The following is a 109,743-nucleotide window of genomic DNA, read 5'->3' as shown; positions in this document are numbered from 1 at the left end:
TAACTATACCCATAAATCGATTCAATTTTCAGGTCATGATTTGAATAGATTAATTTGAATTCATCTATAATTTTATTTTAATTTTTTTAAAATTAAAATAATATTATTTAAAAAAAAACAAATCAAATTTTAACTAAATTAAAAATTAATGGAGTTAAACTAGATCAACTTGCTGAGGCGCTAAATTAAGTTTAATGATTGTGGGTGAAATTCTAATTGCTAAGTCGGAAACAATCGGAGTGAAGGGCTGAGCAGTAATAGTGTTTTTGGAGCTTAGGATTCTCCGGGAGCATGTGGCTTTCGAATTACAAGGAGCAAATGTATCTAAGCACATCTTAAGAGGCCATAGAAAGATAGTTACAAGTTACAGTGCATCAGGTTAGGAATCAACATGGATACGTGGCGAAGACTTTTACGTTGCTTTGCAATGGGTTCGATAGTTTTGTTTTTCAGAAGAAGAAAAAAAAACAAATATGTATGTTTTCGGCCATGAGAAGAGTTCCAATCAAAAATCAAAATGCTTATGTGTAAATTTAATTAAATAAATTAAAAATTATTTGTGTTAATAAATATTAAAAATTGATAATTAATTAATGGAGCCCAGTTTATATTAAATAAATGTTGACCATGGTTAACCTTCCAAACCTGCAAGATCCTAGACCTATGCTAAATCAACAAGTTAAATTCTTAACAAATTTAATAGAAAAAATACAATTAAAGGAGTGAGATCAAATTTAATAGGAAAAGAAAATAAAAGATGATGAAATCGTGAAAAAAATTCACAATAAAAATCAATACAAACAAAACAAATAACAATAAAAAAATAGGGATCAGATATGACATATAAAAAAATTGAAAAATGATGAAATTAAAAAAAAAATAATTTTTAAAACTACTTCCAATAAAACAAACACCAATTACAAAAATAGAAATAAAATCTGATGAAAAAACAAATTAAAGAACTATTTGAGAATTTGGAGGTTTATGCATGAAAATCAAGAAAAAAAAAATCAGTGACTTCAAACCAAAGTTCTGTCCATCACATTTGCCGTATGGAAATGAAGAAGCTGTCAAGAGGATTTAAAACGCCGCTCTTGAAATTAGTGTTTGGTTGCTGAGCAATGTCGTACTTGTCGCTCTAACAATGAGGCCACAACACAAGCACTAATACTTACAATGTATATATCAATTATTTTTTTAATAATATTCATATTTTTACAATTATAAAATTGCCCCTCCGATAATAATAAAAAAATCAAATGAAAATATAAAAACTCCCTGAATATAATTAAGTCAAAGAAAATTCTATTGTAAAAGGATATTTTTAAACTCAATCCTAACTCACCATGTTAAACCGAGTTTAGAAATATTGTCTCCCACTTGACATAAAATATATGGGAGATCCCATCAGATTTATGTTAGAACCAAAACCTGAGATTACTAGCAAATAGAATTCACCTGTATGTATATGAAAAAGTCAACAAAAGATGTTATGATGATATTTATTGTTGTTTTTTAAAGTGTTTTTTTTTAAATATATTAAAATAATATTATTTTTACTTTTTAAAAATTATTTTTGACATTATTATATAAAATAATTTAAAAATATCAAAAAATATTTAATTTAAAATAAAAAAAATATTTTTTAAATTAAATTAAATAAAGAACGATATCTATAAATATTTTATTCTGGTCCTCCATGTCTAATCCACTGACAGGTTGGATTGCTACTCATTAATTTTATTTAGCATAACGTGGAGTCGATGGAAAACATTGTCCAAACAAAGATAGTTTTTTTTTAATCAAATTAGAACACTTAACTTCAAAATTTAGAGAAAAGTCACCATTTGAAAAATATTTATTAAAATTACATGGTTTGATCTTATCTTATTTTAAAAATATGATATTTACTACTAATATCATGTTTATAAAACATGATATTTTGAGTTTACGGTGAATTTAGAATTTGTTGAATTGGTAATAAATTAGTTAAAAATGTAATTTATTTTAATTTATTTGATATAGTTAAACATTAAAGTAAATTGAATTATTAATTAATTAATCATGTGTTGCAATAAATTATTTTTATATGAATTTGCATTTGATGTAATGTGATTGAGTATGATAAATATAGATCGATAATGTATTATGAATTATGTTTAATTTTCGTTAAGTTTGTTTTAACGTTAACTCTCTAGGATCATAAAGTAAACAAAATTTTATATTGATGAAAACTATAATTTTATAAATTTTTTTCAGACTTTAAACACAAAAATAACTCAAAACCTTACAATAAACAAAAAAGTTAGACCGTTTTAGCTACAGTTCAGACATTTCATCAACATTCAGGTGTTTCTAAAAATAGTTGTGAATCGTAATGTTTTAATAATATCATGTTTCAGAAATATAATATCTTCAAACTTTGTTCTTTCATTAAATAAAAATTATACTATGCTATTTTAGTATTTAATTATATTTTCGATATTCATCTAAAAAGATACAGTTTAAGGTAAAATAATATTAATGATAAAAAAAACAAAACAAAAGCCATTGACACTGTTAGGAAACGTGGAAACAGGTTGCGCAATTAACTTCTCCAGCCAAATTCTCAATCTCATCGCACTGATGAACTATCCACGAGTTGTGTATATTATTATTTTTTAAAAAAATATTTTAACTATTTTATAATTTATTTATTTTCATATTTATCGTTCATATATTTAAAAAATTTAATTTACTTCCTAAACTTTTATACGCGCATAACAATTTATATCATAATTTAGTTTATTTTACCCTCTTCATCAAATATATAAATTGATATTTTTCAAAACATAAATAATAAAAAAAAACTAAATTAAAGAATTATCATGTTAATTTTTCCTCTTTTTTTTAAGCTAAGCATGTACCGGATTTATTTATTTTTCTAAATAAAGAGAATCCACTGAGCAGTAGTAATACTAATAAATAATGCGATTCCAGCTTTGTGGTTTCTTTTTTCTTGACTCAGGGCCGTGAGTGGATTCGATCTGGCATGGCTTGCCGAGTCAGGATTTTATAGATCGACTACTCGGAATAGGAATGGATATGAACCAAAGGAAAAGTACTCGAGAGTTCCCTTTCTTAGCACTAGTCGAGGATAAACGTTCGGACACGAATATTATAGAAAAAAGGGGACATAATTAAATTATAGAGAAAATTAATTATAGAAAAGGTGCAAATCAATGAATCAGGACAAGTAATTAAAAAGGGATGTCTGAAGTTTCCATTTTGAGACAGGTAGCATAGCTGATTAAATACCTGGAATAAAATGGCATAACTAATTAAAAAAATATCTAGTGATAATTAATAATATATTTGTTTCAATAATTAAAAAAACATAAAAGAGAGAAAATATCATGTCACTGGTCAATTCATGTTAAGGTTGATGATACGAACCATCCACGTGTATCTATATAACGGTTAATGTTAAAGTAAATACTAGTCAATTCAGGTTTATACCTTTTTTTTCAGCTTTCTTTTTTTCTAAAATACCTATAAAATACTACATGAATTATGATAAACCTATTCATTGTCTTAAGAAAAACTAAAAAATCACCCTAGAAATTGAAATCACCCCAAATCCAAAAATCAACACGAGCCGATATATGTTTTTTCCACAAACTTTAAAGATATAAAAATCACCTAATATAAACTTTTCTTTTCAAATAGAATCATTCAACACAAAAATAGTTTGTTTTTGTGGCTTAAATTGATATTAACAACACTTTCTTTTTCTACCACTAAAATCTAGCGACCTCTCTCTCGTCTCTCTGGACCAGGGACTACAAAATAAAAAAAATAAACTATTGTACCAAAATTGAATTTGAAAAATATTGAGGCATTGAAATTGTATAATTTGTGTGATTTTTAAAGTTTCAAGACCAAAATACATATTTTGCGAAACTTATAGTGTGTCACCTGTGCTTGATGCCTTTTTTCATTTTGGTCCCTCTTCTTTATCCTATATTTTCATATCAAAAATTCAATTGGTCTTCAATTATTAGTAAATCACGGGAAAAAAAGTTTGAGGACCAGATTGAAAAATATAAAATTTTGCATGGCTCGTTCACAGTAATGTGTGAAAGGATAAACAGTGGAGCCTTGCACAATTAAAAACCCACGTCTTTTAGAGTAATACTTGATTAGATTATTGGCTTACGCTATGCTGCAAGACAAATTATTTTTTTCTTAGCATAAAAAAAATATTTAAGCATTGCTAATATTTTTTCTATTAAAAAAAAATCATGTGTGGATTGATTTAATGTGATCTGATCGATTTTGAAGGTTCAAAAAATAACTCGAACGACCAATAAAAACATTGTTTGACTTAAAGTAGATACTTAAGATGACATTTTTTATAAATATTGAGACAATAATATGTTGAATCGATTCAAGTCAACCTATCAATCCGCATGTCAGGTCATAAGGCTATGATAACATTATGGAAAGCAAATCAGAACAAATTATAAAATTTAATTTTCAACAAACTCAACGTTGAATGATGAAATTAAAAAAAAACAATTTAAAAGAGAACAAAAAATTTACTTGAGTTAACCTGCTAAACTCGCGATTCGGATCATGAGATATGGATAACGCAATAGAAATAAAAATGAAATAAATTACAAAACTCAATCCCCAATCAACTAAGTGTTTAAATATGAAATTAAAAAAATAAATCAATTAAAAAAAGATACAAAAAATTACTTGAGTCAACCTCGGTTAATCTGTCAAACCTGTAACTCAAGTAATGAGATAAGGATAATCTCATGGAAAGCAAACTGTGTTAAATCACAAAGCTTAGTTCACAATTAACTCAATACTAAACAATGAAGTTGAGAAAAAAGCCATTTAGAAAGGGAAAAAAAATTGGGTCAACTGAGTAGACTTATTTAACTCGCGATTCAAGTCATGGGACTAGATTAACCTTGTAAAAAGTAAAATAAAAAAAAATATGAAGGTCTATCTCCGATAAACAAACTGCTGAATAATGAAAATGAAATTGAAAAGTTGATTAAAAATAACACAAAAAAAAAGATCCGAGTCAACTTGAGTTAATCCACCAAAATTGTGATCTTAGTCATGAGACTGAAATAATTTCACATAAAGAAAACTGAAATAAATCACGAAGACTAATTCTCAATCAACCAAGTGTTCAGTGGTAAATTTTAAAAGAAAAAACGTGAAATATAAAAAGAAAAAAAAACTTGAGTTAACCTGTCAAACTTGCAATTCGAGTCATGAGGCAGTGATAACTTCATAAAAAAGTTAATTATGAAATATTATCTTTAGCAAATTTAATGTTAAAGGATAAAATTAAAAAAAAACATAAATTGTTAAAAAAACTATTCAAACCAATAGTATTTAACGACAAATGATACATTAAAACCCCCCTCCTCCTTTAATTTTTTATTGCTAATAACAATAATTATGATGAAATATAAAATCTAAACTTTACAAACAAATAAATCATAATCATAATCCTAATCCTAATATATAATTTGATATTGCTGCAAAATTTTAATTTTTAACTTATTAATATTAACTAAGTGCACGAGAGTATGATAATTTTTATTTTTTTTTTGCATTTTAAAAATATATTTAACTTAAAAAAATATCAAAATAATATTTTTTATAACTTGTGTGATATAAAAAATAAATTATTTTAACTTATTTTTAAATAAAAAATTCTTTAAAAAAAATCATGCATTAAAATAACAAACATCATGCATTAAATTATTTTAATATATTTTTGAAATAAAAAGTTTTTGCAGAAAAACATCTTGTATTAAAATAACAAACTCATAATAGGACATACTCCAAAGCATACCTAACAAAAAAAAATTAAAGTAATAATAAAAAAATTAAAAAAGGAAGAGGTAGAGAGAAGAGAAAGGTAGGCACGTTTTCTGCACCAAAAGAAAAGGCGGAGGCTGACAGCCCAAACCGAACCGAAACAACCACCCAACCCAACCCAAACCAAACCGAACGTGTTAGGTTAGACGGCAGACCACCAAGAGAAGGTCTCGCTTCCCTTAAAAAAAAAAAATAAAAAAAATCAAAGTTGTCATAATTTCTAAAATAATAATAATTAAATAAATAACTCCAGGTAACCAATAAAACCTTATTTTTACATGTCTAAAAGTTCTATCCGTTCTTCGTCTCCTCCTCCTCCTTCCTTGCATTTTCTCTCTCAGACATAAACCCGAAGACATCGCCGGATTTTCTCCAAAATTTTTCCCTTTTCTTTTGATAATCTCAAATCAAGTTTTCTCGATCTGCATCGTCCAATTTTGTTTTCAGTATATTTTGGATTTTCCATGTCAGGTCAATGTAGCTTGGTTTGATCTTCCTTAAAAAAAAATCAGGGTTTAAAATTTTCTTTTAATTAGTTGATTCTTTTATGTTAACACAATCTAAGGATGTGATATATTTTTTTTACTTGTTTTATGATTTCTTGATTCTTCTTCTCGATTTTGTTTAATTTTGAGTTTTCGTGTCAGTCTGGTAAATCTGTGGGTGTTGGGTTTTGCGCATAGGAGAAAGGGAGAGCACAAATCTATCTAGGTAAATTTAGAAAGCCCAGAGCTTTCGAGGGCTTGAGGGAAGAATGGAAAAATCGAAGATTGACCATATGGTTGGTGGCAAGTTTAAGCTTGGGAGGAAGATTGGCAGTGGATCTTTTGGAGAACTCTTTCTGGGTATAGCGTTTTTTTAGCTGCTTTTTTTACCTTTTATGTTTTTTATTGGGTCTGAAAGTTTGTGTTTTTGTGGTGATTTGATTTGTTTTTTTTTTGGTTAGGTGTAAATGTGCAAACTGGAGAGGAAGTTGCTGTTAAACTGGTATTTTCTAAAAGGATTATTCATTTATGTTTTGATGTTTTGGATTTTGAAGGAGAGGAGTGGTTTTTTTAGCTGCGTATTTATTATTCATCTAATTTTTTGGCCAAAAATTAGGGTTTTTTCTGCATGATTGTGTTATGATTTCTTGCAATGTATAACATGATGGATGGTGTTTGTAGGTTAGGTTTTGTGCTTGGTTTACTTTGCTGTAATCACGCTTATCAACCTGTATGATACCCCCCTTTTATTGCGCAGGAGTATTTGAGATGTCAAATTTTATTACTGAAGCAGCCATTGATTTAGATTTAGATTAGGGCTGTTTACTTCTACATGATTTAGAACTGTTTAGATAGTGATGGAGTGCCACATGCATTTGGATAAAGAGAGTTGTCTATTTTGTTGATAAGACAGATTCATCGATCACATTAAGTGCACAAAGCTAGACCCCTATCGTGTTTGTTGCAAGAAGTGCAGAGAGCTAGACCCCTCTCGTGTTCGTTGCTTTCCGATGATGAAGCCTGCACTTATCTTAGTGAAGGAAAGTAGGAACACGGATCTGTATCTTTATTGAGCTATGTATGATTAATTATCTGATCCTTATTCAAATGCCCTGCTGCGCAAACAAATTACGTTATTGTTAACAGCATGATTGATGTGAAAACAAGTCTTGTATTCCTTTATTTTCCCTGTAAGAGATTGTTTTGCATGAGAATATTTATTCGAGTACTTCTTCTTCTCTCCGATATTCCTTGCGATTCTTGACCCTTAATTATTCCAAATTTCAGGAATCTGTAAAGACCAAGCATCCACAGCTTCATTATGAGTCAAAGTTGTATATGCTTCTCCAAGGAGGGAGTACGTCTCTCTCTCTCTCTCTCACACACTCACACACACACACACACACACAAATGCCCAGACATAAACAAGCAAATACAAATTTGTAATATCTGCTGCTGGGTGTTTTTTTTTTATATACTTGTGGATTATGTTATTCTTCTTAAGATGCACCTTCTAGTTTTATGAATGCAACTTCATGTCAAGGCTGTGCCCCCAGTATTTGCTAGAAGTTTACTTCAGAGTACATGGAGGGGACATATTATAAGCATTGTGTTTCTTATAATAATTTAATTTTTTTCCTTTAATGAAGCTGGAATTCCCCATCTCAAGTGGTTCGGAGTTGAGGTTGATTACAACGTCATGGTCATTGACCTTCTTGGGCCAAGTTTGGAAGATTTATTCAACTACTGCAACAGGAAATTCACATTGAAAACAGTGCTGATGCTTGCAGATCAACTAGTAAGTACATTTGATTGTTTTTTTGTTCATGAATATATCTTACACTGTAGATAAAATTTTCCTCTCATTTCCTGTCTCCAGATTAACAGAGTTGAATACATGCATTCAAGAGGTTTCCTTCACCGTGATATAAAGCCTGACAACTTTTTGATGGGCCTAGGCCGCAAAGCAAATCAGGTACTTATACATGGTTCTTGTTAGCCACCTTATTGAACTAGAGCATATGTTAGCTTGTTTTTTGCATTTTGCATTTATTGGTTATTATGTATATTATGTGAAGGAGATGACATCATCCAATTGTTGTTATAGGTTCCAGCTTTTTTCTGTTTTTACATTTGCAATTTTTTGGGATCATGTAATGCAGGTTTATGTCATTGATTTTGGTCTTGCAAAGAAGTATAGAGATCTTCAGACCCACAAGCACATTCCATACAGGTAAATTTTTCTTTTTTATGTTTGCCTCATGGTGCATGAAGTTCAGATTTATGGTAAATATTGAGATGATCTGTTGTGTTTTTCATTGGCTCGCGAGTCATCCATTTAGACATGACAGTTAACTTCTCATTACCATGAATAGTGGCGACTAGAAGAGGTTGGAGACTATATTTAGCCATAAGATTCTGTTTCATATGAAAGTGGCAAACTCCACCAGGCATGATTATCACTTCAATATGTGCTATCTTAACTTTCAGTCTGGTTCACTGCCATGAGCATGACATTATCTTTGCATAAATCTAAATAAAGCTTGATTGGAAGAGGTTGGAGACTAGGTTTACCCGTGAGATTTTCTGTTTCATAAGAAAGCAGCAAACTCCACCTGACATGATTATCACTGCAATATTTGCTCATATTAGGAGTAGAATGATGAACTCAGAAAGTTTACCTCCTTTTCTATGCATTAAAACTCGAGATTTATTTAGATTTATGCATAGGTAATGTCATGCTCATTGCAGTGAACCAGACTGAAAGTTAAGATTTGAGGAACTTAATGTTGAAGCGTGGTTTTATGACACATACAACTTTGATCCAACTCCTTAGAGTCCCAAAGACAGTTACATATCTAATAATGAGAGTGTTATCTATTGGAAATAAAACAACCCTATTTAAGTTATTTTTGGTCATGGCATGGACCTCGTGGCAGCTTTTGGATTTGATGATGAGTTAAGTGAGTTGTTTCGTGTGTCTAATGTTCTTCCTTTTCCATTAACTATGGTTTTTAGTGATGGATAATCACATTTGTGTACTTGAAGATAAATTGTATTATATAAAATCTCGTACAGCTCGATCTCAAGTTTATTTTCACTAAAAACATCATTGATTCTTTTGCCACTAGATCTTTTCTGCTTCTTGCAAATTTGTTGCTCCAGTTTTTATGCAATCTCTCCCTGTTTAGAAATAGATAAATGCAATAATTTACAGAAAAAACAAAGTGACATGTAAAGAGCCTGCATACCTCTCTCATGTGTGATGATTATTCTACTTCTTGTGGTCACATCTCTCGTATTTGTTCATGCTTCTCTCTAACTATTTTTCCTAATTTGTATTGTTTACAGCAATTGTAGGAAAATGATATCATTATGAAACTTACAAGGTTTTTCCATTGTAGGGAGAACAAGAACCTTACAGGCACAGCTCGCTATGCAAGTGTTAACACTCACCTTGGAGTTGGTAAGTCATTTTTTTTCTCATAATGATTTTCCAACTATCAACAGGTACTCACTATCTGATACTTAGATTTATTTATGCATTAGTGATGGAATTATTATTTCTCTACTTGCAGAACAAAGCAGACGGGATGATTTGGAATCCCTTGGTTATGTGCTTATGTATTTCTTAAGGGGCAGGTTGATTATATAGTAGCCAAGCACTTGAATTCATATTCTCTTTTTTTATCATTTCTGTGTGGGAGAGTGGGTGGTATGTCCTACTTGATGTTGAATAGTAATTTTTGCCTATTAATTTTATTCAATTTCTTTGCTTCAGTCTTCCATGGCAAGGATTAAAGGCTGGCACAAAGAAGCAAAAATATGATAAGATCAGCGAAAAGAAAGTTTCAACCCCTATTGAGGTAATTTTCCATGTATTCCTTATTATAATGGAGAACATCATTAATGCAATTATTTTGCAAGGGACCTCAAGAAGGATTTGGTTATGGCCTTGTTTGGGGCCATGTTCCCTCAAATTTTGAAATTTGTTTTTTGCTAAATTTTTTTTATGTTTTGAGATAGTTTTGATGTGCTGATATCAAAAATTATTTTAAAAAAATAAAAAAATTATTATTTTGATGCATTTTTAAGCAAAAAGCATTTTGAACCGCAACCGCTATCACAATCCCAAACAGGCCAATACTTCCAAAGTTTTATATGAAAACAGTTAGTTGGCAAAACCAAGCATGAACTATGATTCCTATTCTTCAAAGCTTCAAAGAAAGGAAAATTGTTTGAGCAAATAGAACTTCATATCGGATCGACAGAAAACAAAAAAAAAAAATAGAAATATATAATATATATATATATATATTATATGTGATCCAGGAAAAGATGTGATCCAGGAAAAGAAAATTTAGCAATTCCTTCTTTCTTCTAACAGTATTGATAGATAAGATACTATCGAGGAAAAAATATTCTGAATCAATCAATGAAGTTACTTTTTTACAAGCACCACCCAGAAAAAAGTGTAATGGAATTTTTTGAAATATTTTAAATATCAGAAGAATGTAATTCATAAAATGGAATTCATTTTGTCATTTATACGAATAAAGTATTATGATTATTAAGAACTCAGCAGCGCCCCCTTTTTTCTGTCTGATTCGACGGGGATGCCGTTGAGTTCTTACGCTTTCATGTCTACAACTCAGTTCATCCTATTACTACAGGGATGAACCCAAGCCGGAATAGGAGCCATAAAAGAAAATACCTATTAAACCGATCACAGGAATACCAGTTACAGTACCTATTATCCAAAGAGGAATCCTTCCAGTAGTATCGGCCATTTATCCCACTTCCCTCCACATTTAATCAAGTGGTCCTGCTAGAGACATGAACACTGCCTCTGTTGGATCCAGACTAGGCTGGATGCTTCTTGTTAAGCATCAACTAGCACAGCCCAATATTCTTCATATGAATAATAGTTTAGTGTTTGCACCAAATGTGAACGTGTCATATGTACTGTTTGTAAAGTTAGAGAGTGTAATCACGGTGCGTGCACATTTTCTTACTGAATATGGTCTTGGGCACTAGATCATAGCCCAATTTTGAAAACTGCAGTGTAATTTTGGTCTCTCATATACATTTCATTCATGTCTCTACTTGGTGATGTAAATCCATATTGTGTAACAGATGCTTTGTAAGTCACACCCCTCTGAATTTGTATCATACTTCCACTACTGCCGGTCACTGCGATTTGAAGACAAACCAGACTATTCATATTTGAAGAGGCTGTTTCGTGACTTATTTATTCGAGAAGGTAAATTACTAGCAGTTGCTCTTGTCAAGTTATTTTGATGGTATCTCTCTAATCTTTGAATTTTTGATGTTGCTGCTGCTGCAGGTTATCAGTTTGACTATGTTTTTGACTGGACTGTTTTGAAGTACCCTCAGATTGGTGCCAGCTCTAGAGGACGGGTGAGTGTTTTAACTTGTGGACATGAGTTTCAGCGGGGGAAAGGAGAGAATGTTATGCCTTAAAATTTTTGCCTCTTTTTTCAGTATTCTAGTGGGAAACCTGGTCATGCTGGACCATCCGCAGAAAGACCAGCAGAAAGGGTCTCAGGTATGCTTTCTATACACAAAAATGGATTAGTTTTGGTGCCAGGTTTATTGAAACCCTAAGTTATGATTATTCTTAGAATTTTACTGTCATACACATTTGGGATTGTGAATGCTAATCACTAGCTTGGATATGGGTTAGAACATGCCTTTACTTCAATTTAGATGGACTTGTACTTTATATAGATGCCTACAATGATTTGGACTTCTGTAACTTTATACTCCCCCCTGCTGGATAATTTCTTTTTAGGTTTGTTTTTCACAATTCCTTTGGTGGTTAATTCTTGTTTTGCAATACTTACATTCAGTTGGAAAAGAGATTCGGGAAAGATTCTCAGGTGCAGTTGAAGCATTTTCAACAAAAAGGGTCACTGGCTCTAGTCTACATGATACTTCCAGAAACAAGACCTTGGATAATGTAAGTCCCTACCTAAATACTTATAATTGCATTTTTCTGTTGGAACTTAAATGTTGTCACTTGGTCTTGTTGGATAAGGTAGCTTTATTCCCTTGGTGCCCAGGACTTTTCAGCATTTACTTTTTTAGTTTTTTGCAAGCTACCTTTTGTCCTAGTTTGTATTGATTCAGGCTGGAGATCCTTTCTTCTCTGAGTTCTTTAATTACAAACCCAAATATAGCAGAGTGTTGTCCATCAAGACAAGTTGTTTTTGTTTCTCTTCTTGTAGATTTCTTCGTGCTTCCATATGTCTTTCATATTTTGAAGCATTTAGGGTATGATTCTAAAAGTTTTAAATTTTAGTATTGCAGTTGAGGCCCTTAATTTCCACTTCTGAACAAGAATAAAAGCAGCAGAAAATAAAGTCTCTCTTTTCCAATCAATTGTCTCCGCAAACTTAATATTCATTTAGCTGTGCAGTAAGTTCCTTCGCATGTATTTAAAATCCTTATCTAGACTGTCAATTCATTTTCAGCCACCTGAGCCAGAAAAAGGGCACAGTTCTTCTCGATATGGAAGCACCTCAAGAAAAGCCATTATCTCAAATAGCAGGCCAAGTTCCTCTGGAGAACCGTCTGAAGGTCGCTCGGGCCGATTACTCTCTAGTGGTGGCCGTCTGACTTCGACTCAAAGAGTGCAACCAGGGTATGAGATCAAATCATCCCAGACCCGTGCTGCAGCTGCTAGAGGCACTCGTGAGGACACTTTCCGGAGCTTTGAGTTCCTCTCGCTCAGGAAGTGACAAGAAGTCGATTAAGAAAATAATTTGCTCACATATCTAATAGATACATGATTTTTCATGTGAAGAAATCCTGGAATTTATAGTCTGGCCTGGGGTATGAGAAATTATCAGAGATAATTACTGCAATGACAGACCAGTTCAGATCCTGATAAAACATTTCCAGTCTCGTTCCCCCTTTGTCCCTTAAAAAGTTTCTGACGGTTGCAACATGTTTTAGACGCATCCAAAAAGAAACAGATGCATCGGGACTGCCCTCTTACATGTGGAACTTGAGTTGTACTAATATTCTGTTTCATGACTCGTTTACTACTCTTTGTTTGTACCTTCGAAGGTCTCGCTCTCCATTTTCTGTCATCGAATGTGTTGGACACGACTTGTTTTACCTTGTAATGTCATGTTCAAATGTCTGCAAAGAAAACGGACGAATCTCTTTCTTTCTTCTCTTTTCTTTGCCTCGTCCTTGTATCATAAGGTCAATTTGCGCCCTCTTTGGCATGCTATATCTCTCATTCCTTGCTAGTTTATCCATGTCATCGAAATGCGAACACAACTGTCATGCTATTTCTCCATCGGGGAAATACGAAACTCGTCGTTAGTTTAACCTCCGATGCTTCACTCAGGTGACAGTAGCAGATGATATTTCGATAGCCCCACTGTGCCAACACAAGTTTAAATGATTTAAAATAGAACACTCTTTGCCCATGAAAAAATTAAAATGGCCCTGCCCGTTTTGATTGCTTTAATGGCCTTACCATCCCTCCCTCTCTGTCGTCCTCCATACCCTTTCTTCTCCAAAGCTGCTCATTCCAAAGCCATGGTCTTTTCTGCATAAGACCTCCTTGGTTCGTCAATTCTCCTGATTCAAACCACAATCCTCTATTTTATGTGGAATTCAGCGACTACAACTGATTGGGTTTTTGTTTTGATGGCAGGCGTGTGGTTGCTATGAATTGGCTGTATGTCCTCGCTCAAGGATGGCATTTCAATTCGGAGTGGAGATGTTATAATTTTTTCATTTTTTATAACACTGTGCACAAGACATTAATCCAGATCAACAAGGTCTCTCAAATTATCAGAACCTGCAAGCAAATGAGTAACATTGAGGGGAAACATGGGTTTGGAAAAGATAAAAAGAAGAAGAAATGCCTACAGAATACAGCCCCAGGAAGAAATCAAATTATGGAATGTTAATGTAACATCGTGCACAAGACATTAATCCAGTTCAACAAGGTGTCTCAAATTATCAGAACCTGCAAGCAAATGAGTAACATTGAGGGGAAACATGGGTTTGGAAAAGAAAAAAAAATGCCTACAGAATACAGCCCCACGAAGAATCAAATTACGAGGGAAGCCTTCAAAATGCAGTAGGATGGTCATCTCAAGGGTTTCTCATGGCTGCCAAACGTTTCTCTAGCTCGTCAATGCCAGAACTGCAAAAAGGAAACAAATGATGAATAAACATAGAAAAAAAAGGAATTTTCCTCTTCCTCTTTATTCAGTTATTTGGAAGCTGTTTGATTCCGCTACTAATAAGAGAAAAGCTAAAGCCCGTCATTCCCCAGATCAGCGGTCTGAATCATGCCCTTGTTCCAATAAGTGCATCTTGGTTTAAAAGCCATTGGTAGATTGGTTTTATGTGAATTTTTTCATTGTTTGATAAGGAAAATTCAGAGCAGAAAAATACCTGCTGGCGTCCTCTCTATTCTTCCCTGTGATTTTACCCTTTGGTGCCGCTGACAACTGCCAAATATAGTTCGGGTTAGCATTATGAATAGGAAAATAATCACTGCAAACAACGTTTGTATAAAGAATTACAATTAACACCAACCTGTGAGGCAACATCAACACCAATTTCATCCAGCACCTGAAAGAAAAATAAAAAAGGAAAAAAGGTCATCAGTTCCTTGTTTTGAAGTCGATAGACACTGAATGAATTCATAAAGAATGATTTCCTATTGGTAGGGAGGGGGGGCGTAGAGGGTTGTAAATTATTGGGCACCATATAGGATCTTCTGCAACCGCATGCAACCACAAGCATAACAAGCTTCTAGACTCCCAGCTTATTTTAGAAGATCTTCATATTACATCAATGATTACAATACCTGATTCGTCAGCTCTTCAGTCTCCTCTTCAGCCTCATCGTTATCCAAGGCATCGTCTATGGCATCCGACATCATTTCAGTCTGTATGGAAAAGTAAGAGTGATCAACACTAATGAGCGAAAAGAATTGACAATCATGAACTTCCTATCATGGTAGATTATTTAGAGCTAAAAGCATGATCTTACAGTCATATCCATTTGTGCTGACTGCTTCTGAAACTCTCTTATAACCTTCATTTGCTTTGCAGGCGCCATTTGCTGCAATTAAATCATAACAGTCATTAGCATTGCCCCAAAACAAAGCAAACATATGAAATTTGAAGTTCTAATTTGTGTACTAATGAAATAAATATTGTTAAAAAAAACAGAAGAACTCGTGTACTGTTTTCATCAAGCTGCTTTCAAATTAAAGAGATTTTGCATCTTGAAATATGTGGATATTAATCTAACATTCAATCAATATTAAAACTTACATATACTATGAATCCATGACTAACCTTATTCATAGCTTCCATTGCCTTACTGGCACCTTTTAAACCAACAGCAACTGAAGACTGAGCATGCATTGCCTGGCAAAGCAGATAAACATTGTTAGGAACACATTGTGCATGCACTACGAAGAGCAATCCTCACCCATTCCCTCAGTACAGAAAAAAAAAAGACATGGTTTTACATCATACCTGAGTATGGGTCGCTATGCCTCTCATTTGAGCTCGACTGCCTTGTAAGTTAGCTATTTGCTGCCTGAGCCTGATTAGCTGCCGGGCTAAAATTTTAGTTGCTGCCTGCAAAATGCATAGCCAGGAAAAAAAAAAGAATTGAAAAGAATTAATTAGGTGGCTGTTTGAGGGCAATCATGCTCGTCAACAAGCTTCAAGACTTCTGAAAATTTGGGTAAAATGATCTCCATTGAATGCAAAGCACTAGATTGATTTTTAAATACTACTAGAACAAGAAATCTACATCTGGCTCCTAAGTAGAAGAACACAAAGTTCAGCATTGTTATTGAAGGAATATAAATTTAATATTGTTTAGGAACACTTATATAACACAGAAACTCAAGTCTTCTAGCAGTGAGGAAAATCCATATCAAAGCAACATACGTCATTTCCAGTCTTAGCTGTCCGTTTTATCTCCGCAACAAGCTTCTTTTCCTAAAAAGATAACAAATATGTTAAAATCTAATCGAACAGATAAAGTGTGAAAAGAGATCACCATTCAACAACATTTGATTACTTCTAGCTGCAATGCTCCGATTTCCCTCTCTATACCTGAATCAAGGTAGAAACAATAGCGTGAGATTCAAAGAAATTTCCGGCCTCATAATCTAGCAGGATGTTAATCGTAAGATCTCTCCACAATTTATGTCTCGGAATCCAATGACATAAAGAACATAAAATGACAGTGCCAGCCACACCCAAAAACCATTTAAAGAACCCTATGCTCTTGGCAGTCTAAGAAGGACCACATTAAGAGCTTTACAAAAACGTCTGTTTTCCAAACTTATTCTTTCGTTTAATAGGTTTGATGCACTTGTACAGTCCCGCAGCAGCTCTAGTCTATCTCTAATAGAGTATCCATATGAAAGGAAACTGTATCATTCTTTTTGATTTGTTTTTTATTAGAGAAGATCTCATCTTCACATGATGGCACACTAAGTTTGCAAATCGGAATACTTTAGCATCGCCATAGAAGTTCCCACCATTTCTTCCACCATAGGTCATCATTATCGACAATCATTCAACTTCCCAAAGGAGGGCGTGCTCTAAGGTCGCTTGAATGGTATCTAAACCATAATCCAATGCCATCCCATCAGGGTTTCAACATCTAACAGGCCAACCCATTTCACTTTATAGTCCAAATAATAAAAGGCGGCGGCACTATGTTCTTAAATCTAAACACTCCAGCTGACAATTTTGCTAAGGGAAACACGACACGTTTGAGCTTATTTTGTACTTGAAAGAAAAAAAGAAGAGAGAGAATTTGATCACGAATTAGCTTGAATATTAAGAGAGGAAAAAGCAACAAGAAAAGAATTTGATCATCTTTGTATACAATCTGGCATGGTATTCGAATGCTGAGAGCCAAATTGGCTAAAAACAGATAAAGAGCAATGCAATACCTCTAGTAGCATGTTGCATTTCTCTCTTACTATCTCGAAGAGCCTCTGCACAACCCAAAGAGATCGCTTGATTCATCAAAGAAAATCAACAAACTCGTGTGATTGCACGGACACAACAATAGACAAAGATAATCAAGCAAACAGTCATAGAATTGATTTAACAGAGAGAGTTGGGGCATGATCGAACCTTTAGGGCTTGGTTTTTTGCTGAAGAGGTTCATTTTATTTTTCTTTTAGTTTTATTTGAGCTTGAAAAACTGGGGATTTTGATTTCTTAACAACGTTGTTGACGAGGAGAGAAGCTGCGATGGAAAGAGGTTCTGTTTTGTTTGGTTTGTCGAACGTGGAGAGAAAGCGCCTCGATGAGGGACCGGACTGTAAATATATAATTATATCTTCTCGGGATTTTCTTTTTAATTTTGACTTTTCTCTCTAATTAAGCGTTGACGGCAAAGTCTTCCATCCAGAGTTTGACACCTTCATTTCTCGTTTCTGATTACTAGGCGGTGCCATTTTTTTAATTTATTTTTAATATTTTTTAATTGTTTTATTGTGTTGATTTTAAAAATAAAAATAAAATATATAAATAAAATATGTTTTTAATTAAAAATATTAAAAAAAACACTAGCAACATGCTATCAAACAAGCACTTTAGCAGAAAAAAAAATGTTATAATTATTATAGTAAAACATTTTTTTAATTTATGTACAGTAAATTAAAAAAAAGTGTAAAAAAAATAAAAAAACAAATTACAAAAAAATTTAAAAATAAGAGAAAATAATGGTATAAGTAGGACAAGTGTAGAAAATAAAAAAATTAAAAATTAAAAATTAAAAAAAAAACATTAAAATCATGAATTTAGCATGAAGGTTATAATATTTTTTAAAAAAATATTAGGTATGCAGACTTCTCCAACATGTTTTTTTACATGAAAAATTAAAAGTTTAATTTGAAAAGTATATGGAATCATCTAACTAAATAAATTGATAATCATTTATGTAAATAAAAAAATATAGTTAATAATAACTAAGAAAAAAACTGTAAATATGAGATATTTACTTGATTATGTTTACTAAACTTTTTTATTTAAATAAATAAAAGATAAATCTAATATAAAAAAACTTGTGACTTAAATGATAAATATAAAAGAAAATTATTGAATAAACTCATACCATAAAAAAATATCACGAAAGGTCGAATACAACAAAAAAATATAAAGAATAGATACTTGCCGGTATGATGGAAACATATAAAAAATAATAAAAAAAGGCCTCGGATGAACTCGACAGCCAACCCCAATGAACAAATCAAACACATGACCTATAACATGAAATTGGGATGACCCCAAAAATAGCAAAGTGAAAAAAAAATATTGGTAAATTTTTTTTTTTAAATGATCAAAGTCAACTCAAACTAATATTTCAGATCCATAACCCAAGTCACGAGACAAGGATGACTCTATTAAAGACAAGCTTAAAAAAAAAAAGCAAAATTTTAAACCAAACAAATATTGAGGTATGAAATTGAGGGAAAAAATCAATAAAAAAACAATGTAAAACCAAACAAACAGCAATTAAAAGGATTGAGACTAGATCGAACATAAAACCAATTGAAATTAAATGTTAAGGGAAAATTTAAATAAAATCAAATGTTTATAAATGAAATTGAAAAAAAAATGTTGAGGGAACATTTAAATAAAATCAAATGTTAAAAATATAATAATTAAAATAACTGGCACCAAACTTGACATAAAGATTCGATGAAAAGAAATGCTAAAGGATGGAATCGAAGAAAAACAAATAAATCAAGAAAATGATTAAAATCAAAAACAATAGGAATTAAAAGAATGATGATTAAATTTAATAAAAACTAACAAAATCAAACAATCAATCATGAAATCAAAAATAAAACCCAATTATAAACAATCAATGTAAATAAAACAATTGCAATTAAAAGAAGAATGACTGAGTCAAAAGAAAAAAGAAATTGAAGGGCTGGTATAATTTTTTTGCATAGCCAGCACACAATCCAAAGAATAAGAAAAAAAAGGAAAAAAGAAGAAGCCAACTAACACCAAATTGATCTCATTACTATAGATGCATCACCCTGAAAGGAATAGGACACCGAAACTCATCAAATGATGCAACGAAAGCTTGATTTCAATCATTATCATTAGTTACATATGCTGCTTGAAGGCGGCAGAGCAACTAAAGTGTATAAGAACCGTTTTTTTAGCACAAAACTGAAAATGTTCTAGGACTAAACAACAATAGCAAAAAAAAGCCTATGAAATTACAACAAAGTCCTTGAAACAAAGTCTAAAAAATTTGAATGGCAAGGATAATGATGCAGTTCAGCTGTTCGTAAAATAAAAAAAATGCCCTTATTACTTAATATCAATAAACAACAAAGCACAAGGAAATAACAATCAAGCCTGTGGAGTCAATGCTAATAAATTTGCATGGCAAAGATATCTGCATAACTCAATTATTCATGATAAAATTAAAATTACTATACGGTTCTGAGTCAGATTTTGATTGTTTATTCTCCCATGACAATATAATAACTGCACTGTTATTAAAAAAATAAAAAGAAGGTGCTTCCCAAACAAATAAAAAATAAAAAATTGACTGTATGCAAAAATTATCGTACCCCTTAAATAAAATTTTCAAAATTTAATAATGAAAGGTAAAAGAATAATTTCATATTATAATTCCACGTACATTTTACTACGAATGGAATACAGTGAAAACCTTGCAATTTAGTATTTTACTTAATATCTTCTCGGGATTTTCTTTTTAATTTTGACTTTTCTTAAGTTGGAGCGTAGACGGCAAAATCCTCCATCCTAAATTTCACACCGTCAGTTCTCGTGTCCGAGAGACGGAGAGAGGTTGCAAGGTGGGTGCCCTTTGTGCTGGGTGTATTGCTCCCTCCAAATGGGTTCTATATATATATATATATATATATATATATATATATGCGCGTGTAATTTCCTTTTCATGATTAGAAATTCAGGTTTAGATTTTTTTCTCGTGCAAATCATATGAATATTATCTTTAATTATTGGGTATGATTGTTAATTCTTATTATAACTCCAATATTCTCTGAAATTATATTTATTTTATATTTTTAATTAGGGATGTTAATCTAAATACTATATGGACCGGTATAAATAAGATAATCTTTTTTTTCATAAATAGTTATTTTACTTTATTAATAATAAATATGATATAGATATTATTAAATCCAACTACTTAATAACTAACTAACTAAATCCAATAAATTTAGTGATTTAACCCATGATCTTATAAACAGGTACAGTTAAATTTAATATTTTTTTTAAAAAGCACTAAAAGAACATCATTTTAAATAAAATAATTAATTTGATTAAAACGATAATCCGGTTAGCAATATCCTAAATTAACCGAACCTAGTCTGACAACTACCCGGGAAATCTTGAATTTCATTTGGACACCAGGTATTGCATGTTGTCTTCGTGTTTGATAATCTTTCGAAATTATCATTTTGTTTGTTGTTTTTGGAACATCCTAGCTCCAGCGAATCATCCTAATTTTGAAAACTCGATCCGCTGTGCCTTAAAAAATGTTCGGAATGGAATAGATTCGAGAAATAAAATGAGTTCAAAAATCCGTATTCTATCTGCATTCATTGTAAACTATGATTTCGAGATCCACTACACTAAAAATCATTCACATCCATGGCTTTGAAAGCCATGACCGCACGGGACAGGATCTAATAAAGCATGGATTTATGGTTAAAAAGACGATGAGTATTAACAGCTATGCACGGTTTCAATTTTTCTATCATTGACTTTTCTTCAATGAAATTTACCGTTCAATATATATATATATATATATATATATATATATATATATATATATATATATATATAAATGCACCCCAGGCATCGTTGTCCATATTCAGCTTATGGGATGCTCTGGCTAGGGATTCCTCGGCTTGTGTTTTGCTCTGGATAGGGATTTGGGTCCAGTCAACCTCTAGATCACATGTTCAACTAGAATAATCCAAAAATGTTGTTTTAGTTGTCTTTTTAAATTGAAAAAAATAAAATAAGAAACGCTAAAATACTTTGTTTTGGATAAAATATATAAAAATTATTAAAATTTACCCGATTAATTCCCTAGTCAACCTAATTATTGGTTGACCGGATGGATTATTCAAGTTTAAGATTAAAAAACTCTAATCCAAACTAAAATCTAAATTAAAATGTTATTATATTATCATGTTAGGTTGGACTGGATTAAAATCATGTTTAAAATTATTTTTTTTATTTTTAAATTAATTTAATACGTTGAAGTTAAAAATAAATTTTAATAAATAAATAAAAAATATTATCTTAATATATTATTAAAAATAATATTAAAAAAAATACCTTCTAGCATGCTCGAAACAGACGTTTAATATCGATGATTGGCAACCAGTATGTCCGAACTAGTGGATCCCCTTTTCGAGAGAAAAAAACTTTGTCGGTAATAACAGACAATATATTTCATTTTCGATTTAACGAATTTTATTACACCTTGATATAAAATTAAAAAGAAAATATATTGTAGCAATATCAAAGAAGAAACGTAAAAAAAATCCACTGCCGACCTCTTGAAAGAGAAAATAAGAAAAAGAAAAGGCTTATCCACTCATTTATACGACGTCGGTCTGTCCTTTACGAGAAGTATAAAAACAAATTTTATTAGAACAAAAAAGAAGGGCATTCAGGTGAAGCCGTGCTACATAGCGAACCGTATAACATAAAAACATACGTATAAAATTCGTACAAATCAGGCAGGCACCCTACGTCGCTGAGAGAACAGACCCAAGAGCCTCTTTGTCTCCTGTCACTGTACCTCTCCTGGGCGGTTTCTGTTACCAAAAAGCGCTTCTTTTTCGAAAACTCCCCTCTCTCGCTCTCGCTCTCGCTCTCGCATATCCCTCCCTCCCTCCCTCAATTTCACGCGCTCTCTCCATTTCTGCACAACGAACTAAACTACATCGCCCTTCCTCGATCTTCCCGCTTCTCGAGCTACTTCAATCATCCATCTCCGATCGAACTTCACCCTCGATCTTCCACTTCTGTGAAACAAGTCAAGGATTCGAGGATTTTTGTTTTTGAGGAATTAGGGTTTTGTTGAGAAAGAAGCCATGGATATTGATAGAGTAGCAGGAGAAGAAGTTTGTTGTTTGGACACAGAACAGCTGCAGCTACCAGAAGTTTCTTCTTTTGTGCTTAAAGAAAACCCTCAACTTCCCGAGCTATTGTTCTCTCAGTGGCTTTCGCTTTCTGACACCACCCGATTGGTACTACTACTTTTATTTTATTTTTCTTTCTATAATTACTACTATAATCTGGCAATTGAATTATATTAAGTTGTAACTTGTAATCACAAATTGATGTTGATAGCATAGATTAGGAGTGTATATGGTGTGAAATCGGTATGAGATTAATTGATGAGGGGACATGGTGCGCACAATTTAACAGTATTATATAGTTTTTTTTGTTCTTTCTGATAACGGCATCCATCCTTACCCATAGGTAGAAACAAGCGCACCATGTCCCCTCTTTCTCCATCATTATGTAGGAGCCCACTGTGTCCTATCTCTATCAGAGATATCCAGCCTTGAAGCTGGGACACCTTTAAGGCGGAATTGGGTGGTTACCAATTTTCTTTTTAGGTTATTGCACATGTATTGTTATTGAATCTATGACTGGAAGGCATGATGTCGCATTTTTTCATTATGAAGAAGTATAAATTGGGTTGTCAGCCAAAACGTAAGAAATATTCTCTAGCTATCATGGAATCTGATTTATGATTATTCATTTTTGGTCCGTTGGTTTTTCTTTCCCACAACCTGCTTCTAGATCGAAGTATGGAATTTGTTTTATCTGATTTTTGTTTAAATCTTTTGAATTGAGTGCAGGTAAAAACTTTAATTGATGATGCAAAAGCTGGCAATCCCATTAACATCCCTGGTATCTCTGCTAATGTTAGTGTTGGTGGGGTCAATTCATTGCCTTCCATGTTTCCTGCTGGCAGTGCACCTCCGATTTCACCAAGAAGTTCATCTGGTTCTCCACGCACATCTAAGCAGAAAACCAGTCCCTCGTCTTTATGTTCTCCATTAAAATTAGTTAGGGAATCAGAATGGGAAGTCATACCTCAGGTCTCATTTACTTCTGTCAGCTTTTTTTGTAAGATACTGTCATAATTGAGGTTCACTTGTTAAATTGGTATTTCTCATCTTCTTGTGTATGCTCAAGGCTGAAGCATTTATGTATACATATGTTTGCAGTTTTATTTTCGAAATGGTCCTCCAGCAGCAAGTGCACTCAAAGAACAATGTCTTTCTAGAATTAATCATCTTTTCAACAACGATCTGGATGGATTGCTCCTTGATGGTCAGAACCGTAACCAATTCATAATTCGCTCTTTTACTCTAAGCACAATCTTTTTCTTACATCTTATGTGGGGGAAGAAGCCCTTCAGTTTATGGCTTCCAAGGTTCTTTTTTTGTCTTCCCATCCCTTGTTGTGACAAGACAGGGAAAGAGAAGGAGATACACAATAACTTCAAAGCAGTTAATGTTTATTCTTTTGTTTTGCAGAATTTAAACCTGTTACAAAGATAGTTTGCAAGTTACCATCCTTCTTTTCCGATGTGCTTTTTAGAAAGATTGATGTTGACTGCACCGGGATGGTGACCAGGTAGGTACTTGTGCTCTGTTCCTAAATATTTTATTTTGATCAAAAGAAAGTGCAAGCTTTTGGAATCTGGCATACAGACTTATCTCCTTGCAAAACCCATCTGCTTCTTCTTCTTCTTTTTTTTTTTTTTATCATTTTGCATTTCTCAAACATCATGTTATTTCTTCCTTACCTTGTCTGAAAGCATTTTCTGCCCATTTTATGTCACAAGCAGAAATATAGCTTCCACCTGATCTTAATAGATGCCATGGTTGCTGTATTCTGAGAGGGATTAATTATTTGTTTTCTCAATATTAATCCAATCCATCCATCATGTTGATTGATGCTGGGTGCATCTACTTTTGAATATATATTTTGTCGGGCTCTTAGTTATGTTGTTTGTTTGTAGGGATGCATTTGTTAAATACTGGGTGAATAGCAACATGCTGACGCTGGACACAGCAACTCAAGTATTCAATATTCTAAAACAACCAGACTGCAGATACCTTTCTCAGGTTTGTCATGTGATCCCATTACTTCATGTGCATTTGCTGGGCTTGTTCAATTTTGCTTCCCAGTAGCTCCTCTATTCAGACAACCCATTTTATTGGACTAATTATCATTTTCTACTTGACCATATCAGTCTGATTTCAAACCTATTCTCCGAGAACTTCTGGCAACTCATTCCGGGTTGGAATTCTTACAGAATACTCCTGAATTTCAAGAAAGATACGGTATGCACTTCATTAATTAGCTTGTTATTTTAGCTTTTCAGTTAAGCATCAACAACATTTATTGTTTAGGTATTGCTTAATTGTAGAAAATGAAGCTCTGCCCTGCCCTTGATCTTAGTGGCTCCTCATGCTGCATGCAATTGTTTACTTTAGCAATTCATGAGGGAAAATGGCCACTTTAGAATTCGCCATGTCTTTGGTATCCAATGGCCATATCCTAATCAAAGGTTTTAGTCAATCCAAAAAGCACATCAAGTGTTATTGACTATAACCATTGCAGTTATCAAAAGGGCAAAGGAAAAGTTTGCTGTTTTACCTACGGAAGTAGCTTTTGTTGCATGTTATTTTAGTTTGTTTTTATGGTTTTTATTTTAAAAGAATGCTGGACCATTAAGATGTGGAACATAAATGGTTCTTGAACTTAAGGAACACAAAATCAAATAATATCATAGAAATACAAATAAAAAGAATTACAAACTAGTATCCCTAACACACAATTTACGATACTGGATTTTTATTTTATATTAACAAGGGATTTAGTTGTTGAGATTTAAGTGGAATTGATCGAGTTATATATATATGTATAACTTGGTCAATTCCAATAAGTTATTCTTGAATAAGTTTTTTCTGACTTTTTTGACATCATATGGGATCAACTGAGATAGAAATTAGTCAATACCAATAAGTTATTCTTGAATAAGAAAAGGCTGCACTAACTGTTCATTTCATCATTTAGGCTTCTTGTGGATGCTTTTTACATACTCTCTTGTCATTATAATGTTTGTTCTCAAATTAATTAACCTTTCCATTTTTGCAACTAATATTAACCAATATGAACTCTTGTTGTAATGGCTCAGCGGAAACTGTCATATACAGAATATTTTACTACATCAATAGATCAGGAAATGGCCGTCTTACACTCAGGGAGCTGAAACGTGGAAATCTTATTGCTGCAATGCAACATGCAGATGAAGAAGAAGACATTAACAAAGTTATAAGGTTGGGGTGCCAGCAAACTCTTTAAATGATTTAAAAAGAAAAAAGATGATAGGAATACCAAGAAAATGGACTGTAATTTTTCTTTCTTCAATTTAATTAAACAGCTAGACTATAATATCCTTACTAGTGTATGTATTCAAGCAAATGAACTTCAATTTATAGGCGTAAAAATAATCGGATAACCAATTTGATCTAATGACTCAACTTGCAAAGTCACCAAATAGTATTCTTCTGCTGCAATCTACCTGAAGATTCTGTCACTATAATTTAAATCAAGGTGTTTGACTCTTCTTGGTTGATACAGTGATAATGTGGAAAGACTTGCATATGGCATTTAATTGATTTGATTCTATTAATTACTACCAATGTGAGTTATAACCATGTGCTGCCCTTCGTTTTAGGTACTTCTCGTACGAACATTTCTATGTAATATACTGTAAGTTTTGGGAGCTGGATACAGACCATGATTTCTTTATCGACAAAGAGAATCTCATCAGATATGGTAATCATTCCCTTACATACAGGATTCTTGATAGAATATTTTCACAGGTTGGTTGGATCTCCAAAGCTTGATACAAATTAATTTTGACATTTAAGTATCAGAGACATTTTTCCTAAACGAAGTGCAAACATTGTGTTTGTGCTTTACTTTTGTTTTAGGTGCCAAGGAAGTTTAAAAGCAATGTTGAAGGGAAGATGTGTTATGAAGATTTTGTTTATTTCATGCTCTCAGAGGAAGACAAATCATCTCAGCCCAGTCTTGAATACTGGTATTATTTACTTTCCTTGCTCAAACTCTTGCCTTTCCCTTTGTCATTGGGAATATTTTGAATTACAAATGGAACATGAAGTTCTTGCATAACTGACAACAAGGTGGACTTGCTTGTGATAATTGTTTTAGCCTGTTCAGGCTAAAATGGATACATAAATGAAAGAAAGAAAGTTGAGGGACTATTTTGCTAGGATACAAATAACGTGGACACTATATTTTTGGACAGACTATTTATGATGCATTGATGAATGCTTGGAAGTCAGTAATAAAAAGTTGGGATCTAGTTAGCGATTTCACTTGATCTATTTGATGGAAATTCTCAATTTAAGTGATCTCCATAGTTTGAGTAACTGATCTTCTAGTTAAATTTCTCTGTTCCATTGTTGGGGTGTAGCCTTATCCTTTCAGCACAATAATAATTTGGATAAATGATGAGATGCATATTGACTATAGACATTTCTGTCCTGGGATGTACTGGAACGCGGCCAGATTCATGGCATTCTTTTCTGTCCCAAGTGGAAATTTCTCTCCCCAAAAACGTATCAGAAGCATGTCCACTGACCTACAAGGTACTCGGTTCTCCATAGTTTGAGTAACTGATCTTCCAGCTAAATTTCTCTCTTCGTTGGTTGGGGTGTAGCCTTATCCTTTCAGCACAATAATAATTTGTATTAATGATGAGCTGCATATTGACTATAGACATTTCTGTCCTGGGATGTACTGGTGCACGTGCGCTTAATATTGAAAAAGTAAGTGCTTGTAAAAGGATGGTATGAACGGCACTGGGAGCAAATGTTCATCAACATTTGACACAATTCTGAAATATCGTAACCTTTGTTCACTTAGGTGATGTGTAAATGTCATGTTTTTTTTTATCCTGCCATAATTCTTGAATAGCTTGAGTTTCCCGATTTCAGTTCCTATCCCAACTAATTCAACAATCAACCAATTCTTTAGAAATCTAATTTAACTAAGTCAACTTATTAAGTCAGCAGGAAAATCAGATGCTCTCCTGATGGCCAAAACATTTATCTAAACACATTTTCTATCTAAAATGAAAGAATGCTCACCTGCTCTTGTATATCGTCTCCCACCCTATTTTCTTGTCAAACCTCTCCTCTTGGTTCTTAAACAAAGGGAATTGGGAGTGTATGTTTTGTTCCATTTCCATTCTAATCATTGAATTAGGTATGAGTAGGACTCTGGTTTCTCAAAGAGGAAGAACAGCCCTGTTCCCTCATTTGTTTTAGACCTGAAGGTGGGACAAAAAAGCACTTGTTCCAGGATAACAATCCTGACCTTAAACAGTGATGTAAAGCTCCTTTTTTTCACTGTGAACAAAGTGGACCAAGCCAAAACTAAGTGTGCATCTCCTTCACTCTCCTAAATGTGCGATGATTTTAAAAGCTTCCTCTGTTCAAATCTTGTACCAAAGCCTAACATGTAACTCCTGCTTTCTGATGCTGTGTCTGTGGAAGCCATCTATGCTTCTATGTACTGTGCCCTCTTATCTTAGAAAGTTGTATTTACAGGTCTATGGAAGTCATTTATCATACAGCTCCTCCACTCTTGTTAATGCTCAAGTGGTTTTAAACACATAACGTATTCAAATCGTGTTAGGGTCTAACTCATTTTCTGATGCTCTGTGTCTATGGAAGACCTCGATGTTTGTGTCGGCTGTCCTCTCTTATCTTATTAAGTTGTATTCACAGGTTCAAGTGCTTAGATTTAGATGGAAATGGCGTGTTGACACCCAATGAATTGCAATACTTCTATGAGGAGCAGCTGCACCGTATGGAATGCATGGCCCAGGAACCTGTGCTATTTGAGGATATCTTGTGTCAAATAGTTGACATGATTGCACCAGAGGTGAAAAACTTGGTTCTTTCCAATACTCTGGAATCCTTTTCTTTTTGTGTTAGCTCTCATTTGCAGAGACACTTTTTGTTGCAGAGGGAAGGTTACATCACACTGCGTGATTTGAAAGGATGCAAACTTTCAGGAAATGTTTTCAATATTCTTTTCAACCTCAATAAGTTTGTAGCTTTTGAAAGCCGTGATCCTTTTCTTATTCGCCAGGTACATTCAGCATTTTAATCTTGTGTTCCTGCTTTTTAGCTTTTATATTGTAATAATATATCTGGATACTCAGGGGTCCAATGGTGCTGGTTACATAATTATAATTATATCTTCAGGGATCATAACTGCCTGGTTTTTATTTTTTGGTGTGGGCAGGAGCGTGAGGAACCAACTTTAACAGAGTGGGATCGCTTTGCACATAGAGAGTATATCAGGCTTTCAATGGAAGAGGATGTTGAAGATGTCTCAAATGGGAGTGCAGAAGTTTGGGATGAATCATTCGAGGCTCCTTTTTAGGTTAATGAGTTGAGGTTTATTTAGATGTCTAGAATGAGGTAGACTTCCCTGAGAAGAAAGATCAAAATTTTGCATCACCTTTATTTCAGTTGAGTTTTATACTTTGTTTTAACTTCTTTCATTTTCAAAGTTCCCAAAACATTTTGTGGTTCTTACTTTTCAGTAAGAATTTAAAACCTCCATAATGTTACAGGAAAATTGTTAAAATTTCAGTGGAGGCTCCCTGACTTCTTTTGAGGGAAGGAAACAGAAAAAGGAATTTGCTGCATTTTTTCATTTGTGGAACTGTTTATTTTAACTGTTAATCTACCGACTACCACACATACCTCAGATGTTTATTATTTCTGCCACAAAACATCTTTTCTTTCTATTATTTTGGTTTTGAATGACGTTTATGGAAATGTATAATTTTTGGATTCAACAAATATTCCAACATTCCTTTTTCCTGTTTTTAGATTATTTGTATGTTAAATTCAATTTTTCTAGTCCTTCGTGTCTTTGCAGTTACCCACAGCATCTCTTTGTTGCTACTTTGGATATGGAATGAAGATTTGGTACTTGGACTCCTCAGTGGAACTTGTCAAATCTGCACTGTTGGTGATACATTTCAAGCTTGGTCCTTACTTTGGCTTGCTCCAGTAGGCAACATGGCTGCGTTTGTGCGATAACATTCATATGCTCTCTAGAGTTCCACAGTGATTTCCAGGATGCCAGATGCTTTATTGGGAGGGAGAGATGGCTGTCATCTGGTTATTATTCATCACCCAGGTAACAAAAGTTCATATAATTGTTATTGGGTGGCAATTTTGCTTCCAGGAAAGCAGCTCCATTTCTGGATGATTTTTCTCGAGCTTCTGCTCTTTATGGGAAAGGTGGCTGGTATGCTTGTCCTTTAAGCTTGTAACGACATATATTTGTGGATCAAATGCTCTCCTCGGTTCATTCCTGCACCCTTACCTCTCTCTCTCCCTCTCCCTTTGTTACTGTTTATATGTTCTTTTATTGGATTTTACGAGGAGGGACAAAATTTCACGGGGAGAAATTGGGTTGTTAATCATGTTGTTGTGGCAGTTTTTTGGTGGGAGCTGTGCAAAGACAAGCTCTCTTCCGTCATATGTAGCACTGAAACAAAGAGCACACGCGTCCATTACTGCTCTCTGCCAGCAAAAACATGTTTGCAATGTCAAGTAGTAACTTTATAACTAGCTACCAAAATTGTTGATCTTGTGTCGGTACCCAAGGCTGAACCCTGGTTGAGTGGTTAGAGTTCTTAATTACGACTTGCAACTCTAAACCACATGGCCAAAGAACTTGGTTCTTTTTAATTGTTGATCTTGTGATGTTTTGAGAATCTGGCAACCATTAAAATTTCCTTTTCTTAGCACCTTCAGTTGTCTTCCACAGATCTTTAATGAACTAGAGGGGGCCTTTTCGGCTCCAAACAGGAGAAAAGTCAACTAGTTTGTATATAATTATAGTGTTTAGATTTTAATCACGTTAATAAGCCTTGCTCCCTGGTACCTAGTGCAACGATTTCCATGAACAATACATTGCAAACAGTGGTGTTCATCGAAATCATCTTGGACACTGCGAGCACGATATGGCCGCTGGGCCTTGTATGTGGCAACCGGCAACCGGCAACTGTCATTGAAATGGGCAGTATGAGCTCCGGGACAATCTGAGAAAGGTATTCTCACCAGAAGTTAGTGTTGATTGCTATATAGGAAGTGGGGATCCAATTTTACGATTTTTCTCTCATGTCATTGAACCAATTCGAGCAGCTAACGAAAATAACTTGAAATGAAATGTCAAATTGCAGGCTTCGAGTAAACAAATATTCGTTAATGCAAAACACTGTTCCATTGCAATTTAGTGCCTGAAAAACAGAGAAGGCAGTGTTAATTTTCTAAACAGTCCATGTTAACCAGCACCATGTAGTCTGTGGGTGGCCGCAACCACCCAAGGTTAGAGGCCAGCCGGCTTAAAAATGGGACATTGTTAGTGTGCTATATCTAGGATTCAAGGCACCCAGTTTCTCTTTCGATCATTCATTTGATGATCTCAGTTTTTTTGAATTCAAAGAAAAAGAAAACAAAAGAACTAATATATCATCAGGCACTGAAGAGTTGCGCAGACGACTAGCCGTCAAAAAACAATAATATGACTTTTGGAGTCCAGCCAGAGGACTAGTCGTCAAGAACAACAAGAATTTTGGAGTCCTGTCAGCGTTTTACACAAGTCTGCTCAAGAGAGACAGGAAAAGAGCATTTCGATTTTTTTTATATTCTCCATTAAAACGCATACAATTGTCCAAAGGCAAGGGCCAAAGGAACTATAATATAAACAACTCATAACCAGGAAAAATGGACTGTAAATGAGCAAGTCTAGAAATATCATTAATGTTTCCTCGTAACAAGATCCATAATAATTGGTTTCCGCCACTAACTATGAAAATAATCAAAAGCCAAAAAAAACAACATAAAACGGTAAAACTGTAGCAAATTTTGAAACTTTTAAGCTAACAAAAAGCTCAGAAGTGAACAAATCTTAGGCTGTCTCCTTTTTGAGTTTTGCAAGCTCCTGCCTGACAATTCCTGCCTTCTGCAGAATGAGCAATTATAGCATGTGTCAAGTTGGCGTATATATTTGAGTAAAATGGTTCATCGAAACAAATGCAATACCATTTTAAATTGATAAAACTTCTTGACAAGCATTCATGACATCTATGAACAAGCATTACTTCCATACGTATGTTCTACGGGCTGACCACTAACAAAAGATAGGCTACAATGAACATGGAATATAAAAGGCAATGCAGGTTCAAGTCTAGTCCTTTTAGACTGCAATGGTCAGATGTACTTAATTTATCAGGTAAGTTCAATTATATACTCCCCATTCATAGCTGGAAGTTAATACTTCAGCATAGCCTACAAAGATGGGGTCAGATTCTGTTAAGGCTCCAAAGTCCTAATGGGCAACTGATACCAGAAAGACGCCATATGGCACAAATTTGAACATAAGCATTGGGAGAATTCAACATCTGAGGCAGATGTGTTTAACACCATAAATGACAATACTCTATTCTAAGATTTTTAAAGCCAACATTAACCAGTATGCTGGTTTTAGAAAATCAAGGACATACAATAATGACGAGTACAAAAGACAAGATTGGAGAATTGCAAACCTTGATCTTTGCCAACATGAGCTTGAACCTATCAAAATCATTAAGTGATGCCCTTCTCTTCTGCACAGTGAGTCTCCTGCCCCATGAACTGTTCTCCCACTTGTTCTTCACATCTACCATCATGGAATAACAGTTTGAATTCAGTGGGGACAAAGAAAATTAAATAAGAAAACAAGTATAAATAGAGTCAGAAACCAACCAGCCTTCTCCATGGCTTCGATTAGTGCCTTCTTCTTGGGAACCCTGTTGATCTCAATCTTGATATCAGTGAGTGAAAGCCTCTTGAAGTTCATTTGACTCCTAACCATATCTGGAGCATCTACCAGAGCCTTTAGCAACATCAAAAACAAAATTCACCCTTTCATTAACTAACATAACTGGATCTTGTCAATGATACCACTTATTAAATGCAAATAAATGCTAAGTAATTACTTTCAGAAAACCCAAATAACTAAACCCAATATCAAATCCAATTAATTATATGAGCATTACACGTATGCACTAACTTATAGCCTAAAAAGTATTCAAAACATCCTTAGTCCACTGAGCTACAATAATCTATCCTATTTTTAATCACCCTCAACAGAAAATTAGCAGAAGAAAAAAAAAATCTGAAGCTTAACAAGTGTTGGAAACAATTAGCTTTATCTACGAACATTCAAGGCAAATGTAGAGAGAAGATTACGCACTCTGTTTTGATCGATGACATCGACTATAACAACGAGCTTGCCGTAATCCTTGCCGTAGTTGACAAGAGCCACTCTCCCAATCTCCACGTACCTCTTGAACGGCTACACAAATAAATAAATAAACAAACACAAAAAAACAGGGAAAGTGTAAGAAAGATGGATAAAGTAATAGAGCTATGGATTTTATCGGAAGCCAAACAGAGAAGATAGAGAAACCCTCACCATTTTTGGCGGATCTGCTAAGAATCGACAGAGAGAGAGGCGACCGCTGAGGTGAAGGAGAGAGGTGACCAGCGAGGTTATGTAATATTAGTAGCGCTGCTGCTGCTAGGGTTTTTCGTTTTGGATGTGATACGCTCGAGTGTGTTAAAATTGTAGACGTGGCTTCTCACTATTGGTTTCGCTTCGAAACTTTCGGCTATTTTCGTCACGTCCTTTCTTTATCTTCTATTCTTATATGTGTCTTGTAAGTTATAATTGTTTCGGTTTTGGGGTGTGTTTCCCTTTCGACCCATGTTTCTTAAATTCTATAATTGCCCCGCTTTATAGGAGAATCTTGTAAACAGGACCATCAATTTTGATTACTCAAATTGTTCATGACATTAGAAGAAACATTGTCCAAGGATTATTTGGAATAGCTTTAAAAGACAATGATTCTAGCATAATCCCCTGTTTCATTTTATTATTTGCTACTTCAATCCTGTTCCATCCTCAAGTTTTATGATTTATGAAGATTCTTAAAATATATTTCTTGACTTTGATTTGGGTTCCAAGGTCTATAGCTCTATTATTTCTTACAATTAGTAGTGTGCCTAATTATGTATGCTAGGGGTGAGAAAAAAATCTAAAAGTTGATTAAACTAAAAAAACCGAATCGTGAAAAAAACCGATTAAAATTTAAAAAAAACAGGCCGGTTTGGTTTGATTTCGGTTTTATAAGCCTGAAATTGAAAAATCAAATCGAACCCAATCCAAAAAAAACCGAGCCAAACTGAAAAAATCAAGTCAAACCGTTTTGATTCAGTTTTTGTCTTAACAAACCGAATCGAACCGGTTTTGGTTTTTTTAAAAAAAATTCTATTTGGTTATTTTTTTTATATAAAAACCGAATTGAACCGAAAATGATCACCTATAATGCATGTTTGAAAATGCAATAGTTTTATGTAATTTAAAAGTGAGTTACATTTAAAAAATATATTAAATTGATTTTTTAGTATTTGTTTTATGCTTTTTGATATGTTGATGTTAAAAATAAAAAGAATTATTTTAATGCATTTTAAAATAAAATATATTTTTAAAAAGTATCATGTACTATATCACTAAATATATATATTTTTTAAACCCATTTTGATGGTTCTAATTTTAGATATTTTTAATGTTATTTATGCAGAATTAAGCTTTTTAAAATAAAAAAATATATACAAAAAAGAAAATTTTTTTAGTTGAAGTTAAAGAGATAAATATATAAAATAATTATGATTCTAAAAAAAATTAAATTTTTTTTATATATTTTTAAAATAAAAAATATACAAAAACATGTTTACTTATCTTTTCATCTCTTTTTATTATTAGAGAATAACAATGTTGTCTATAAATGAGGTTTGCTAGTGGTAATGATGAAATATTTAAAAATATTAAAACTTTGTTAAGACATGTCAAGGACAATATGGTCACAAAAAAAAAGGGACGAGATCAACAAATCATGGGATGAATAAAAAAAAAACATGAAAAATCCTAAACCTGATTACCAAGGAAAGTGGAAGAGCTGTCATTTTTCAAGCTGAGAGCTTTAAAAAATTCAAAACAATGAATTTATTTCTCGAAGCGTACCGTTCGTCTCGCTCCTCTTTCCATTGATTGACTTTGCATTTTGTGTTTTCTACGATCCTCCTCGACGGACGACAGACATCATTGAATTCTTTTATTATTGTTTCAGTAACCAGCAATCCGCCAGTTCTCGAACAAGGTACTAATAATATTCGACAGCCAGTTATCTTACCCTGCCTGGAAAATCAAGATTCTTCTTTTTTTTTCCCTTCATAAACAAGACAGTTGGCTTGAAATTAATGGTGGGATCCTCGCAATGTCGATTGACATTCATTTCATGTAAAGAAATCACATGCAATGTTATTAATTTTGTACATGTCTGTCTGATGATGGCTTTTAGAGATCAAATCTGTGTCCTGTAGGGTGTAAATGTAATATGCTCTTCTCATCGTAGTTAGTGTTTTTGGAATCTTTTTGATAAATGTTAAAGGAAGTGCTTCGCTTATATTGTCTTCTGTTTTCTGGGTTTTTTTCTTCTCTCATTGGACTTTTGCTGTGGCAATGAACAAGGGATGGAGTAAATTTGGATGGTTGGTTGTGGGGGATTGACAGAGATTGTTGATATTATGAAGAGAACAGGAGCTGAGGACTTGGGGGATTTCTATCCAATCCGACCTGATTGCCAAGCGGATACTCCAAAGCCCCGTTTCAAGCCCAGGGTGGGTGGTCAGCTTTTTTCGTTTCCTTCCGTGCTTCCTTTTCTTTTTGTGAATTAGTTTCGTTGTCACTTTTGTCATGAATTTGTGCTCATGCGATGTGATAATTTTTATTTTTTTAATTTTGCTATTATCGAGGATTTTTAGTTTTACTTGTTATACATCTCTTTGTGGCTGCACCATGAGACATGCTTGGATACGTTAAGCAGGCTTTGTGTGTAGTGCTTTCCTCTATGTTTGAAATAATCTTTTTTTTACAGGCTGGGAAAACTCTTAGTGAAAGAAGGTGGAATGCTGCGTTCTCTGAAGATGGTCATTTGGATATTGAGAAGGTGCTTAGACGGATCCAACGGGGGGTACAGATCTCTTTTTCATTTTTATCTTAGCTTGTCTGAAATAGTGATGTGATAAACAGTGCGGTCATTATCAGTATGTTTATGGTCTTCGATGCGTTATGAGTGAAAACTCCTATTCCAAAGTTAGAGTGTCTATCTTAAGTTTGTTTTCCATGTTAGGGTGTTCATCCTGCAATTAAAGGGTCGGTATGGGAATTTGTGTTAGGATGCTTTGATCCTAATAGCACATATGAAGAACGGAATCAGCTTAGGCAACGTAGGAGGTAATGCTTTCCTTTGCATTGTATTAAACCTACATACATGCAAGTCTTCATTTTAATATATGATTCTGTGTGAGAATGTTTGTGCCATCATATACTGCTTTGGCTGACTTTGAAGTTTTTCTTTGTTGCAAAACCATAGTCATAGTACATGCTCAAAATAAAAGGACTGCAATAGACTTTTATTGGAATCCCACAACTTACACACCCCCCCCCCCCCCCCCGGCACACACACTCACACTCTCATATGAAAACATATTTTTGTCAGTCACAGACTGGCCTGTTGAACCAGTTGACTGACAAACATGTTGACTTTTGAGGTTGGGCCCCCACTTTCCGATGTCTGAGATGACATTAGAGCATCTTGTATGTTTTTCTATTTGGGACATACCAGTCCTTTTTTTCTTTATATATCTCAAATGCTTTCAGTTTCTGAGCATCAACTTTTGTGCCTAGGCCAAAGTGATTAATCTGTGGCATTGACACTTTAGGGAGCAGTACATCAGGTGGAAAGCTGAGTGTCAACACATGGTTCCAGTTATTGGTAGCGGAAAGCTTATCACAACTCCCATTATTACCGATGTTGGGCAACCAGTAATTGATTCTGCAATAAATAGTTCTTTTTCAGACAAGAGATCAATTCAATGGATGCTTGCTTTGCATCAAATTGGTAGGTGTATAACCTCTAATTCTTTAGGGAGAGGATTTTTCCCTTTCCTGTCATTGGTTTTTGGAAAATGAATTTAGACCTTTATTGTGGTTGCTCTCCACCCAATGATTAGTAAATATCCTTTCACTTACAATGCAGAAGCAAGTAGTCTACCCACACAACTACTACTTAGCAGTGACTCCCTGTTTATCAGACAACCCCATTATTTATGTGTGTTTTTTAACGGACATGAGAGTGACCATCTTAAATTCTTGAAGCAAAGAACTTGGGCCTGTGGTGCCAGAGTCTTGGTCCGTAAGGCAATATCCACTATGGAAAAACACTAAACTTAAGTGTACTTGCCACATACAGTTGCAATATCAGTTCACTTTACTCAAGTCCTTATAGTTTCTTTCTAATCAGCAACCTTGTTAAATTTTGACTTTGCTTGACATAGCTAGTGGAACTTCTTGTTGTAGGTTTGGATGTTGTTCGCACAGATCGAGCTCTTGCTTTTTATGAGAGTGAAAAAAATCAGGCAAAACTTTGGGATATTCTTGCCGTTTATGCTTGGGTGGATAATGATATTAGTTATGTCCAAGGTGAATTGTTTTTAACTGCTTCATTATCCATCAAAATAAATTTGTTCTTATGACGGGATAGTTATTTTGAATTCTTTCTTGTGTAGGAATGAATGATATTTGCTCTCCAATGGTAATTCTTCTTGAAAATGAAGCAGATGCCTTTTGGTGTTTTGAGCGTGCAATGCGGAGACTGGTATGCAATTTATAATAATGTGGTTATCACAGCTATTGTTTTGGTAGCAATGATGCCCCAGCTTTGCTGTACTGCTTTCCTGTTGAGTTTGTTGGTGATGGATGATGATTTCTATTGTAGCGGTATTGATAATTAGCTCAATCTAGTTCACACTCACACCGTTGTTCTGATGCTTTAGCTTCCTGCAATTACCAAGAAAGCATACACATATCCAAATGCAAGAGATATGAATGAAGTCATAATTTTGATATTTAAATTTTCCATGAATGGCTAGATAAAGATGTAGTTTGGAGACTATGGTAGTGTTGAAAAGATGTTGAGTTTATGCTGGGACCACTCTGTCATGTGTTATGGGGTTTAGTTACAGTTGTTTCTGTGGTTGGAGCAACGTGTTTCGAGTTAGTTTGAAGCAAAGTTGCCTGGGAGGCTAATGTAGATTTGGTGTAGTGCAAAATGGCATGTAGGCATATAGATACATTCCAATAAGTATCATAACTTGGTTGAAATTATGAATGATTTGAGATTTCAGGCTGTTTTCTTGTGTCTGTCTTAATGAAAATCAAAAGGCTGCATGCTTATTACACATTCAGTAGCAATAACCAAAGGATACCTGTTATAGTGGGATTTTTTTAATTCTTCCTTCCAGGATAAATGTGGCAAGCATTCCACTCCAGGGGCAGATTTTACCGGTTTCTACATTGTATATCAATGCAATGTAATTAGTATGTTGGTATTGAGAGAGCGTGGATGTATATTATTATCAATCCACTTTATAAATAGCAGGTAGCAAATGGAGTTCTAGTAATCCAGTCGTATTTTTCATTTAAAATTGTCTGTTGCTTCTTGGTAAGAAGACTTGCATCCATGGTTCTAGTTTTCAGAATTAATGCCAATCTGCATACCGTTGTTATAACAAATCAAACTTAATACCTAATTGTCTTATACATGTTTTCGAAGAACTTAGTAATCTTATTTGTATGGATCCATCTTCTGTCCACTTGATTCCACTCATGAGATATACAAAATTGTTGAGCATAATTCTGCCTATTAAACTCTAGTTTTGTTGAGACAGAGATATTCAACCCCAGGCTACACTGGAACACAGCCCAGTGGTCCATTTCTGTGTTTTTATCAAGTTTTGGGTTACAATTGTGATTCACATTCTCTTTCCATGATTTGGTGCTAAAATTTCCCTTGAACATAATTAGTTGAGCTTATTGACTATTCATAATATTCTGGTCCCTGTGCTTAATGTCACGGTGCAGTGATTAAAACAGCCTGACCTGCTAGTTCAGTTTTGAATTATAAAATATATTGAGATTACTGTTTGAATGATTGTGCCCGAATTTTGGTGGTTATTTATAACATCCTTTTGCGATATTGCTTTCTTAATTTTTTTTTCTTGGAAAATCTATTTCGATCTGACCCTAAACATTCTTAAAATGTGATCGCTCCTAGTGATTGTGCTTTTTAAGTTTTATTTATGCCGCTGCTTCTGTTTCGTGACAGAGAGAAAACTTCAGGTGCAGTGCAAGTTCGATGGGGGTGCAAACTCAGCTGAGTACGCTTTCACAAGTAATTAAAACTGTTGATCCGAAGCTTCATCAACACCTTGGTATTCATTCCAGTTTGAAATTTTTTAATGGGTTTAAGATATACTCTTTGTTTGATAATTGCATCAGCAACTTGATTGTTTAATATTTAATGAGAACTAGGAAAAAGAAAACTGGAAATTCCATTAGAAGAAAGTGCACTGAAATTGCAATTAGATATTGTTTTAGCAGAATGGTTGACAACAACAAGCTGGCCTAGCACATAATAGATAAGAACAGATAAATTCCAGCATTCCTTGTTCACTGCATGCACCTTGATGATGTTTATGTGCATGCCTTTGTGTTTGCACTTGCACTGAATGAGGCTCTTATAAGTAAAAACTAAAACCTCGTTTGTTTATATGGCAGAGGATCTAGATGGTGGTGAATATTTATTTGCATTTCGCATGTTGATGGTACTCTTTAGAAGAGAGTTCTCCTTTGTGGATTCTCTGTATCTTTGGGAGGTAAGGAGGGATTGTTGTGTTTGTTTGAGATTCTTCCAAAAATGAGATCTATCTTGTTAATGGAAAGTCATTGATTGCCAGGTTCTTGACTGAAGTCACGAACTTTAAGCTTTCGATACATACAATTGATTTATAGAAGTTTATTTTGGCACCTTTTATGGTCAAGCTTGTTTTAAAAAAGGAAGATAGATTGGTTTCAGCTGATGTGGGCCATGGAGTACAATCCAAACATCTTCTCTTTATATGAGAAGCCTATTGCCGAGTCAGACAAGAGTGCTGCATCGATGTTGAATAATAAGCTGCTAAAGCAGTGTGGCAAGTTTGAGAGAAATAAAGTGAAGACTGGATGTAAGGACCAACAGAGTGCACTTGCTGTTTTTCTTGTTGCCAGTGTTCTTGAGGCCAAGAACAAGAGAATTCTAAAGGAGGCTAAGGGTCTTGATGATGTCGTCCAGGTCACCTCTCTCCCTCCCTCTCTCTCCTCCCCCGTTTTCAATGCCCGTGCTTTTTGTTTTTGAGAAAATGAATCTAGATTTATCGTACCGGGTAGCGCTCTGCAGATATTGAGCGATATTACTGGAAATATGGATGCTAGAAAGGTATGCAAAGAGGCATTGAAGATTCATAAAAAGTATCTGAGCAAGGTATGCTTTATTCTTTCACATACCTTGATTTGTATATATGTCTAATCTCCCAAACTCTCCAAGAAAATATTTGGATATAATTTCTGAAAATAAAAAAGAAAAAGGAAAAAGGCTTTCTGTACATGGAGTGAGTAACACACATTACTTGAAGCAGATTATAGTTGGGTTTGGTAATTCAGCTTGCTTTGAAATAAATGATAGAACTGAATTGCTGCTGCTCTATGCAGGCCAAAAAGTGATAAACATATGCTGGGAATCACAAACAAGTAAAATCGAATTTTGCTCCCAGATTCTTGGCGGCATTGGTGTCACGACTTTCTCTCGCACGCCAATTTCGTCATTTTCTTTTCGGAAAAGGTCTCCTAGTTGTTGATTTTTCCCCTCTATAAATTGAAGTCATTATGATGTTTATAACATTTTGATATGAAATGATTCTGCATAAATAGCAGGCACATCATTTTTATGTGAATACTCCCCTAACGTAGCATATTAGCATCCATCTACCTGCTGCTTACAGCAGCCCAAAAGCTGGAACAATACTGACATCATTGTCATTGCCAACGTTAGGTCTGGCTGTCCGGCGCTGATAGCATTGCTAACGTTAATATCTTCCACACTAAACATTTAAAGCTTATGAAAATATATAAAGAAAACAATTGCCAATTCACCAGTCCATTCTTGTTATGGAGATGACTGATGTGAATGGATTTTGTTTTAAAATCATGATTGTTGCTGTGTTTTTACCTAATTTAGAGTGTATTTAGTACTGCGGTGAAGAATGCTTTAAAAATAGTTTTTCATTTAAAAATATATTAAATTTTTTAAGATTTTTTTTTTAATTTCCGATGTTATCAAATCAAAACTATCATTAAATATTAAAAAAAATATATTAATTTGATGTTATTTTATTCCAAATGTATCTTTGAAATGCATCAAAACATAGGTTAAAATGTAATGTGAAACAGCATAAAAAGTCAAACACTGAGACGTTATTGTCCTCGTTGGCTAGAAATGACTTCTTGTCACTGTCTTGATTCCTGAATCCTGGTCATTACAACACCCAAATGAAATCATCTGTAATTCAAGGAAAAGCAAATGAAAACAGATTAAGAAGAGTTTAATCTAAAAGAATGAACAATATTTCAGATCAAGCATCACAAAACAAGAAACAGAGCGAGAGATCAGAGTTGATCGGAAATTTGAGAGAGAGGGTATACTCTCTATAACACCACTAGCTGAAAAGAGTCCATTAATCACCGTGGCAAGAACAAAACAGTGGTATTTGTAAAATCATATGCAACACAAGACTCTAGGATAGAACTAAAGCTTGACAGACAAATGAAGCTGAGAATATGGTGAAAGAACAGCTCATGTCAAGTGGGCACAATAACTTCAACAGTTACTGTTATCTTATGTGGCATGAAGCTTGGTTCAATTTTTAGAATGTGTTTATTTAAGAGGTGCGCAACACGGCGCACCTCACAAACAAACACAAAATATTACATTTCCGGAGGAACACAGAAATTGTGATTCGCAACACCAGGCCAAAAGGGAGATTTTGGAATACTCGGAGGTTTCTATTACTCTACATAGAGACTCAGACCCATCACTTTTGTTTACAAATGAAAGATCAATGGTTGGCCTGACTAGTTAATCATCTAAACTCTGTTAGCTGATGATTAATCCTACACTTGATATTTTATGGTGCAATAGTTAATATCATAGTTATAAAACCAACCCATCCGGTTTAAAATGATAGGTTAGATGGATCGATCTCCAAGATTATAGGTTAGATGGATCAAATTAAGTTGATTTAGTCAATTCAAAACATTATTATTTTGATTATTCTTTTTGAAAAATCAAATCAAGTCAAGTTTAGTAACGATGGTTAATATTGATTTGTTTAGAAAATAGCAAGAATGCTTAATTACTCATGTATTAAGCAAACAAAAGGAACCTTCCAACGAAAATGGGAGCCTATATATAGATAGTGCTGTATAAGGAATATACAGATACAGGCTATCCGAGTAGTCAGCATGCATCAGCAAAGTCAATAACAGCCATGCATGCCAAAAAAGCAAACAGCCTTCCATAAGAAAGACTTGTTAAAACCTTCCTAAATTTAGTATTTCAATAATGGTCCAATCCTCCTCATCCCTACACCGAAAACTTCGATCAGTTTTTCGTTTTTTGGTTAATGGCCATCGAATTAGGTGAGTCTTGCCTTATACAGCAATTTTCTGTGTTGCTTCTTCCCTTTTCTCATCACCACCACTCTTCCTAGACATTTGTCAAAAACAGAAGTGTTTCTGATCCTACTCGTTTTCTTTGAATCTTATTCCTTCTTCAAGCTTGGAAAATAGGCGAAAAGTTTCTTATAGAGTAATTCAACCGTCTAGTTTCTCAACAACTGTAGTTTGAATTCATTGTTGCCATGAGTTTGGTGACTTGGCTTGTCTCATCAAAGCAAAGTTTTCTTGTCTAAGTATGATCTTGTTTCCATAATTTTTCATTAATGAATATCCTTTATGCAAATCATTTTATTAATTTGTATGACAGTTCTTGCCTTTCAAGATATATCTTCTAAATTCAAAAAAACCTCTCCTTGCTTTCTTTGTTTCAGATTTGAAGCTTCAATTTGTCATCATCTCCTACGAAGGCTTTTATCGTCCCCAAATTAATCCTATATGTATGTCTACTTGATCAAATGTCAAACAACAAAATGAAGGGCCTATTAAAAGGCTTAAGATACATCTCTCAAATATTCGGTATGCAATTTCCCTCTCTCAAATTGCTCTCAAATTCTTCGTTCAACATGCTTAAGAAGCAATGCAAAAATGGCAAACAATTTATGTGCTGTTCTATGGGCGATGTTGATAGAAACTTTAACGATGTTGCAGACAATGATGAGGAAGAGCCTGAAATGCAGATTGGTTTCCCCACAGATGTAAAACATGTTGCCCACATAGGATGGGATGGTCCCTCTGTAAATTCACCAAGCTGGGTAAATGTTATTCTTCTCAACTTATTTGGGATAGTGGATAAAAATTCATCACTGATATCACATTTGAAACTAGTCGTAAGGGACATTGAAAAGCTAAGGTTTTTGCAATTCTCTTTCTTTTTTTGTTTCGAAGAGAAAAAATCGGTAATCCTCATTGAGAGTGTGTTCTGATTTATTTATGTAGATGAACGAGTTTCAATCTCAACCAGAATATTCATCAGCTCCCTTAAGTCTCAACAGAGACGCGAAGGAGGAAGGTTCTGCAAAATGGGTATCTGAAGGTACAATAGCTTGATTTCTTGCATAGCTTTTTCAACTTTTTTTCCTTTCGAAAATGTTTCTTTCATTAGTTTATATGTTGGCTTTTGTTTGGAATTCATAGCAAATATGGTAGCATGCTAGCTATCATATTTTGATTTTGTTCTTGATTAACATCTAGGTATTGCGTACTAGCTTCAATAAAAATGAATAATAAATCTCACTGGTCATCATTTTGATTGTTGTTGACTGAAATTGCTCGGCAGGTTCAAATCGAAAAGGTTCGCAGGCACCGAATTCTCCAGCAGGGGCGCCTAGTTCTCCAGTAGGGTCGCATAGTTCCCCAACTCGGGACTTGCCAGAATTGCCGAAATCATCTAGACGGCGTTCATCATCTGGTACATCAGCTGAATCTCCAAGCAGAGAAAAATCAGATAAACCTAAACAATCTAGGCGGTCTTCACGAAATGGCACCAAAGAATTGGATGGTACTAGAACAAGTCGGAATCATAAGGATCCTAGTGGAGAAAGCGAGTCACCCTCAAATTTACCTGACATACCGAAGAAATCTCGGAGGAAGAAGTCGAAAGATGCCTCTGTTGAGGGGTCAACTTCAAGATCGAGATCTAAAGCCCCAGCTCAAGAGGGGGGTGGGGAGTCAGAAATGATTACCAAATCTAGTAACAGTAATGAGCAACGTCAGACCAGAGGTTCAAGTCCTTCACGAGATGTTGAGGAGAGTGGATTGAGTGGAATTTCTTGATCATATTGTAATATTAATATTCTTATTCTTACACTGGGTAGCTACTAGAATCTTTAGTTGAAACCAAACCAAACAGAGTTCATTTCCTTTTGGTCTTGATCGTTCGACCCTCCCTATGGTACATAAATCACTTGTGAGAACTGAATTTTTTTCCTTAACTAGACAGCTTCATTTTGTTTTTGTTTATTGAACAATACAATGACAAATATGATGATCACATAACTAGTTTTTCTTATATTTTCCTATATCTGTTCATAATTTATAAGTAGTTCTGGCCTATAATAAAGGTTAAATGATCATTGATTGATCACAGAAACATGTCCTGGTATCCTGGGGCCAAGCAATCCTACTCTACTAGGGATGATATCACAGCAGCATATATTACAGGAATCACCGGGTATGCTGGCTGCAGTGGAGGAGCACTAGTGCCACATTGCAGGAATGGAAGCCATTAAAAAGTGTTTATGTCCCTATCATTTCCAACGCACTTTAGCTGTTATGTTATCCCAGTCTTGTACAGAGAAGATTTGGCTTTGTCACCCCCAAGATTTCTGATCGATGCGAGTCTCAGCCACACAGTAAAATCACACATACCTCTCATTTGGGATTACAAACAGTAACATCTAGCAACCGCCAAAAACACAACTCTACCTTTCTAGTCTCTCCATAAAAGAATTCATTAAAAAAGGTTCAATATTTAATTAAATAAAACAGTAAAGTAACAGCATATAGGCTAGAAATCCAAGCAAAATTCATATTACTTGGACCAAATCCAAGAAAGTCAGAGCAGAAATTAGGCCTCTCATGTAGCAAATGATCCTCAAATCCCAACATCCGAACTTGAGAGACCCAGAGTCCTCAAAAACTTGTATACACAGGTTGAAGAAGGTCAAACGATAAACAACACACTAGTAGAGTGGAGTATCTGGCTTGTCACCAACAAGAGCCATAATTACATTCTTGCCCTAATCAGACCACTGTTCTCAAGAAAGCCCTGTCCAATGTCAGTGTATAAACCTGTTCTGTCTGTTAGCACTTAGCACCTATTCTTCTCTGGGTCAAATTAACAGGATAAAAAAAACAGAAATCCAAATCCAAGCATCATCCGAGATGAAACCTGTGTTTGAGATGATGATGAGGAATCAAGAGAACCCTCTTGGACGAGTACAGGACTGGAAAGATCTGATTTGTTGCACAGCTTCAGTTTCCCTAAACTGCCCTCAAATTTACCAAACCCTGAGAAATCACCACCATCAACACACAGCCCTGAGTTGCCCTTCAGCTTCAGCTTTTCAGCAACCTTGGAAGTAAAAGTAACTGGGATTTTACCACTCAAATTGTTGTTCTCCAAATTGATCTCATAACCACATTTCAAGAACCCCAACTCTTCAGGCACAGTCCCTTCAAGCTTGTTGTTATCAAGCCCTAAGTAACACAGGTTCCTTAAATGTACCCCCATAGAAGCTGGAATATTCCCAACCAAACCCATGTCAGAAAATCCTATTCCCGAAATACCCCCAAGTTTCTCCCATATTTCCGGTATATGCCCTCCTAGCAAATTTCCACTCAAATACACTTCCTTCAACCTGGGCATTTCGCCTAAAAACAAAGGCACTCCATAGTTACCGAAGCTGTTAAAACTCAGGTCTAAGAACTCCAGACTCTGTAAACTAACCAAGCTTTCTGGGATTTTACCAGAAAACCGATTATGACTCAAATCAAGCTTCAAAAGCCGAGATAAATTACCCACAGACAAAGGGACATAACCGTCAAGATAATTTTGACTCAAATCAAGAACTCTCAATTTTTTCAACTTAGCTAGACTGAAGGGAACCCCTCCGCTTAACTGGTTTCTTGACACTGTAACCTCTTCCAAGTTAACCAAAGAGCCAACCCCATCTGGAATATTGCCATAAATACCATTTCCAGTCAAAACTAGCCTCCTTAAATTAGTAAAATTACCAATGATGCCACTTAGAGACCCAACCAGAGCTGGGTTCTCAATAAACACAAGCTCTTCAAGGTTAGCCCCAAAGCTCGAAGAAGAAACATCAGGCACCGAAACTGGCATCTCGGTGAAACACTTGTAAAAGAACAGCTTGCGTAGGAACTTAAAAGAAGTGAAGACAAGAGGGTTAATGGTGGAATTTGGAGAGCAAGGCGGGTTGGATGTGTAGTCAGAGACGAACCCGAAACTGAGTTCAGAAATGTGAGCCGTTTCAAGGGGAGGCTGGGTTGAAACGGAACCGTTTGGGGTGAGTGGTGGTTGTTCTTCGGTGAAGTACTCGCAAACGATGCCGTGTGGGGCGGAGAGGCAGAGGTCGTCAGGGAAGAGAGTGCGCCAAGGGATGGCTGAGTTGATGGAGTAAAGGACCTGAAAGAGGGAGTCCTGCTCGGCGGAGTCGAGGAGAGGTTGTTGGTGTGAAATGACAAGAGAGGACATGAGAGTTGCGAGGAAGAGAAGACCGAAGATGGGAAAGGAAGAGGATATAGCCATGTTTGAGCTGTGCAAAGGATGGGCTTACGGGAAGGGTTTTGATGAATGAAGAGGAGAGAGTGGGAACTGGGAGCTAGGGTTAATATATTGGGACAGTGAGAGAGGTGCTGGCAGTGGTTGGTTAGGCTTGAGGGTCATGTCATGGTGAAATGGAATATAGTAGAAACAGTTTTAGCTTTTGCTGGCTGGTTTTGGTTGCAGCCTTGCAGGGAGTAGGAAGGACTACTTTGTCTCTCTCGAAGACTACTCAAGCCCTAATTATGACCCGTTTTTACTTTATTATATCTAATGTTAATTCCTCGGAAAAGATATTCTTTTAATCATAGTCGAATTAATTTTTAACTAGTATAATAATAATAATTATTATTATTATTATAATTATAGTTATTAACCATGCCATATCCGAGATTTTCTTTGTTTTTTTTTTTCTTAAGGAAATTAAGGGAAAGTCAAATGCACTGCCATTTGCCTGCTATGGGGTTCTTGGAGTGTGAGGGGATTAGGTTGTAGTTTAATTAGCCATTCCTAGAATTTTCATGATCCAACCTTCCCATGAAATTTTATTTATTTACTGTCCATGTATACAATTCAACGTCATCAAAAGGTTCGGAAACTTTAAGGTGTGATTGACCATTTTATGTCATTAAAATTAGTTATAGCAAGCCGGTTTCTTTCTGCATTATAAAAATATTTTTAAAAATATTTGAAAATTTTTTATTTTTTTATTTATTTTAAATTAATATGTTTTTAGTGTTTGCAAATCATTTTGACGCGCTGATGTTAAAAATAATTTTTTATAAAAAAAATTATTTTAATGCATTTTGGCACAAATTTTTTTATGAAAAGCAACCGCAACTACACTCCTAAATAGGCAAACTTTGGGGTTTAAGTTAAACTTGTCTTGACCTAGTTCAAGGCTTGAGTTACGAGTTGGTTATGTCTAATTAAAACCACTGTATTGTTAATTTTAATATATCTTTTTAAAGTAAAAATTAAAATGAAATATTTTTTATTTTGAAAAGAATTTAAAAAATTAAATTAAATTTTGGATGTATTACATGTAAATCTATGATATTATCTAGATTTGACTAGATTAATTTTAACTCGATTTATTTTTAAAACTCGGCTCAAATTACACACGGGGCACACCCACCAAACCTTGACATATTTAATAACACTTATGTTCACTCATTTGATTTTTATCATTATGTGTTTGGGATGAAGATTTGATTGATTTTTTTTAATATAAAAAAGTATATATTTTTTATTTTCAGAGGTGTGATTTTTTAAAAGGTATTGTTTATATTTTAAATAAAATTACACCTTTTAAAAAACCAAATCATTCCTCTAACCCAGACATTCTTTTAATCAATTACTTGAAAATAATAGGGGCATTGTTGACTTTTGAAGAGTAGACTGATCAGTAGCCTTGCAATTCGCATGTAAAAACAGAAATGTCGGAATCAGAACCAAATTATCAGAGTTCAACGAACACACACACACACACGTTATTAACCAGTGCTCAAATAGCCTCTTAAACCTCGAACACGTCTCCAGCATGTCACAAAAACCAACCATCACGGTCCAACTGGTCCCCGTTCACGCGTCCGAAACCTACCCAACTTTAACATCAATAGCCCAAAGGCTTATTTTCGTGTCAGTGACAGTAAAAAAAGCAGCCGGCGTTGGCCGACAACAAAACCTCCGGACAGGGCAGCCGAGGAACCGACAAGGACGCGCCGCAGCCGCCGATTTACTGACTGCAGTGTCCCGTGAAAGGGAAGTTTAATCGATCAAATCGAGGCACTGTTAGGACTTGTGGCAGTGTATTAGTGGCTATTTCTGTGACACGTCGAATAGGTACGGAGGATCATTTCCGGAAATGATAAAGCTTCGGAATACCAAAAATTTCCCCAGTCACAGAGGGGATTCGGTTCAGACTGTGAGTGGGACCTTGTTTTACTATGGACCCACAAGGAAACCCTTTTGTTTTCACTTTTTAACACAAACCAACCTTTTCTTCCTTTCTTTTTATCTTGCCCTTTTAACCTTCTGTTGCTCCTTGGGGAGGAAGCGGCTACAGATGCTCTGAGAGCAGAGAGGAAATGTCAATGTTTCTTCTTTTTCTCTTTTTAACAAGGATGGCAAGGCTCCAACTCCCAAGTAACAAAAGAGAGAAGACATGGACTCCAGTCACTCGGACTTGATTTTTACTTGGAGCACTCTTATGAGTCTGCTGGGCTTTTTTCACGCTTGGCAATAGATATTGAGCTGTTCTTGGCGTGCCGTAACTTGCAAAACAAAATTCCTTGTGTGTTTGAGAATCCTTCAATCAGTTTAGCGATGAAGTTTTATGGTTTAGAGAAATGTTAAAAAAAAGAAAAATGTATAAGCTTTTTTCTATCGTCGAGACTTGATTTTCTCTTACAAGTGTTGTAGGCTATAAAAATACTTCACTCACCGACTTACCTGTGAAGACGAAGGAGTATAGCTTGTTATTGCAGGATGGCACCGCTAGAGTAGATCGCCTTCGTGATTTTAATTGTTAATCTTAGCTTTCTATACAAGTAGTTCATCTGGTAAAGAAATCTCATGGCTATTGTTTGTAAAATACGGCGTTTTGACTGGTCGCGCTAATGATCAATATGAACGATTAGATATGAATATTGATGTGGGTAAATGTGATAATGGTTACTTTTTATTTAGAAATATATATAAAAAATAATTTTAAATATTTAAAAATATATAAAAAATAATTTTAAGTAAAATTTTTTCTTTGATTTTAAAAATTTGAACCGCATTTTCAAACAAATTTATAAAATTATATTGTTGAAAATTATAGACAAACCAAGACAGAGATTAAAAAAATATATACTTATAAATCAAAAAGTTTATGTCTATATTTAATTAAATAAATTAAGAATTATTTTTGCCAATAAGTGCAAAAAAAATGTTAAATTATTTATTCGACTCGCTTCATCATGGGTCGGATAATTTATTTTCTAATACAAAATGATAAATATGTAGGTGTTGTTAACGTGTTTTTTAAAGAAGAAAAATATAACTATGGATTAAAAAGTTGATGCTTGCATATAATAAAATAAAATGATAATCATATGTATTAATAAATAAATAAATAAAGATTTGTTAGCACAACACCAAGTGCAGGATCCCAAGTTAATTTTTAACAGAGTAGAAAAATAGAACAATATCACAGATATATTTTACTGGATCATGATTTTCTTAACTGAGAAATATAAAAATATTTTTTATGCTAAACAAAATAAATCTTAAAATATATGAACCAATATAATGAGAAAGAATTGTTAATGCCAACAAAATTTAAAAATAAAAACATGGTCATTCCCATAAAAGTAGAAGATACATAAGTATGATATTTAACCTCATTTTTTTTTAATAAAAACATTTTTTTATCTTAAATGTAACTTTTTCTTAAAAAAATAATTTTAATTTTAAAATAAAGTTTATTTGTGTAAAATATTAAAAAAAAATTTATAAATGAACTAGAATAATCTATTCAAAACATGAAATACATACAAAATAATTAAAAAAACAACCACTATTTTTTTAAAAATCTAAATAAACAATCTAAAAAATAGAGAGAATGGATAATAATTTAAATATAAATTAAAAAAAATATTAAAAAATTACATATAAAAATCAATTAAAAAAAAGGCTAAGCATGTAAGGCCTAGGAAGTCAAGACCACCAGGCCGCATGCGGAGGCCTTAATTTTTTTTTAGAAATGGAACAGATGACATGTCGTCCGCTCCAAATTTTTTTATAATAAAATCAGGCGACTTGTCGCTTACTTTCTCCTTATATTTTAGCTTTAGTGGTTATCAGAAAATCAAGGTTGATGGATTTTTTTTATCCCAAAAATCTATCTTCAATCAACTTCGACTAAAAAACACCTATAAAATACTCTGTACATATTAATAAACATATATATGACCTCAAATAATCCAAAGGTTGGTCTATAAATCCAAAATCAATTCAAAATCAGAAATCTTTTTGAAATCATATTTACCATTTTAGGCAATAAAAAAGCTAAAAAACACACATGAGACTCTTCTTATTAAATGAAACTCATTGGTAAAAAAATCAATGTTTTCATGGGCTAAATTGGCATTGATCGATTCTCTTTATACTACTGAGATCCATGCAATTTTCTTTTTTCTTCTTCAAACCAAGGACTAAAAAGTTAAAAAAGCAAAGTTTTGTATTGCAATTGAAAACTTGAAATATTGAGAGACTGTAAAGTTATAAGTTAGAATCAAGAGCACCATGGTGAATTTCTCCTTGTTTTTTTAAAATGTCACTTTTTTCTCTCAATGTTTTACACTTTGATCCCTTATTTTTTGATTTTGTCCCTCCTCAACAATTCTTGATAAATTAGTAATGAACTTTGGCATAAAAAGATGCAACTAAAAAGAAATAAAGTTTGGGGATTAAACTATAAAAAATTAACTATAGATGCTATAGTAAAAATACTGTTTGTTTTAGAGTTTCTTATAATATAATTATAATATAACGTTGCATTTCAAGAAAAGGAGTGCCATTAACATCGAGGAGAATAGATCCTGTTTGGTTTTTCATTTTAAAATATCTTTGAAAAAAATTAAAATTTGTTTTCTTTGCTTTAAATTATTTTTTTGTGTATTTTTAAATTATTTTGATATGACATTGTCAAAAATAACTTTTTAAAAATAAAAAAAAAATTATTTTGATATATTTTTAAATAAAAAATATTTAAGGAAAGATGAAGAGTTAAATGATTATTTATATATATAAAAAAGATTGCTCGCCATTCTTCCTCAAGCTATATATTTCTCTACTCACATTCTATTCTCAGTTAAAGGCGTTATTTGCTCGCAACTTTTCCCAGCTCCTACTTTACAAATCTCTCGCCTCGACCATAACTACATAAACAAGATAAAAATGTTTAATTGATTCTCACACACATAACCAAAAAACAAAAATTCATAAATTAAGCAAAATATGGTAATATTAATATATATCCAACTCAATTCGACATGGATCGAATTTTGACAAATATTTAAATACAATTTCATAAACAATTAATTTATTAAATAACCCATTCAAAGCTCATTTCAATGACCGAATATTCAGTTGGTAGCTAGATATGAAAATCTTCAAGTTTAACATGGATTTTTTAAATAAAAAAATTATATTTGATAAAAAATATAATATTTTAAAAATTATTAAAAGTATATAACGATACATAATCCTACCATGATATCTAGGAAATTATTCATATAAAAATTTAAATATGCGCAACATTGATCTGTAATTCTACAATATATATAAAAGAGACAGTGAGAGAAGCAAAACTTTGAATTCATTCAAACAGAAAAGATAAGAAAATTAATCTCACAATAAATTGATAAAAACAACTTGCATGATTCATAAAAAAACAAAAAGATTAAATTGTTACTCTGCATGTTCTTAATTTTCCATTGGTGAGTTTGAGATCAAATTAAGAGAGATATAACATCTCGACAACAAATATCTGTTATCACATGTGTTTTAGATTGTGATAATAATTGTAATTTAATATATTTTTTAATTAAAAATATATTAAAATATTTTTTTTATTTTTAAAAATTGTTTTTTATATAAATATATCAAAACAATTTAAAAATATAAAAAAATAATTTATATAGTTACGAAAGGAGCCCAGGGAGACAAGAAAACGTGGCGTCACTTACTAGATAAGAGTCATGATTGTTGCTATATATATATATATATATATATATATATATATAATTAAGGAGTTGATGAATCACCTGGGACACACAGATGGTGGATGCATGTGTTTGTCACTCTGAAAACAATGTAGGCTCTCAGACATGACCTTGTGAGATGATCGTTCCTATAAATCGCAACCCTTCTGGGCCAGGCGAGCACCTGGGTTGTCTTATAAGTACATGATCACAGGCGTCGTTTTATAGTGGCTGGTTGAACTCAGTGATCCATGCGTCGTTTTGTAGTGGCTGGTTGAACTCAGTGATCCACCATTGTTGATGCACTTTTTTGTCGAAGGTCTTAATCATCTGTTACCACTGAAGCAAACTGGGACGATCATATTCATCCATGGTGGCTTTATTGCACATGCATTCATAGTTCACGAGACGAGGAGTACGACTCTTCTCAGCAGCTGCGATTTCTGATTGTTAACTAGCTCTTTGAACCATGGTCTCGGTGCTTCTTCGAAATAGCTATTCATGCTTACAATTTTTTTTATATATAGATTTTTTTAAGGAGTTTTTAGAGTAGGATAATAATTACGGTTTAAAATATTTTTTATTTAAAAATAAATTAAAATAATAATTTTTATTTTATTTTTTAAAAATTATTTTTGATATCAGAATATTAAAATAATTTAAAAAATATAAAAAATTTATTTAAAAATTTTTTATTTTTTTTAAATATAATTTCATCTACATTCTGGAACATGGTCTAAAAGTTTGTCATGTATGAATTACGTACCCACTTATTCAAGAAGGTCTTCGTATTCAATTATATTCTATTAATTTTAATTTCTCTAAAAAATATAATTAATTAATTAACTTCCTGAAAAAAAATCACGTCAAATATATACAATAAAATATAATAACTGTGGAATTATATCAAGAAAATAAATGTATAAAGCTAAATTTACTAAAATATTTTTTAAAATAATTCAATCCATAAAAAAAATTAATTAAAATTTGAAGAAAATATATAGTTTAACTCGCAGCACCTTTCCTCATGCCCTAGCAGTATTGTGTATGTAGTGGTAACATGTACAAAAAAGATAACGTTAAAGATTTTAAGTTATTTTTAATTAATAATGATGTTAACAATAATAAATATTTTAGATTAGTTTTCAATTCTTGTGTGTGTGTGTGTGTGTGTGTGTATAAATACTATATTCAATGAGTCTAAAGTTTTTCTCTAATTAGTTTATTCTCTCACAAATTATTACAAATTACGACAATATATTAATGAATTATTGATTGTTAAAGGTATATTATAATAATAGTAATAAAAATGAATTTAGTTTTTTTAAAAATCCTAAATGGATTTTATTTTTTTACTTTTTTATTGATAAAAAAGGATAAAGAATTCAAAGATGGACGCACAAACATAGAATCAAGTTAGGGTTGTCTTAGAACTTTCATGGGCTGAAATATGGGCTTTAAGGTGCCAGAAATTAAACAAACTTATCCAAGTCCACTGGGCCTAACGTACGAAACTTCACGAGTCGTGGAAAGAGCGTGAGGATCACTGTAACTCGGAGACATCCACTTTCCTTCTCAGATGACACCAAAACGGAGTGCAGCGAAGAGTGAAGGAGTCAATCCTAAAATATCCGCTACTCCACTTCAAACTCTTTCACCTTCCACAAAATAAAAATAACAAACACCTGGCTCTGAAACCACCACCACAACTACCGCCGCCCACCACTGACAGTGAGACAGTCAGCCCTAGCCCCCAATTTGACTGATCACTGATGGGCGAACAAACCAAAATCCAACCTCAATCACAACCAGTCCAATCAGAATCCCAGGCTCTCCCCCAAATCGAAGCCCAGGTCCAAACTCAATCACTGTCTCAGCCATTCAATACCCCCACCATCACCACCTCGGAATTAACCACTGTTCCACCACCAATTACATCTCCTCCCGCCAAAATCCCTTCCCGTCCTCGTAAAATCCGTAAAGTCTCACCCAATGCTGCTGCAACCACCGCTAACGACCCTAAGTCTTCCCCAACCTCCACCACTACCACTACCACTACCACAACCGAAACACCCAAAACCCCTGCCATCAAAACCCCAAGAACAAAAACGTCCCAACAGCTAGTAATCGCCACTCCGCGGATCGTGGCAAGATCTCTAACATGTGAAGGTGAGCTTGAATACGCAATTCACTATCTCCGTAACGCCGATCCACTCCTTGCTTCCTTAATTGACATCTACCAGCCTCCTAGCTTTGATACGTTTCCCACTCCTTTCCTTGCTCTCGCTCGCAGCATTCTTTACCAGCAACTTGCTTTTAAAGCAGGGTCTTCAATTTACACGCGCTTTATTTCGCTTTGTGGCGGAGAGGCTGGAGTTTTACCCGAAACAGTTCTTGCTTTGACTCCACAACAGTTGAGGCAATTTGGGGTTTCTGGGCGTAAAGCGAGTTACCTTCATGATCTAGCTAGAAAGTATCAAAATGGTATTTTATCGGATTCTGCGATTGTAAATATGGATGATAAATCGCTTTTCACAATGCTTACTATGGTAAATGGGATTGGTTCATGGTCAGTGCATATGTTCATGATTTTCTCGCTGCATAGACCGGATGTGCTGCCAATTAATGATCTTCAAGTGAGGAAAGGAGTGCAGTTGCTTTATAATTTGCTGGAGTTGCCACGCCCATCACAGATGGATCAGTTGTGTGAAAAATGGAGGCCGTATAGGTCGGTTGCGTCATGGTATCTTTGGAGATTACAAGAGTCAAAAGGGTCACCTTCCAGTGTGATAGCAGTGTCTGCTAGTGGTAATTTGACACAGCAACAGCAGGAAGACCAGCAGCAGCCTCAGCTTATTGACCCAATAAACAGCATTCTCAATCTTGGGTATGTCCACGTTCAGTTTTGTTGCATGGCAAATTTGATTCATCTAACTTTCATGTTCTGCGTTGCTATTAGTTGTTCGCGTGCTTCTCTTCTCTTCTTTCTCGATGGGTTGTTTATTTTACCCGTTTGAAGTGCTTCAGTTCTATGTGTTTGTACTTCAAAACTTGCAATGTGGTTAGTTGTTCGGGGATATAGTTCCTTGCTAGATTTTACATCCATAGAACTGAAAGGGTTAGTTTGAGTTTTTAATTTTTAATCGCTGAAAGGGGGGGTCATGTATGGGGTGGTTCTTGAAAGTTTCTGATCCGAGGCACGGGGATGTAGGGGGTGTGTCTTAGGGCTGTGATTCTGAACTTGAAACATTTGTTCCCTGGTATTTTCCAAAAGCTTTGCATCACAAGACTTGTTGGACTTAAATTTTATGTATGAAGGGATGGATATACCAAAGTTGTTAAAATAGGGATCCTGACTGCACCGTGAACATGGGGGAGGGGTTTTGTTAGTATTGAATGGGGGCTTATAAGATTATCTAAACTAGAGAAATAAACAATTAGTCTTATAGATACACTGCACATTAACGTATCCTTAGTTTTAGCATTTAGGCCTAAATCATTGCGGGTAAACTTTATGCCTCCAGAAAATGGCTGTGCAAAATTACGTAAAATATGTAGCAAGGACTGAAACATAGAACAGTTTAGAAACTGAAGATGGAGTTGAATTAGTGGGAGACTAGGTGGAAAAGAAAGAGGGGCAATTAGTGGAAATAATAAATAGAGTATGCAGGGGGCTCACAATAGTTTGTTAAACACTCAGCAAAATATTTTATCTTCTGTGTTGGACATAGCACGTCAATCACAGATTAAACATTGATAAGAGAATGCAACTCTAACCTGCCAAACCTGTCTACTGTAATTAATAACTGAATCTGTCAGGCATGGACAATTAGTATCATGCCTATTATTTTTTGGCTTTAAGTATTATGAGATTGCCGAGATCTACAGTGTTTTCTTGTTAAGTTCATATTGTAGCTCTCTAGTTGAAGCTGAAAGAAATATGATATTCAGTGATGTACCTGTCTAATATTACGGACAAAACATTTCAAGTGATATAGGTTTAACATAAAAATTCATTTGGTTTCTTTCAAAATGGAAAGTTTGCTGTAGTGGAAACTAAAACGTAACACTTCCTCTTCACCTTACTTTTCATGTTTTACTTTGCTTTGTTTGCTATATCTCTAATGATGGCAATCCCCGTTTAAAAAACTCAAGTTCTGCCCTGCTCTCGATGATATGCTCGAAAATGACTACTATTATGGTTATATTTTGGGATTCTGCTTGTATTTTCCACCATTTATTTTCTATGCCTTGGAAAATGACTACTTTTGTGGTTACTGTAAAACCTGAGGCTTTAGTTCTTTCACATTCTAGATGTTATATTTAATGATCAGTGCCATGACTGCTATACTATTGATAAAGCTTGTGAATATCATTGTTGACATGAATGTTGTACTATTGATAAAGCTTGGGAATATCATTGTTTGCTCAAACCAATGCCAAAGTGGGTCTATCATTATATGCTTCCCAGTTTGTTCATGACAGGTTTGATTTTATTTTCAGAGCTGTTGTTAGACCTTGTGGCATTTGTAAATTTGGAACCTGAGATTGAGAGTTGAGACTTCCTTTTCTTTATAAGCGGATCTATTTGAGGCATAGCAGAAAAGTTCACGCACCTAGTAATGGCATATAGTTATTTGCAGTCTAGTCAATAGTGTGGAATACTCCATGTTCAAACATTCCTTGTTTTGGGATCTTGCCAGGGCAATACACTATTGTTCTCGCTTGCATTCCTTTGTGTTATTTTCTTAACTACCTTAAAAGATTAACCTCTTTAATTTATCTAGGCTTGAGTTTATTTTTACTCGGGGTTTTAGGTGTCCCTTTTCAGTTTTATTGCTAATGCTATAATTAAATTAGGTGATGCTTTCATGCTTTATAGTTTCCTCTTGTTGAAAGTTTAATTTCATGTTTTCCAAACTACAGAAGAGATTTTTCTGGTTGATTGATTTAATGGAATTGGAAAACTGATCTTACTGCCCGCTAAACTCCCTACCCAACTGTGATGAGATGGTCAATGGACTGCTCTTGAATCACCTAATGTGGCGGGCACTCGATTTCACAAGGACCCAGGCTAGCTGGGATACAAACCGTGGTTGGCAGGGTCTGAATAATTTAATTTGCTGAGCAGAACAGAATACTACGTTATTTTGTAGAATTTAAATTGCTGTACTTTGGAATACACATTCGTGTTTCATATGGCTTTTTGACATCTGTTCCTTTCTTTTGCCATCATGATTCAGGGCCTGTGCTTGGGGACAATGATTGGGACCTAGGATGAGGAGTTATTCTTCTATCCAGCAATCATTTGAGGTGCTTCCAGAGCTGCGCGATAAACGTAGACATCACTAATGAAAAGCCTGGACATCCAAGACATCAAGAGATTTTTGTACTTGCCTCTTGCTTTGAAAAATAAATAACACTAGATGCGGTCAAGCTCCGTTGTCTTTGTAAAAGATTGGATTGACATAAGAACTTTCTTATAGGACATCGTAGGGTTAGAAGAGCTTTCAGTGTTTTTGCCTTTTTTACTGTGGCTGGCTAGTTGTATCCTGGAAATACAATTAGAACCTTCATCTGTAGAGGCAATTGCTCTTATTAATTGACCATCACAATCTGACAATGTACATAGGAATCCTGGACAAGGTTTTATATGTCCAGGGTATTAAATGAATCAGATTGCAGAGGTGCATCAGCTAAATTGCCCACAGGAGCTATCAGAGCGTTTTCAAAGACTCCTAGAACACAATCCTTCTCTCCTGCGCAGGTTTTGCTGAAGGTTGATAATGTCAGCGAGGCTCTAATCTGTCATAGACAAGTCACCCCGTTGCCCAAAATTTCCTGCTCCTACCATCTGAATCTATGCTCTCTGATGGAGACATGATTTTTTTTTTTTATTACGGCCTGTTTGTTTGAAAAGTAAATTATTTTTTATTATTTATCAGGATCATGCAAAATGATTTCCTGGAAAGTATAATAAAAGTAGAAAATTATTTGTATCTATCACATAAAAAATAAAAATTATTTATTTAAAATTATTTTTTCAAGCGAGTGTCAGAGATGTCGGAGAAACATAAACAGCCAGACCAGGAACAAAGGCCGTTAATTGTTACATTGGAAGATAACATCTGCAGCCAACCAGGCAACGAAAGGATTTTAGCTTGCCAGAGAGAAGAAAGACCGTTAATAAACTGTGCATCAAAAACAAATATATTGTCATTTACTTATGTAGGCATGGATCAAATCAGACTCTTTCCACGAGAATTTCTTGTAATAATCGACAACAAAACCTGATAACGTTATCCAAACGAACATATTGTTTTTTTTTTTTTAATAATTCCATGCCGTACTAATTAACATAAGTAGATTATTATTACAATTCGCCAACTAATTTTTTATTTTCTTTATTCTTAGTGAAGGAATATTCGCCTAACTTATTAGTATCTCATACAATTCTTTTCACACATTTAAAGTCTTAAACTTCCCAATGCGAGAAGAATTTGTCTCTACCCTGACATGGCTGTAAAACTCGGATTGACGGTTGTTGGGCCTTTGATTCATTTGTTTGTCGATCCTTCTTCAGAAGTTTGCTTTTGTATCTTCCAATTTGTTTTCTGGCAGCATGGCATAAACAATTAAACATGAGGACAAGACCAAAGACGGCTAGGGGATGCTGGGATTTGCCACCGCATCTCTGCATGGAGGATAGTAAACAATATATAGACATGGAAAAAGGGACTTACAATGCATGATAGCACAGCAAGTAGGATATTCTCGACGAATATCTGCTACATTTTGCATCTTGTTCTAGTTTTCTTCAATGGCAAAAAGATTGCCCATCTTTATCCTCTTATTAAATTCACTTATTCTTATTATAAAATAGCCCAAGAAAGTTGTTGCTCATCACAACATACACACCTGAAAAAACAACATGAACTACGAGAATTATGACCCTTCTTTCCCTGATCAACCTGTGGTCGATCTCTACCTCCCAGTATGGGCTAACCTGCCATCCTTTCAGTCCAAGCCAGCCTTCATTTGGGCTGAAGATGGCTCAAATGGTGCAACCAAGAATTCAACCATCACTTATGCTCAACTCAATGAATCAGTTCACTCAATTTCTACCCAGTTACTTACTCAATTACAAAGAGGTGACACTGTCGTGATTTTATGCTCACCTGGGTTAGAGCTTGTTGAGATCATCTTTGGGTGCCAAAGAGCTGGCCTTTTGTGCATCCCTTTGTTCCCACCAGACCCTTCTTTCACTAAAGAAAACTATCACCATCTTGTTAGAGTTCTGTCCCAGACAAAGCCCAAAGCTGCCATAGCGCACCATGATTACATTGCCAGAGTTCAACACTACATCTCCTTGTCCTCTGACAATCATAAGCTTGCAGAGATGTTGCAAAAGCTCACCTGGATCTCTACTTCTGATATCAAAGACAAGAAAATGAGTTCAAATATGGGCTCATTGCCTTATAATGGCTGTAGACCAAATGAAATGTACTTAATCCAATACACTTCAGGTGCTACAGGGATTCCAAAACCTGTGCTGGTAACAGCGGGAGCAGCTGCTCACAATGTGAGAGTAGCCAGGAAAGCCTACGATCTCTATCCAAACAGTGTTATTGTCTCTTGGTTGCCTCAGTACCATGACTGTGGCCTGCAGTTTTTGTTATTGACTATCATATCTGGTGCAACAAGTGTGCTAACATCACCTGGCGCCTTTGTGAACCGGCCTGGGCTATGGCTTGAGCTGATTTCAAAGTTCCAAGCTACTTGCACTCCAGTTCCATCATTCTCATTACCACTTGTTATAAAGCGTGGTGGGGTTGATAAAGGAACTCGGCCTATAAGTTTATGGAGTTTGAAAAACTTAATCATCATCAATGAGCCTATTTACAAAGCATCGGTTGACAGGTTCGTCGAAATGTTTGAGCCTTTTGGGCTAAACCCATCATGCATTTCTCCATCTTATGGTTTGGCAGAAAACGGCACCTTTGTTTCAACAGCATGGAGAGGCAACTGCAGCAATGCTGCTAGCTTTCCACACATCCCATCACACAACAAGCTCTTGCCATGTGCAAGGCTTGCTTCTCAACGTGAAGAAGAAGAGGACATGGACATTATAGTTGTAGACGAAGAAACTTGTGAACTTGTTGTGGATGGAACGGAAGGTGAGATTTGGGTCTCATCTCCAAGCAACTGCTCAGGTTACCTTGGCCACCCATCTTTAACTCGAGAGATATTTCAAGCAAGACCAAGGAACAAGGTGAGCCGGTGCTTTGTCCGCACAGGCGATAGAGGAATCATCAAAGGAGAAGAAAGGTTTCTCTATGTGACCGGTCGGTGTTCAGATGTTATCAAACTCCCAAACAATCAAGAAATACACCCTCATTTCATAGAGACAGCTGCTCAGAATAGTTGCCAAAAGTTTCTCAGAGGAGGTTGCCTTGCTGCATTTGAGATGTCAAGTACTATAGTTCTTGTTGCAGAGATTCAAAGACACGAAAAGGATGTTAAGGTATTGAAACAAATCTGTGAGTGGGCCAAGAAAGCTGTTCTGAAGGAAGAGAAAGTTGAAATTGGCTTGATGGTTCTAGTTAAGAGCGGATGTGTTCCGAAAACAACTTCAGGGAAGATTCAAAGATGGGCTGCCAAAGATATGCTGATTAGAGGCAAAATGAGCGTGGTAATGGAGATGCAGTTCGAGGATAACAATGAAAGATTCTTGCCATCGTACGAGGCAATAGGTAAAGCAAATAAAGAGATCAGATGTCAAGGGGGAAACAGAACAAGTACTGTTGCTGAAGATAGAGATCAAGAAATCTCCCTAGCATTTTCAAGCACTCCAAGGCGTCCCCCATTGCTTTCTCTTCTGTGAGAAAAATATATTGTCTTTGCTTGTCTTTGAGTAAGCTAGCGAGTTAGTGCTAAATCTTTCGTTTAACCAGATTCCGAAGCAATTTGTTTTTCAAGTCACCATGACTTGTTGTGGATTCATCGATGCTTTATTAAAAAAAGTCTATGCAATGGTGGAGCTACATTATATCACATAAACTGAGAATTTAACCAGATTTTCCCAGGAAAAAAGTATAGAATTTTGGTTTGGGCTTTTAGGTTTGGTTTAGAGTAAAAATGCCCGCGGCTCCAGGTGTGGTAAGGCCCTTTTCTTTTCTGCTTGCTTCGAGCGTGTCCATTCACCCAGGCCCATAAGCGACGACAGTAGCTATCATCAAGAGTTGATCGCATAGTTGTCGAACGTGGTTGTGATCCGAAAAAAGGTGGCCCATGATTTATTGAATCAACTGAAAAATCATCAAAAATGTTTTGTTTTTTTTTTATTATTTCTTGTTGTTGACCCATCAAATTAATCAAATTTTATTAGGTTAATATTTTTTTTTAAAAAAATTATTTTTGCATTAAAAAACCCAGAATTCAACAAATTAATACTTTTTTTTTTGCTCGAATCAAATTTTAATTCTTAAATTTTCCAGTAAAAGCTTTTTTTTATATAACGAATCTAGCAATAAATGGCTCAACCAAGACAAGACCTAATTAACCAATCACTTCAAAAAAAAGTATTTTCAAATAATCTTTGGTGACCAAATTCAACTACAAGAACTACGTGCAAGGATCATTTTCTTCTCTATAGCTTGATTTTATAAACAAATGTAATCCAAAATCGAATCAGTGATACTTATATCATGTATAGTTTTACTTAAAATCAGTAAAACTTCATCAAATTAGTCCATCAATCTACAAGCACATTTAATGACTTCTAGTGAACCTAGCTAGCTCTAACATACTATTCCAGGCCTCCATCGGTTCCATGCCCAGGATTCTGCATCCCCGGGAGGAGCAGCTCGATCCATTAGTCCGCCTCTAGCTCCCCGAACCCACCCGACAGCTGGTTGTCACAACGCAGAATATAATACCAGTGAACGAAAAAGTAACACAGATCAAGATAAAATCTGAACATTTCGAAGAGATTTTATTTCCTTGCAGAATATGACACGAATTGTTGAATGTATCATTCACGGTTGCCACTGAGTAATCCCTGGAAATGAACTCTGTTTACGAACAATTAAACTACAAATAATGTAATTAAGAATCTTATAAGGAATTAATTAAATCCTAACTCCGAGCAAACACAGACGGCATTCTTAATACATGCAAGCAAGATGAAAAGCGATGGACGTATAAGAACTTGTTTTGGGAAGGGAAACAAGGGCATCGTTTTACTTGGAATATTTTCTTAATGTATCAAGAAAGATATTGGTGAATATATATAAAAATATACCTAATCTCTCAATAGATGGTAGAATTAATTGCTTTGATCTTTGGATATCAGAGTTATTTTGATATTCAGAATATATAGTTTAATCTATACACCTAAAGGCAATGACTAGATTTAGTAAAAGCTAATTTCAACTTCAACCGCAATTCCAAACCAATGTTTCCGTTTATGGTTGAAGTGTGAGAGAAAAAAATCAAATCTTGAGTAAAAAATCACACTCGTGGTATGGGTGTTTGATAATCCCCTTAAACACGTGGTTTTGTAAAGAGAATACATTCAAACCATGATTTTGAAAAAAATAAACTAAAATTTCATGTTTTTTCCCTTCCAAATTCATGGGTTAGATGCAAATCATGAATTTGAATACAAGCGATAGCCTTATTATAGCAAAGGAATCACGCCCTCGATGGGGTTATAGAAAAGAAATAAGAGCCCAACCTTAGACTTCTTTATATTTATCTACTTGCTGATATGCTTACTTCTTTCGACCAAGAATTTCTCACACCGTATATCGAACCTTAAACCACTTGTCTTAAAGTATACATTTTCTAAATCAGGCACGGGAGAAGTTCAATCTCGAATCCATGTTTTGTTTGAAAGCTTTTACTCATCGATAAACACATTAACAAATCACTCACGTAGTCGGTGAGCCATTGCTAGTGGAAGGAGCACCATGATCACAGCATTAATGAACTGCCACAAGTACTGTGGTGGGCAAAAGTATCTGAGTGTGTGATGCTTTAGCCTGCCACACCCCAAATCTTGAATGCTGCAATGCGCATGCCAAATTAAGCTACCTAAGCTAAAATGTCGAGAGATATTGAGATTAAAGCTCTCGAAATGGAATAGATGAAAAAGGAATTAAAAATTCTCCTATGTTCCCAAGAGTTTCATACCGGATGTGATATTCAAACATCGAAATTGCAGTGGAGATTAACAGGACTAAGGCCTAGAACGAACATGTGCTATGCATCTGAAGAAAGAAAGAAAGAAAGAGGCGGGAAGAAAAGATTCCGAGTCGGATCATGCTACTCGTAATAATAAAAAATGTATAAAGCTCCTGGCTCCTGGCTCTAGCTTTCGGGATTCTATTGGTGGAAGCTGTATTGCAACAAAAAATGAACATGAACCGGTAGAGAGGGCTATGTAGCAAGCAAATAGGCAAGTACCAAAGCAAAAGATGTTGAAAGAGAGGGACAAATTAAGCCATCGATTGCATCACAGAAAGGTAAAGACATTGCTTGGGGCAAGCGTGGTGTTGCAGGGAGGCTTGCGATTCAAAAACAGAATGCCTACCTTAGCCATTGGTCATGCTTGAGAGTTGAGATTGAGAGAATCATTCTGCTCTACATTACACGACAACACCATTCCTGTGGACCGTTCCCATGCAGGTTTTTTTCACTTTTTACCCCCCCACCTCCTTCTCTCATTTAATGCAGCTCTTTCCCTCTTAATTTGTATAAAAATTACCATTAAACTTTAAGCATTTATATAACAGAATCTTTAGTTATTCTTGGGCAATCTTAAATATATTATCCATGTGATCCAAACTATAACATTTACAGAAATTTTATTTCAAATAGCTTCCTTAATTAGATGCTCCAAATCCAAGTAAGCCTATGTATGATATTATGATAACTTTCATGTTGCGGAATGAAAAAAAAGTTCAAGAAAAATTATAAATAATAGTTGTTTTTGTAATTAAGAGATGAGCATTTGTTTTTGTGTTGTAAAAATGCATGTAGCTTAAAAAAACATTAAATTTGATTCTTTTAATGTTTTTCTATGACTTTGATATTGTGATTTTAGAATTAGATAATTATTTATTTTTTTGTAAAAATATCTTAAATATAAATTATATCCAATCATATATATTTAATAAAATTAAATATTTATACGCGTTTGCTAGCTTGTCAAATTACAAGTGTTGATCAATATTATGTCTACAATAATGATTTAAAAAAATAAAAAAAATTATATATATATATATATATTAAATAAAAAATACTTTTAGAAAACACCATTTACTGCTGTAATAAATACACATTAAGATTTCAAAAGAGAATTTCCAAGAAGACCATATAAAATTGTAGTTTACATTAACTAAATATTTTTAAGAATATAATAAAAATAAAATGGAATTTCAACCGGGGATATATTATAACACAAACCCTAACACTGTAACAAAATATAGAGCTAGCCTGTAAAAGTAGGAGTTTGATCATGAAACTAATTACAGGGTGATGCAATGTCAAGTGTGGTTTTCGACTAAAAAGCACAGTGGCGAATATATATATATATAAAGCTAGCTAGGTCGCATAAAGGGCGAGGAAGGAATACACCGTATGCATCTGTTTGGTTATTTAGGGGGTCAGGCTGGGCTAAAGATAAGAAATGGAAAGGGAGGCAATAATGAAGGGGTGAAGTGGGACCCAGTGTGGCAGGGCGTGGGAGAGGGATGAACATGACGTTGTCGGTTGTTTTGTGCAGAGAAAGGGAGGGCTCTTAATCTCATCACCATCTCCTCACAAAATTTATCTACCCTCTGGCTTCATCACAAGCAACCAAGCTGTCTCTTGTTGGATATGTAGTTGGCCTGTTGGAAGCCCAGAAGCACAGTCCTTGCTCCCATGCTCTAAAGCTTAAAAACACCACACAAACCCTCTCTCTTTTACATCTTTCCCCTGCTAATTCTTTTGTGGTTTCTGCATACTTGAAGACATTAGCTAGAGAGAGAGAGAGAGAGATGTTAAAGACTTGATGATGGTAATAAAGCCTGTGGTGCTGGTACTGCGCGCTAGCTGTTGCCTCTCTCTCTCTCTCTCTCTCTCTCCTGAAACTGTGAGTTTTGTCCCATTTAACGTTCATTTTCCTTTTTGTTCTTAAGATCTTCTTTCTTCGTTTTATTGCCTCTCTTCCATCTTATCTTTTGGAACAACTGAGGATGGAGCAAGTTCTTGAATTTAGCTTAGGGCATTTCGTACGTATTTAAGCTGCTAGTATACTATGATTTTTGTTTTTGAAGTGCTTCTTCTCCTTTACTGTCAGGCATAAAATCTTGGAGGGCTCCAAGATTCGAAGTTCCAATATTGTTATATCAAAAAAAAATCCGAGAGCTTAAGATTTTCTTTTCAAAAAACAAAAAAAGATTATACATAGTGCTGCGTTTAAGAAAGCTAGGCGTGGTGCAAAAATCATGGAGATAAGAGGTCTAGAAAATGATATAAGAACGTCAGTCCCTTCAAGTTACAGTCATCAATCGTCAGGGCTAGAAGGAAAAAATGGGAACCACAATGACACCACTGTCCTTACTTACACCCAAACCCTAGATCACCAACGCCAACCCTCAAGATCTCCAAACCCAGATCGACTTGCAATCATCTCAAGCGGATCCAACTCCAAAACATCTAATACAAGGTACCGCGAATGTCTCAGAAACCACGCGGCCAACGTAGGAGGCAGTGTTTATGATGGCTGTGGTGAGTTCATGCCAGGGGGAGAAGAAGGAAGTTTAGAGGCACTAAAATGTGCTGCTTGTGAGTGCCACCGCAACTTTCACCGCAGAGAAATCGATGGGGAGACTCAATTCAGTCCTGGTTCAAGAAGAAGTGCTACCATGGTTCATAGTCTTCAGTTGCCACCACCATTGCCTTCTCCAGCTGTGCTGCATCACCACCACCACCACCACCAAAGATATTCTATGGGGTTGCATACCAGTCCTAACACTGCAAATATGGTTCAACCCATGAGTGTGGCTTTTGGTGGTGTTAGTGGAGGAACTGAATCTTCAAGTGAGGATCTCAATCCTTTCCAGTCTAATGCAGATGGAGTGCCACCTCCTCCACCTTATGTTATGTCAAAGAAGAGATTTAGAACAAAATTCACACCGGAACAGAAAGATAAGATGATGGAGTTTGCAGATAAAGTTGGGTGGAGGATTAATAAACAAGACGATGAGGAAGTGCAGAAGTTTTGTGCTGAAGTTGGTGTGAGGAGACAGGTTTTCAAGGTTTGGATGCATAATAACAAGAATTTGAAGAAGCAGCCACAGCCAACAAGTTCCACTTGACGAGAACGAGAACCCATGATTTTTTCCTTGAACATCATTAATCGCTTCAGGTGATAAGGGGTCCATGACGGATATAAATGTGAAAAGCCTTGGCTGATAGCTAGCTAGTTGTGTAGGAAGGAGAGGTCTATGAACAAAAAAAAAGAAGAAAAGGAAGGAGGTGGTTTAGCAGGATTATTGAATATGGGAACTAAGGTCTTTGTCTTTGATCAGAAATTTGTAAGATTCTCATGTTATCTTAATTTCTGCAATCTTCCTTTTTCTCAGTGCCAATGTTCTTTGAACCTAGCTAGGAAAGCTAGCTTCCATTGTTTTCCCATTGGAGTTATTATGTTGGGCCGGATCGATCGTCACATATCTTTCATTTCCAAAGTTACTCAATTACTTTCCCCATTATTATTATCAGAGAAGGGAAACGAAGTAAGAGATTGTTTCCTTGTTCTTCATTGTGCTCGATTCTGTTCAAGTTCTAACACAATCATACGAGGAACATGTGCATGAATCCTAATTGATATAATGGCAGCCATATGGGCTATGTTAGTCTTGATGTCATATCTGTCCATATCCCTAACTTAGCCTGTATTTGAACCCAAAGAATAGTAGGGCTGGGCCATGTTTAATTCCATCCTCATCCATCATTTAATAATCGATTGGCCGCCGTTATAAATACAGTGGGGACATGTTTTGTATTTCGAAAGTATAAAGATTTATTTTAAAAATATATATTTTTATTTTTTTATTCAAATACATTTATATTCTTTTTATATTTATTCATGCTCTCTTACAACACTAATCGAACGTAAATTTAATTATTGATAAAAAACAAGTAATCTGTTGAGTCTCGCATGAAATATAATTGAATTTGAGGTGAATAAATGTCAAGATAAAAACGAAAGCAAAGTCAATGGATTTATCCCCTTTTGGCACATTTTATATTATAAAACAATACGCTGAGATATTATAAAACACTTTTAAAAGCATATTTTATACTACATTATCAAATAATTACTCAAAAACCTTTTGTTTTTGTATTTTAAAAATATTTTAAAAAATTTAAAAAAAATTATATTTTCTTTACTTCAAATTAACTTTTTTATATTTTTACTAATGTAAACACAAAAATTTTAAATAAAAAAATATATTATTTTAATATTTTTTAAAATAAAAATTTATTTAAAAAACAACTATTATAACATCATATTTTATAAAAAATAATTGCTGTTCACCTGTTGCGAGTCACCGTGGTATGGAGACTTTTTCCTGCCCAAGTCGCATTCTGTAGACTGTTTTTGCATATGCAACAGGAGAAGCACAATAATTAATATTATTTATATGGTCTGAATTCATGAACAAGGGTAGCGTTTATGTACAGTATGGCATTTATTCCCTGACTTCATATCATTCAGCATCTACCAAAACTCATAAATTATTACAGAATATGTGGTGGTTCAATTATTACATAAAATTTTCATACATCGATAAATTTGTCAAAAATATTTTGTAAATTATACATCCTTAATTATATTATTTTGGATTGATTGAGAATCAAGTATAAATATACATATACTTTATTTATTTTTATGAGATTATTATAATCTCATGATCCAAATTATAAATTTTATATGTTAATATAGATTAACTCTTGCCGATTCAATATGTTATTATTTTAATATATTTTTTAAAAATATCATTTTGGTTTTTTTCTATCAAACCATGTTTTTTTTCATAGTTATCCAATTTATATTTAGATTTATCAAGTTAACTAGATCTCATTAAATCAATTTTTACATGATTTTTTATTTCTTGCTCAAAAACACTGTATTAATGCATGAATATTTATTTTTATTTTTAAAAAAAAAAGATTATTCTGACTCGGTAACACATCAGCAACACAGGTAAATGATTATATTCAAAAATAAATGAGTATAATTCATGCTCATGCAAAAGAAAGTGTAAGAAATCATTCAAGAATAAAGGCTACCTTATAAATTTTTTATCTTGTAATTAAAGATACTTCCATGTATTGAAACTAATTAATTTATAATCTTCTTCCCACAAATTCATACCTAAATTGATGAGAAACCCATTCTAAATCCTTCTGCTGGGTTAATCTGAAAATTAATCTGTATTATACAAAACCAGGCCAGTGGATCTTTCTTTTAAAAAAAGAAGGAAACAAAAACAAAAGAAAGAAAAAACCCAACCAAGACTGAGCTGTCTTTCGAACCAAGTTTAAGCCTGTTAAATCAATCACCCTTCACCCCCAACAAACCTTAACAAAAACTCTCTTTTGATTCAAACAAACTTCAGTCTCACTCACACACATCCATCTTCACTTCATGGACCCTACACGGCACCCTCCCTAAATCCCATAAATCACATCTCTCTCCTTAAATCCTACGGCCCAGCTGGCCTACAGCCTCGTCCCTTCACTCAATCTCCAACCCTTCAAGATCAAAATGCTCGATCTTGAAATGGGTAAACACTAAGCGTTTTCGTCGACGTCTACGTACTCAGCTTGTTAACGATTCCAATCGGACATGTCAACTGTGCGGATTCGATTGCCTGTGTTGCGGTCAATGATGTGCTTGTGATGCGTGCGTGGGGTGAGAATCTGGGCCGATGAGAAGGTTCTGACGTTATCGGACGGTGGAGGAGAGCTGTGTGGGGGCCGTGGTAGTGTCTGGTGAGTTGCATGAGGGATGCGTGGTGGGTTTGTTTTGTTTGGGATGGGTGTACGATCCAGCAGGTTTTGCTCGAATGCTTTTAATGCTGTGATCCTAACGTTAAATTTAACCACGAAGAAACTAGTTGTTTTTTTTAATTACACCTGTGGTCCCTCTACTTTAAGAGTTTGATTAATTGCCTCAATCCACTACTAATTTGATCGATAGTGTCCTTTTACAACGAGGATCCCGTTTAGAAACGCGGCTGCTGTAGCACCCTTTCATATTAATTTATTTTTGTGTATTTAAAAAGTATTTTTAATTTTTTTAAATATTTTTATATTATTTTGATATTTTTAATTTGAAAATGGTTGAAATTCTGTTTGGCATTTGGCATTGTAGTGTGTTTTTGGAATTTTTTTTAAATTCAAATTAATTTTAGTTTTTTATATTTTTGGATTAATGTTCTAATATTAAAAATAATAATAAAATATAATTCTAATATATTTATAAATAAAAAATATTTTAAAAAATAATATCTACTACACTTTTAAAAAAAAAAAAGCTTTCAAATTGCAACCACACCCACGTTCTAAACAGCAGCGTTTAAAAATATTTTAAGTTTTGAAGATTAATGTCGTATATTTGAGTTTTGTTCCAATTACAAAGTGAGATGAATCATGAAGCATTCTCGAAGTAATATTTCTTCATTCGTCTTCTTGTAGTTTTTAATAATTTTTCATAAAGAAAATAAATTCAGAGGTAAACATTAAATAATGATGGCATATTGCTATGTTATTAAAGAAACTTGCGATGATTTCTCTACAAATTAAAGAGTAATTTTTATTCATGCAAGCAATTTACATATCTCGATGGCATTGCATCTACCGTATACACCTGGAGATTTCCGAAGAAACCTTCCTCTAATAATTAAAAATGTGCAGTCTGCAAAAGGGAACCGATAATATCTTGATCTTCCCTTTCCAAAATGAAATACAATAAATTAATATGTAATATGAACAGGTCGTCTGGTTCGGTGTTTATCGAAGTCTCATGGCACGAAGGCCTGCTGCTATGGGTGCCGGTGCCTGTGCCTGTCCCTGTCCTGCCGCTGCTTTTGGTTGATGATTTCCCGAAATTAAACCCGTATTCCTGAGATTAAACGCCAGATCAATTAATTCCTGTGTTGAAGAAACTTTCTTCACCTAGATGAATATATAATCAAGAAACCTAAAACCTGTATTTAGTTGATGTGATATGGAAATCTTTCTTCACGCATGCGTATATATATTTCATTTACTTACAAACAACTTACTGCGTCATGTGTAAACCAGCTAGTCCATGACAGATAGGGTCTCCTTGGCACCCTCCATTTTATTTCCCGAGGAATTTGACATGCTTTCCATAGTCTCCACATGTAAGACCATGTTTAATAATAATTAAATTCAATAACATGAAGTTGATCAAGATCAATTCGTGTATTAACCAAAATATTCAACTGATCATTTTCTTAATTAGGAAAATTACCCAACACTTGACTTTAATTGGATTGTTCAATTTTTTCTGTATAATGTTCAATATTTCATGCGTTCTCTCTGTTCGGCAGAGTTGGTGTATTTACGGGGAAAAATTATTTTCATAGTCTTTTGGCAAAACAAAGGTAATAATTAATATTATGGAGAGGAAACCAGTTTATTAATTAGCACCCGAACCAGATTTTTAAGGTGATTGATTTGAGTTGGAAAGGATTAAAAAGGAGAGTAAATTATAGAACACAGTACTTTATATAACAGTAGACAACATCATTAAAGTAGATACATCGTACGTACAAGCTTAAGAAGTGTGAATAACACATGACTTGTTCGCGTTGCTTTCATTATTACTACAGTAACTAACTCTGGACAGAACCAGAACCAGAACCAGCAAGTAGATTCACTTCTGTTTTAATACTTGGTCTTGCATGCATATAGTTTTTACAGATCTGGACCCTTCGGCGCTTCATTGCAGCTTTAAATTCCTCATAGCCTGTCAAAAAAAAAAAACAGCATTAGTGATGCATAATTCTATTTAATTCCCTAGTCGGAGTGTTTAGTTTTAATTAATTAGCTGCAGTGGGTTGTCAACACCCACATTATCATTGAAATTAGAATTGTATAGGAACTCGATCAAGGGACTTGTTTTATTTATTTATTTAGAATATATAAGCTTACTTTGGGCACATTGGGTGCTTCAAATTTTTGTTTCAGCTTATAATTAATGCTGCCTAAAGTCCTGGCTAGATCCAAGAACCCGTGTCGTGGCTAAATCTATCAATTGATTTTAAAAATTGTGTTTTCCTGTGTCACACAAGGATTCTTATCAGCATTAGAAGCACTGGCTAATTTATAATAATTTTTGCTCCGTTCCAAAGCATATGTCCATGTGCATGTGATCTAATACAAGCAGGATTAGATTTCATGTGGGCTTCTTTTTTGTTTTTCCTTAGGAAGTTGAATTTATAATGGATAGTCTTTACAATATTTAAGACTATCCAGAGGGAACAAGGGTCGGTGTTAGGTTTACCCTAAATCCTACAGCTACTAGGAAAGGAAAGGCAAGTGAATTATGAAAAGATGATATACATGAATACTTGGTCGGCATACGAACCCTCAAAATCCGCAGTTAATGCTGGGACAAGAAACTTGTGACGTTTTATGTTACATCATACACAATCTAAGGAAGTTTGCTGGACTGGTTTGAAAGTAAAAGTAGGCGCCGTGTGGCTTTTGGCAATATATACTGCGGGCAGTTGGCAATATACGTGCACATGAGTAGAGAGGAAGGAAGCAGCTGACAGCAGAGACACAAGCACATGCTTTAAAGTTTAAACAGTATCGGTAGTATAAAATCGTAAATTGAGGGGAGCTCAATCAGGCAGCACTGAAGCAGACTAGATTGACAGATGTTTGGATTAACTACGTTTTTAAGGAGCTTAGTGTGTGCCTGCTGATGCCCTTTCAATTTCCAAGGATAATAGATGGGAATGCGAATGCTCATGTCTTGAACATGTGTAAGATGCGTAGCAAACAGTGTGCGCTGAGCTAGCTAGCTAGGGAGCGAGAATAAAGCAATATTGCATGCAAGAACATTGAAGTTGGTTTTTGATGAGTATGCTGGTTTCCGGAAACGTTCATTACGTACCTCTGCTCTTCAACAAGCCCTCTACTATATATTGCTCCCAGAGGGCTTGTAGTTTGGCAGTGGAGCTTGGCCGGATTCTATATATGTAAGATCCTCCACAAGACGATCGTAGTGCATCTTAACTTCTTCTGCTGACTTGCTACCGACAGCCTTGGCCACATTTTGCCAGCGGTCTGGGGTGTCTTTGTCATAGACAGCCAGTGCCTTCTCAAACAGCTTGTTTTGTTTGGGCGTCCAAGAGGAGCTAGAACCATGTGAAGACGTGAAATAAGCCATTTCCCTTGTTGATAATCGGGTAATGGAGGGATGGTTAGGTTAGACTGTGGTGAGAAAGGAATGTGGGTTGACTCCTAAAGCAAAAGAACAAGCTACAAGCCTAAGAGGAAAGAAACTTCAAGAGAAAAAGATCACTCCCTCAGTCAAGGGAGAAGACTGAAGTCAAGGGATGGTATGGGCAAGAGATTGACATGCCTGCTCTTTATAAGCAGGAGAAAATGGTAGGGCTGTGCAAGTGGGGGATTATTTTTTTCCCACCCTCGAGGGTATAACAATGCATGATTCTCTTCCGTAAGCAAAGGTAAGAAGGAATTGATCGAACGAAAAGGGAATCAGTGTCGAAAGGACTGGCTGTTTATCAAGTCTTTTCTTTGTCTTTTATAATATCATCAGCAAGAGGATTTCCTCAAGAATTTTCACCAGCTGGTGGGGATTAGATCCCAACTTTGAGTCTACCCATTAACATTATATAGATTCGCTTACAACATGAGCCTCCATTCCCCCTTTTTAGACCTCCAAAAACACAGTAATAAGATATTCTGCCCGCCTCTTTTGTGGCTGGGATTTTCTTGCCTCGTTTATTGAGCAACTTGCCACAATTATACCCTTTTCTAGTGTATGTTTATTGGCTACTCTGTTTTCCCTGTGAATCCGATCTTGCAAATATTTCTTACAATATTGGCGATACCAAAAAGATAAAAAGAAAGGCGAATAGAGTATTATTCATTTCCAAGTCGTACATGAGCACTGGCGGTGCGATATCTTTTGGAAAAATTATTGCACGAACCAATTTAATGTACACTGAAGAATATGTACCATGAGGTGGTGTAGTAGATCTTTGTACTGTGATTAGTCCCTGCAATAAGTTTGATGGCCAACATGGGCTGGTCAATTCTCTTCTTTTTTATTTTTTATTTTTTTTAGGAATTGAAATTTATTATATTTTATATTTTATTTAAAATCATTTATTTCAAAAATTTATCTTAATTGATACATAAACTGATATCTATTTTAATGTTGAAAAACGGATAGGAAATGATTGAAAACACAATTAATATTTTTTTTTAGTTTAATGTGGGTGTCCGGGTTAGTTTGCGCGCACCTCGACTAATCCCACGGGCCTTGAAGTTAACAATTATGTAAGCCTCCAGTTGCCATCATATAAGTAACCACAAGGTTCGAATATGAGACTACAGAAAGAGCAAATCTCTTAATCTCAAACACTTATCACTGAACCATCACCTAAATAATTAAAACACAATTAATATTATTGACATAAGTCATTGTTGAATAGTTAAGTGCCTTGTTCGTGTAATCTTATATAATATTTTAATAGCATGTATTTTTTATATTTAAAAGTATTTAAAAAGATAATTTTTTTATATTTTATTTTGCTTCAAATTTGTTTTCGGATTATTTGAATATAATAATATAAAAAATAAATTTTTAAAAATAAAAAACTATTACTTTAATATTTTTTTAAATAAATATTTTAAAAAATTATTATTATCTTAATATCAATCTAGCCTGAGGCAGGAATTTCACCTCACGAGACAAGGCGGCGCCGCAGGGCTGTTCAGTTGCCATCAAGAAAAGGTTTTTTCTTTGTAGATTAGATTTTGCTTTTAGTTAAATTATTATTATTGGGGATTTTATCTTGGAATTGGGTACGTGCAACTTGGAAAAAGGATGTTATCACCTTCTGCTTCAGCCTTCTGGGCAACATTCCAAACGCTTCTTGCCTGTGGTATTTTTTTGGGTGCGAGGATGAATCAGCAGCCTCATTAGGTGTTAGACTTAGAGAAGATACTGTGCCAGTTTTTTCAGTCGGGGTGGCTGTTTGCTTCCTGCCATTAGTTATTATTGGTTGACATATTTTAAAGTTTTTTTGATTTGTATCTATGAAGTGGTTTTATATAATAACTCGAGTTACGAGTTTTATGATTAATTGTTTTAATTCAAATTATTTTTTTAATATTTTTTAAAAATATTATTAAAATATCAAAATAAATAGACTGCATATTGATTAAACCGAACCACAATTAATGGCTAAAATCCATAGCTTTGTAAAGTTCTATCTACAAAACTAGTGACTAGTAAGTTTTCAGGCAGCGGTCAACCTGTGTATACTGGTGTGAATGCAGCCAGCACTCTTTGTATGGCAAGGCAAAAGAATTTGACACGAGGTGGAGGTGTTCAGCGGTGGTCCCGTGATAATACTCTGGTGTGAGGTTAACAGCCATTAGGGTGGCCTTGTACAGTTGGTGGTGGTCTTTAGCGGTGGTCCCGTGATAATACTCTGGTGTGAGGTTAACAGCCATAAGGTGAGGGTGGCCTTGTACTAAGTTCTGAAGTCAAGGCCAATCTGATTTCTATGGATCTAATAACGACACAAAACCCATATGGCCTGTTCTTTATGCTTTTACTTGGTAGTGTGATGATGTGTTACCGTCAAATTTTCAATCCAGTGGACCGATTGGGCTTTTTCTCTGGAAAGCGACTTCCTTGCTCGAGGCAATGGTTTGCTCCACACGTGGAACTCTTTTGCTTTTTGTTAACCTATTGGATTTTTTTAAAAAAAAAACAACAAAATAATTTAAAAACACTGCAAAATAGAACAATTTTAAAAAATAATAATGAAAGAGCACAGTTTTAGATTATCATGATTTAAAAATACAATATTTAATGGATGTTTCGATTTGAAATTATGATAAATATTTATCCTATCATGATTTAAAATCCTGATATTTAGCAAAATTAGACCTTAAAATCCTTTCTTCTCCCTCAACAAAAATAAACATTTACTTGATATGGTGTTTTTAAATCACTACTTCTTTATATGTTGCATTTTAAAACCGTGAAAAGTATAAACCATGTTATTTCACAAAAAAAACTTTATAATTGTATTATTTTGCTGAGATTTTAAAATTTATGTGCTAATAGCTCAAAATGGCTCGAGAATTGTGGTAATCTTAAATTAGTCCCCAATCTATATTTCTAACGAAATAGGTGCCTTAGAAACTAAAAGTTTTGAACGCATCCATCGTATTTTTAAAAGATGTGACTTAGAAAGTTAGTGAGTTCATGTTTATTGATATCTCAAAGCTTTTAAAAGAAAAATTGTAATTTAAATATGAAGGAGTCTGAACAATATAGCCAGTGGAGGCTTAGACATATATGGAAAGCCTTTTTCGTTCTCTGACCACCGCTCCCATGCTGTGAACATAGGGCCCGAATAAATAGAGCCTGGCGATTGCGCAAGGAATCATCTTCCATGGAAAACACCATGATATCATGGATCATGATATCATGGATATTTATTAGAGTCCTTGTCATGCTCTCTCAAGTCTACCTCTATGAAAGTTCTGTCAACGCATTGGGGTATTTATAAGTATAATAATAATAGTGGTTTTTTAAAGTATATTTTATTTAAAAATATATTTAAATAATATTTTTATATATATTTTAGAAATTATTTTTGACATTAATACGTTGAAATGATTTAAAAACATAAAAAAATATTAATTTAAAATAAAAATAAAAAATATTTTTAAAATCCAAAAACATACAGGCAAGATATTTCTCACGGTGGAGTCCATTTCCCTTTGTTTTCGTGGCCCTTTCCTATGAGTGGAAGCTTTCAAGGTCTTTTTTTACCCTGGTTAATCTTGGTCCATGGTCTATCACGCTTTAGGTTTCGACGACTTGGAAGATGACAGCCCTCTAATCTATGGTCCACAAATCTGATAGCAAGAGCTGGAGGACCGCAGTTGAGGTTGAAAGATGGACATCGAAAGGGAAAAATATTTCCGAGAGAAGATCCTTTTGATCGTAAAATCTACTTCAAGAGAGTGGTGAAAAAGATGTCTTACCGATGTAATGTACCGAAAGACAAGAGGTAGATGCTTGAGGTTCATGTAACAATCAAGGGGATCAATCTTGCGCTCGAGGATGATATATTCTCTTTTTAGCATGTTGGATACAAATTTAGATCAAAAGCATTTAGCAGACGACCTAGCAAACTCTTATTTTATTACAAGATAATAGATATGCTGCACTTAATTTCAAAGAGGGAGCACAGATCAAATTAGCATAATGTCCTGTTTCTCCTAACAAACACATGAAAGTGAAGGACACATGTAGTAGATTTTTTTATTAAAAAAAAACATATAGAATCAGAATGGTTTGGTCGAGTGAAATTCTTGGCCAATAGGTCATTATGACAATATGTCAGGACAATATATATAAGTAATCAATCACTAATCTTAGAAAGGAAAAAAAGCTTAGTTGCATGAAATTAATGTAATTATCATAACAAAGACTAGAGACTCACTTAATCGGAGAGTGAATATGTTCAATTTTAAACAAAATCTAAGAATCCAACCCTTAATTTTTTATAGAAATCAAGAAAGCACTGCAAGGAACAAAGTCTTTAGACGCTCGACCCTACATCTCGAAGTGGAAATCTAAGAGGGGAAAATTTTCTTCCGATTAGCATCCATGCATTCGGCTCTGTTTCCAGCCTCTTCGTTTGCATGGAATGAACCTATTTTTGGAGATTGGGCCATATTGTCTTAACACAAAAACATGAAAGTTGAAACCAAGTTTTGGGACTTCAAGAAGCCCATCAGAACTTCACAACCCAGCAGAGAATCGAGCGCTGGACCGAAGGCTAGTGATGACTTATGTTGATGATTTTTAGACATTTATGTTTGATTTTCTTTTTCGAAATAAGTGGAAGTAGGATATCGACGTTTAGCGTGAGGGATAGGAAGAGATGGTGTGAACGAGAGCTAAAGCTGAGGATAATTGGATGCGTTCTGTTGACGAGTACTTTTCTTGATCAAGTCCACTTCAAAGTTGACGGGCACTAATTCTTCAATATCTTGTTTTCGACACCTGATCAGCCGAGGTCTATGGCGTTTTGTGTATACTGGGATTTTTTTTTTTTACCCGCCCTATATTCCAGGCTAGATATTTTTTTTATAGTCTTATAAAATATATAAAAATATTAGAGAATCAAGAGTTCATGAATAATTTTCAAATATTGATATCGTGTGACTGGATATCATCCTTTTTTATATATAAAAAAATTATTGAAGTGATGATACATTGAATCGATTAAGGTCAACTATGTTCAATCTAAAAAACTTCTAATTTAGGATATGAACCCGTGATAACACTGTGGAATCAAAATCAAAACAAATTAAAAACCTTAATTCCAATTAACCAAATATTAAAGGCCTAAAATAAAAGGGAAAGATATTCAATAAAAAATAAATTAAAAAATTACTCGAGCAAACTTAGAATAGTATCTCACGCTATGACGTGATTCAGACCAGTTTTTTTAAAGAAGAAAGAAAAATTCAAGACTTATGGTAATTGATCTTACTAGATCCATTAGGTAAAGTTAATTTAATATTATTATTAAAAAAAATAACAATGATCAATAAATAAAAAAAACCAATATAACCTATGTTATTTTCAAAATTAGTGAAAATCATATAGAAAAAGAAAAGGAAAAAAAGAGCTCAATCTTCAAATGAATCAAATGTCAAAAGATAAAACCGAAAAAAAAATGAGCTTAAAAAATAATAATAAAAACGAATGATTTTTAACCTTAAACTAGTTGTGGGTTAAATATTGTCTTCTCTAACCTTTAAAAAATGTTAAAATGAATGGAGATGATGAAATACTAGAAGATATATTTTTAAAAGTACATATTACACAATTCATTTAATTTTATCCAAAAAAAATTCTTTTAAAAAAGCTAAATCTAATAAAGAAAAAAAAATATTAAAAGACTCGGGATAGCTTAAGTCATTTTTAAAAGCAATGAAGAATCCTATACAAAGAAAAAAAATATGGGTCCAATATCCAATTAAATAAAATTTCAAATGATAAAACTGAAAAACATGAGTTTTAAAAAAGAAAAAAAACAACAAATAAAACTAGACAATTCTGCTAAATCTGAGTTAATCTTTCAAATTCATAACCCATTAAATCCTAGACTCGGGGTCAATTAAAGAGCTTAATTTAAGATGGAATTATGAAATCAAGAAAAAACTCAATTTTAAAAACTTGTCAAGGTTAAAAAGTAACAATAAAAAAATAAGGATAAAACATGATATGTAAATACCATGAATGAGGATGAAATTATATAAAAAAAATCGAGTTCAAAAAGCATTCAAAATAAAATAAAATACAATAAAAAGAATCAAGGTTAAATCCAAAATGAAAAAAATTTATAGAGAATGAAATACAAAAAAATCCAATTCATTAAATGAATTTAAATAAAAAAATAATAATTAATAAAGGGAAAAAAAAGCCAACTGCCATCAATCATACTGTAACTAAGCAACACGCGCTCTCCTGGAAAGGTAGACAATATCGTTGACAATTAAAAAACACCAAGATAGCTGGTTTTTAACCTTTGTGAGCTACAACATGTGTCGCCTGAAGATAACATGGTGACTCACTTACTGGCACGTTCCACGAACCTGCCATTAATTTTTTTTAATTTTTTTATTATTTGAATTACAATTTTCACCCCGGACCGCATGATTATTCAAAAAAAAAAAATCAATGTGAAATCCTGAATATGCCCCTAAAGCGAGGACTCGGTTTTTTTTTTTTAATTCCGAGGGTATTAGAGTAATTAAAATATTCATGGTTAAAGGAAATCTCGATATAGCCCCTGGAGCAAAGTTAGTTTCTTTTTACTTTTAAAGGTCACCAAATAATTATACCGTGCAAAGAATTATGAAAAAATTGAGATACCCATGAACAAATATAAAGTGACAAATGAGCCCAGTGAAAATACTAATTTACCCCTGAAAGATGATCTTGAGTGTTTTTTGTTTTTTAATCTACGGTGAATCAAGGCTTAGCTACAATGGTTTTCTCACACAAAATAGGTTCTGTTAATTAGATTTTAAGGTGAATAAAAACATTGAAAAAAATTATAAATAAAGCGTTTTAAAATATTTTTCTTATGTATGTTTAACAAGTGAGGTTTTGGGTAATTTTTATTCTGTACTTGGAATCTTTTGTTAAATAAAAACAATTTTCATTTTACAAAACATTATATTAATAAATATATATTATTTATTTTTATAACTTTTTATTAAGCAGGGGTCTTAAAACATTATCAATGTAACTCTTAGTTTAAACATAATATTGGGTGCCTGTACCGTTTGACAATGCAAATATCTTATTCTAATGTTTTTACCTCTATTTTTTTTTTTTTTTGCTTTTGGTTTGTTGATTTTGGATTGAACTTTAAGTATTTTTACTACATGTTTTTTACTTGAATATTCAACGAAATGACTGTAAAAAACAAATAGATGAATATCATTAATAAACGAGCGATCCACACGGTAATATAACATATAAATACACCATTAAATTTTACTTCCACCATACAAATTTAATTGAAAGAATATAACACATCACAAAATTCCACCAAATTAACAAGATTTAATTTTTTTTTATTTGGATATGAAATTTATTTTTTATATTTAAAACAAACAAGTCTTTTTATTTTAGAACAGATGGAATTTGAGTACACGAATCGTCACATAATAGAAAAAGGATGATTAAATGAGCTTAATTTACGCGGATTAAAATTGTTTATTTTGTTATTAAAGTGAATTTGATTCGTGTAATTAGATTAATTTGCCCCTCATGAACTAGCTAGATGTCCTAATTTATACTCACTAGAGAAACTGGTGGTTTTGGGGTGAGTTGGGGATCTAGCTCCTCGTCTAGGTGTCTTCAATCAATAAAATATTATTAAATCCGGCTATGGTATTGCTGGTTAATCTAGTTATATATGTTAAGTATGGTTTTAGAATCTATTTTGGAGTGCAGTAGGCTTTTTTTTCTGTTTTTTAAAGTATATTTATTTCTAAAAAATATCAAATTGAATTTTTTAATTTTTTATTAATGATTTTAATGTGTTATGTTAAAACTAAAAAACACATGAAAAAAATTATTTTGATGAATTTTTAAATAAAATATACTTTTAAAAATCATTATATACTATAGTATCAAATACACACCTGATAGAATTGAGTTTGAAATTAGATTGTAAGGGAGTAAACTTAATCCTAGTGGTTGTTTTTTAAAATATTTTTTTTAATAAAAATTATATTAATTAAGAAACTATTTTGATGTTTTTTAAAATTATTTTTTATATTAAAATATTTTAAAATATAAAAAATTATTCTAGGCAAAAAAAAAAAATTTCAAGTTTTATAGAAATGTTGTTTGGAATGAAATTCCAAACGAAACTTGATTTTAATTTTAATTTTTTTAAATAATTTTATTTTAAAATTCATTTTAAAAAAATCTATATTATTTTAAATTGATTTAGGTGAAGTAAAATCCATCCCACTCAACGACCTAGTCCTTCACTTGGTCATTAGCGTTTAATACTTTAATAGCTTCAACTCTCTCTCTCTCTGTCTCTCTCTGTTGTTTTTTCGTCCACCTTTCATGTGGTGGAAGTTGTTTCGTTGACTCCGTTTGAAATTTCAACTTGCTAGAAGATTTACTGCTCTTCTTCTTCTTTAGTTAAGTGGTGTCTTTTTCTGAAAGATGTGATTATTCTTTCATGACAGTTTAAGTTCTTCGACTGGCATAATTTTCTAACAATATAGAGAACCTGGATGATCAAACAGTCGTCATGATGGGCTTGAAACTCACCACATCAGTCTCTCTGTGTTTACGGGGTTGAGATGGTTCAGAACAAGAAGAAGAGACATCCTGTCTTTCTCTAGGAGGTCTTTAAGCGTCATCGATCATTAAAACCGAACAATAGTTCTATAAGAATAAAAATCCTTCAGTCTCTCCGTTTTCAACAGTTCAATTCAAGAAACTTTGGCGCCCAGATAGTATGCATGTATATAGTGCATGTCTTCGTCTGAAGCGCTGTGTATGTGTGCATGTAACCGGCTGATTGGATTGTTTATACAAGCGGGGTTCTCTGTCATTAATTTGAGCTAGAGGGTAGATGGTAAGATTTTTGGCTCTTTGTTGCTTGAGTTTGCATGTTAACACTTTGTTATCATTAGAAACTGATATTTTGAAGTTTCTTGCTTGATTTGCTATATGCTTTTTTCTTAACAAGGAAATCTGTTTAGTTTCAGGTTCTATGAAATGCAAAACCAGCCTTGGTTTCCTATATGGTTGATTACTTTAACTGCATAAGCAAGATTTGAATTGAGTTGGGCTCTCTTTGTTGAGAATTTATAGTTTCCCAACTCCCAAGTTTAATGAATTTAATTAAAAAAAGACGGGCTTCAATTGTTTGTTTGCAAAATTGCAGATTGGAGACACTTCTGTGGGATGGGGAAGGATCGTGCTAAAGATGTGGAACTCCCTAGCTGCTTTTCTGTCAAGGTAAATTGTAAGACACACACACACACACCAGTGACTTCGCACAGGTGACCATGGATCTTTGGCTGCAAGTTCTTGTACCAGTATATTTAATTTGTAATTTTAGATGAGATGTTTAACCCAAAAGCTTGCCTCAGTAACTCTGGATAACAACTGCAAGCTTTAATTTGGTTGATTTCTTCCACTCTATTCCTATTGTGTTTTGTTCTTTGTTTGTTGTAACCGTGCGACGATATTAAATATACGCAGGTGCATCGCTCAATGTGCTTAGAACTTAAGAGCTTTGTGGACAGAATCTCACAGATATATCCAGCAATCGAGTCTGCTCGGCCTCGATGTACTTCAGGAGTGCAGGCGTTATGCTCTCTGGTTGTCAATATAGATAAAGCAAAGCTACTTATCCAGCACTGTGCCAATTACAGTAAACTCTACCTGGTACTTGCTTTCATTTGTATAATGGAAAATCTTCGTTTGTTTTTTCCAGTGACCATTATACAACTACGTTGCGGCGCCTGTTTAACCTTAATTGTCTTCATATTGTTTTTCTTTTCCTTTCCCCCGATGGTGACAGGTGTTGTACTAATAATCCAACGCAATTCTTTCAGGCAATTACGGCAGAGAGGATACTCTTGAAATGCAAAAGGATACAAGATGCTTTGGATTTATGTTTAGGCCAAATTCAAAATGTGGTTCCATCTTTGCTGGCTGCCAAGGTTTGCAATTCCTTATTCTTCTAAACCGTTTGTTAAGTTTTCGGCAAGACTGCGATATGTGAATTGTTATTTGACGCTACTGGTTCAAGTTCTTGATGATGGCATGTATGAGAGCTTGAACCTTTTCTGCTAGACTTTTTCATGTTTATGACAGTCCCTTCTTCTTCCTCCAGCTATGGATTATCCTTCATTGTTCTATTTCCATAGTTATAATAGGGAATAATCATTGTTCTATGAATTATTCTTCTTGTTTTTGTGCCTTAACGGAAAGCTGTCAAATTGTCCTGCATTTCTATGTAAAAGTAGAACAAATTTCTTCTAGTACAAAGTCAAAATTGGATGTTTAAAGAACTTGCTGTTAAGCTCGGTTGAGATACAGCAGCCTTCCACTGTTTAATGATGCATGCAAATAATTTATTTGAAGTGATTGGGGACCAATAACCAATCAATCATCCATCCAAGATGTTTTCAGAGTTTTACTCGGTGACTTGATAAATGTTCCTAATATTACTTTCCAGGCCAAGCAAATCGATGAAAGCTTCATCAAACAATTACTAGACTCATGTGAATTAAATATTTCAATCCACATAGAATCCTCTATGATCTCATCTGCAAGATTTAAGCAACCTGTCTCTTTCTGTGGGCATGGATATTTGAATGTGAGGAAAAGATTTTATTCGATCGATACCACAATGTAAGTGGGCATGATTTAGATGGGATATGAAGTGGAAATGTGCACCCCACAGCTTGTTTATATTATCTGATTGTCTCTGCCTACTATGCTGAGTGTTTTCCATCATCATTTTTAGTTCCCTGCTGGCTGGCCATTCTTCTGGTTTGTGGTTGGAAATTTTGTGTTACTCGTTTTTTGCTTTTTATCTCTTCTTTTAATTTGAGAATAAAATGTTGTCTACAGATATCTGGAATTATTGAAGACCTCAGGAGTGCAAAGTTTCACCTAGAATCTTCTGAGGAAGAGGCTGGGAAGGTTGTGCTAGCGCTGATTAGGCGGGGCATACCTGCATCAGACTGTATTGAAAATTCAGAACTTGAGGCTCTTCGACTTGCAGCTTCGAGTCTGAAAATTACATCCCAGTTGGCTCTTCTGGCAGAGAAAAGGTCCATTAAGAGACTGCTTGATAAAGTTCATCAAAATGGCCTGACAAAGGACAGGATTTTGAAGTATCTACTGAGTTTTTTGAGGAAGTACGGAGAATTAATTCAGCAAGATCAAACCAAGAACAACCTTCCTATGCACAAAGAGAAAAAATGCCAGTCTACTTATCCAGAAGCTTTTGTAGATTGGTACGAGACACGAACACAAGCTGATGGCACACCAAAACCTCCCATTGAATTTGAATGCCCCATCTCTATGAGACTCATGTATGATCCTGTAATTATTGCATCTGGGAAAACATACGAACGAGTTTGGATTGAGAAATGGTTTGGTGAGGGTAATGAGACGTGCCCAATGACTAATATTAGGCTGGAGAATCTGTCCCTGACTCCAAACGTTGCAATGAAGGGCCTCATTTCAAAATGGTGTTCCCAGCATGAAATCATTGTTTCTGATCCACGTCAGCGGTCAAAGTTTTCTCCAGTTTCCTCACTGAAATGCACACCCCCCGAATCTGTTGCTAGCTTTGGCAGCTCCATGAATGACTTGCGCCTTCAAGTTAGCAACGTCTCACTTCAATCTTCGGATACAAACTGTGGTTCGCATTTAATTGATGATGATGTTAATATTCGTTCAAGTGCTAGGCTCCCTCGAATGATAGAAGAAATTTGCACACGCCACTCATCTACAAATGGTTGTAGTATTGGCTTGGCCTCTCTTACCAAGCTAGCTTCACTTCCCTGGAAATCCCAATGCAAGACAGTGCAAGATGTCAAAGAGGAACTGAATAAAAATAAGCAAGCATGTGATTGCATGTTTTCTGACACTTCTATGAAATCGCTGATAAAATTCTTGAAGGTTGCACATGACTTGTGTGACGTAAGAGCCCAGAAAGATTCAGTAGATGTGATTTTGGCAATTTTGAGTGAAGACAGGTAAATATTTCTCCTTGGGTTGACATGCCTGGTAATTTTTCTGAATTTCCTTATTCTTCTTTACACGCAAATGTGACGATCTTCTTAACTCTCTTTTAAATCATCCAACATTGGAATAATTTTTGAAAGGGTCGACTGAACCTTGTGACTCAGCATTTTAAAGCATTTATTTCCACCACCAAGTCTTCTGCTGCTGCTCTTGGATTGTTGTTAAGGAATCACGAACTTTTTATTCATCTTGATAGTGTGTTGTTCGCAATAACACTCACTATTTGTCAAGGTTTTACTTGTTTTTCAACTTTTCGGCCTTTTTCTGCAGAGTTGAAATGCCTGCTTTTCATGGAGATTCAATATATGTGTTAGCATCGCTTCTTGATTCTAAAATCAGTGGAAAAGCTCTTGCAATCCTGGAATTGCTGTCTCACCATCAGTTTTACAAGTCTGCAGTTATAGCATCTGGAGTTCTACCTTCAATCCTGAAAATCCTTGATTCTCAGAGTACGGAATCCCTTGAGCTTGCTATGAAGATACTTTGTAATGTGTCCTACGACGGTGACATAGCATATCACATTGTATATTTGGATTTCATCCCAAGCTTGGTTCCTTTTCTATGGGACTGCAACCTTTCAGGGTATTGCCTTACTGTTCTGAAGAACTTATGCCGGATCGAGGAGGGTAGGATGGCAATCGTTGAAACCGATTCATGTATCACTTCAATGGCCCAACTTCTTGAAACTGGTAGTGAGCTGGAACAAGAAACCACAATGGAAGTTCTCTACCTATGTTATGAGGAGCTTGATTGTTGTCAACTGGTCAAGGGAGGAAGCATCATCCAATCATTGTTGATCAGTATATCTGTCAATGGGACATCAAGAGGAAAAGCCATTGCCATGGAATTGCTCCAGCTCTTAGGGCATACTACAGAAGGTGTTAGTTTTGACTCGACCATGGACATCTCAAGTGGCTCCAGCAATCACAATAAAGGAGAAAAATCATCTTCCATATTTGGGTATCTGGGAAGGAAAATCTCAGGATTCTTGCGTTAGAATCAGTTGTTATTTTTTAAAAAACTTTTTATATTCTTGTGACATATCAATCCTTGTTCCTTTTGTAAGGTTTTCAACTCCTTTTTCTTTTGCTAGGGATTGACGTTTCAATCCTAAAGACAGCCTTACACATTAATATCAGAAATTGTTAGATGGTCACAATTAGTGAAGTTCTCTTCTACTGCAATGGTCATGGTATAAGATTTAATTTTAATTAATATATAATTGATCAGAATATATTCTTTAGCATCAAGTAAAAAAAAATCAAGCTTATTCTAAACTATAATTATGAGATTCGATAACCACTCAGAGCAAGGCTAAACTCATGAATCGAGAGATAACCACTCGGAGCAAGGCTCGACTCATGAATTCGGGAGTCGGATCTTGATTTTTTTAAAAAAAATTATAATAATATTATTTTAATAAAAAAAATCAAAACCAAGTTTTGACCTAATCAATCAACCTTGATTTTTTACGAATTAATTAAAATTTTTATTTTTTTTATTTTTTCAACCTAAATTGATTTAAGCTAGGGTTAACCAGGTTTTAAATGGACACATTGATAATGTTTGGATTCTATAACTATGATCTTTAACATGATAAAATGTATAAAAAATAATATGAAAAGGGAAGAATGTCACCTTACATGTAAAAAAAAATAAAATAAAGTTTGCAACAAATTAGATAAATTTAATGTCATGGGAAACATGTTTGAATACTTTGTCTGAGAATTTCTTGTGACCAAATGTGAGTTCTTGCATTATTCTTTGAGTTCTTGTTTATGTTTTCACATGACAACTAAAATACTAAAGAATTAATTATTCCTTAATCTTCCTCTAATACATTTTCTTCCGATTCCTTGAAGCGAGCCCAGAGATCATTAGCCTTCCAGGTTATGGGCCAGTTCACTGTTCTAACTTGAACTATCATTCTTGGACCTGTCCAGTTTCTAGTGGGCTTTACTTCAGGTTTTTGGCCTCTCGTTATCAAAATTAAACCATTAAAAAAAATTGAAAGGGTTTTGCCTTCTCTAACCTCACTACCACAAACGAGTACACAGCAGCCCTCTGGTCCTGGTTGCCCAGCGGGAATCCAACTGTCCTCATTTCTTTTCCATTTAGGTAATGAACTCATCTCTTTCTCTGCTTCAATTGTTTCTTTCAGAGTTCTGAAAGATTGTGTCTCACTGTGTTTGACTGTCATTTCCATGTGGGTTTTGCCTGTTTCGGACATTTGAAGTCTCTCTAGCCAGCTTGACATCTCTACTTTGTTTTCGTGGCAATTTTGCATCTGGGTTTTTGAGTTCTCTATTCATATACATATCTGAAGCATGAATTTGAAGCGCTTAGTTAATAGGCAAGTGGTTAACAACTTATCGAGATTCAATGGAAGAGTGCGGACTCGAAGAGATTTCTCTACCATTACAGCCTCAATCCATTCCTCAAACAGCAGCTGTGATGGAGTGGTTCCTTATAATTGTAGTAACTCGACACCCATTTTGTCCTTTAATAGATACATGCACACTATTGGAGAAACAAAGTTGATTGGGTCGAGTTTTAATCCGAAACACAATGCTAATGATTCCGAGGAGGATGAAACCATGAATGAGTTCTTGTCGCGATTTGTGTGGATAATGCGTGGGAAGCTAACTGAAGTGTATAAGGATTGTGATAAAGAGACGATTAATGGTATGCTTTTGGTTATTGTTGGAGAAGTTGTTTCGGAAATGGAAAAGGGTGGTCTTGAACAAATGCTTGATGTTTCGGTTGCTACGTTGTCACAGGGTTTCAGTAGGGATTTGTGGAAGACAGTGTGGGAAGTGAGCAATGCAGTGTTGGCAGATATGGAAAGGGAAAGGAAGAAGGAGAAAATGAAGGGTTTTTTGCAGTGTGAGGAGGTGCAGGAATTGTGTAGGTTTGCTGCTGAGATTGGAATCAGAGGGGACATGATGAGGGACTTTAGGTTCAAATGGGCGCGTGAGAAGATGGAAGAGAGTGACTTTTATGAGGGTTTGAAGCGTCTCAGAGAAGAAGTGAGAGCCCAGGAGAAAGCAGAAGAAGAGGGAAAGAATGCTGTGGCCATGGGTGAAGAGGCTGAGATCATGGATGGGGAGAAACCTAAGGTCGTTACTCTTCCTAGGAGACATGGGAAGATAAATTACAAGATTTATGGACTTGATCTTTCCAATCCTAAGTGGGCTAAAGTTGCTGATAGAATCCATGAGTCAGAAAAGCTTGATTGGCCCGAGGAACCGAAGCCAATATCTGGGAAATGCAAAATTGTTACTGAGAAAATCCTTGCATTGAAAGAGGAGGATGACCCTTCTCCACTGTTAGCTCAATGGGCAGAGCTTCAAAAGCCTAGCAGGATTGATTGGTTCACTTTGTTGGATAAGTTGAAAGAACAGAATACTCGTTTATACCCTAAGGTACAATGCTCATTCATTTTCTTTCTCTTACATTTGTTAGTTATATAACTAGTTCATTTACTTTATTGTGTGTGATTACAGCGATTAGTTATTGATTTATCTTTTCTATGTTTAACACGGTCGAGATTTGAAATGTGTAGAATAAATGGCATAGCATAATTTACTCAACTCATTATCTTGAGGTGGTTGCTATTGATTGAATTTTATTGCAGGTAGAGGAAGTTTTGTTGAGCGAAAAATCCTTCCAAGCTAACATTCGCGACTACAGCAAGATTATTGATGCCCATGCTAAACAGAACCGCATAGAAGATGCTGAAAGAATTGTTGAGAAGATGAATGAAAATGGTATTCAACCAGATGCTTTGACCACTAATATTTTGGTACACATGTACAGCAAGGCAGGAAATCTTGACCGTGCTAGAGAAGCATTAGAAAGCTTGAGGAGACTTGGTTTCCGGCCAGACAGAGAGATCTACAATTCGATGATCATGGCATATGTAAATGCTGGTCAACCTAAGTTGGCTGAATTATTGATGAGAGAGATGGAGGCAAGAGACATCAAGCCTACAATGGAGATCTACATGACTTTGCTTCGGTCATTTTCACAACATGGAGATGTTGGTGGAGCTGGACGAATTGCAACCACAATGCAGTTTGCAGGATTCCAGCCGAATTTGGAGTCTTGTACATTGCTTGTTGAGACATTTGGGCAAGTTGGTGATCCTGATCAGGCAAGGAACAACTTTGACTATTTGATGAGGCTTGGACACAAGCCTGATGACAGGTGCACTGCAGGCATGATTGCAGCTTATGAGAAAAAGAATATGTTGGATAAGGCTCTCAAACTTTTGTTAGAGCTCGAGAAGGATGGTTTTGAGCCTGGACTTGCTACTGACACTGTCCTTGTCGATTGGTTGGGGAAATTGCAGCTGGTTGATGAGGTTGAGCAGCTATTGGGCAGGATTGCTGAGCAGGGCGAGGCTCCTCCTCTCAAGATTCAAGTTAGCCTTTGTGATATGTATGCAAGGGCTGGGGTCGAGAGGAAGGCTCTTCAGGCTTTGGGGGTTGTGGAAGCCAAGAAGGAGCAATTGGGGTTGCATGATTTTGAAAGGGTTGTAGGCGGGCTTATCGCTGGTGGGTTTGTGCAGGAGGCTCAAAGGGTACATGGGTTGATGGAGGCCCAGGGCCTTGCTTCAGAACATCTAAAGGTTGCGCTAACGGCATCTCAAGCTTTTTCCCGCAAGAGACCATCGAAATAGTTTGCCGTCACGATTCTCGAGGTTATGGCACACTAGTGATAATTGAGATGCTGTTTTGGTAGTTCATATAGGAAAATCAAACGCTACTTGACAAGCAGGATGTAGCATCGTTTCAGTCATACTCTCATGTTTGGCTTTTATTCGTGTGCCCATGTTGGTGTAATTCAGGAAACTGTTTTAATCATGATGGAGGCCCTTTTTAATAATTAATTGAAAGGAGAAGGTTGCTTCGTTCTGTATTAGTTAAATGTGTTGTTTTACATGAGCTATGACAATTCTCTGTCCGATGACTGGATTACCTTTTGCTCTTCTGCGCATCGTTAAGCACATATTTGTAGATTATGTTTTTCTTTGATTAATGTTGTGAATTGAGATTGTGCTTTCTGGGGTTGGCACCCCAATCACACACTTCCATATGGATTTGGACGATCTCTTTTGTGGAATTTAAAGAAAAATCCTAATCCAAACAGATTCTGAAGACATTATCCTTACAAGCAGGAAGCTTTCATACATTGATATTGTTAGATTCTAATAGTATTCTCCTTTAATGAACTCATTCAGCCGCTTCAATTCTCCACCTTGCTGCTCTACCACAGCTCGAACCACATCTACAATGGAAACCATCCCAACTATCTTTCCATCTATGACCGGAGCATGCCGAATATGATGGTCTGAAATCGAGAAATAAATTTCTCTTTATCGCGGCATCATCAAATTCAGTAACGACTCGACTCTATATCCCATGTAATTGGAAAACATGAATTCTTAGCATCATAAATACCTGTCATCAGCTGCATTGCTTGTAGAATGCTGGTGTCAGATGTCACTGTTACTAATTTGTTCTGTCAAGCGTTGAAATTGAAACATATTTAGAAAGGAGAATGGTTACTCTATAACCCCAACACAAAAATAGCGCAAGAAATAACCTCATCAGTCATAATTTCCCCGACTCTTGTGTATTTAGATGATCTCCCTTGTGCTATTATCTTCCTCATATAGTCTGCTCAGGCATCCGTTCCACCTCCATTAACAACGATTAGAATAATCTACTTCGTCATATTGCGTAGTTTAATAAAAATTATTCTCAAGTTTCTATGTTATTTTGAAAATCTCGGCATTCCAACTCTTAGCTACAGCATCAAAGTCAATTCAAAGTTTTTTTTCTGGTGAATTAGAGCTAATTACTCCATTAATGCATTTCTATTTCAATTCTGTTGCATTCATGCCTAAAATTGCACCAAGGATAGAGGATGAATGCCTAACTAACAATGTAAAGTAGGGTTATTTAGAAATCAGATACCTCTCTCTGTGATAATTCCTGCAATAAGTTCTTGTTCTCCTGGCTTTAGGACTACCAATGACCCAATATTATTCTTTGCCATCTGCAAATTTCTAGATCTTAGTAGTGATGTTTGTGGACTATATAAAGAAACTTGACTCTTCAGGAAACAGTTTCAGCTTTATTTCATTAACCTACATTCTCCACAGCATCATAGACAGAATCGGTGGTGCGGCACCACAGCCAGGAGCCAATTTTGTCTTCTCCCTTTGTCATCAGTACATCTGCCACTGTTAGATTCTCTAGTCCTTTCTCTCGCACTGGAAGAGAGGATGTAACGCGTCCAAAACGTGAAAATATGTTTCTTCTATCACGGGGATGCTTTAGAATTGCAACTCTGAGGGTTTCCTGGCAAGATCTTATTCCTCGGACAAGTCCTTCCATTTCAACAGATCTTGTTGGAAAATGAAAGTTAAAAATGAATATCGTCTATTGCAAGAACGTGGCTGAAAAGATTTGTGATTGCCTAATGAAGGTTCGGGATAAAGTTTGTGTAAACTAAATCAAGTGACAATTAACATACCTAAGAGAATTGGAGAGCTTGAAACAATTATACGATCTTCTGACGGTGAAGTCATGGGATGGATTCAACCCATAAATAGTATCTTTCAAGGAGAAGACACAAGAAAGTATATCTTGCGAAGAGTTCTTTTCTTGAATGGTAGGACGATGGAATTAAGAAAGAAAATTTTTCAGGATTTTTTCCTTGTTTTGTAGGTTGCTTCTCTGGCGGGCATGGTACAATGGTGGAGCATTGAAAGCTAGCAAACCAAGAGATTGCATGCATTGCTTAAACCTTTTTACCATGCTGACATGCATGATTGACTAAGCAAATAGACATCGCTGCAGTATTGATATCTTATCAAAGAGTTAAGGAATTTCTTTTTTTAAAAAAAAAAACTAAATTAGAATTAGAATTGATCACCGGTGATCTATGGTCGAGATAACACATGCATCATGTGGATGGAGAGTTGTGCTCTATAAACTGAGATTCGGCGAAGTATATACTTGGATGGCTTTAGAAGAAAAGTAACAATTACCCTGGTTTCCTATCACAGGAGACGACATAGTTAGAAGCTTAAAGTTGAACAAGATAGGAATGCATAATCTAAAGACGAACAAATTGAGATGCTAGACCTGAGAGAGAAGGAAAATCTGTCTAAGGAATCCCGAATTTCTCCCACATAAAGGCTAGCCTTTAGAGAGGAAAAGAGGCAAAAGGAGAGAGTGAATTTGAAGACGGCAACAGAAAGGTCTCGAAAACTTTCCAAGGTATCAAATAGAAACTTATTAATACCACATTTCTCAACAAGAATTCAGCATCAACGCAGCCAACCTACATCTACAACCTTTGTTGTACTTTACATTTTCTTAAATCAAATCTATGGCAGACCAGAGGCCATTCCGCTTTCGGCTCCCTTGGTTGTCAGCACCCGTCGCTCCTGCTCCACGTCCTACAACTGAACCCCAACCTCCTCGTCCTACAGTTCAAATTCAAGCCCCAGCCCGGCCAACCACCACAATCCCCATTCAGCGGCCACCTTTTCGACCAGCAGGGATAGCCCCAGCACCAACTCCTACCACTCAGATTACGGCACAAGTACGAACTGAACCTCAGCCACCACCTCGCGCGGCTGCTGAATCCCAAGCCACTTCTCAACTATCATCACCATCTCGTGCAACAATCCCAACACGGGCTGGTTCAGAGCCACCATCACCATCTCGTGCAACTCCACAATCAAGAGCTGCATCGGTGCCCCCATCACCCTCTCGTGCAACAACCCAAACCCAAACTGCCTCCCAAACCCAGTCACCATCTCGTGCAACTCCTCAATCAAGAGCTGCATCTGTGCCACCTTCTCCTTCTCGCACCACTTCCCAGCCCCGGACAGCAGCACTGGCAGTCCAACAACCTGAATCTCCATCTCGTTTGGCCTCTCGAGTTCCAGGTAAAACATCCTCACAGCCCTCTTCTCCTTCTAAGATAGCTACCCAAGTGCAGCCAACAGTTTCTCGGTCCCCATCAAAGAAATTGCAGCTAGCAACACAAGAGACCTCTCAGCCTCCACCCACATCTACTCAATCCGCCACTCAACAACAAGAAACAAATCCAGCAATATCTTTTCCCTTGTCACAAGTGCCTCAAGCAAAGACAGAAATCAGAGCAGAGAATGTCTCTCGACGACAACAACAAGCAGAGCCTGTACAAGCATCAGGTGCTGTGAGAGCAGCAACAGCAACACCAACTTCTGTGGCAGCACTTGAGATACCTGCAGCATCACAAAAATCAGATTCTAACACCATTGGTCCTGATCATCCTATTACTCTTTCAGAACAGCTGAAAAACGTAAAGGAAGACATTTTTGAAAGGAAAAAGACTACTGTTAGCTCAAATGGGGAAACTGCGAAATCTGCAAGAGCCCGGTATGTATTGGGCGAATCTCATCAAAAACCATCCATGGCCAATGGAGAAAAAGTTCCCCTGCACAAAGAAATCAGGGAAGACATTTCCAAGTTTGTTCACAAGCTGGGAATGGAGCACATAAAGCATCCCATAGGTGAAACGCCTGTCAGCATTGTAACTCTAGCAGGTGAAAACAGAGGAGCTTCAATGTACGAGGGCTCTGAACCAACAAGAAAGGATGGATCAGTCCACATCCATCATGGTTATAAGATCAATCCAGATGAGAGCAGCGAAAATCCTACTGATGGAGAAGGAAGCTCGAAGGGTGGAAAGTTCAAAGATCTGCTGACAAAAGAAGATCCAGCAATGAAGGCATATATCAACAGTAATACACAAAGTGTCAATAACTCGATTTTGTTTGAAAGTTCACTAAACGAAAGAAGTCCTGGTGTACAGCTGCATCTCTCTCATAACGATGAAGAACCCAGTGAGTACAGTGCTAAACCAGGTCCTCTCGAGACACACAAGGCTGAATTCAAAGTCACCCCTGCTGAGATGCTTACTCATAACCGACAGTAAAATGACGATGCCTATGAGGGCTCTTATTGGAATCAAGTGATTCAGACCCTGATAATCCAGAAAAGCCTTGAAGACATGGTTGTCGCTACAATCGTGCGCAGGAGAGCAAAGATAAGGATATAGGGGTTCTCTAACCAGGTAAATGATGGCCTGGTACTATAATCTACCACCAAAAACATACAGTTTGTGCACATGACAATAAAAATATTTTACAGAAGTAATAATAAGGATGCAATATCATCTATAAAGTCACGTTTATGTATAATTCTTTTGCATCATATGATAATGAAATGTTTTGTTCACTGTACTTCGCAACTTAACATCAAAATTCAGTGTACAAAGTTTCTAATATAGAGAGAACAAGAATTTATAGGTTTTATGGAATTAAAATTCCTTAAGAAGTTACATACTTGGGGTAGCTGTTGCAGAACTACCTTTCTGCAAATAAACAAATGTTGCTACATAGACCATTCAGACCACTGCTGTTTACATAAAATTAATGCTGATGACAAAGTGCAAATCCAAAGGAGCTTCCTTCAGAGAGTATAAATACAACAAAGTTAGTTCGAGTCTCCTCAGGAGCTACTGGAGGCTTACATGGTCGTTAACTTCAGGGTCCATGGAATTAATCGAGTTGCGTGTAAGCTAGTCTAGACACTCATATTAATCAAAAATAAATACAACAAAGTTTTCGGGGAAGAACACTGCGAATATGGCCCAAGATGGAAAAAGAAAATGATCATTCACAAGCTGGTTTAGTGTCAAAGCTACTCAAGCAGATTGCAAAAGCTTGGAAGGCAGAGAGGGGGTATCGATAATCCATGGTGAAGATATCTTTCCCGATCTTTCCAAACTGAAGAATAACTTTTTCTTGTTCTTCTACAGGAACATTTTGACAAGGCTCCACAGCTGCCACCAACTGGAAGTTCTTCACAGAGGCCACTGTAACACGCCCTTTAAAATTTAGACACCAACACTGAAGCTGCTCGTGCCATCTAGGAGCTTTATTTTTCAAAACCAGGGGATCCATTTTGCTGCAAATTGAGTCAGATGACTCAGCACGGCTAGTGGAGATGAAATCAATAAGTGGTTGCTTTACTTTTGAGGCAGACAATGAAGGAGATTGCTCATCACCAGGATTATTGAATTCCAATGGAGTAGGGGCTACTCCCCCTTCTTGAATTGCAGAAATAGGGATTGAGTGGACGATGCAATGCATTCTCCTTGGACCCCGGGTCCGTAGGACATTAAGCTCATAAGATACAGTGGCCACATTAAAGTTTCTAGCAGGTACCCCTGGACACACTTGGATGGAACGGACTTTCTGCTGAAGCTTGCAATTGGACTTCAGTCCAGGACATGGAGGCTGACTGTCATAAATGGTGAATTTGGTTCCCAGGAAATTAGACCTGTTCAGGATTTCCCAATCAATTCCACAAAACAAGAATGTGGCAGTAGAAAGATTAGAAATCCAAAATGATAAACCATACCTCAGCTTTCCAGCATAGGTATTGCTGGTTTGACAGAAATCACTTCCAACAAATGATATCCGAAAATCTGTGCTTGTAGCCTTTCTAATCTTCTTTGCTGCTAATAATAATTTACTCATATCACCTGACAAAGCTGTAATTTATTAAGTAACATTAATTTAGCAGTAGAGAACACACACACACTAAACTAAAATTAAAAACACAACACCACCACTGGAAAATTTTTAATTTTTCTCATGGCAGACTGCTTAGGAAGTCAAAAAATGGATCCAATTCAATAACCAATCTTTTCATTTCAAAATTCATAAACAAAATCCATCAAAACTAACACAATAAATCATAGAATATTACCAGGACTGAGACCAAGATACAAATGATAAGTAGAAGTAGCCCTTTCCCTCTTAATAAAGCATTGAATTGGAGCATCTCTCGGCCCCGGCTAGTCAAAAAAACAAAAAAGAACCCCCAAAATAATATCAGCACCTAACCATTCACAGAAATACAAAACAAGAGGAGAGAAAAATCCCCCTTTTCAGTCACCTGCTTTAGCGAGATAGGGAAAGTAATGCAGCCACACTGTTCTGGGGTCTTAACAACGGCTTTAGTAATCTCTCTCCAAGACGTACAAACTGAAGCGCAAGCAACAACATCTCTTCTTCCAGGCCATGAAGTTTCACTACCCTCAACTCTCTTAATCACATCTTGTAGCAACTCTGGTGGCAAATTAGCCCATGGACTCTGTTCTTCAATCAACTCGCTTAATAGCTCAGACCCACCTCCTAATTCAGGTGCAATATAAGCTCTCCCTCTTCGATTTGTTCTGTTCCTCTGTAACTTTGCCATCGAAAATGTAGTAGTGATATCATCTCTAATCCCCTTTAACTTGCTCTTAAATGACATCTCGATCACAATCAAGATCAGATTAGGGAGTTCGATTTGGAATTAAAAGAAAGTAAGCAGCCAGATTCATGCATGTGATTACAAACAGTGAGACAAAATCATCGGAACTGACGAAATTCTGAGGAATTGGGGATCGAGACGAGGAATAATCTAAGGGGAGTATACCGATGTCTTGGACAGAACAAAAGCCGTGCCTTCTTTATTTTTATCTTAAAACGTGGAGAAGTGACACCACGGCGGTTGTGAAATTAGCCACCACGAACAGCAGCGGAGGAGGATCTTTTTTTTTTCTTCAGAACGGACATGAAGTGGCACAACCACACCTCGCTCTGCTTTTATTTTTCTAGGATCGCTCATTTCTTTCAATTTTCCTGTAACCGTTTTTTTTTTTTTTTTTTTTTTTGTCCGTTAATTTTATCCTGGAGTGTTTGGGTGTAGCAACTTGGACGGGATACTAAATTCGTCCTGACGTGCTAAGTTGGCTTCATAAAAGAGCAGGTTATACCGTAGTTTTCACACCCGATTTGAGATCTGATATGAGTCGGGACTCGGTCATTATTTTTAAAATATTATTTTGAATAAAAAATTTATTTTTTAAAATTTATTTTTTTATATTAGTTTTTCAGAACAATTTTAAAAATTAACTTTAAATAAAAAAATCAAAATGTTTTAATCTAATGAAGTTTGCTGAGTCAGTCCATTAAATTAAATTGCTGATATATGATATATGATCCAGTCTATGTTTGTAATAATTAATTGTTATACATGGTAATCTTACACTAAATGTTTCTAAAATCACATGATTATTTATTTATTGTTTTATAATATTTACACCAAATTATCAAATCAAGCCTTAATTATAATTCCCTTTAATATATGAAAATTAAATTTCTTTCTTACTCTGGAATTTATTCATTTTTGGTATATCCGGTTAGAATAAAATTAGGTTGAAATGAAGGAAATTTTCATAATCCATTAATTTGTTTGTAAATGATAGTTTTCAACCCCATTCAGAACAAAATTAATGCTCCCGATTTATAAAAAAATAACTTTTAAGGCATGAAAATTGTTAGGGCTTGTTTGAAATTATAATAGTGATGGTGGTTCAAAATATTTATTTTTGAAAATATATAAAAATAAAATTTTTTATCTTTAAAAAATTATTTTTGATATCAATACATCTAAACAATTTAAAAATATAAAAAGTTATTTTAATAAAAAAATTAAAATTTTTAAAAACACGTTATGATCATTTATATATATCTCTATTTTATTTTTTTTTGTATATGACATGAAATACAATAAAACACGTTATGATCAAAATCAAAATACAATGAAATTAAACCATACTATATGACTAAATTATGTTTTTCTTACTTAATTTAACTAAATTATTTTATAATCCCTACTTTGGAGACTATGATTCCTTGATCCTTGATAAATTAATAACTTTCCTTTGCCGAAACGCGTTATGATCACCACCAGGGTATTTTGGGCATATTACAGACCGCCCCGCGATTCCTATGGAAGATTTGTCGGTTAATGATGTTAAATAAGAATATTACTGTTCTCTTCGAGAAATTCGTCGTTCTTCGTGTTTAAGATCTAGCCGTTGAAATGTGTGACGTGCGTTTTCAAGCATGGCTAGATACTTGGGACAGCAACTTTTTTTTTTTTTTTGGAATCCTACCGTCATCATCACAGTCACCGTTTTCACTCATGGAATAAATCTAAATTAATAGTAATTAATCTAGGCTAATAACTTTACTAATTTCTGCAAATATCTAAACAGCAATATCTTCAGAGTTGAGAATATACCAGAGGTGTGCCCGCTTTATGCCGTGAATCGGATTCCTATTTTTTTAAAAAAAAATATTTAACTCGTGCAAGCTTGTTTTTCTTAAAAAAATTCAAATAATTGGAATTATAGTTCTAATTAGCTAAATAAACTGATTTTATTTTAATCATTAAAAAAAAACAATAACCAGCAATAGCACATGGATAAAAAAACATTAAAAAAAACTATCACAATAATATAAGAAAAAAATATTTATTCAAAAAATAAAAAAATTATTGTTCGATTTTCAACTAAGTGCAAATGGTGAAATGAACCTAAGTATTTTTTATATATATATACACACTTTTTTTTGGTATCTATTAGAATGGTTGCGTTGGATAAAAGGTTATGTATTTTGCATGGCTAGGTGTGTTTTTCGATTAAAAAGGTGTTATTGTGTTGGATAAAAAGTTATGATATTTTTTTTAATTTTATTTTTTGACATTGTAATAGTTGAAAATTAAGTTTTGTGATTTTTTTCAATTATTTTTTATGTGGTTATCCTGGTCTCATGATCCAGAATACAAGTTTCGCAGGTTAATCTAGTTGACTTGATTCATTTTTCTTGGTTATTTTTTAATTAAATATATTTGTTCAATTTCACCCTCTAACAAACCAATCTTTTTCTTTTAATTTTATTTTTCAATATTAGACTGTTCGGGAATTAGGGTTCGTAACTTTTTTCAAATTGCTTTATGTAGAGTTAAATAGTCTTGTAGATTTAGTTTTTTTTCCCTCGATTTTTTAACATTCAATATCGGATATGTTACCTGGAAACAAAGCTTTATGATTTTATTTTTTTTACGAAGTTGTTCCGGTCTCGATGTTCATGTAGTGAATTTAATAAGTTAGCTTAACTTTACTTGATTTATTCATTTTTTTATTGATTTTTTTCAGTTGCATCCCTCAACAATGGAATGGTTGGAAATTAGACTTCGTATTTTTTTGTTTTTATAGGTTATCTCTGTCTCATGACCCAGGACGCAAGTTTGGCAAGTTGATTCAAGTTTTTTTATTAATCATTTAACATTGAGTTGATTAGAATTTAACCTTTATATTTTTTTATATATAGAGAGTTATCACGACCTTATAATCTGGATTGTAGATTTGACAGATTAACTTAGATCAATCTAATATATCACTATTTTAATATTTTTAAAAAAATATATCATCTCACACGTCACTGTATAAATATTTGAAAAAATATATTAGATTTTTGATTCATGATTGGGATTTTCTTTGCTAAAAAATATGTTAGTAACGCTATGATATTTTTTAATCTGACTTGCAGCATATAGTATATCAATAATCTATTATACACCTATAAGTAATCCACCCATGATGATGGACCTTGTGCACATAAAGGTTGAAATCCAGTCCTGTCTGGATTTTTGGTAATACATTTAAACTGTATTTCAAAATATATTGAAAAAAAAAAAGACATTATACACAGACAGCACCTAATATGCAAATCCAGATAAAAAATGGTAGGTGACGATAACATTGTTTGGGTCTTGACCCATGTGAGGTGGGGAGCCCACAATCATTGACCGGCGAGTCCTTGTCAGTTGTCAGATAGGTTACCAGCAAGAGTCACTCTTATTACACGTGCAACCCACTCTAGCCTCATGATTTTCTTTAGCCCACAATCTCCTTACATTGAATGCACAAGATCTGTGTACTGTGATACGCCGGGAGGGCCGCGAGCCAGGTAAAATTTTTTCAACATAAAAAAATACCAAGAAAAAAAATCATTGGTTCAATTGATATTTAAATAATATAATTATAAAAAAAAAATTGACAAAAAAATAATAAAAAAAAGTAAAAAAAACTAACTAGAGTCTATTTAAATTATCAAATAAGTTGAAGAGAAAAAATAAATAAAACAATAAAAAATTTTTAATTAAATCTTGTAACTCTCAAACTTCGCAACCATGAACATAAGATTAAGATAATCTTATAATAAAAAATACATGAAAAAAATTTGAAGATCAATGATTAATAAATTAAAAGAGAATATGATAACTTCATGTAAAAAAATAAAAATAAAAACATCTAAAGCTCAATATCTAGCAAATAAAATATTGAATGACAAAGATATATATATATATATATATATATATATATATAAAGGTAAAAATAAATTATATCAAGCCCACCTGGGTCAAGATGAAAAATCTTTGACCCGGTCGTGATACTAGGGTGATTGTGTTTGAAAGCAAGTTGAATAGAATCATAAAATTCAATTATCGAACAACTAAAAGTTAAAGGATAAAAACAAAAAAAATTAATTTAAAAAACAAAAGAGAAACATATGAGTAAACCCAAGTTAATCTTTAAACCTCACAATCACGGGCACAAGATCAAGATAATTTAATAGAAGAAAAAAAGAGTAAAAAGATCAATTTCCAACAAATTAAATGTTAAATGATGAAATTAAAAAAAATTAATTTAAAAAAAAAACAAAAACATAATTCATGTTAACTTTTGAAATTGATGACTCTAGTCATGAACCATGGACTAACCCTATAGGAAAAAAAAATATTAGAGTTAACTCACAAACTCTGTGATCAAGGACACATGATCAAGATAACACAATAGAAAAGAAAGAAAAAATAAAAGTAGGAAGACCAATTTTAAATAAATTAAACGATGAAGGATAAATTTTAAATAAATCAATTTAAAAAAAATACCAAAAAATAAAAAGCAACTCACATTAAACTTTGAAACCGATGACTTTAGTCATGAACCCATGACTAATATCATAAAAGGCAAACTATAAAGAATAATAAAGCTAAAAATAGGGTAAAAAAAATATTAACTTTCATAAAAAAAATAAATCAAGTCAACCGAAGCAAACCTTTTAAACCCGGTCTAATTTCTAAAACTCGCAACTCGTAAAATTATTGATTTAGGTTAAATCAAGAAGCTTAACTCTCAACCAATTTATTTTTGAATAATGAAATTATAACAAAAAAAAATATAAATTTAAATAATTTGTTAAAGGAAAAATGATAACAATAAAAAATATATATATCAATTTTGATAGAAAAAACACATGAAGGATAATATACATAAATCGAAGCTGACCTCGTGTTTCTTTGTGGAGCCTGGGATTACAACGAGGAAAGTAATTTTAATATCCAAAAAGTGCAATCTCGGTACCCAAAAAAAGCTCACCTAATTAATTTACAATTTATATGCTGTTGGTTTGCAGGCTTGATAGTAAAATAAAGGAAAATTTTATGATGTTAAAGAACTCTATTTTATATAATATTTTTTTTAATCTTCTCCCTCTTGTTTTTATCTTCTATATGTCTATTTTTCTTTTATGTTGCAAGTATTTAGTATTTGTAGCGTAAGAACCATACAATTTCTTGTAATATATATATATATATATATATATAGCTAGTATGTTGATAGTGTAGGGTGAAGATAATTTCTTGAATTTGAAGCTTAATTGGAATTAGGACTAATACATTTTTCTAGAATATATATGTTTTGAAGAAGATTTTAAAAAGTATTTAAAATATATATAAATCCAAAAATTCCCTCAAATCACTACTTATTGTACATCACGATACTGGATAGTGAGATTACTAAAAGCGTGTTTGGCAATGTGATTGCGGGTGCTTTTCAAATAATTTTTAACAAAAAAAAAAATTTCAAATTTTTTGGGAACGCAGCAGCAGCCGCGTTCCCAAACGGTGCCTAACTCTTAGCATGTGTCTTAGACAAACGTAATTATTTTGCCCCATTAAATTGAACATGATCTATACACTTCTGGGAAGATTTATGTCCGGTAAGATGATTTTGAGTTTCGTATACAAGGTTTATTTAACTTAATATATTTTTATTTTTAATATTAGTATATCAAAATCATTGAAAATATTAAAAAATATTAATTTAATATTTTTTATTTAACAAATACACTTCTTAAACACAAGTAAAAATACAATATTAAAGCCTTCTCTATGGGAATTAAATCATACTATAAACCACAAGTCCTGTATTAATTATGTTATCGGTTCATTTTCGCGCAAAATACTTTGCACCTCGACAAGGACCGTAAATGAAAGACTCTCCTTCAGATCTTAGCGGAAGGCAATTATTTATCGAATACTCACGTCCTCGACTGCTAAAATTAGCTAGATTACTTCTATACATTGTTAGAACTTGAAATCTTCGTTGATTTCAAGATTTCAAAGGCCAAATTCCGCTCTAGCTCTGTTGTGATTGTAAGTTACATATAGAAAGTTCTGGGCGGTGTTTTATTATTGTTTTGGAATAGAAAAAACGGTATGGTAAAAATAGAAAAAACTTGGTTTTTTTTTATATATTTTAAAAATATAAAAATTTACTCTAATACCGCTTAAAAGCAAATATGTTTTTAAGTCTTCATTTCTATTTTAGTTTTTTTTTTTTGTGTTTGTTTTTTTAATAAAGAGTTTTTTTCTTTTCTTTTCTTTTCTTAAAGAACATATGAAGGTTCATTGGAAGGGATTTTCTCTTACGTTCTTCAAAGAGACATGTTTAATTTACAAGTGCATCATGATCATACTCACTCTAGATTTATTTAGAAAGAGAGGCGCATGCGTGGGGACTCAAAAATGGAAAAAAAAGTCCATTGGAAAAGAGAGTTGCGAGAAATATATTAAGCTCAAATCAAATCAAGCACATCAATTCCCATCTGTACAAGAAGGGAAAGGCTGTACAAGCTTGATTTAGTTATGCAACTACTTTTTCTAGATTATATGAAACATGGCAAGACCGATCTCCACTCTTTAGAACAAGCTCAAATGGAAGGAGCCAAAACATCTAGTTGTCTTTTAAACGACAGGAGGTTAGATCATTGATAGAATTGAAACGTGGAGCCCTTGTTCCATTCATTGAACTGACCCCATGTAATAGATGGTTGCATCAAGCTTGTTATGGTTGGAAATTTCCCAGCTGGTAATATAGGCCAACAGGGACAGACGAAGGTGGCTCCAAAGCATGAATGTCATTGGCGTATTCGAGGTGGATAAGATTTCTGGGCAGCCATGAGCCACACAAACTATATCCATGCTATAAAATTTCAGTTCTTCTGATTGTTTGATTGATGAGTTTGATGCCATTGCCAGAGTACGCAATGCCAGCGAACGAGGTATGTAACGTGTCTTCTGCCAAAATTGAGTCCCTACTCAATGCATGGCATGGATATATGGTTCGTTTTGCCCAGCCTAGCTATTTGCCCACTTTCCTTTATTGACCAATTAAAATAGGTTAGTTTTCAATGAAGTCAATGATGAAGATATTTTGAAACTCATGCAAATTCAAATTAATGATGAATGATTCTGTAGGCACAAGCCCGCAAGTAAAATTTGAAAGAAAAGCATGCATGTAGCCATGATCAAAGCACTTACCTGTTCACTCTGTCCCTTTTTATGATGGCGCAAAGGGACAACCTTCAAGTTGTGGCAAAAGCAAGTGACAACCTTCAAGTTGTGGCAAAAGCAAGTGACAACCTTCAAGTTGTGGCAAATATGATGCTCAGAATTCAGGCGCTGTCGAGTGCTCGTGAAAATAGCGATAATAACAGCCATGCAGACCTGAAATCTAGCTAGAAAGTAAACCAGCTGTTGTTCATTTTGAGTTTTCTGTGGTTGAGAAGCGAAGAAAAAAGAGAATTAGGCCTTTATTGTTTCGTTTTCAGAACTTTTCTGTGTCTTGGTCTCATGTTCAAAAATGGTTCTCCTTTTACCTTTTCTATCTTCTCATCTCCTTCCTTGTCCAGCCCTCTGTATCGAAAAGTGTGGTTACCAGCGATTCAATTGAAAATAAATCTAATATCGCATAAAGAAAGCTGTCTCTGCCCGTTAAAAGAAAACTTTTCTTTTTTGACAGATTAAAAGAAAACTGAATTAAGGTCACTATCATCCATTCTAGATTCTTCAATTTCAGTAGATGATCAGCAGTCCATTACTTGACCCCAAGCAAGCAGAAATCCTCCTCGTGGGTGTTTTAAAAGAAGAGTGCAAGTCGACAAAGTCATTTAAAAGGGACTTTCGCCATCAATCCCCAGACTCGAACATTTCTGCTTTCGTCGTAAACTCTACCGGTCCATATTTAAAACCATAATTATAGAAACCAACTCGAGAGTTTCGGTCTAGTTTATGGTTTGAATTGATAGTTAACTTGAGTTCTGATTTTTTTTAAAAAAAAATCTTTGATTGTATCAATTTTCAATATTGGGTTAAATTTACTGATCCGAGTAAAGATTTATAACCATGGAGTTGGGTTGCACAAGCACGAATTAACCGTGATCATATTATATTAATATGATTTTAAAGTAGAGGATGAAAGGTGCCATCTAAGATTTACACTGAGCAGAACCATATTTTAACCCAAAAAGCTTGGTAAAAAGTGTAAGCCCACTCCGAGCTTAACCCTGAAGGTTCCCTAGCACATACCATTAAAATGACCTATAGAAGACGATACTCGATCCAGTCCGATTGCTTGAAACTTGAAAGTGGCTGGCAGGGTTTGGAGATGGGCTGTCACTGTCGGCTCAATCCGATTCATTTTATTACATGGTCTTCATGAGCATGGCCTCCTCCTGGCCCAATAGACGAAAGTCGAAATAGAAGGGCGAAGATACTTTTTTTGGCGCAATCAATCCATTTCGATATAGACAAGTCACGGGCAAATTGCTGCAAGCTAAATAGCTATAACAGTGCAGAAACGAAAAAGTATTTACATTCATTCCCATCATCCTTCGAATCCTGCCTGTGTCGCCTTTTGTATATTTATGAATCTGTGGGCAGTGGCTCGAAGTTTCATGGACAAAAGTTGCTGGAGCTTATCACAATCATAGAGACCACTTTAGCACCAACCACGTTAATAATGAAGTCAAGAGGCTCGCCTCCTTTTTCTACTTAAAATCGCGAATTAACTCATATAATTATATAAATTTATGAGTTAATATATATATATATATATATATAGCATGTAAACTTAAATTAAAACTTAAAAATTAATAAAAACAAATTTAACTCATCTAAAATTGGTAAAATTAATAAACTCAGTTTTATTTTATAAATTTATTAAATTTATGATATTAATCAAGTCAGGTCTAAATTTAACCTTAAAATATTGTTGATTAGTTTTGCGAGATTGAACATATCATTGAAACCGTACATTGAATATAATTGAAATTCTACAAGGTAATTTAAACAAAATATATTGTGGTAAATTTTTATATCAAATAAAGTTTAGGAACATAATATTTCAGATGGTTAAAGTTAGTAGACGAATCTTGTCAAATATATTAAATTATACCTTCATGTATTTTTTGAGATATATCTAGAGTTACCAGTAGAATTTTGTTGCAATTAAATTTGAGATAGAAACTAAATATCTAAAGCTTTCAAACCATATATCATAAATCCTGTAATTCATCAAGATAAGATAAATAACATGTTTGAAATTAAAATTTAAATTTATTAAGAATATGCAAAAATTAAACTTCCAGCTAACCCTGAAAGTTTCCTAGCACATATACATGAGTGTCTGTTTTCGTGTTTCTGCTTTTGAAACAACCCACATGAGTCCGATTGCTTGAAACTTGAGAGTGGCTGGCAGGGGTTGGAGATGGGCTGTGACTGTCGCCTCAATCCGAATCATTTTATTACATGGTCTGTATGAGCATCGCCTCCTCCTGGCCCAATAGACGAAAGTCGAAATAGAAGGGCAAATATACTTTTGGCGACATCAATCCATTTCGTGGGAGAGCAATATAGACTAGTCACGGGCAGGGGCGGAGCCAGGGAGGGGCTGGCAGGGTGCCCTGCAAGGAATTTTTTTCTAGCCCCTCCCTTAATAATATTAATATATTTAATTTAAATAATAAAATAACTAACATTTTATCCCCTTTTAATTCTATTTGCTGCAAGCTAAGTAGCTACAGTAGTGTAGACTAGTAAGATTTTGAATTTATTTTTAATAATTATGAGTTTGATTTATTTTTAAAATATTAAAGATTTATATGATTGTTAAATTTAAAATTTATAAAATTAATTAAAATACACGTAAAGTTAAATTTAAAATTTATAAAATTAATTAAAATACACGTAAATTTTACATCCACATTAACTGGGAAAAAAAAACATAATATCACAAACGAAAAAGTCTACATTCCCATCATCTTGAATCCTGCCTGTGTTGCCTATTGTATTTTTATGAATTTGTGGGCAGTGGTTTAAAGATTTATGGACAAAATTGTTGGAGCTTATCACAATTATAGAGCCCACTTTAGCACCATGCTCGTTATTAATAATGCAGTAGAGAGCCTATCTTACTTTAATTATTTAATTATTATCTTTCAACATTCTTATCTATAAAATTTAATTTTTATTCTTGTAATAAACTTTTTAAAAAATTAAAAAATTATTTTTTCATTTATTTAAAGATATAATCAAATAATAAAAAAATATTTCTCAACTTATTTTTTATATTTTTATGATATTAGTAAATATTGGTAAAAGATTCACTATTTAAAAATCTGCTTTTTAAAAAAAATACTTAAAAAACTATTTTTCGACGTACGAACGGACAGTAAACAAATATTGGCAAAGGAAAGGAACAAGAAAAGGATGAGAACGGAGACCCCGCGCACATCAGCAGTAACAATAGGATAAAAGGCATTCACTCATGCTAAGTGCTTTGATTCAGGCGATTGAAAGCTTTTGAGAAAATGGGATCTTTGATGGCTGGTTGGGACTCACCTGTCCCTGATCCTAGATCAAGTAAATAATCTTGGCAATCATGGTTGTCTATTTTTTCGTATGACACACATGCAGCTTTCATTTTGTTTTTCTTCGTCTGGTGTTAATTTGGTTTGTGTGATCTGTGGTTTCTGATGAGTGAAAAAATCAGTGAAGTACAAAAGGAATCGGTCGCTTACTAGAGGAGAGATCGATGCTTACTGGAGATTAAAGAAGAGAACAGAAGAGGATCATCTCAAAGCTATTTCCGGTCTATCCAGTAGCAGTCATGAGGTCTATTATTTTCTATGGGCAGGCCCTTTTTTTCCCCTTTTGCATGGATACTCTGTACCTTTACTTTAAGAGGTACCATGATCATGACATGTATGTGACAGGATGGCGCGGACGAGGATCATGGAATAGAGTTTCAGAGATCAAGCTCCTTACCTGCAGCCACTACCAAGGAGGGGTTCATGGACATGGAGACTGATCAAGCAAGTTTGGAGCAACTCATCAAGAAAAATGGCTGGTAATTAATTAAGCTAAAGCCTCAGCAACAAACCCGTTACAGCAACAAGTTCAAATTCAGGCGTGTTTTAATCTAGTTTCTGCTTTTTAATTAAGCTAAGCTGGTTATTGCAGGTGGGCAAGTAGCAACTGGGCATTCCTAAATGAGCCGCCAGTTCTGGAAAGTTCTTCTAGCAATCACACACCGCATTTTCACGTTGCTAGTCTTGCCACCTCAAAATCCAATACTGGAATCAATGCGCAGTGATGGCCTTTCTTCCTCTGTATAGGACTGCTGTGTGTCCGCCGTCTAGCTTGCATATTCATGCCCCATAATACCTAAGCTGCTACGGGATTCCGGGTTTACTTCTTTTAGCTAGGGTACCACTTTGGTAAGATAGTGTTCATATGGAGTGGACTGTGATGAGTGGATTTTCTAGTGTGTGTGTGTGTGTGTGTGTGTGTGTTCCCTTCCCATCTGATCTGTACATGTTAAGAGTGTAAAATAGCTGGACATGCAAGATAATTGACTTGTATTATCTGGTGCTCTTCGTATCTACTTTTGGATACTGTTTTCAAGAATTATTTTTTTGTGATTTTGTCGTACTAATAATAAGAAATTAAAATATTGATTAGATATATTTTTAATTGAAAAATATTTTAATAAAACGCATTGCATCACGATAACCAAACACACTAACCAATCTTATGCTTAGAGATGTTTAGTAGGCTTTAAGGGTCGGTTATATAATTATGAAAAGTGTGGCTACCAGCGATTTAATTGAAAATAAATCTAATATCGCGTCTCTCTGCCCAAGTTAAAAGAAAACTTTTCTTTTTTGAGAGATTAAAAGAAAACTGAATTAATGCCTTGTTTGTTTATAGGAAAACAAATTCTTGAAATTTATTTTTTTTATTTTTTTCATGTTTGATAATTATCCAGAAAACTAGTCATAAATAAGTTAATTAAAAAAAAAAGGTTGCTTTTATCACATAAAAGTGTTTTAAAAAAAAAGGGAAAACACTTTCCTATCTTTACATAAAACACATCTCAAATCCCCCCTCTCTCTTTTCAAAAACAGTTGAAGTAGGAACAATTGAAGCATATCTATAGAACAATTGGATATTCCTCTTATTTCAGGTATTTTTTTCCCTCAAATTTCTCTATATTATTTCCTTTATGTTTTTATCTTTTTAGTTTAGATCTGTAAGAATTATGGCAAAAATCCTTTGATTTTGTTTAATCTGTTGTGTCTATTCAGAAAAAAACTATGTTTTTTTCCGTGCTGTTCAAACAAACCATGATAAATCTTCTACCTATCAAATTTTTTTTGTAACACAATTTTCTTCTTCATCTTACCTCGTCACGTTCAACTAGTTCATAGAAAAAACAAACCAAATTCATCAAGCAAGTCATAAAAAGCATATTTTTCCCATGACATTCGGCAGCTCACGTTTGTAACCAAACAAAAAAAAACTCACGGATAACAAAATCCCTAAACTTCCCCATCCAGTCCTTACCCTGTTTCCCTGTCCCCGGATCCAGCCACCATATCCACTCCCCTCTCAAAAAAATACTCATGGTTCCATAACATAACCAATGGATTATACCCTAATGGAAGCACAAAAAGAGAGAGGCAAAGTAAAGGGGGGGGATCAGTGAATCTGTTGAGGAACAACCTTTGCTCTCTATTTTTTTCAAGTCCTAGTGTTATCAGTACATGTAGTCGGGGGAGAGAGAGAGGAGAACTGGGAAGGAGGAGCAGGTCTTTGAGGTCTAGCCTTCTTACCCCTTACCCCTTGAATCTTTAATCTTTGTCCTGCTTCTTTGTGCATAGAGAGAGGAAGCTAAGGAATTAGAGAAAGAACAGGGGAATGGCGAGAGAGAACAAGGGAATTAGAAAAAAAGAACTGAGAGAGAACAGCTGAGAGCGGAAGTTAAGGACTTTAGAGAATGAACAGGGAATGGCGAGAGAGAACAGAGGAATTAGAGGGGAAACTGAACGAGACCGAGAGAAAGTTTAAGAGGAATGAACAGAAAACATAAAAACATGGATAACACCTCCACCATAGAAAAAACGTGATTTTTACCACAGTTATTGCTTTATTTTTCTATATTATAAATGTACTTGTTTTATTTTGCTTTGATTAATTCGTGATTAGTGTTTGATTATATTTGTTATATATGGATAAAT

The 109,743-nt window shown here is 34.5% G+C and overlaps 16 protein-coding genes across 26 annotated transcripts; 11 read left to right on the top strand and 5 right to left on the bottom strand.

Moving 5' to 3' along the window:
* Positions 1-6,167: 6,167 nt before the first annotated feature.
* LOC133693540 (casein kinase 1-like protein 6) lies at positions 6,168-13,584 on the top strand. 2 transcript variants are annotated; one of them, XM_062114770.1, is made up of 14 exons: positions 6,168-6,737; positions 6,839-6,879; positions 7,665-7,734; positions 8,027-8,175; positions 8,257-8,352; positions 8,540-8,610; positions 9,782-9,843; positions 9,956-10,019; positions 10,159-10,243; positions 11,514-11,640; positions 11,725-11,798; positions 11,883-11,946; positions 12,251-12,360; positions 12,875-13,584. In XM_062114770.1, the coding sequence occupies exons 1-14, from the start codon at positions 6,647-6,649 to the stop codon at positions 13,139-13,141; spliced, it is 1,371 nt and encodes a 456-aa protein (XP_061970754.1). In that variant the 5' UTR covers positions 6,168-6,646; the 3' UTR covers positions 13,142-13,584. The 2 variants fall into 2 exon arrangements, with proteins under 2 accessions (XP_061970754.1, XP_061970755.1); XM_062114771.1 differs by lacking the exon at positions 6,839-6,879 and having other exon boundaries at positions 6,603-6,737.
* Positions 13,585-14,284: 700 nt separating this feature from the next.
* On the bottom strand, positions 14,285-17,730 carry LOC133693541 (vacuolar protein sorting-associated protein 2 homolog 3-like). 2 transcript variants are annotated; one of them, XM_062114772.1, is made up of 11 exons: positions 17,552-17,730; positions 17,365-17,430; positions 16,479-16,513; positions 16,346-16,396; positions 15,923-16,027; positions 15,740-15,811; positions 15,429-15,500; positions 15,244-15,324; positions 14,970-15,005; positions 14,826-14,881; positions 14,285-14,571 (listed from the first exon to the last, which is right to left on the bottom strand). In XM_062114772.1, the coding sequence occupies exons 1-11, from the start codon at positions 17,583-17,585 to the stop codon at positions 14,520-14,522; spliced, it is 660 nt and encodes a 219-aa protein (XP_061970756.1). In that variant the 5' UTR covers positions 17,586-17,730; the 3' UTR covers positions 14,285-14,519. The 2 variants fall into 2 exon arrangements, with proteins under 2 accessions (XP_061970756.1, XP_061970757.1); XM_062114773.1 differs by having other exon boundaries at positions 17,365-17,409; positions 17,552-17,729.
* A 4,431-nt stretch (positions 17,731-22,161) lies between these two features.
* LOC133693219 (serine/threonine protein phosphatase 2A regulatory subunit B''alpha-like) lies at positions 22,162-30,171 on the top strand. Of its 3 annotated transcripts, none has more exons than XR_009842099.1 (13): positions 22,162-22,701; positions 23,323-23,565; positions 23,695-23,800; positions 24,007-24,106; positions 24,495-24,600; positions 24,729-24,819; positions 25,677-25,818; positions 26,220-26,367; positions 26,479-26,588; positions 28,303-28,459; positions 28,544-28,669; positions 28,826-29,054; positions 29,471-30,171. XR_009842099.1 is itself a non-coding variant. In XM_062114393.1 (13 exons), the coding sequence occupies exons 1-12, from the start codon at positions 22,546-22,548 to the stop codon at positions 28,964-28,966; spliced, it is 1,626 nt and encodes a 541-aa protein (XP_061970377.1). In that variant the 5' UTR covers positions 22,163-22,545; the 3' UTR covers positions 28,967-29,004; positions 29,471-30,171. The 3 variants fall into 3 exon arrangements, 2 of the variants coding, with proteins under 2 accessions (XP_061970377.1, XP_061970379.1); XM_062114393.1 differs by having other exon boundaries at positions 22,163-22,701; positions 28,826-29,004; XM_062114395.1 differs by lacking the exon at positions 22,162-22,701 and having other exon boundaries at positions 23,455-23,593; positions 28,826-29,004.
* Positions 30,172-31,341: 1,170 nt separating this feature from the next.
* On the bottom strand, positions 31,342-33,221 carry LOC133693784 (large ribosomal subunit protein eL14y). The gene is made up of 5 exons (XM_062115106.1): positions 33,062-33,221; positions 32,840-32,941; positions 32,350-32,479; positions 32,151-32,263; positions 31,342-31,567 (listed from the first exon to the last, which is right to left on the bottom strand). The coding sequence occupies exons 1-5, from the start codon at positions 33,062-33,064 to the stop codon at positions 31,514-31,516; spliced, it is 402 nt and encodes a 133-aa protein (XP_061971090.1). The 5' UTR covers positions 33,065-33,221; the 3' UTR covers positions 31,342-31,513.
* A 1,342-nt stretch (positions 33,222-34,563) lies between these two features.
* On the top strand, positions 34,564-40,536 carry LOC133695372 (rab GTPase-activating protein 22). 3 transcript variants are annotated; one of them, XM_062117330.1, is made up of 12 exons: positions 34,564-34,805; positions 35,177-35,325; positions 35,583-35,678; positions 35,838-35,941; positions 36,430-36,608; positions 37,067-37,189; positions 37,276-37,364; positions 38,874-38,979; positions 39,326-39,423; positions 39,624-39,878; positions 39,984-40,067; positions 40,295-40,536. In XM_062117330.1, the coding sequence occupies exons 2-12, from the start codon at positions 35,194-35,196 to the stop codon at positions 40,304-40,306; spliced, it is 1,278 nt and encodes a 425-aa protein (XP_061973314.1). In that variant the 5' UTR covers positions 34,564-34,805; positions 35,177-35,193; the 3' UTR covers positions 40,307-40,536. The 3 variants fall into 3 exon arrangements, with proteins under 3 accessions (XP_061973314.1, XP_061973315.1, XP_061973316.1); XM_062117331.1 differs by lacking the exons at positions 39,984-40,067; positions 40,295-40,536 and having other exon boundaries at positions 39,613-39,751; XM_062117332.1 differs by lacking the exons at positions 34,564-34,805; positions 35,177-35,325; positions 35,583-35,678 and having other exon boundaries at positions 36,395-36,608.
* Positions 40,537-42,413: 1,877 nt separating this feature from the next.
* On the top strand, positions 42,414-44,337 carry LOC133695373 (CRIB domain-containing protein RIC7-like). Of its 2 annotated transcripts, XM_062117334.1 has the most exons (5): positions 42,414-42,552; positions 42,691-42,835; positions 42,968-43,071; positions 43,256-43,352; positions 43,596-44,337. In XM_062117334.1, exons 2-5 carry the CDS (start codon positions 42,775-42,777, stop codon positions 44,090-44,092), a joined length of 759 nt encoding a protein of 252 aa, XP_061973318.1. In that variant the 5' UTR covers positions 42,414-42,552; positions 42,691-42,774; the 3' UTR covers positions 44,093-44,337. The 2 variants fall into 2 exon arrangements, with proteins under 2 accessions (XP_061973318.1, XP_061973317.1); XM_062117333.1 differs by lacking the exons at positions 42,414-42,552; positions 42,691-42,835 and having other exon boundaries at positions 42,845-43,071.
* Positions 44,338-44,771: 434 nt separating this feature from the next.
* Positions 44,772-46,806, bottom strand: LOC133695371 (piriformospora indica-insensitive protein 2). Its single transcript, XM_062117329.1, has one exon. The coding sequence runs from the start codon at positions 46,587-46,589 to the stop codon at positions 45,156-45,158; it is 1,434 nt and encodes a 477-aa protein (XP_061973313.1). The 5' UTR covers positions 46,590-46,806; the 3' UTR covers positions 44,772-45,155.
* A 7,120-nt stretch (positions 46,807-53,926) lies between these two features.
* LOC133695092 (uncharacterized) lies at positions 53,927-58,058 on the top strand. Its single transcript, XM_062116900.1, has 2 exons — positions 53,927-55,244; positions 57,601-58,058. The coding sequence occupies exons 1-2, from the start codon at positions 54,130-54,132 to the stop codon at positions 57,620-57,622; spliced, it is 1,137 nt and encodes a 378-aa protein (XP_061972884.1). The 5' UTR covers positions 53,927-54,129; the 3' UTR covers positions 57,623-58,058.
* A 1,230-nt stretch (positions 58,059-59,288) lies between these two features.
* Positions 59,289-61,241, top strand: LOC133694254 (uncharacterized). Its single transcript, XM_062115747.1, has one exon. The coding sequence runs from the start codon at positions 59,289-59,291 to the stop codon at positions 61,239-61,241; it is 1,953 nt and encodes a 650-aa protein (XP_061971731.1).
* Positions 61,242-65,052: 3,811 nt separating this feature from the next.
* Positions 65,053-66,992, top strand: LOC133694252 (zinc-finger homeodomain protein 5-like). The gene is made up of 2 exons (XM_062115745.1): positions 65,053-65,498; positions 65,706-66,992. Exon 2 carries the CDS (start codon positions 65,854-65,856, stop codon positions 66,724-66,726), a length of 873 nt encoding a protein of 290 aa, XP_061971729.1. The 5' UTR covers positions 65,053-65,498; positions 65,706-65,853; the 3' UTR covers positions 66,727-66,992.
* A 14,322-nt stretch (positions 66,993-81,314) lies between these two features.
* Positions 81,315-86,231, top strand: LOC133695203 (U-box domain-containing protein 5-like). Its single transcript, XM_062117081.1, has 6 exons — positions 81,315-81,867; positions 82,180-82,253; positions 82,500-82,685; positions 82,856-82,963; positions 83,880-85,015; positions 85,335-86,231. Exons 2-6 carry the CDS (start codon positions 82,200-82,202, stop codon positions 86,059-86,061), a joined length of 2,211 nt encoding a protein of 736 aa, XP_061973065.1. The 5' UTR covers positions 81,315-81,867; positions 82,180-82,199; the 3' UTR covers positions 86,062-86,231.
* Positions 86,232-87,072: 841 nt separating this feature from the next.
* Positions 87,073-89,990, top strand: LOC133694578 (pentatricopeptide repeat-containing protein At1g12620-like). Its single transcript, XM_062116138.1, has 3 exons — positions 87,073-87,182; positions 87,301-88,489; positions 88,702-89,990. The coding sequence occupies exons 2-3, from the start codon at positions 87,392-87,394 to the stop codon at positions 89,746-89,748; spliced, it is 2,145 nt and encodes a 714-aa protein (XP_061972122.1). The 5' UTR covers positions 87,073-87,182; positions 87,301-87,391; the 3' UTR covers positions 89,749-89,990.
* Positions 89,991-90,191: 201 nt separating this feature from the next.
* On the bottom strand, positions 90,192-92,356 carry LOC133694581 (CBS domain-containing protein CBSX3, mitochondrial). Of its 2 annotated transcripts, XM_062116144.1 has the most exons (7): positions 92,225-92,356; positions 91,611-92,136; positions 91,226-91,481; positions 91,049-91,130; positions 90,675-90,748; positions 90,530-90,590; positions 90,192-90,419 (listed from the first exon to the last, which is right to left on the bottom strand). In XM_062116144.1, the coding sequence occupies exons 3-7, from the start codon at positions 91,469-91,471 to the stop codon at positions 90,277-90,279; spliced, it is 606 nt and encodes a 201-aa protein (XP_061972128.1). In that variant the 5' UTR covers positions 91,472-91,481; positions 91,611-92,136; positions 92,225-92,356; the 3' UTR covers positions 90,192-90,276. The 2 variants fall into 2 exon arrangements, with proteins under 2 accessions (XP_061972128.1, XP_061972129.1); XM_062116145.1 differs by lacking the exons at positions 91,611-92,136; positions 92,225-92,356 and having other exon boundaries at positions 91,226-91,604.
* A 115-nt stretch (positions 92,357-92,471) lies between these two features.
* LOC133694579 (vegetative cell wall protein gp1-like) lies at positions 92,472-94,377 on the top strand. The gene has a single exon (XM_062116140.1). It carries the CDS (start codon positions 92,472-92,474, stop codon positions 94,068-94,070), a length of 1,599 nt encoding a protein of 532 aa, XP_061972124.1. The 3' UTR covers positions 94,071-94,377.
* Positions 94,378-94,421: 44 nt separating this feature from the next.
* On the bottom strand, positions 94,422-96,871 carry LOC133694580 (tubby-like F-box protein 5). Of its 3 annotated transcripts, none has more exons than XM_062116142.1 (4): positions 96,101-96,871; positions 95,912-95,999; positions 95,561-95,684; positions 94,422-95,479 (listed from the first exon to the last, which is right to left on the bottom strand). In XM_062116142.1, exons 1-4 carry the CDS (start codon positions 96,458-96,460, stop codon positions 94,810-94,812), a joined length of 1,242 nt encoding a protein of 413 aa, XP_061972126.1. In that variant the 5' UTR covers positions 96,461-96,871; the 3' UTR covers positions 94,422-94,809. The 3 variants fall into 3 exon arrangements, with proteins under 3 accessions (XP_061972126.1, XP_061972125.1, XP_061972127.1); XM_062116141.1 differs by having other exon boundaries at positions 95,561-95,693; positions 96,101-96,870; XM_062116143.1 differs by having other exon boundaries at positions 95,912-96,244.
* Positions 96,872-106,924: 10,053 nt separating this feature from the next.
* LOC133694410 (uncharacterized) lies at positions 106,925-108,144 on the top strand. The gene is made up of 4 exons (XM_062115910.1): positions 106,925-107,083; positions 107,214-107,335; positions 107,437-107,570; positions 107,684-108,144. The coding sequence occupies exons 1-4, from the start codon at positions 107,032-107,034 to the stop codon at positions 107,814-107,816; spliced, it is 441 nt and encodes a 146-aa protein (XP_061971894.1). The 5' UTR covers positions 106,925-107,031; the 3' UTR covers positions 107,817-108,144.
* Positions 108,145-109,743: the final 1,599 nt, after the last annotated feature.

This window comes from Populus nigra, chromosome 5 (genome assembly GCF_951802175.1).
Source record: "Populus nigra chromosome 5, ddPopNigr1.1, whole genome shotgun sequence".
NCBI lineage: Eukaryota > Viridiplantae > Streptophyta > Magnoliopsida > Malpighiales > Salicaceae > Populus > Populus nigra.
The sequence above is the reverse complement of the archived record's forward strand: the minus strand, read 5'-3'. Positions and strand labels throughout refer to the sequence as shown.

Coding starts and splice junctions, on each gene's coding strand:
- LOC133693540 (XM_062114770.1), top strand. CDS start 6,647: ATGGAAAAATCGAAGATTGACCATATGGTTGGTGGCAAGTTTAAGCTT. Junction 8,176..8,256: donor TGATGCTTGCAGATCAACTA/GTAAGTACATTT, acceptor TCCTGTCTCCAG/ATTAACAGAGTTGAATACAT. Junction 10,244..11,513: donor AAGTTTCAACCCCTATTGAG/GTAATTTTCCAT, acceptor ATTGTGTAACAG/ATGCTTTGTAAGTCACACCC.
- LOC133693541 (XM_062114772.1), bottom strand. CDS start 17,585: ATGAACCTCTTCAGCAAAAAACCAAGCCCTAAAG. Junction 17,431..17,551: donor CAAAAAACCAAGCCCTAAAG/GTTCGATCATGC, acceptor TGATGAATCAAG/CGATCTCTTTGGGTTGTGCA. Junction 16,514..17,364: donor AATGCAACATGCTACTAGAG/GTATTGCATTGC, acceptor ACCTTGATTCAG/GTATAGAGAGGGAAATCGGA.
- LOC133693219 (XM_062114393.1), top strand. CDS start 22,546: ATGGATATTGATAGAGTAGCAGGAGAAGAAGTTTGTTGTTTGGACACA. Junction 22,702..23,322: donor TTTCTGACACCACCCGATTG/GTACTACTACTT, acceptor AATTGAGTGCAG/GTAAAAACTTTAATTGATGA. Junction 23,566..23,694: donor AATGGGAAGTCATACCTCAG/GTCTCATTTACT, acceptor ATATGTTTGCAG/TTTTATTTTCGAAATGGTCC.
- LOC133693784 (XM_062115106.1), bottom strand. Junction 32,480..32,839: donor ATGTCATCGATCAAAACAGA/GTGCGTAATCTT, acceptor ATGTTGCTAAAG/GCTCTGGTAGATGCTCCAGA. Junction 32,264..32,349: donor CGAAGCCATGGAGAAGGCTG/GTTGGTTTCTGA, acceptor CCATGATGGTAG/ATGTGAAGAACAAGTGGGAG.
- LOC133695372 (XM_062117330.1), top strand. CDS start 35,194: ATGGTTGGTTGTGGGGGATTGACAGAGATTGTTGATATTATGAAGAGA. Junction 35,942..36,429: donor CAGCTTAGGCAACGTAGGAG/GTAATGCTTTCC, acceptor TTGACACTTTAG/GGAGCAGTACATCAGGTGGA. Junction 37,190..37,275: donor TGATATTAGTTATGTCCAAG/GTGAATTGTTTT, acceptor TTTCTTGTGTAG/GAATGAATGATATTTGCTCT.
- LOC133695373 (XM_062117333.1), top strand. CDS start 42,883: ATGCTTAAGAAGCAATGCAAAAATGGCAAACAATTTATGTGCTGTTCT. Junction 43,072..43,255: donor CTGTAAATTCACCAAGCTGG/GTAAATGTTATT, acceptor TTATTTATGTAG/ATGAACGAGTTTCAATCTCA. Junction 43,353..43,595: donor TGCAAAATGGGTATCTGAAG/GTACAATAGCTT, acceptor ATTGCTCGGCAG/GTTCAAATCGAAAAGGTTCG.
- LOC133695371 (XM_062117329.1), bottom strand. CDS start 46,589: ATGGCTATATCCTCTTCCTTTCCCATCTTCGGTCTTCTCTTCCTCGCA.
- LOC133695092 (XM_062116900.1), top strand. CDS start 54,130: ATGGGCGAACAAACCAAAATCCAACCTCAATCACAACCAGTCCAATCA. Junction 55,245..57,600: donor AACAGCATTCTCAATCTTGG/GTATGTCCACGT, acceptor ATCATGATTCAG/GGCCTGTGCTTGGGGACAAT.
- LOC133694254 (XM_062115747.1), top strand. CDS start 59,289: ATGAACTACGAGAATTATGACCCTTCTTTCCCTGATCAACCTGTGGTC.
- LOC133694252 (XM_062115745.1), top strand. CDS start 65,854: ATGGAGATAAGAGGTCTAGAAAATGATATAAGAACGTCAGTCCCTTCA.
- LOC133695203 (XM_062117081.1), top strand. CDS start 82,200: ATGGGGAAGGATCGTGCTAAAGATGTGGAACTCCCTAGCTGCTTTTCT. Junction 82,686..82,855: donor ATTACAGTAAACTCTACCTG/GTACTTGCTTTC, acceptor CAATTCTTTCAG/GCAATTACGGCAGAGAGGAT. Junction 85,016..85,334: donor GCAATTTTGAGTGAAGACAG/GTAAATATTTCT, acceptor CTTTTTCTGCAG/AGTTGAAATGCCTGCTTTTC.
- LOC133694578 (XM_062116138.1), top strand. CDS start 87,392: ATGAATTTGAAGCGCTTAGTTAATAGGCAAGTGGTTAACAACTTATCG. Junction 88,490..88,701: donor ATACTCGTTTATACCCTAAG/GTACAATGCTCA, acceptor ATTTTATTGCAG/GTAGAGGAAGTTTTGTTGAG.
- LOC133694581 (XM_062116144.1), bottom strand. CDS start 91,471: ATGGAAGGACTTGTCCGAGGAATAAGATCTTGCCAGGAAACCCTCAGA. Junction 91,131..91,225: donor TCTATGATGCTGTGGAGAAT/GTAGGTTAATGA, acceptor AGAAATTTGCAG/ATGGCAAAGAATAATATTGG. Junction 90,591..90,674: donor GGGAAATTATGACTGATGAG/GTTATTTCTTGC, acceptor AACGCTTGACAG/AACAAATTAGTAACAGTGAC.
- LOC133694579 (XM_062116140.1), top strand. CDS start 92,472: ATGGCAGACCAGAGGCCATTCCGCTTTCGGCTCCCTTGGTTGTCAGCA.
- LOC133694580 (XM_062116141.1), bottom strand. CDS start 96,460: ATGTCATTTAAGAGCAAGTTAAAGGGGATTAGAGATGATATCACTACT. Junction 95,694..95,911: donor GTATCTTGGTCTCAGTCCTG/GTAATATTCTAT, acceptor AATAAATTACAG/CTTTGTCAGGTGATATGAGT. Junction 95,480..95,560: donor ACCTATGCTGGAAAGCTGAG/GTATGGTTTATC, acceptor AATCCTGAACAG/GTCTAATTTCCTGGGAACCA.
- LOC133694410 (XM_062115910.1), top strand. CDS start 107,032: ATGGGATCTTTGATGGCTGGTTGGGACTCACCTGTCCCTGATCCTAGA. Junction 107,336..107,436: donor TATCCAGTAGCAGTCATGAG/GTCTATTATTTT, acceptor TGTATGTGACAG/GATGGCGCGGACGAGGATCA. Junction 107,571..107,683: donor CTCATCAAGAAAAATGGCTG/GTAATTAATTAA, acceptor TGGTTATTGCAG/GTGGGCAAGTAGCAACTGGG.